Source organism: Phascolarctos cinereus, unplaced genomic scaffold, assembly GCF_003287225.1.
Source record: "Phascolarctos cinereus isolate Bilbo 61053 unplaced genomic scaffold, phaCin_HiC Scaffold_1;HRSCAF=81, whole genome shotgun sequence".
Taxonomy (NCBI): Eukaryota; Metazoa; Chordata; class Mammalia; order Diprotodontia; family Phascolarctidae; genus Phascolarctos; species Phascolarctos cinereus.
Window position 1 is genome coordinate 115,508,327 of NW_027555514.1, and position 144,179 is coordinate 115,652,505.

The 144,179-nt window shown below is 40.0% G+C and overlaps 4 protein-coding genes and 2 long non-coding RNA genes across 9 annotated transcripts; 3 read left to right on the forward strand and 3 right to left on the reverse strand.

Annotated features, from left to right (window-relative positions):
* Positions 1 to 13,516: 13,516 nt before the first annotated feature.
* Positions 13,517 to 19,992, forward strand: OPN1SW (opsin 1, short wave sensitive). The gene is made up of 5 exons (XM_021002402.2): positions 13,517 to 14,352; positions 14,977 to 15,145; positions 15,703 to 15,868; positions 16,897 to 17,136; positions 18,510 to 19,992. The coding sequence occupies exons 1-5, from the start codon at positions 14,007 to 14,009 to the stop codon at positions 18,627 to 18,629; spliced, it is 1,041 nt and encodes a 346-aa protein (XP_020858061.1). The 5' UTR covers positions 13,517 to 14,006; the 3' UTR covers positions 18,630 to 19,992.
* A 68-nt stretch (positions 19,993 to 20,060) lies between these two features.
* Positions 20,061 to 51,404, reverse strand: CALU (calumenin). Of its 2 annotated transcripts, none has more exons than XM_021002302.2 (7): positions 51,273 to 51,404; positions 38,551 to 38,784; positions 33,285 to 33,478; positions 29,492 to 29,658; positions 26,142 to 26,202; positions 23,951 to 24,150; positions 20,061 to 22,534 (listed from the first exon to the last, which is right to left on the reverse strand). In XM_021002302.2, exons 2-7 carry the CDS (start codon positions 38,769 to 38,771, stop codon positions 22,430 to 22,432), a joined length of 948 nt encoding a protein of 315 aa, XP_020857961.1. In that variant the 5' UTR covers positions 38,772 to 38,784; positions 51,273 to 51,404; the 3' UTR covers positions 20,061 to 22,429. The 2 variants fall into 2 exon arrangements, with proteins under 2 accessions (XP_020857961.1, XP_020857960.1); XM_021002301.2 differs by lacking the exon at positions 33,285 to 33,478 and adding an exon at positions 33,547 to 33,740 and having other exon boundaries at positions 51,273 to 51,402.
* A 154-nt stretch (positions 51,405 to 51,558) lies between these two features.
* On the forward strand, positions 51,559 to 52,807 carry LOC110219142 (uncharacterized). The gene is made up of 2 exons (XR_002327529.2): positions 51,559 to 51,720; positions 52,646 to 52,807. It is a non-coding gene; the product is annotated as an uncharacterized LOC110219142 (long non-coding RNA).
* Positions 52,808 to 62,075: 9,268 nt separating this feature from the next.
* LOC110219234 (Golgi-associated RAB2 interactor protein 1B-like) lies at positions 62,076 to 81,276 on the reverse strand. Its single transcript, XM_078153893.1, has 6 exons — positions 80,978 to 81,276; positions 79,866 to 80,071; positions 74,373 to 74,628; positions 73,441 to 73,565; positions 69,477 to 69,532; positions 62,076 to 62,245 (listed from the first exon to the last, which is right to left on the reverse strand). Exons 1-6 carry the CDS (start codon positions 81,227 to 81,229, stop codon positions 62,076 to 62,078), a joined length of 1,065 nt encoding a protein of 354 aa, XP_078010019.1. The 5' UTR covers positions 81,230 to 81,276.
* LOC110219236 (uncharacterized) lies at positions 65,117 to 96,525 on the forward strand. The gene is made up of 3 exons (XR_002327553.2): positions 65,117 to 65,244; positions 81,299 to 81,359; positions 96,310 to 96,525. It is a non-coding gene; the product is annotated as an uncharacterized LOC110219236 (long non-coding RNA).
* Positions 93,890 to 116,909, reverse strand: GARIN1A (golgi associated RAB2 interactor 1A). 3 transcript variants are annotated; one of them, XM_021002409.2, is made up of 7 exons: positions 116,667 to 116,909; positions 111,804 to 111,988; positions 109,227 to 109,476; positions 107,282 to 107,406; positions 104,986 to 105,050; positions 102,405 to 102,479; positions 93,890 to 93,966 (listed from the first exon to the last, which is right to left on the reverse strand). In XM_021002409.2, the coding sequence occupies exons 1-6, from the start codon at positions 116,820 to 116,822 to the stop codon at positions 102,451 to 102,453; spliced, it is 810 nt and encodes a 269-aa protein (XP_020858068.1). In that variant the 5' UTR covers positions 116,823 to 116,909; the 3' UTR covers positions 93,890 to 93,966; positions 102,405 to 102,450. The 3 variants fall into 3 exon arrangements, with proteins under 3 accessions (XP_020858068.1, XP_020858069.1, XP_020858066.1); XM_021002410.2 differs by lacking the exons at positions 93,890 to 93,966; positions 102,405 to 102,479 and adding an exon at positions 98,123 to 98,501; XM_021002407.2 differs by lacking the exons at positions 93,890 to 93,966; positions 102,405 to 102,479 and adding an exon at positions 103,379 to 103,791.
* Positions 116,910 to 144,179: the final 27,270 nt, after the last annotated feature.

Sequence of the window (144,179 nt, forward strand, 5' to 3'; positions counted from 1 at the left end):
AGTGCCTAGGCCCTGGGGGATTTGAGGGTAATGAAGGCTATATTTCTCAAACCATAATGACTGTGGCTGTGGCCCAGTTCATGGACCTCCCCGGAGTATCAGGAAGCATCAGGCTGGGAGCCTGGCCAGAGGTTCACCTCTGCAGACCAAGGCAGTCTCTGAAAGGGTCTTCCACAGAGCAGTATCAGCCATAGCGAAGGCAGACTAGCTCAGACCCTGCTTAATTTGAAGTAGAAATGCAAAGGCCTGGAGGGGAAAATACGTATTTTTTCTTCCCTGAGGACTTCTTTTAGGCTTTTATTCCCTGAAAAGCCTCTTGTTGTTGCTTTCTCCTCTGACACTTTCCAAAACTTTATATTTCAAAATATAGCCAACATTATGTTTTTATGAGCAAATCAAGTTTTGTATGATGTATCGCTATGTCCCTAAACTAATAAAATTACTTTGGAAAGACTTGGAGTAGGGGCCTGGCAATGGACTGTTGTTCAAAACCAGCCTGGTTAAGTGTGAACAGGCTCATCTCATTATCAAATGGTTGGACACAAAGTGATTGATTTTCTGGCCACAGCAACCATGAAATGAATAAACAAATTATATTTGATGGGTGTTTTTTAAAGTTATGTGTCGTCTGGAGTGGAACACTGCCTGTGTAATTATAATGACTGAGTTTGACCTTAAAGGAGAAATGAGGAAATGCATCTACCTCCCTCCCTTCCTTGATGAGTTAGGGAACTATGGGTATAGAACATCGAATACTCCATCAGTCTTGTTGATTGGCTGAACAGCCCTTTTTTTTTTATTCTTTGTTGCAAGGGACAATTCACTGAGCAGGATGGGGGTTGGATAGACATAGAATTGAAAGTGAGTGTGATATAAAAACCAAAAGGTAAGACTACTTTAAAAAATACATTTTGCCATCATTTTCTTCTTCTTCTTTTCTTTTTTGGCTAGGCAATGGGGTTAAGTGACTTGCCCAGGGTCACACAGCTAGTAAGTGTTGTGTGAATGAGGCTGGATTTGAACTCAGGTCCTCCTTAATCCAGGGCCAGTGCTGTATCCACTGTGCCACCTAGCTGCCCCCCATCATTTTCTAGGTGTATGAAAGTGTCATCTGCTTCAGAAACCATCCTATAGATACCCTAGGAAATGCCATGAATGCAGTTATAAACTCAAGAAGCAGCCATTTGCTACTCTTCGGGTCTTACTAAGAACTAGGTGAGTAAACGCTTGTCAGGTGTCTTTGCACGCATCTTATCAAACAACAGAGGGGCAGCCAGGTAGTGCAGTGGATAGAGCACTGGGCTGGAGTCAGGAAACTCCAAACCTGACCTCAGACACTAGCTTTCTGACCCTGGGCAAGTCACTTAACCCTGTTGGCCTCAGTTTCCTCATCTGTAAAATGAGCTGGAGAAGGAAATGGCAAACCACTCCTGGATCTCTCCCAAGAGCACCCCACACGGGGACATGAAGAGTGGGACACGACTGGAAGGATCAACAAACCACAAATTGATCAAGCGGCATTTAGGAAGCGCCTACTGCATGCCAGGTACTCCGTGCTGGGGACACAGAGACACAAGTGAAAGTCCCTTCTTTTCAGATGCTTATGTGATCTCAGGGAGCATATTTATTCCATGTGTGCATCCCCCAAGGAGGTAAGTTCAAGAGTTTGAGTGTGAAATTCTAGAAGGCCATTGCTTTTGTCCTGGAGTCTGCCCCTCCATCCAACCTCTGTTGTGCTACTCTAGCCTCTTCCTTGGGCCTGTCCTAATTTAGCCCTGTAGAGAGCACTGGGTGATATAAGTCACTTTGACCAGCTTCTTAATGGCTTCAGATAGAGGCGTGTGTGAGAAAATAAGCTAGGGGGAAAATAGAACGACATGGGGGGGGGGGACAACGGGGGAGGGGGTGGGAGGAGTGCAGGTTTGAACTTGATGTAAAGAAAACCATCCCAAACAATGAAAACACTCCCAAAATGAAATGGGTGAGGTCCTCTCTCAATAGAAGGTTTCAGTCCAAGGCTGAATGGTTGAGGAACAATTGGAGAAGTTGGCCTGTGGATCTTTGATCAGGCTCAGGGTGGACTGGGTGTCCTCTGACATCCCTTCCCTCTCTGTCTGAGGTCCTGTGGTTCTCTGGGCTGCTGAAACTTTCATCTCCTTCATCAGTCCATCCACTCCATCTTCTCCTTAATCAATCCACCCCTCTCTTGGGGCCAGGGTGGGGTCGGGGAAGGGGAATTCATGCTCTCCTAAGGCCTTCAGTCTTTGCTTGACCTCTGGAATGCTCAGTTTCCCTGAGAATCTCTTAGCTTCAGCATGAACAAAGCCCTTCTTCCTCTTTGTCCATTTAAGACAAAGATGAGGCTTTTCAAAAAGCAACAAAGTAGAAAGTAAATGAAAAGAAATAAGATAACACAAAAACATGTAACTGACAAGAGAGAGGATTCTTTTTGATAGAACATGAGCAGTTTTGTCCTTCCCTTCATGCTTGTGAATATGAGAAAAAGTACATGAGAGTGAATGGACCAAGAATTGTGATGAGGATTTAGAGGGAGGAAATGAAAACATGTGATACTTTATGTGTTGAAATGTAAGTATAAATAGTTACTAAGCAAGTAGTCTTGATGTCTAATGTTGCTTCTAATAAAATATTTAATTTTTTAAAACCTGAGAGAGTGCTGTATGAAGATGAGTGGAATTTCTGCACTCTGGGCAAGAGGAAAATGTGGAACCATTACAAAGGTAGTGGTTCCTTCCTGGGTAAGCATGGAGGAGTGAGCCCCATTGGGACCAATGGTAGTTTCATTGATCTGGGGAGAGGTGGGAACTGAGGGACACAGAATGCAGACTATGTGAGGATATCTGAACTGGGAAGTAAGCTGAGACTCCAGAGGAGAGGAAATGATGGGGAGGTGCCACTGCTCCTCTCCAAGGAAATCATCCCCTTCAGTCACACCGGTGGGACTTCATCATCTGGTGTTGTGAATTTATTTTTAAGGACTGTGGTTGACCCTTTGGAGGTAGGGGAAAAGGAACATCCCTTAAACTGCTCCCGTAAACAGGGCAGCTGGTGGTGCAGTGGATAGAGTCCTGGGCCAGGAGTCAAGAAGACCTGAGTTCAAATGTAGCCTCTGACACTTAACAATTGTGTGACCCTGGACAAGTCACTTAATCCCTTTTGCCTCAGTGTCCTCAACTGTAAAATAACGCTAATAACAGTACCTACCTTGGAGGGTTGCTGTGATGACCGAACGCGATCAGATTTGAAAGCGCCTGTTGGCATGTAGTGGACACTGCATAAATGCTTCTTTCCTTCCCACCCCTTCTTTGTTCATTATGTGCCTTTTGATAAGCCCATACTCTGTTGATGCCTTGCCATCCTTGGCTGCTTTCAGCAGTCTAGGTCCTTAAGAGACACAGATTCTAATGCTCCCAAGGAGACTTCCTGGTGGGGAGAAAAATAAATCCATAGAGACCTACAAGGTTAAACCTGGTCCTCTGAGCCCAGAGCTTCAGTGGTAGGCCATGGGTTATGTTTAGAATTTTATTGACTAGCACCGTGTCTGAAGGAGGCACAACCTTTCCCAGTGTGAAACCCTAGCTCATATTCTCTCTAAGGTCCACCTGTATTGGTTCTCCTGTCTGGATGGTTCTGTTCTCTACTTCAATTTACTTCTATGCCTAGGCCAATAGCTGAAGCAGATTGAATAGCCAAGGCTGGTTCTTCTCTTAGTTGAAATCCAGCATCTTTTCTCTATTAAAATTAGTATTTAAATGGTCCAACCATTTGGGAGAACCATTTGGTACCATACCCAAAGGGCTATGGGGGCCACATTTGCCCTTCAACACAGCAATACCACTACTAGGTCTATATTCCAATATTGTAACAGTGACCAACTGGGAAAGACAACTACTCTGATAAATACAATAATCCAAGACAATTCCAAAGGACTCATGATGAAAAATGCTGTTTGCCTCCAGAGAGAGAAAGAGAACTGATGAACTGATTGCAGATTGAAGCATGTTTTTTCCACTTTGTTTTCCTTGCTTTTTTTGCAATATGGAAATGTTTTGCATAACTTCTCATGTATAATTGATATCATCTGGCTTGCCTTCTCAGTGGGTAGGGGAGAGGCTGGAGGGAGGGAGAGAGAGATATTGGAACTCAAAATTTAAAAAAATGAATGTTAAAACTAGCATTGGACAATTGTTTGGGCTTCCCTTTGTGATCTTTAATAATCCCACTGTGTAGCAGGTTCTAGGCTCTTCGCCCTTTTCCCTCTCTCTGACATTTGAGTGATGGGGACTGCGGAATCTGAGAGCTGGATGGGACCTCAGAAGCCCAACCCAAACCTGAACAAGAATCCATCCGTGGACAAGCATCATTCAGCACCTTCTAGGTGACTGAGTAGTAGTGCCTCCCAGTAAGGTGATTTCATTCTACCTGAGGAGACAACATTGTAAATATGTGACTGCCCTGGCCTGTCCTGCCTGGAGGGCCGGATATGTTATATTTCACCATCCCCCAGGTTTCTCCATTACTCTTAAGGGGATATGGACATGTCTAGGCTCTCTGTAAATGGCTCCAGTCTCCCTTGTACCTGTATTCTGTTTAACCAGTAGCAGCTAGAATAGCTTTTACAAAGGAATATTTACTTCAAAAGCTATAATCATAAATATACTTACTCCCCAACATTTGGGGCTTAGTCTCCCTTTCCCTTGCACCACCTCAGGCTGGGGTAGCTCCGTTCCTATATAGCACAGTCCCAAGTTCCAAGTCCACAATCCCTTTGGTCTCAAGTCCCAGCACCCTGGCTTCTTTGGGCAGGGCTTGCCTTCCAGGCCAGCTGACTGCAACATCCTGCCTGCAGTCCGGACTCAAAGATCAGCATAGCTAGAACTCCCAGGTCCAGGATGAAGCCGAAAACTGAGGACAAGTAACAGAACAGAAACAAACACCCTCAGGCCCATTTCTGGGATCTGGGGTAAAGGTTGGGAGAAGGTAACCCCCCTCCCAGTTCAGTTCATGGCATCCACATTGTAGCTGAGCTGTGGTCTTCACCCTCTGGATGCAGTAAGAAAGAGTGTAGAGACTGTGGCCTGTTTTGGCCACACAACCAATCAAAGAAGGCCACTCCTACCCACGTGGTAGGAAAAGGCAGGATGCTGGGGGGCCTCCTTGTTGGGAGTTCTGGACATGACCCCCCCCTTAAGTTCCCTTACATAAGCATATGTGAAATAGATGCAAATCAAGGTTGAAGGGCAAAGACAATAAATTCACTCTGCTCTGCAGCATCTCACTCTGGGCTAGTTCTATTTGCTAGGAAGGCCTTCCTTACTTCAAGGGTAAATTAACCTCTGTGTTAAATGTGAGCCATTACTTTTAGTTCTCAAGCAAAACAGATCTAATTACTCCTCCATAAAACATCTTTTCAAGTACTTTAAGACAGTATGATGCCCTTCCTCACCTTCTAAGAAATCCCTTCTCTGGGCAAAACATTCCTAGTTCCTTCAATGATTCTCACATGATGAGGACTCCATCTAGTGCAGGGGTGGAGAACATGTGGCCTTGGGGCCACCTGTGGCCTTCTAGATCCTTGGGTGCGGCCTTTTGACTGAGTCCAAGTTTTACAGAACAAATCTTTTTATCAAGGGGATTTGTTCTGTGAAGTTTGGATTCAGTCAAAGGCCCATACTTGAGGACCTAGAGGGCCACAGGTGGCCTCGAGGCTGCAGTTTTCCCACCCCTAGTCTAATCTCTTCACCATCCAGGTTGCTCTCCTCTGGACAATCTGGATTATCAATGTCTTTCTTAAAACCTAGGGCCTGGAGATGAATACAATGGGACCCCTATCTCCTAGCACTGGACACTTCCTCTTTTAATGCAATCTGACAAGAGGTAACATTTATATGGCACTTTAAGGTTTGCAAAGGGCTTTATAAATATGATCTCAGCTGATCTTCATAACTACCCCGGGAGGTAGGTGCTATTATTATCCCCATTTTACAAATGAGGAAACTGAGGCAATAAGTGGCTTGCCCAGGGTCGCACAACTAGTAAGTGTCTGAGGATGGATTTGAACTCAGGTCTTCCTTACTCCAAGACTAGTACTCTATCCACTCTGCCACTTAGCTGCCCCTAAGATTCCATTAGCTTTCCTTGATGCCATAACACATATTGACTGGGGAAGTCATGAATCTTCACTGGAGGTCTTTTATTTTTAAATTTTATTCATTTTTTATTCTGAACATAACACACAACAAATAAAATGAGCATTTCCATATATAATGTGGAAAAGGAAATTATACATTGAAACTGTGAATCTCTAATATATACAGCTTGCTTTTAAGTATGTAATAAATTCAACATGTAACTTTCAAGGCTGTTTTATGTGTCTGGGAACTCTTCTGGCTTGCTTTCTGTTTTTTCCCTAATTTTAAAAGGAGGCAAACTCAGTTTCTACCCACTTCTCCCTCTTACCTCCCTACCCACTCCAGCCCCACAGTGAAAAGAAAGGGGAAAAAAAACTTTATAACAAATATGTATACTCAAGCAAAACAGATTCCCGCATAGCCACAGTCTCATTTTGTTGCCTGAGTCCATCACCTTGCTGTCAGGAGGTGGGTGGCACGCATTATCATTGGTCCTCTGGAATCTTGGTTGGTCATTACAATGATCACAGTCTTTAAGTCTTTCAAAGATGTTTGCTTTACACTGTTGTTGTTACTGTAAAAATTGTTATACTGGTTCTTCTTACTCCACTCTTCATCAGTTCACATAAGCCTCCCCAAGTTTTTCTGGAACCATCCCTTTCATCACTTTTTATGATGCAATAATACTTCATTTTATTTACATACCGTAATTTGTTCAGCCATTCCCCAATAGATGAGCATTCAGTTTCTAGTTCTTTGCCACTACAAAAACAGCTGTTATACATAGTTTTGTATATATAGTCCTCGTTCTGTTTCTATGATCTCTATCTAGTGGTGTAACTGGATCAAATAGTGCGCACAATTTAGTGACTTTAGGGGCGTAATTCCACATAACTTTCCAAAATGGCATCATGAATGCATAGCTCCACTGACAATGCATTAATATACCTGTTTTCCCACAGCTCCTCCAACATTTGTCACTTCCCTTTTTTGGTAATCTCTGCCAATTTGATGGGTGGCTTACTAGAGGTTTTCAACAAAGGATGGGTGACCACTTGTCTGTCCCACTGAACCCAGTGCAGCCAGTTGGTACAATACATAGAGTACAGGAAGGTTCATCCACATAAGTTCAAATCTGGCCTTAGATACTTACTAGCTGTGTGACCCTGGGCAAGTCACTTAACCCTGTTTGCCTCAGTTTCCTCACCCATAAGATGAGCTGGAGAAGGAAATGGCAAACCACTCTAGTATCTCTGCCAAGAAAACAAACAAACAAACAAACAAGCAAACAAAATGAACCGAGTCGGACATGACTGAAAGGACCACTAAATACTGAGATCTTGCTCATATGAACTGTTCACTGCTGCCACCATCTTGCATTTTAAAGTTGATATTCCTCCCATTATATTTCATCTTGGTAGATTCAACCCAATATCATAGACCATCAAGAAGATCCTTTTGAATCCTGACTCCGTAATTCAGTGTCCATTGTATTAGCTATTCCTCCTTGCTTTGTGAAAACTGGAAATTTGTTAAGCATGAATGCCATCTGCACCTTTTCCCAACTTATAGATTGTTTTGTTTTGTCTGAAGATATAATTCCATTAGTGTAGAAAACTCCTGGGAAGAAAATTTTCCCTACTAGTTCAGATAAGCAATCACTTTGGCCTTTACAATGTTAAAGATTGGCCTGGAGACAAAAAGGAAAAATGGTTTGTTCAAAGTCATACAGCCAGGGTGACCTTGAACTCAGGTCTTCCTAATTCCAAGGCCAGCTGGTTTTACAGTATTCTCAAGTCATTAATAAAAATGTTAAATAGCCCGAGACCACATAGTAAGTGGCATTTTCCCCTTAAGTCATGCATAGCAATAGAGGAAACTGGTAACTAGTGGAAGTGTAACCGGGGTCTGGTGACCATGTGCTGCCTGTTAAGCTAATGCAGTCCCCATACGTAGAAGCTTCCGAGGACACGTGATAGAAGCTCCTTGAGGCAGCTAGGTGGGGCAGTGGATAGAGAGCTGGCCTGGAGTCAGGAAGACCGGAGTTTGAGTCCAGCCTCAGGCACTCACTATTGTGTGACCTGGACAAGTCACTTAAACCTGTTTGCCTCAGTTTCCTCAACTGTGAAATGAGGATGATTATAATAGCTTCCAGAGCTGTGGTGTGGCTCAGAGGAGACATTTGTAAAGAGCTTAGCACAGTGTCTGGCATAGAATAGGTACTATATTAATGCTTCTTCCCTCCTCCCATCCCTAATTTGGAGCATGTGCGGATGTTCTGTAATTAGTTCTGGCCCGCTAACCACATGAGAGACAGACTGCTGATTGGATGGCCTAAGGTGTATTCAAAAGCCATGAATGGCAAAGAGGTTCTCATTCCTACCTGGATGTGTTCAAGTGAGGAGGTGATGACTGAGCCCTTATTGGGAAGAGAGTTGTCCTTTACCTCCTTACCAGGGCCTTGTGGCCTGTGAGTACATGGCCCTGTTGTATCTATTCTTTCCTGTCATTAGGTGGAGGATCTTAGAGATGGCTAAGAAGTTGTAAGCTTCAAAAGGTCAGAAGTCTGTGAGCTACAATTCACCCTGAGATTTGCCAGAAGCCAGATGGTGCAGAAGGAAGTCCAAAGTGACCTGCTTGACCCAGCCCAGGAGTAACAAAGACGTGGATTCATCTATCCATCAGCCATGTCTCATTTGGGAAGTGGATTTGGTGGGGTGAATATTATGTAGAAATTGTGTTAAGCCTGAGCCCTTTCTCCCTAGGGACTAACGTGATATAAGGAGTGGTGTGTCCCCCACCCCAGGTGTTGGGGAAAAAATGTTTATAACTTCTATTGTTGTTACATGTTCCCAAAGCTAATTGGTGTTGATTAGTTAAAAGGAACCAGGGCACTAATTGCTGGCAGTTGACAGTGGGGAGGGAACTTGAGCTGGCACCATTACACCATGACCCCTGAAAGGTACCCCTAGAACTGTGGGGGCAGATGGAGCCAGTCCCACTCTGGAAGAATGAGCGCAGAATAATCAAAACACTGAAAAGAAACAAAAAAGGAAAAAGAGTCTGAGAGGGGAACGTTGGGCCTTTGAGAAAGGGAGAGTACTCTGGGGCTTTTGTCTTTATTTTACACAAGGGAGCAAGAGCGTTGAAAATTGGAAAGAGGGCAGAGCTTGCCTTTTCCAAGAAACTGCGGTTTACAGAGCTGATGGGAGCCATGAAGAATGACTGAAGGAGACGGAAGAAAAAAAAATACACCCCTCTGGTCCCCCTCTGTAGCGAGCAGAGAGAAGTTGTGGAAGATGGGATGGAGGGTCCTCCACCATATTGAAGACTGTACATGCCTAGGGATTTACATATATCCTTGGGATTGGTTCCTGCCCTCAAGCCGCGGTCAGCCATCCTGTACTAAACACAGCTGCCTTCCATTCATAAAAATGCAGGAGTGAGTCAGAGACCTCCGGTCTTTGCTTTGATCAGGAGTCAGTCCACAAGAATGATCTGTATGTCACTTTCAGTAAGCTCTTAGGCTATTTAGAGCCTCCCTTTGACCCATCCTATTTCTGCTTCTGCCAGATATTGATTCTGACTCTATCTTGGTTCCTCGCTGCCTGTTCTGTCGGTACAATATAGGGACCTGCCTCCTCTTACCTCTGTCCCTGTTCAGATTATGGGAAACCTAGTGTTGTTATTAATAATATATTTTATATGAGCCTTTAAGATGCCCCAGTGTTTTCCCTACAGTAACCCCATGATGTGGGGAATCTCCTGCAACTTTCACTCTTTGTTACTAATAGCAATAGTAAATTATAATAGCTAACATGTGTATAGCACTTTAAGGTCAGCAAAGCACTTTACATACGTGGACTCATTTGGTCCTCATAACAACCTTGTGAAGTAGGTGCTATGAATGAATGATCGAATGAATGAATGAATGAATAAAAAAAACCTATTTATTAAGAACTTAAAATGTACAAAGTACTGTTCTAAGCCCCAAGAATACAAACAGAAAAGTAGGATAAGGATAGTCTTTGCTCTCAAGGGTTTAAATTCCATATGGAAGATTTTAGCTGCAAGGCAGATGGAAAGGTCCCGTAGTCCTTAGGGTACAGTGTTAAAGCAGATCACAATCTTCTTCATTAACAGAATTTCCACTGATAAAATCATATCAGTTTTCTAATGTCGACCCACTTGATAGTGCAAAGGACTTTGGTGACAAGAACTTTCTTTTCTGGGTCTTTGGCAGCTGTGGTTGTAGCACCTGTAGCTATTACCAGTTTGAATCTCCATCAACTTTCCTTCCTAGGATGATGGCTGATGGCTCTGGGCTGGAAGCATTGCTACTCACAAGGCTCTTGGCTCCATGGTCCTGAGCTATCTCCTTAAGGGTCTGTGGTTTCACTTGCCCGGCACCTTCTCTACAGGAGTTGCCTCCCTAAATGATGGCTGTGGAGGTTGGGCTGAAAGGACTGAGTGAGAGTGGGGATGACAGAGGGGGCAATCTGCTGGAAAACAATGCTGTGATCTCACTGGCCAGGGCCAGGTGGAAGAGGACATTAACAATCTGCCTAGATGACCAGTGTTGATAGACTTTGCTCTTCTCAGCAATGCAAGGATTCAAGACAATTCCAAAAGACTCATGATGGAAAATTCTATCCACATCCAGAGAAAGAACTACGGAGTCTGAACACAGATTGAAGCATGCTATTTTCTCTTTTTTTTCCCTTTGGTTTTTTTCTTTCTCATGGTTTTTCTCTTTTGTTCTGATTCTTCTTTCACAACATGACTAATGTGGAAATATGTTTAATATGATTATACATGTATAGCCTATATCAGATTGCACACTGTCTTGGGAGGAGGAGGGGGAGGAGAGAAAATTTAAAACTCAAAATCTTATAAAAATGAATGTTGAAAACTAAAACTAACTAACTAAATAAATAAATAAAGAAGCCAAACAATCTGCCTAGAAAACAAAGTCCTGTACAATCTGAGAATAATCTGAGGTATGGTGCTGGCCATAGGAGTTTGATGAAACAGAGAGATTGACCTGGGCTTGAGTACTGAGGGAAGGCATCATGGGGGTGGTGGATCTTAAGCAGTTGCCTTGAAGCATTTATTAAAAGCCTACAGCATGCCAGTCAGGCACTGTGTTAAATGCTAGGGACAGGATAGTTAAGGTTAAAGTCTTTGATTTCATGGGTATAGGGAAATCCTGGATGAAAAACATTTATGCCCTTGCCAGGCACTGTGATAGATTTTGGGATAAAAATCCAAATAAGCAAGCCAGTTCTTGCCTAAGGAGCTTGCATTCTAATGAGGGACAACAACACATAAAGGGGCTGGGAAGGGGTGGGGAGGAGAAAGGGGAAGGAAGCACTTGGGGCATGTTTTGGAACTGGCCAGGAAGTGAGGTGAAGCCCTATATTGGGCCAAGATAAGGGGTGAAAAATCACCTCACAGAGTCGAGGGTGATTCCAGGAATGAAGTCCAAGTTTCCAATGTCTTTCCATATTTGCCTAGAACACTGTTGTTTATCCTTCGTTCTCAAGAATACCAATAACATGAGGGTGGTGTGCTGGCTTCCCAGTGAGTTGGATTTAAGTGAGGCAGAGCTGAGCAAAGTCGTCAGCCTCGCTCTCTCTTCCAGAGTCATCGTGTTACTTTAGAAAGGCCAAGGTCACCCACTGCGTCCCGGACCACCCTCAGTTGCCTAGAACACCGAGAGTTCAGTGACTTGGCTGGGGTTACACAGCTAGTATGTGTCAGAGGCAGGATCTGAATACCAAGGATACGGGTGCTGGAGATACAGAGCTAAAAATGAAACGCTCCTTGCTCTCAAGGCATTTACAATCTATGAGTGGTGGTGGCAGAGAGACATAAGTACATACGAAATAAATACATGGTAGGTTAGGGAGGCTTAAAGATAGGTAGGATTTAGATGAGCTTAGAAGAGATGAGTAGGTTAGTACAGGTATGAGAACAGATGAGCTCAGGCACTCCTAGAGATAAAAATTCAGCTGGTGTGTAGCAGGGGGTGTGGGGCCTCCACGGAAGCAAGTCCTCTAAGACTTCATCTTGGCACACAGTTGACCTTGGTTTCTTAAAAGCTAGGCCAGCAAGGCAGAAACACCAGCAGGGCCTTTCCAAGCTTTAAGTACTAGCCTGCCTGCTACTTCTGGAAAGATTTGTCTTAGAGGGCCAGACCAGCTCAAAAGTTCCTTACCATATCGGCAGCAGGGCAATGGATTTCTTTAGCTATAGGAATTCTTAAAGATCACTCACCAGGTAGAAAGGGGTTGCAGTCTCAATCAGTGGAATAAGTGTAAATCAACAGAACCATACATGGGTCTTTAAAGTTATGAAATTAGTGAGGGGGCCTGGCAGGAACAGCATTTATGCCTTAGAATAGTGAAAGAGAAACTGGAAATTAAGATAATACTCATCAACTGGGGAGTGGCTGAAGAAGCTGGGGTATATGAATGTGATGGAATACTACTGTGCTGTAAGAAATGACAGATAGGATGGTTTTAGAAAAACATGGAAAGACTCGAATAAGATAATGCTGAGTGAAATGAGCAGAACTGAGAGAACACTGTATACAGTAACTGCAATATTGTTTAAAGACTGTGAATTTAGACTAAGCTATTCTGGGGGAATAGTATAGGGAAGCTACATGTCGAAGTAAATAGAACACTAGGCCTGAAGTCAGGAAGAATCATTTTCATGAGTTCAAACCTGGCCTCAGACATTTACTAGCTGTGTGACCCTGGGCAAGTCACTCACCCCAGGTTGCCTCAGTTTCCTCATCTATAAAATGAGCTGGAGAAGGAAATGGCAAATCACTCCAATATCTTTGCCAAGAAAACCCCAAATGAGGTCATGAAGAATTAGACACTACTGAAATGACTGAACCACAAAAGCTATTCTTTGTAATAAGAATATTCAAATCAACTCTGAAGGACTTATGAAGAAAAATGCTATCTACCTCTGGAGAAAGAACTGATATTGGAAGCATGTATTTTATGTTTCCACATATATATCCATGTCAATGTTGGCCTTCCCTAATTCGGGGTTGGAGGGGGGAAAGGGAAGGAAACAACTCAAACACAAAATGTAACACAAAAGTAAACTTAATTTTAATTAGTTAACTAATAAGGGGAAAGGTAAGTAGGAGAGGCTTGCAAAAAGTTTGTCTTAGAGCTGGGCTTTAACATGTCACTGTTAACATGTTCTTAGTGGTTGACTCTTGGCATCCCCTCCTGAGCTGGCTCACAGCCTGGCAGCATTGATCCTGTGGCCCTTTACCCTCCAGTTCACCCCAGGTTCTCATTCTGGTGTGGGGGAGGGGGATTTGGGGAACAGTGAGGGCTCAGGGGAGAGGGCAGCAGGAGGGTGGCAGATTTCCCTGCCCCCTCCCAGTGCTGAGGTGGGGAAGGGCAGAGAGCTAGAAGCCTTGCTACTGAGTAGGACCCCAAGTGACATACTGGTGTTGAATACTGGGAAGGCAGCCTCTAGCATTCTTAAAGGGTTGATAAAGGAGGTAGTGAAAACAGCCCAGTTTGTATGAACATTTCCCAGGTCCTGGTGATCTAAGGTCTTTCTACTCATGCCCTAACCCCAGCTTCAAACTCCCTGACAAACAGCTCTGGGGACAGGGAGCAAAAAAACAGGAGGATTAGAGAGCTCAAGGGTCTCTAATCCCAAACTTTGTCTTTAGGATTTAAGAGTCTCGCTGATCTTCCAGGGGACCCATAAGTGGCTTTGAGGGACTTTTCAAGGTGGTTTGTGGTAGGGGTGGGGGAACATAATCTATAAGAGGGAGCGAGTGGGTGTACTGATAGACAATCTAAGAGCAAGATGTCAGGGGATGAGGAGTTCTATCTCTTCAAAAACATCTCATCAGTGGGACCATGGGATGGCCCTCAGTACCACATTGCTCCTGCCTGGGCCTTCCACTTCCAAACGGCTTTCATGGGTTTTGTCTTCTTTGTAGGGACACCCCTCAATGCTGTGGTGCTCATTGCTACACTTCGTTATAAGAAACTGCGCCAGCCACTCAACTACATCTTGGTTAATGTCTCCTTGGCTGGTTTCATCTTCTGCATCATCTCTGTCTTCACTGTCTTCATCTCTAGCTCCCAGGGCTACTTCATCTTTGGCCGCCATGTTTGTGCTATGGAGGCTTTCCTGGGCTCTGTGGCAGGTACTGGCAAGGCAAAGGCAGGCAGAAAGCAGGGCCCAAATGTTGGGCCCTCCAAAGACCCGGCTGTTGGGCTTGGGGTACACTACCAAAGAAGTATATTGGGAAGGAGAATATTGGGGATATTTTGAATCTGAGAGTTAATGAAACATAAGACAGGGGAGGAGGGCAGGAGTCTAGCCTGGTTCTTACCAAAATGGGATGTCTACATCCTATAGCTTACATCTATTCTTTTCTCATTCCATCTGTGCCTTCCCCAGAAGATGCTCCTTCACTTCCTGAACTTGCGTGTCCATAAATTTGGCTTTCCCTAGACCAACAGTTCTTTACCTGAGATCCATGTAGTCCTCAAGTGGGTCCAGGAACTTGTATGGGAAAGAGTTACACCTTTGTTTCAGTATAATTGGTTTCCTTTGTAATCACATGTATTTTATTTTATGCATTTAAAAACATTGTTCTGGGGTGTCCACAGGCTTCACCAGACTGCTACAAGAACCTGCAACATGCAAAAAGAGGTTTAGATCCTCTGTTCCAGACTAAACATCTACCATTTTTTTTCCATCTGCCCTTCCACGCCCTACATACCACATATCTTTGCTTTACTCATGTCTTCACGTTTGGCCTCAGGATTGGTGACGGGCTGGTCATTGGCCTTCCTTGCCTTTGAGCGCTTCATTGTCATCTGTAAACCTTTTGGCAACTTCCGCTTCAACTCCAAGCACTCGATGATGGTGGTTCTGGCTACTTGGGTCATTGGCATTGGTGTCTCCATCCCACCCTTCTTTGGCTGGAGCCGGTGAGAGCAAAGGGGGTGGGGTGTGTATGTGGAATTGAGCCTGGGATCCTAATGCTAGGGGCCAGGGACCTGGGAAAGGAGCTAAAATATGATCTGCTCCCACCAGGACTTTCATCTCCTAAAACATAAAGCTGAATTCAGTGAAAAATTCAAGAGCTAAGGCCCTAGATGGAGGTTGAGGAGGTTTAGAGGAGAGAAATGAGTACTAAGAGAACTGTTCTCCGTGAAACTAGTCTATATCATGACTGACACATGATGACAACTCTTTCCTGCCCTAAGTTTCTGGATAGCCAGGGTCACAGATCTAGCAAGATCCAGAAATCTTGACTTCCCGTAACACCTAGGGTTTAACTTTTTTTAAAATTCCATTTTATTTTCAGTTCCAAATTCGATTCCTCCCTTCTCCCCCTCCCCCACCCATTGAGACAGCAAGAAAAGCAAAATCCGTTACCAATACGTGTAGTAACTGTGTGGCACAAATCCTGGTCTTAGCTGCGATGAGCTTTCCTGGAACTGTCCTCCCCATCCATACGATGGACTGCCCTTGCCCGTTGCAGGTACATTCCCGAAGGCCTACAGTGCTCCTGCGGCCCTGACTGGTACACAGTGGGCACAAAATACCGCAGCGAATACTACACTTGGTTCCTCTTCATTTTCTGTTTCATTGTGCCTCTCTCCCTCATCTGCTTCTCCTACTCCCAACTGCTGGGAGCCCTCAGAGCTGTGAGTACTGGCTTGACCTGAAGATCAGGAAGGGAGAGGGTCTGGGCTGCTGGGAGGAGTGTCGGTCAAGGTGAATGCTTTCTTCTTTTTTAAAAAATTAATTTATTTTTAGTTTTCAATATTCATTTCCACAAGATTTTGAGTTCCAAATTTTCTCCCCATCTTGTCCCTCCCCCCACTCCAAGAGGGCATGCATTCTCAATACCCCTTCCCCTGATCTGCCCTCCCTTCTATCAACCCCCCCTTCTCTTATCCCCTTCCCCTATTTTCCTGTAGGGCAGGATAGATTTCTATACCCTATTGCCTGGATATCTTATTTCCCAGTTGCATGTAAAAACATTTTTTAACATTTGTTTTTAAAACTTTGGTTTCCAAATTGTGTCCTTTCCTCCCTCCCCACCCACCTTCTTTGAGATAGCAAGCATCTCAATACAGGTTATACATGTGGAGTCATGCAAAACACTTCCATAATAGTCATGTTGTGAAAAACTCTATTTCCCTTTATCCTATCCCACCATCCTTGTATTCTATTTTCTCTTTTGACCCTGTCCCTCCTCAGAAGTGTTTGCTTCTGATTACCCCCTCCCCCAATCTGCCCTCCCTTCTATCATTCCCACCCCCCTTATTCCCCTCCCCCCTATTTTCCTGTAGGGTAAGATAGATTTCCATACCCCATTGAGTGTGTATGTTATTCCCTCCTTAAGCCAAATCCAATGAGAATAAGATTAAGGTGAATGCTTTCTAACACAACAGTGTTGTGAATCCTTGTAGCAGAGAGAAGAGTGAGTCCAAAAGTGTTTCACATGAAGTATGTGTATCAAGGCATTAGCTAGGACATTATAAACCAGGTGTGAAAATAATCTGAAGATATCAGAGATCACCAACAGTGACTCCCTCCTGGAATCGATGCCAAAGGTCATGGGCACAGAGAGGTCAATCCATAATCTGGGATGAAAGTCTGAGGCCCCAGATTCCTGAAGGCCAGAGAGAAGAAAGGCCTAGGGCTCACCTCTCCCTTTTTCCCCCAGGTTGCAGCCCAGCAGCAAGAGTCAGCTACAACACAGAAGGCAGAGAGGGAGGTAAGTCGCATGGTGGTGATGATGGTGGGTTCCTTCTGCCTCTGCTACGTACCCTATGCTGCCCTGGCCATGTACATGGTCAACAATCGGAACCACGGGCTGGACCTGCGGCTTGTCACCATCCCTGCCTTCTTCTCTAAGAGTGCTTGCGTCTACAACCCCATCATCTATTGCTTCATGAACAAACAGGTGAGGCTCTGCTTCTACTCCAGGCCCCTTCCTTAGCAATACTGGAGCTTTGATATACCTGTGTGCCTGAAGAACTAAGCCACAGACACTCAGTGGCTTAGCAAACAATTGCTAGCTACAGAGAGGGTAGAGGTCATTATGGCTGAACTTGACAGAGAGGATGTCCAAGGGATAGCAAAAGATTAGTCATGAACAGGTGACTGTGAATAGAATGGACACATTTTCCACGTCCTTAAAAGGAAAGATCAGTTTGTTTTGTTTTGTTTTCCCCTGGGGAAGTCCTCTTTCTTTAAAAGGCTCTAAACAACTCTCCCGCAGACTTTGTGCCCCATACTATCTCTTTTCGAATCTTTATAGTCCTCCCACCTCACCAATCTGGCTCCTCCTCCTAGCCCCTAGCTCCATCCTAGACTATTTAAAAATCTAAGTACTAATGAAAAAAAGCCTTGAGGTTATTTGAAGAGACTGGCAATTCCTGCTCAGCCCTGAATTCCCTCTTGGTTTAGACTTCTCCATGTTCTCTGAAGAGTGGGCTTGAGTCTGTACAGAAGACCTGCACTAGGCTGGTATAAGGAAAACTCCCAAATCTCACAAGGCAAAACACACAAGAATATTCCTGGATACCACTTTGCTCCTTCCTCTAAGGGATAATTCAATTTTAATTCAATACTAAAGGAGGCTGAATGAGGACCTACATTCTAGGAGATGGCAGTTTTATCCAGCCAAAAGCCATCTCTTTGGAGAGCATGCCCTAGGAGGCTGGTGCCATTCTACTACAAGATCCTGAGTTTGGCTGTTCCTTTGGGCAGTCTCCTAACTGATCTGGCTTTCTAGGCTGGGAATCTCACTCTAAAATAAGCCAAAGGTTCTAGAAATTTATTGTTTCAATAACTTTCAATATATCAGTTTCCTTTGTAATCCTATACATTTTATTCTTTTAGAAACATTATTCTGCAGATTGAAACAAGCTTCTTTTCACTTCCTGCATTTTTTTCCCTTAGGGTCTGTCTTCTTTCAAATGACTGATATAGTAATATGTTTTGCATGATTGATCATGTATAACCTCCATCCAATCACTGTCTCAGAGAGGGAGAGAAAATTTGGAACTCAGAAATTTTTAAAAATGAATGTTAAAAATTGCCTTTATATGTAATTGGGGAATAAATAATTTAAAAAAACATTTTTTTGAGAAGGGGTCCATGATATATACAAAAGGTTAAGGACCTCTGGTCTAGATTAGCCCAAAATGCAACAAAGCCAGGAATCTGGATGGGGAGATGAACAGTCTCTCTTTTCCGTATTAGACCACTTATATTAGAATTCTAGGTTGTTTCCTACTCGGTAGACTGATTTCAATTGTCTTGTCCCTGTAGTTCCACGCCTGCATCATGGAGATGGTATGTAGAAAGCCAATGACAGATGACTCTGAAACATCCAGCTCTCAGAAAACTGAAGTCTCCACTGTTTCCTCCAGCCAAGTTGGCCCTAGTTAAGGGATCCCATAGTGGCCCTTAACCGGAGAAACCTGCCTGGGTACAAGTTTTTAATTCCTTTGTCTCCCCTGCTCTAGACTGCTACAAGTTGGGTGGCCACATGGGGGAAGATCGAAATGGGTGTTCATTATCCTTTTTCTTCATATCTTTTCTACTCTCATCTTAATGACAGGTGATGGTTCACAGCCTTTTTTTTTTTTTTAAAGGCAATTGGGGTTAAGTGACTTGCCCAGGGTCACACAGCTAGTGTGAACAGCAAGTGTCAAGTGTTTGGTCTGAGGCCGGATTTGAACTCAGGTCCTTCTGACTTCAGGACCAGTGCTCTATCCACTGCACCACCTAGCTGACCCGACAGCTTTTCTTGATTAGTTGCCTCCCTAGACTAGTGGTTATCTGGCTGAGTTAAACAGTCACGAACTGCACTGGTGTAGCTTCTATTCTGAAACAATTTCCACATGGAACTCTGAAGGAATCACTTATTTTCACGTGGCTTGTGGACTTAATCTCATTCCTTTAATACCGTGTATAGGTTTCTCTGTCAGAGTTTATCCTGGCATCACTACATCCTGAGATAATCTCCTTTCCTCCTCTCCCTTTACAAGGCCCTGAAAAATGAGGTCAGAAATAGCCCATCAGGCACAGGGCAGTGCCCTGCAATCGCTTGCTCTTCATGCTTGCTCCAGGCTGGCCGGGGCTTGGGTAGCATCTGATTACCAGAAAGCCCTGAGCCAGCACGAGCTGCTTCAAGTACCACCTTTGTTCTTTTGCCGAGACCTGGATGTTTTATGTACACACTTTGCATTTTATTCAAGAAACCACAACCCCTTGAATAAAAATGGCAGACTAAGCCTATTTATGAAGTTGTCCTTCTTAGGTATGACAATCTGCCTAAACATCTGACCTACAGGAATGTCTCTATAGCCCTGAAAAATCTATATAAAAATGGCAGACTAAGCCTATTTATGAAGTTGTCCTTCTTAGGTATGACAATCTGCCTAAACATCTGACCTACCGGAATGTCTCTATAGCTGAAAAATCTAGGGATCACTGTGAAATAATCCAACTGGTATAAATGTAGCATGTGCCTCCAGGAGTGGCTTGTATTTTGGCACCAGCAAACAGTAAGCACTCATATTACAACGGCATGCAGCTGGACCTCATTCTAGAAGTGCAGCACTTGGGGAAACAGGGAAAACCAGCAAGATTAGTTACAGCTGCAGTGGGAGAGAAAACCGCTTACAAGAGTTTAGGAAGGATGTTGTCAGGCTGGCAGAGGGCAGCATCTGAGTGGACGTCATCAACTTGAAATGTTTCCCTCTTATCAATCCCACTTCCCTTGGCTCCTTCTTTTGGATGACCTTAATTATAAAGCAAGTATTCATGGTACCAAGAGCTACATCCCCACGGCCTGAAGAGAAAGATACACACAGATACAATGAATGTAAACAGTTTTATTGAGAAACAGATAGGAACCTGTTTGCATTACAGAATATAAAACTTGGTTTACACTCCATAAAAAACAAAACACCCAAATCAAGAAGAGAACCAGCATTCACAGGCCACACGCTGGGGAGGTGTGGCCTGTTTGCTCATCAGCTTCATGCTTTCTTGAAACCAAAAAGAACCCAGGGACTTCATGAGGGATTTCAGTAAAATGCACGCTGCTGAGCACCCAGCATGCAGAAATTGCTGCTGCTGTAATATGCTAAGATTCACTCTTTGGGTGGATGATTTAAAAACTAGAGCTGGGCTCTGTGCACTGTTGTGTGAACCCTCCCCACACAACCCATGACTGAATTGCATTAAGTAAGCTGAGGCTGGGGTATGGACCACTAGGCGTCTTCAGCCATTTGGCACTGAAACCGGGGATCTAGCAGGGCACAGGACCTCAAATCAGGGGCTGCACCTAATGGATTAAGAGTCACCCACACTAACCAGTCTTTCTCAACATGGCCATTAGAAGATCAAAGTCCTGACCTCGTTTAGAGTATTCACCCAGTTCCACCTGATGCTATCAAGTTATATCAAAGGTGTGTTATCTATAAAGCGATACATGAAGTAATAAAGGATATATATACACATATGTCTTAGTGACCCCAAAACTGCTTACTTGGAACACAAAATGTGTTTTCATAAGAGGTCTACGTACAATTAAGGTCCCTCAAAAGATATAGTGTTGTGTGAAGCAGGGAGGAAGGGAGTCTGCAGAGCTGAAAAAGAGCCATTTCTTTGACCATACTTAACTGGAAAATATAAAGCCTTTTCCAAATTCCCCTTCTCCTCTAAGAAGGGTTGGCAGCCTGCTTAGCCATGTAAATTTTATTTTGGGGGGTGGGTGTGGGCAATGGCACTCAAACCATAGGACCCCTGCCAGGAAAGCCATCTATCTGTTGGTGGTATTCCCATCTCCTCTAGACTTGAGCCATGGAGTTCTCCTAGCTGACACCAACCGAGGCCTGGGCAATTTTCATCCAAGAGAAAGTGGGAATAAGTGGTTTGCATTTTGAGGTAAGAGGATCCCTGGTATATTGGGTAGCATGTGGTTTTTTAGGAAACCAGCCCACGAGGATATAAAGAACACTGCAATTGAGATTTTTACTAATACTGTAAGAGGGAAATAAGAATACCCTATCCTACCTAGGGCATTTCCAAGTGCAGCAGCTTTCATATGATGGGGTCTACCAGAGTTTCTCTGCTTCAAACCACATTCCATTTGAGCACATTTTACCTTGAGGTTCCATAAAAGAAATGCCTTCACTGATCATTTCTCTTGGCAGGTAAAGGCACTTCAATGACATGACTGAAAAGAGTAAACTATAACTTTTTGAAGCAGGAGTCACTGCCCAGTGCTACCAGGTTGGCCTGGAGAGCATAAGGCAGGGGGTCGGTCTGTCACCCATCCGCCTGCTGTCTGGCTGGCAACTCAGCAGATAGTAAAGATGATTTCAACAACTGTCATACAAGCCTGCCCTGGGTATTTCAACAAGTAAATCCACACAGACCTGAGAGTGAAGAAACTCGTTTACTTTTCCTTCAGTTCTCCAGTTGTCCCTAGCGATAGCTTTGTGAAAGGACAGATCACACCCACAACATGACTGATTTTCAAGTCACTGGTCCTAACCCTTTTCAATCCAGCTGTGCTGTCAGAATGAGTAAATGCAGCACTTGCAGCAGAAAAACTGCATCAGGGCAAGCCTGGCCCAGATTTACAAGTAAGAATCCTTCCTTGCCAGGGACATGAGGAGGAGGGTCAGGTGCTGGAGAGTCAACTGGTCACAACGAACAGTTGGAAATGTCATATTTTTAGCCAGACAATGCCACGATGCTGTCTCTTTGATATGAAATACTGGGCACTTTTTTCTTTTTCCCTCCCCTGGCTTCTCCTTGTTAATCTTAGGCTTTACAAAATTAGTTAGCTAAGCAAAAAGTACAAAAAAAATATAGAAAGGGTTGGGGATAGTGATAAACTAACATGATCGTGAGGTGAGGATGGGCATCCTTCATTTCATACTCCCAACCAGAAACAAATACAAAAATAAACAACTTGTTATACATAAAACAAAGTATAAATCTAAAAAAACACAAGTGTCATAATTACAGTTTCTCATCAGAAGCACAGAATGTCCCTCCAGTCCCTTTGGGAGGAGGAAAGGGGACGGGATATGTTTTGCTGTTGTGTTTTTTCACTGCTTTAAAGTTTGTAATAACAGTCTCAGTAGCGAAAACGATTTTCATGTGAAACCAGAAGCTGTAAAAAATAAATTACTTTTGAAGAAAAATGGGTTTGGTCTGTCAACAATTCAGAATTCATCATGTCGTACTAAGGCCTCGCCGAAATCTGTGGCTTGGCTGCCCACAAACAAATCGTACTTGTCAACGATCTCCTCCTTAGTAAGTTTGCCGTCCTGAAACCAAAGATTACATGTCAGGAAGGTAGTCTTTTTCCCACCCCAAGTTCAGAAGCACTAACAGAGTACAGAGGCTAAGCAATTTTGTGTGTGTGTGTGTGTGTGTTTTTAGGCAATTGGGGTTAAGTGACTTGCCCAGGGTCACACAGCTAGTAAGTGTCAAGTGTTTGGTCACAGACCACATTTGAACTCAGGTCTTCCTGACTTCAGGGCCGGTGCTCTATCCACTGCGCCACCTAGCTGCCCCGAAGCTAAGCAAAATTTAAGATTACTATTCTCTTCCTCATTATAAGTAAACACATGAATCCTACCACTACCAGAAAGAAGTAATCATTAAGTAATACACCTGCTTTACAGATAAGGAAAATAAACCGTGGTAGAGGGAAGTGGGTAGGTGAGTTAGAAATGATTTCTTTAGCTCAGTGACAAGGATTGCTCCAAGGAGATCTCTCCAAAAGATCAGAGGCAAATGCTTCAAAGTGATTCAAGTACTGTCTGACCACTATCAAATGGAAATTTGCTTATTAAGACCCCAAGAACCTTGATTGCTATATCAGTAGCAATCAAGAGTGCTCAAAGGTTAACAATAGCCAGAGGACAGATTTCGAACACCTGAACCTCTAAGTGGCACTTTCCTTTTCTCAAGTGGCACAGAGTCAAGAACTTAAAGGAGGGCCTTCTCTAAACATTCTTTGACACCTACTGTGTTATAAATATATCATCAGATGTGCCTTGATAGTATATGTAACATTAAAAAGAATTGCTGGCAGAGATAGGGGGAGGGGGGAATACCTAACATAATATTCTTTATAAAAGCATTAGCTGCTTTTGTTACATTTTTAATAATATGCAACCACTTCTCTACCTGAGGAAAACTAGAACAAAATGCAGTCTAAAATATTTTGCACTGAACTGTAATTTCTCTATTAGTTTAGTCTGGAAACTGGTCCGTTTTAATACATGTTTTTTAAATGTTGTATGTAGTGGAAAAGCTGCAGATCACTGGAATACATTTGCTAAATTCTCAAACTGCAGGGACACAGGGTGATATTGGCAGTGACTGTTCTACACTGAGGCTTTGTTTAGTTTATTTATTAAACTATACAGTATTTAAAAATTAAACATAGCTTTAGTTAAAACACTAAGCTGAATTAGTCATGTCCATTCAGACATAACCTGAACTACTGAAAAGATCAATTTCCAGAAGGTTTATTCTGTATAACTACATATGTTAGTCCTCAGTAGAGTATTTTTATTTTTGTTTTGGTTGTTTGATGTGCAATATGTTTTTGTATGTAGGTAGTAAAAAATAAACTTTGATCTTCCATTTGCTGGGAAAAAAAATTATTCAGGAAACAGATCAGAAATGGACTTGGGATATCTTCCAAATTGCACCTGCCTGGCTACTCTTACCTTGTTCTGGTCTGATTCATAAACCAGATGCCTGGCTTCAGCTTCTGCATGATCATAGTCAGATGGCAGGATCCAGTCTTTGGTTTCCTCTTTATCCATCTTCCCATCACGGTTTTTATCTCGGAATTCCACAAACTGCTCACGCTCAGTCTTCACCCACTCTGGCTCATCAGCATTTCCATCATGGCTATACATGTCACCTGTATGTGCCCATAGACCCACATCAGCATTGTACATATGATTTTCAAAAGGCTGTCTCAGTGCCAATCAGACCAGCCAACAAAAACTAGCTATTCTGGTAGAGAAACCTTAGACATTCTTCACAGTTTCAATACTACTTTTCCTACTAAACAAGAATTTGTGTGTGGGATAAGATAATCTTATAGCTTAACAACAAAACAAAACAAAAAAAAAAAGGGAGAACACTCACACTCAAAAAACCCCAAAAGAAGAAGGTGTTTATAAGACTCCCAAAATGCTACTGAATGTCGAAGCACTACTGTACAATACTTCTTTAAAATCCAAGAGATCTGTAAAATCAGTATTTGATAGCTGAAGGCAAAATATCATCATGGTCAGAGTCTCAGCATATACACTCTCTACCACACGTAGGTAGCATGCAATTACAGGTCTTTCATACACCTTTCCTGATAGTGACATTGTCCATCAAAACTATCTGTGTGCAGTATTCTCTTATACCCAATTAACTTGGACAGATCTAAGAACCACGAAACTTCGAACTCTAGTTATGCCAATAAGCACAATACACATCTGTGATCTCATCAATGTGAGTACTCCTTCCACTAGACCAGGCCGCAACTCAGTCAGACCTTCTCCCGGGGCACTTTTACCTCACAGGTAAATAAGTTCTAGCTCCTCCCCAGAAGATCTGATAGGCTAGCATTATCCAGTTAGGTCTGTTGCTTTTGTTGTGGGAACCAGGCAAACCCTTGCTCCATTCCTTTGCTACCTTTCCCCAAATGCCTCCTGAAACTAAGTATACTCTGAATGAGGGGCTCAAAGCCCTGAAATTTTGTGACTTGGGAGACCAAAAAAAGGCAGAAAACCACTGTTATTCAGGTTTAGGGAGAGGCAGTGTAGTAAAGTAGAGAACTGGCCTTGGAATCAGGAAGACCTGGGTTCAAATCCTGCTGAGACACACAATAGCTGTGTGACCAGGAAAAATCATTTAACCCCTCAGTGCTCTGGAGCAATTCTAAATTGTCAATCTGAACTGACAGGAGTTTCTTCATGTAGTAGTCCCCTATACTAAGGAAGGCCAGTCTCCATCAGGTTTTAGCAAGCAGGACCAAACAGTAAAAGCTCATTACTTAAAAGAGCAAAGCATTACTATGCAAAAAGAAAAGCCACAATTTCCAAGGAAATTTCTACCTTCCAAATCTCTTTGTAAATATGGCACTTACTTCTGCTGTGCCCTATGCAACCACCCCAAAAAAGTTGCTCTCTCCTTCCATCCTAAGTGGTTCAAAGTCCTTTATGGAGGCTTGGAAGAAAATGACAAAATGTCAGAATTACTCATCTAATGGGATTGGATCATCCATTCCACTGAAAAGTCTGAAAAGGTTATTTCTGGAAACACTAAAGCTCATGATAAACTTGCCAATGCAATCTGAGAAAACTACTGGTATGCTTAGCCAGGGCTGAAGTCTCCCCTTCAGAAACGAACTTCATTTTTAAAAGGAAGAATTCCAGGTAAAGCATCAGGAACCCTAAAGCGGCCTGTGAAACCGCTTCATTAACGTGAGACTACAAGAGAATAAGGGATTGCTAATTGCTGTTAACAAAGGACAACAAAATTCTACAAAGTATGAAACAAGTAGATGCTGTCTCTTAAACAGCCTATAAGAGGGGTCAGTTATCTGGCCACTCTGTGTAACTGATATCATTGCTACATGATTCCCTTTGCTTTTCCTCTGTTCCTTGTCTCATTCTTGGGTCTCCATAGATGCAAACTATTTTAATTTTTTCTGTACCTTAAGGCAACATGATAACTATCTTTAATGTCAATGCAGATCTGTTGTTGCTAACAACAGCCCCTAGCAACTTCTTCTTTGTAGGATCTTTAAAAAAATTGCTAACAACTATGACTGGCCTAATGGGTAAAACTATTTTTCTAGGTGGACAGAACTCCTAGCTTCTTTAGGGAAAAACTCGCAAAAGAGGAACTCACCAATGTATTCTTCCAGATCAATAAAACCATCAGCATTTTTATCTATGTCCTCCATTGTTTCCTAATCAGGGCAGAAAGGGATAAAGTTAGTCTGTACTAAAGTGAAAACTCCGAGTACAACATAGCCAACCACTCTTCATACATGCGCGCGCACACACATACATACACACACACACACACACACACACGTGCGCATACAGTACTTTCCTTATAACAACCCTTTGAGTTACACAGTGCAAGTATTATTTCCCCATTTTATGGATGAAAAATCTGAGCCATCAGAGTAGTTAAATACCTTGCCCACAGTCACACACCCAGTAAGTGTTTGAGCTGGGATATGAATCCACATCTCCAGATTCTAGACTGCTTTCCACTACAGAGATGCGATTAAGCAAAGATTAAAAAAGAGAGAGAGAGAGAGAGAGAAAGTTCTTATGAGGTATCAGTATCATCTCATGTAGGAATGTAAATAGTTTGACCTTATTAAGGCCCTTATGATTTCCTTTTCCTGTTTGCCTTTTTATGCTTCTTTTGAGTCTTAAATTTGAAAGCCAAATTTCCTATTCAGTGCAGTTCTTTTCATCAAGAATGCTTGAAAGTCCTCTATCTCACTGAATATCAATTTTTCCCTCTGAAGGATTATACTCAATTTTTCTGGGTTGGTGAGTCTTGGTTGTAATCCTAGCTCCTTTGCCCTCCAGAATGTCATATTCCAAGCCCTCTAATCCTTTAATGTAGAAGCTGCTAAATCTTGTGTTAACCTGTGACTCCACTATAATTGAATTCTTTCTTTCTGGCTGCTTGCAACATTTTTTTTCCCTTGACCTGGGAACTCTAAAATTTGGCTATAATATTCCTGAGAGTTTTCATTTTGGGATCTCTTTCAGGAAGAGACTGGTGGATTCTTTCATTTTCTATTTTACCTTCTGGTTCTAGAATATCAGGGCAGTTTTCCTTGATAATTTCTTGAAAGATGATGTCTAGGCTTTTTTATCATGGCTTTCAGGCATTCAATAATTTTAAAATTATCTCTCCTGGATCTATTTTCCAGGCCAGTTGTTTTTCCAGTGAGATATTAAAAACTGTCTTCTATTTTTTTCATTCTATTGGCTTTGTTTTACAATTTCATTATTTCTTGTAAAGTCATTAGCTTCCATTTGCTCCATTCTAATTTTTAGGAATTATTTTCTTCAGTGAGCTTTTGGATCTCCTTATCTATTTGGCCAATTCTACTTTTTAAGGTATTTTTCTCCTCACTGGCTTTTTTGACCTCTTTTATCATTTGGCCTAGTCTGTTTTTAAGGTGTTGTTTTCTTCAGTATTTTTTTGTCTCTTCTTTACCAAATTGTTGATTAGTTTTTCATGATTTTCTTGCATCACTCTCATTTCTCTTCCCAATTTTTCTACATCTCTCATTTGTTTTTCAAAATCCTTTTTGAGCTCTTCCATGGCCTGAAACCAATTCATATTTTTCTCATTATTTGGGCAGTTAGAAGGAGTATATATAGACAGAGGGCACAGATGTGAGCAGAATATGAAGGGATGATATCTAAAAAATAAAATTAAGGGGTGAGAGAGAGGAATGTACTGGGAGAAAGAGAAAGGGAGAGGTAGAATGGGATAAATTATTTCACATAAAAGAGGCAAGAAAAAGCTTTTACAGTGGAGATGAAGAGGGGAGAGGTGAAGGAAAGTGAGTGAACCTTAATCTCATCAGAATTGGCTAACAGAGGGAATAACATACATACTCAATTAGGTATAAAAATCTATCTTTCCCTACAGGAAAGAGGACTGGAAGCGGATAGGAGAAGGGGGTGGTGACACAAGGGGAGGCAGATTTGGGGAGGGGGTAGTCAGAAGCAAACACTTTTGAGGAGGGACAGGGTGAAAGGAGAGAGAGAATAGAATTAATAAGAGAGACAGGATAGAGGGAAATACAGTTAGCAATAGCAACTGTGAAAAATTTTTGAAGGCCTCATTTCTCAAACATATAGAGAACTGAGTCAAATTTATTAAAAAAAAAAAGCCATTTCCCAACGTATGATGAAAAGATATGACCAGTTTTCAGACATCTTTGTTTACTTTCACAACATGACTATTATGGATATGTTTCCCATGACTGCACATGTGTAACCTATATCAAATTGTTTGCCTTCTGAATGGGGTGGGGAGGAAGGGAGAGAATTTAGAACATAAACTTTTAAAACAAATGTTGAAAATTGCTTTTACATGTAACTGGGAAAAAATAAAGTACTGAATAAAACTGAAAAAAAAAGGGAAAACAATTAGCAACTTTAGCAAAGTTGTAGGATATAAAATAAACCCACATAAATCATCAGCAAAAAAAAAAAAGAAAAAAAAGAAAATGAAACTGAGAGGATTCTACAACCCCAAATTCATCTTCATCCCCTTCTCTTTACCTGTGGTTCTCACAGCTAGATAATGTTGAGTGGCTTCTAAGACCATGTAGCTCAAGATGTTCAATCCAGTCATTTTTTAGTCATGTCCAACTCTTCATGACCCAATTTGGGGTTTTCTTGACAAAGACAACTGGAGTGGTTTGCCATTTCCTTCTCCAGCTTATTTGACAGATGAAGAAACTGAGGCAAACAGGGTTAAGTGACTTGCCCAGGGTCACATACTGAGCATCTGAGGCCAGATTTGAACTCAAGAAGATGAGTCCTCCTTTTTTTTTTTTTTGGCTAGGCAATGGGGTTAAATGACTTGCCCAGGGTCACACAGCTATTAAGTGTCAAGTGTCTGAGGTCACATTTGAATTCAGGTCCTCCTGACTCCAAGGCCAGAGCTCTACCCACTGCGCCACCTAGCTGCCCCAAGATAAGTCTTCCTGACTCTATTCACTGTGTACCTATAGCTGCCCCTTATCTCAATATAAGTAAAGTCAACTCCCTCTCTGTTTAAAAAAACAAAAAACACAAACATGTGGTTCATAATTGCTTGGTAATTAGACAGCCTGTCCAATCTTTGGTGAAAATCACTATTATTCTCATGGTTTCTGATAGTCATAGGTTCACAACTAATTAAAGATTATTTGAAAAGTAGACCTTTTCCTTCTTTTGTATAGGTCACCATCAGGACTTGCAATAATCTGGTAAAAAGTGCTATCTAACACATGGTGAAATTGAGGGACACTAAAAAGAAACTGCTCCCTCAAGGTCACAGGGAAATTTCAAAGCTCTGGTTTGAAAGACCAATAGCTACTCTACTCTGTACAGAAGATATTCAGCCAAAAACACCAGAAAAAGGATAGAGAGGAGAAACACATAGCACTAGCAGCATGGAAAAAATATTTAGTTTATAGTCATGGAATCACCTGGCCTGATACCCACCTGAACAACTATATCTTTCATGTAGTCATATTCTTCAGGGTGAAGAAAAGCTGTGAACTCTTCCTTTGTGGCAATGAGATCTCCATCCTTGTCAGCCATTTTGAACCTCCGCTCATCTCTCATCATCATCTGTTTATAGTTAAACCCATCATCAGGGTCTGGATCATCTAGACAATAGCAATAGGTCATATTCATTAGAATCCCAGAGAGAACGAAAAGTGCTGGAATAGGGAATACATCAAGGTAAGCACAAACTTCACCAGCCTAAATACCAAGACATATTTTAGGCTGAAGCAACAGAGGATAAAAAGGATATCAGGCCTTACTTAGCCTTATGTTAGTAGCTACTGGCCAACCTGGAGGCCTAGTTCCTAGACTAACACTGAAGGCTTCATCCAAATACAAATATTATGACCCCTGAAGAACTGGATTTATAGAGGCCATATGTAAATACACATATGTGGTGAAGCAGAATGAGGCAGCAAAAAGAGTTTGCTTACAATTTATTTGCATGACCTTGGGCAAATCATTTAAATGATCTGGGTCTCAAACTTTCTCATCTGTAAAACATGGAGCTCAGAATGGATAAGTTTCGAAGGTTCCAATTCCTTCCAGCTCTGGATTCTTTCCAAGTTAAAAGGCTAGATTCCAAAGCTAATTTGGCCTTAATCCTAACCCTACAATTAAGTCCTAACTCCTCCATTAATTTGTGTGATAGACTCCCATGTACTGAAAAAGTAAAGAGCTATTTAAGCTTGGCTACTCTTCATTTGGAGATGCCATACTTGGTATATTTAGCGTTCTTCCCAAACACAGAAAGTTCAAATACTCATGGAACTACCAGAATCTAACATGGAGATGCATGTTTGCCCTTGAAATAAATTCATGAAGATTTTAACCAGTCTGGATTTGAATCCACCCAGATTTTTAATAAACTGAACTGAAAAAACAACTGAGTTAAGCGACAATTTATTCTCTAGAGATAACAGTGGCTCCCTCTGAACTGAGAAACTATGAAGGAACCATTTTAGAAACAAGAATAAAAGTTTATTCTCTACCTACCTCACAAAATTATTGTGAGGATAAAATAAGATGACAGAGTTCTGGAACCGAGTCAGGAAGACCTGGATTCTAATTCCATTTGACACTTACTAGCTACATGGTTTGTAAAAGGAAGGGGTTGGACAGATGGCCTCTAAGGTCCCTTCTATAATCCTATATATAAGAACACTCTTAAAAGTAAAAGGCATTTCAAAAGTGTAAGAATTATTATTATTATTACAACAAACAAATCAAATTCATTCAGATATGACATCAGCTTTATAAAAAGAATTATAGGGCTTCTTCACTACTAACACTACACAGGTGACTTGCTAAAGTAGTTCTGAGTGCAGCTTTTCTATACATCTGCAGTACAGCTGTAAAAATATTACTGCACTATTTTAAGAGTAGAACTTAAAGCTTCACTCTTTAGTGTCAAAGAATTCCACAAGATCACAGGATCACAGATTTAAAGCTGGAAGGAACCTCAGAGGTTATCTAGTACACGAGCCCCCCCCCCCCATTATTTTACAAATAGACACCGAGGCCCCAAGAGATTAAGTGATGATTTGTTCATGGTCACATAGCTAATATGTGTCAGGTAGTAGCTGAACCCAGTTCTTCCCAAGTACAGCACTTTTAACTCTATACCACTGTCATAAAAATCTACACTTTTAATGAAAGGAAATGACACTTCAAAAAAGACAATTTTAGTAACCACCTTCTTTAAATAGCAAGTCATCTTTTTATTCCTAAACAAAAATATAGTAGCAACTATGAAAGAACTATATGGAAGATAAAAAGATTAATATTGGATTTCTTAGTAAACAATCTTCCATTCCTTCTATGAAGGCTTAAACAAAATCTAAATGACTGCTCAACTCTGATGTGCAAAAAGAGAGAAAGGAAGCAAGCATAAATTCAGATGTCTATTATTACTCTTGACCTTACCTAGGCAGAGATTTATTTGCCCTAGCTGAGGTACACAACACCATGAGCAGTTTCTCAATCTCTTGTTCTGGGTAAGGTAGATTTCAATGTCACTGATTTATTTTGCTTGAATCAGAGACAAAGCCTACTCTCTCTCTCCTGATGAAGTTCGTTTCATTATGACAAATTTCAATTAAAAGACTTTCTTATGTATTTCTGAACCAAAATTGTTAACCAAGAATGAAAAAAAATTTACACAAGGCAAAAAAAAAAAAAGACTCTTAATCCCCTGAGAGCCATACCTTCCACACTCCAGGAAGGGATGCCTTATAAAGACATTGCTATTCCCAGCCAGTGCTTCAGAACTGTGTAGTCTGTCCATAGAAATACAAATACTCTTTATGTTGAATCATCTTCTCTTCGAGGCTACAGGGCTCTCAAAGGGCAGACAGGCACGCGTGTACGTGTACACGTACACACACACACACACACACACACACACACACACACTCTCTGTCAGTGAAAAAGGTGACAGTGCACCTCAGACTGAACCACAATTTATTATCATGCCATTTTGCTTAGATCACCAACAACCTAGTCTCTGCTTAATATTTGTTCTTAATACCAGATAAATCGGGAAGATGTCTGCATGCCAGCTATCTAGCCAGGCAAGCCATACTTGATGTCTCCCCATCTGCCCTGACACTTTTGAATACACATGTTCTTAAATTAGGTGAAGGGATCTGTGCAGTTCTTGGCTATATGCCAAGCATTTGAGAGATTTCCACTTTAGACTTAGGAATGAGAACAAGTTGGTCATAGACATGAAAGCCTCTTTACAAAAAATGCATCCAGTCCTACAATTAACACAAACAGCTGGTTCTCTAGCAGGAAAAGATCATTACATAGGCATCAGCTGTTAACATGTATGTGTTTGTGTGAAACAGACCACTTTAAAAAAAGAAGCTTGCCTAATTTACAGGCTAAAGGTGCAGGAAGGAATGACTACTTGTATCACGTTGGTAGTTAATGTCACCAAGGCAAGGAGGCTTTCTCACCACTCATAACCCTTCCTCAATAAAATTCCTAAAATAGCTACCCAGTGTTTAGCAGTAAGCAATCCAAAAAGGATAAATTGCTAACAGGTGGTTAGCAATGGTAAGGCTACCCACCAAGCTAATAGAAAGCAATCAAAAGTACCATTGCTTTGTAAGCACACTTACAAAGTAGTCAAGTAAATTCATGAGCTCGAGAATGCAAGAGGAAGGATCAACCTTCAGAATAACTCCACAGCAGTTAAATTTTGTCAGGAATTAAAATGGCCCTATCCCACCCATTTGTACTTTATTAATCCTCATTATTTCCTATGGTACCTCGAACAGAACCTTACATAAAAAGGCACTTAAGAAATACTTTTTCTTTTATTCTCACTAATTATCAAGAAGATAATTGATGTGAATTTGGGGTACAATGTTGCTAAATCAAATTGCATAAAGAGCTACAGCTTTTTATTTTGAGCCACAGCTGCTTATATGAGGTCTACTGCAAATAACCCTCTGTAAAGGACATAAAAGAAAAAAGGGTCAGGGAAAAATATACTTGCAGAAGAAATGCTGAACTTGGAGCAACAGCAAAATCACAAGAGCAAAATAAAAACCATACATGCTTAAAATTATTAAGATTTAGGGAAACTAGCTCAGTTTTTGAACTGAAGCTGTTAAAGGCATAGCAAAATTTTTTTACCCTTTCCCTTATTTTGCGACCCTTTTATTTCTTTGATTCAAGACCATGTCCTCTGTTAGGCTGACATCTTGCCCCTTACCCAGGTAAGTGCCATAGGTCACGTTTCTGTACTCATCCCAGGAGATTAAGCCGTCTTGGTTCATGTCAAACTCCTGCCATTGGCGTTCAACATTGTCAGACATGTATTTCTTCTGGGTGTGCTTAAGCCAGGATTTCAGCTCCCCCTCGGTCACAAACCCATCTTTATCCACGTCTATTTTATCTACAATCATTCTACAAGACAAAACAGTTACGTTTCAAGGTGTCGGCTCCACAAAGACTTTCGCCCAGACAAGACCTACCTAATATGTAGCCGTAGGTGGCATTTTTATATTCCTCCCAAGAAACGAGGCCGTCCTCATTGAGGTCATGCCCCTTCCACTGTCGTTCTACATCCTCGTAAATCCAGCGCTTTTGTGCAAATTTAATCCAGTCTTTGAGCTCATCCACAGTGACAAACCCGTCCTTGTCGCCATCTATTTTACTTACAATCTTTCTGTAGAAAATGTAGAAAAATCCAGCAAGAGGTTAAAGGATACAAGGTTCTAGATCTGGCAGTGCTCAATGTTGTGACCACACGTGCTGTTCCATACCACAGCAACAGAAGTAAACTAACTGTATCCAAAGAAGAACAACACGAGCAAAACAGCCCAATGCAGTAGTAGGTTAAATAGCTTACTACTGCTCTTGTGGTGCTTTGCCAAGAAAAGTTATGGCCTACCTCTTCCAGCTAGCACTGGCATCCACATGGACGGCCTAGTGTGACTGGCAGGCCATAGGCCACCAATCAGACTACAAAAGTTTTAAAAACATGGTTTTTTCTATTGACTTTGTGTATATAACACTGCAGTCTCAACACTTATTTTCCACAGGAAAATTCTCAGTGCTTAGTAAAGCACAACCACTGACATAATTATTTTTATAATCCACAATACTTTAAGATTTAAAGCAGATTTCATATTGGGGAGGGGAGAGAAAATGTTGGAGGCACAGATAAAACTCTGAAACTCACCCCTCCCCCCCTGAAAACAAAACAAAAACACTAAGGTGCACAACAAACCAGGAAAAAAAAATCATTACTGCTGCAGCTTAGTCCAGGCACTGAAAAGGGTACTTACTATGAGGTGACTACAGAGTAAGGTGTTAAATTTGAGTTTTATGTGTAGCCACAGAGAAAGACAACTTCCAATAAAAATGTGCCCTATACGTATTTAGTCTACTTAGTAAGGACACACACCCTTCAATGCGAGCATATAAAAGCAAGATGTGGATGCTAAAGTGGCCTGGGAAATGGCTTTCCCCTTTTCATTAGTCTTTCTTTCCTTCCAAGTTAAACTAGTCATATTCAATGCAGAGATTTCAAAGACCTGTGTACATCAATTTATCCCCGTTTTACAGGAAGCATTCTGTACAATCCCCACCACATGAACAGTTATACACAGCTACCAGCAGAGTGTGCCATGTAGCTGACTTGTACCATTACTTGGTGGCTGGCAGGTCTGAAAGACACTCTCCTTGGTGACACTGTCTTTCCTACTTACCTAGGACTCATCCTATAAAAATATCAGGAAAGAATTGTGGTACTTAGAAGTATTGCCTGTCCCCATGCTGCTGTCAGCCTCACTAACGAGGGGACAACAAGCAAAAACCACAGTCTTCATCCAAGTGTACTTACTTGCCCTGGTTCTGGCTAGACTCTGTGGGGAGTCAAAGGGTCTAGGTTTAAGTCTACTACTCGACTAGCTGTGGAACTTTGAGAAAGCCAAAACCTCAAAGGTGATTCCTTTCTGCAAAATGGGGCTATCTACACAACCCACATAGCAGGTTAATCAAATTAATGATTTCATTTCATGCAAATTGGAATGGGATTGAATAAAAGGGGACTGGATTTGTGATTTAAATGGTATAAGGTACTTTTGGGTGAGGAAATTCCCTCCACCAACGCAGGTGAACATTTCCTCTGCAACTTAAAGAGTTCTAAGAAAGCTGCCTAGAGTGCTGAGAGGTTAAGAGATGCTCAGGGTCACACCACCTGACATGTTAAGGGGGCAGGATTGGGAACCTGCTCTTTCTGATTTTGAGGCCAGTTCTACCAACTTTGGCACAATGCCTCTCACTTTCATGTAAATACTGTTACAACAGTAATGTGCTGATGTAATGTGTAATATCGGTTGCTGATACACACCACAGTACAATTAAGCAAAAGTCAGGTTATCATAACCACAGAACTATTACCAGACTAAATAAAAGGGTCATGTGCAACAACAGGAAAAAGATTTCTGAAATAAGGGAATCAGAATTTCAAAGACAGAATTTCTTTCTTGAGACTTGATTCTATTTATATCATTAGTAGGAGTAACCTAACTGGCTTCTTCATAAAACAGGACTAGTTTTCTTTGTTACAAGGGAGGAGTGTGGCATATGCAGAAAAGATTGTGATGTAAAAACAAAAGACAAGATTAAAACTTGTTTTTCAAACAAATTTTTCAAAAATTGGGAGTAAGAGAACATGGGGAGGTACAAAGAAAAACTTTGATCTTAATAATCTTTATTTTTTTATTATCTTTTACTTTTACAAATTCATAAAGTTACCAAGTGTTAGGATACCAGAGGATCTTACGCAGTTATGTTAAGGTACCACACAAATATTTAGACACAACTGAGATTATACTATTCTCTTTAACTGACTGGCAGCTTTGCATTGCGATTGATACAAGCAAACCCAAAGTGTTTCTTTTTGTAAATTCAATAGGGGTAGAGGGCCTTTTTTCTGTTAAAAAACACTGAACCACAAAGAAAAAAAAGTAAACTCCCTCCCTGCCAAAAAAAATTTTAAGCTCACTCAGACAAGAGAAACAAAAAAATATTGCATTCATTGACCTTTAGGACTATATATACTTCAATTCTCTATTATGGACCGTTTAAGGGAGAACAGGCAAATGAGAACAGAAGAGCAGAAAATGAAGAAGGTGAGAAAGCCAAGGGAAAAAAAAAACCAGGCTCACAGGGTTGAAATGCTCGAAGTGGTTTGTAAAAGAAACTCTTAAATGCTATCTGTTATTACAAGAGAGATAACAAAAATAAGCTGACTTTCATAGAGTAACATCTTCATCTAGTGGCTGTTTGAGGTATTACATTTGTACTTGACACTACATATTTGCAATAATAAGCATCAAAAGTGTTCTCTTAAGCTCTAGTCTCATAAACAGCTCAAAGTTGAGGATCACAGTATATGGTTTATTCAAGTTTTGTTTTCCACTAATATCCTATGACTTCCTTGGGATTCAATTTCCACACCAGAAAAGTGCGGGTGCTGAGCTAGATGGCCTCTTCAGTTCCTTCCAGCTCCCGATCTAGAATTCTAGGATACTCTATTCTCAATAGGGTTACTCTTGGCTTGGTGATCTTCAAGTAAACAGTTAAGTTTTGTAACCAAAGGTGCAGGGACAGCAGTTCTCATGAGAAGAGAACCCAAATCTCAAGGCCCTTAATAGTTTTGAGTAACTCTGGAAAGTGAGTTATATTAATGCAAAGTGGGCTGATCAGGGGACAAAAGGAAAACTGAAAATTGTATGGACCGGCAGGTGGGCAGATGCTTGATGTACAATAAAAAAAATACACTTATCTTTCCAAAAAGATTTATAAGATATAAAGCAAGCATGCAACTGAACATGAAACTTTTGTGTGAGTAAACATTCTATTTAACAGCTTTTTTGTGTGTGGCACTTGTTCAAACTAAAGCTTATTTTGTGCCATGGACTCCACTGGCAGACTGGTGAAGCTTGTGGATCCCTTCTCAGAATAAGATTTTATAATAATTGAAGGAAATGCTAAATTGCAGTGAAAATAAAGATGTAGGGTTTTTTCTTATCCAAGTTCACAGACCAACTGAAATAAGTAAAGAACCTTTGCTTTAGAGAGTAAAAACACAGAACTGCTTTTTCTCATCATTCAAAGATATCCCCTTTTTGTGAACAAGTCTGTGAGGAAGGCTTCAATACCTAACAGAAATTAATCTTGACACATTCCTCACAAGAAATCCTGTAATAAATCACTGGAGTCAAGTTATCTTTTGAAGGTTACACAGAAAAACAGGAGTTTAAATCTTAGAAAAAGCAACTTATTCATATGAAGAGTCATTGCTCGGTTTAAAATATGTATCCTTTACATTCAATGCAAAACAATTTTTTCTAACTCACTGACCTACATAGAGGATAAGTAGTTTTTGAGATGAATGACGAGAATAGTTGTTTCTTCCCTCAGGGACAAAAATCCCCTAAAGATCTTAGAATAGGGAAAAAGATTCGTGAAACAAATGTGGTTTAATTATAACGAAACAACTATTACACTTATATAGAAATAGGAATAGCTTTGCAGATTGACACATTTATCCAAAAGAGCCCTCGGACAGAAGTAAATAGGAGGCATGATATTCAAAAGAATAACTTCCTCTCTACTTAAGTGTTACTCTGATACATCTTACCTGGCAGGAAAAACTTAGTGATAAACTCTTTTCATCTGAGGGCCAGTTCAATTAAGATGAAAAGTTTTAATCACTCAAATATAACAGGTAATAAATTTTTCAGCTCCGGAAAATGCATGAAATTTATCAGTAAGGAGTACTCATTTGCTAGTGAAAACATGGCTCATTAAAAAGTTTGAAATTTAATGTATATTGGAGAGGATAAGCTCCCAGAGGCTACGGAATCTGGACTTCCAATTGCTCTTAAACTAAAGGGATAAGGAACTGAAAAAGTTCAGGCCCTAAAAAGGCACAATGACAAATGGAAAGGCTTCCAAAATTACCACAGTCCTACTCTTATTGTGTCAGCTCTTATGTCCTAGCACTAAAAGCTATAATTGGAACAAACCTGTAGCCAGTAACAGCTTTTTAGCAGCAGCTGGAATATCGGGAGGCTGAGACCTAACAGAAGGCAGTCTTAACGGAAGGCAAAGAATCCAAAGCACAGTTTATTACTCACAAAAGACTGTGACCTCAGTCACAGCTTGTAATGGCATGCTGGTATCAAAACTAATACAAAGCACCAACATTGTATTAAAATAGTATAGCACAAGGAGAAGCCTTTACCTGCTCTACATTTTTATGTAAAGATGATTTGGTTTTATCAATATGTACTAGTATGAAATATTTCATAAGGAGATTTAGGGAAGCAGACTCTCAACCTTTAATGGCACTGATTCTTAGCTGGGCTTCAGGTTATAGTTAATACAGATCCAAAGGAGAGGAAAGCTAGAGAAGAAAAAGGAGAATGATTTAGATATCCCTCTCAGGGCTAACCCCTTACCCAAGTCGCTCCTTGCTTTCCTCTGGTGTCAGCTGATCAAAGGTCTTTGCCTCTTCTGCCCCCAAGAATGCATCATGGTCATAGTCAAAATTCTGAGCATCATCATGAGGCTTATCACTGAGCTGAGGCTCATGGTGTACTCTTTCCTTCTTCTCTGTGGGCTTGCTCAAGGCACAGACTGTACATAGGAATAGGCACATCAGAAACTGTCGCAGGTCCATGACTTGATCAGATCTTAAAGAAAGAAGAAGCAGATAATTCATATGGCAGTATGGTTTCCTAGTTATAGTGCTAATTTGTTCTTCCCTTATGAACCTGGGTAAATCACATAAGTCTCCCTGTTTTTCACTCTAATTTTATTTTATTTATTTATTTTTGTGAGGCAATGGGGTGAAGTGACTTGCCCAGGGTCACACAGCTAGTAAGTGTCAAGTGTCTCAGGTCAGATTTGAAGTCTTCCTTGCTTCAGGGCCAGGGCTCTAGTCACTACACCATCTAGCTACCGCTACATCCTAATTTTAAAAAATTAGAATGGGAGCACTTAACAGATACTATATACCACAGTACTAGGGATATGTTGTCACAGCTTCCTTTATTTGTCTGCAATTTGAAAGTAAGTTTATGTTTTATTTTGTTCATTTTCCCTTCAAAGCACACAGCCTTGGGAAAAGGGGGGGTGGGAGAGAATTTGGAACTGATAAAAACAGAAACAAAAGCCGCTAAAGTATATGGGCAAAGTACTTTAGTTGAAGGGATAGATTAACTTTTATTGAAACTCCTAGATCCTACTATCAATTTAACTAAAATTAAGTACCTACTATATCCATACAATATTTGCTAGGTATGAGCCTTAAAAAAAATTAAATAGAACAGTTCCTTCACTCAAAAAGTTTATATTCCATTAATTAACACATTATCTCCTAACCCATAAATACTGTCCGTTATTATCTTAGCAAAATACAGAAAGTATCTATTCCTTGATTCCTTTTATAGAAATTTGAGAATTGATAGTAAAGGGGTCATTAGCAGAGAAGAGCTAATGATATGCCATACTGACTGAGGTAAAAAGGGCCAGGGGAGAAAAAAAAATTGGCTAAAATCATATATAGGTCATTCTCCTTCCATTCAACCTTTTATATTTTTCTGAAGCTATAAAAAGAAAAAAAATTTCAACTAGATTTGTGTTAGTTTTTCCTCTAGTTTTTACATCTCAAAGAATCATAGATTTAGAGCTGAAAGGGACCCTCAAAGTCATCTAATCCAACAAGTAAGGAATCTGAGGCTTAGAGAAGTTGTGATTTCTCTATGGGTCAATCAGTCAAGTGGCAGAATCAGGATCTGACTCCCCATCTAGCAATTTTTCCACTGGATTTTCCTACTAACTCACAAGCAGACTGGCAAACAATTTGAATTATTTCATTAGTATTGAAAATGGGTTTGTATTCATTCATTCATTCATTCATTACCTCTTACTCCATTCCAGTAGTGACTAAACGAATCTACTTGAAAGACAAATGACTGGTAACTGAATGCACAGTATGTGGCACAGAACAAAAGTGAATAAAATGGCCCACATGCAATGTAAATCTACAACCCTGCCTAATAAATACAGTGCTCTTACCAAAGGGCTTTTAATTCATCATATAGTAAGTCACTGGTAGTGAATCTGATCTAGGTCCCTACATGTTTGCATGATCCTAAACAAATATTTAAAAAAAGAGAGCAAAAACTTCTGACACTTTAATCAGAACTGAATCTAGACAAAGAAATGATCTCACTGAAAGCTAAAGCATGATTTAAGGCAGGGCTTCTTAAACTTTTTCCACTCTCAACCCCTTCAGTGTTTCTTAAACTGTGGGTCTCGACCTTATTTTAAGGGACAGTCACAATTAAAGAACCTATTCTGAAATACATTTCAAAAAGGAGCATTGAAAGGAGCATTACCAGGAGTAGGTGGCCCAGTGGATAGAGTACTGGCCCTGGAGTCAGGAGGACCTGAGTTCAAATCTGGCTTCAGACACATAACACTCACTAGCTGTGTGACTCTGGGTAAGTCACTTAACCCCAACTGCCTCACATAAAACAAAAAGACGTGAAAGGAGCATTACTTATCCAAAACTACTCCATTAAGTTTTATGGTTTAGTCAAAATTTGAGAACTAAGTGGAAGGAAAGAGGTGTGGGGAGAGCTGGGGAGTTGGAGGATTGAAAAGGATTAGTACCATAGGAAAAAGAAATCAATGGCAGCAGAAGAAAGGTAGTTTCCTCCATATCTGAATTTCTGTAATCAATCAACCAACAAGCATTTATTAAGGACCTACTATGCACCAGGCACTGTGGACGTAAACACAAATAATGAAAATCTCTACACTCAAGGGACTTAACAATCTAACATGGGAGGCAACAAGGAAATACACATACACATGTATAAATAGAACAAATACAAAGTAGTAAAATACAAGGCAGCTTGAGAGGGAAGGTTCTATCTAGCAATTGAGGAGATCAGGAAAGGTAGTGCTTGAACTATGTCTTAAAGGAAGACAGGAATTCTATGAGGCAGAGATGAGGGGAGAGTCCATTTTCAGGCTGGAGGGCAAGCCATTGCAAAGGCACAGAGATGGGAAATGGGGTATCATGCATGAGAAACAGAGTGTAACTAGATCACAGAGTGTGGGTGGGGGGAATACATCTAGAATGCTGCCAGTTCTCTAAAATGAATATATAAAGTTCTACTGCATTACCTTGTATCAATGTATTTTTCAAGCCAGAAAAAAATAGCTTTTCCCCTAAAGTAGTTCAAAAGCTAAATAACCATGTTATTTAAAGCCACAGGAAAGGAGAAGATGGAAGTAAAAGATAACTTACATTTTAAGACAACTTAGAAAGTTGACTGCACTAAGGTATATAACCCTGACTCTTCATTAAAGATTTTTAGATTATCAAAGAACAGAAACACAATGTGAAAGAACAGAAACAATGTGAAAAAACCTTGGGGAATGGATGCTCAGGAGAAAGATGGTAGAGATTCATCCTGAATTAGCTGAAAGGGCACCCTTAAGCCAATAAAAGCTTTTCATGCAGAGAGAGGTTTCTAGAACAAACACAAGACATCTAACAAGGTAGAACAAAATTCTTTACCCAGGTGGTAAAGCAAAACTCTTTCTACTATCTCTTCCAAACTGAGATAGTAGTTTATATTCTGCATTAATGTTCTGAAAACTATTTCTGTAAAGTATAACATACTACTTCTGTTAAATGACACTTTTTAAGTGACACAAAACTAGTTACATAAGAAATCAAATGAAGATACAAATAAAGAGAAAAAAGAAAGTTCCTTGAGAGTCAGTAGAACTCTGGGTTTTTTGGTTTTGTTTTTTTTTTCAACCATCTGACCAAATTAAATATTTAGAACGGGCTTCGAGAATGAAAGATGATGTTACATTAACCATTAAAGAAAATTCCCAGAGCAAGTGTCACGATCATCTTGTATTAGAGACTGCATGATTCTGTTAAACAAAAATCCACGGAGAGCCAAAGAGCAAGGTGGATGATACTCAGGAGATACAAAGTCAGAAGTAAAAAGAAGTTCAGGTTTAATAGAGACCTTGACACAAGGTTCATTCTACTCATTACATAAACAAAGGATTTCAATTTCAACCAAACTTCTTAATGCTAAACTACATACATGAGAAATTGAATATTGTACACTGGTAACTCTTACAAACAACAAGCATTACAGCATAAATGTTTACAGCCCACTTCATGATCGGACATGGCCAAGCAGAAAGCTTGTAAGACTCAACATTTAGTGAAAGTTAACACTTCCCATATTGTAATATCTTTAGAGGAGAAAACAAAATGCATAGTCAACATTTGGGGTCTGTTATTTTGACTCAGAGGCAGCATAATGTAACAGAATAAGCAATGGATTTAAGGGTCAGATAACTTAGGCTTCAGGGCTCTAACTCTGCCATTGACTATGATTTTGTATGATGGATGGTCATAAATTTTTGCTTCAGTTTTTCCTTTATAAAAGAGAAATTACTACTTTATCTTCTAGAATAGCAGCCTGGTGTGGTAAAAGCACTGCACTAGGAGTCAAAAGACTTGAGTTCAAGTCCTAGTTCTGACAATTGCTAGCAATATAACCACAGGGAGACTAATTAACCCTTTCTGTACTGGTTCTATAAATTGAAAATACTAATAATTTATACTATATACTTAAGAGTAGAGTTATGAGTAAAAGACTTTGTCAACCTTACAAACCATTCTCAGGAAACTGAGACAAATAGGGGTTAAATGATTTGCCTACTGCCACCAAGCTTTTATTATTAGTATCTGAGACTGCATCTGAACTCATTTTTTCCTGATTCCAGGCCCAGCTCTCCATCCACCGCGCCACCTAGCTAGCTGCCACAGTGGATAGAGCACCGGCCCTGGGTTCAGGAGGACCTGAGTTCAAATCAGGCCTCAGACACATAACACTTAACCAACTGTGTGACCCTGGGCAAGTCACTTAACCCCACTGCCTAGCAAAAAAAAAAAAAAAAAGAGAGATACAATGAAAAATGTAGGTGATGTATAAACCAAAGATAGCAACAAAAACCTGAGTTGTTAAACCAATTTGTTTCTAATATAGAAACTAATCCAAAAATTTAGGAGCCAAATGTTCAGCTTTTGAAGAAAAAGAGTTCCTGCGGGCAAACATGCTGTGTTGAAGTGTTAAATAAGTAGTGGTAAAGGGGTGACCCTTAACAAAGATCTAAAGAGTTCTTTAAGGCTTAGAGAAGGAGCTAAACTTATTAGGCCAGGGTAGCTCTTGGCCAAAATTCAGTATAGAGAAAGAAGCCCTAGTAGCCAGATCTCTTCTTTACCACCACCACCAATAGATGCAGAAAACATGCTAAAGCACACATACAGACTAAGGAGATCTGGTGTTAGAGATTTCCTCTTTAAGTTGTTATAATACTGAAATGTAAAGACATATGAACAGGAAGAAGGAAATGCTCTTTTGTAGTTTTAGTTAAGATTACCATCCAGAGACCAGGCAACAATTTAAAATTGTTAGGTGCTGTGGTGTGGTGGCCCAAAAAACATTCATGTTTTTGGGTCTATCAGAGGTACCTGTGACAGGATACCCCGGTTCTAAGAACACCTCTTCCTCAGGTCCTGCTCTCTTCCATAATTTTCTTTGTTGGAATGGAAACCTCCATGCTCTAGGCCTGGGAGAGTGGAAGCACTGCCTCCCTGGCCAATACCCAAGCTTCCTGCTTATGACATCATAATTTAAACAAAAACAAAAAACAAAAAATAAAAACAGAACAAAAAAACCCCAAAAACAATCAAATGTGCCTGAGTGAGACCCTGCCCTTCACTACACAAAACTCATGTTCCTCTCAGGTGGTAATATTGCTCCTCTTGACTACCCAGAGCTTCCTTCATGAGAGCAAGCCTAATGAGAAGGGCATTATTTTGTATCCCTTCCTGGGTTTTAAAAGTATTGGAGGCTGCAGGTACTTAATAAATGCTTCTAGACTCATCAACTACTGTGGCTGGTTCTGGGAGTTTATGTTGGGGGCTGTACTCATTTTGAAAGTGTCAGTTGCTGCCGGGCTATAAAACTTTTCTTTACTCCCATCCCTGGGTTTCTCCATAATTTGAAAATATCCCAACTGTTTATTACCTGTGTGACCATGAGCAAAATATTTAACTTCTCTGGGCCTAGGTTTACTCATCTGTAAAATGAGAGGGCTGGACTTAGATCAAGGGTTTTTAACCTTGTTTTATATCATGGACCCTCCTTTTGGCAGTCTGAAGTCTATGGATCCCTTCTTGGAATAATGTTTCTAAGTAAATGAAATACTAAATTTCAGTTAGAGGTTAGTGAAAATAAAGATGAATTCTTCCCCCATCCAAGTTTAGGACACCCCCCCAACCCAATCTACACACAGAGCCTTTGGGAAGCTGGTCCCTAGACCCTAGGTTAAGAACTGAAGGGCTGGATAACATGTTGTAGAAGTGGTCTCAATTTTATGCAGCCTGAGTTGTTTTCCTTTTAAGGGAATGGGGAAGGCCATTCTTGGTATTACCATTGGTTTGACTTCCTTGATGACAAGAGACATAAAAGGTCCAGCCTATGAGGAGCTGATGTTCGAGGTTTTAGCAGAATATCCATTGCCCCATAAGAACAATACCCTTCTGACCTTAGAAACTGTAGCTTTTTAATACTTTTTGGTAAAGTCATTTCATTGCAATTTATAGTCTATTCTAATCTTTGAGTCCTGGACTGGCCTGAGTTAGGCCTACCCCAGAATACTCTGAAGTCTTTTATGACTCTAAATGTGTGCTATAACCCTACCCAAAACTCCTGCAAAGAACTAGAACCATGATGTCAAACTTAGATAAGAAAGTTCTTCCCCCTAGCTGTACAAAAGGATCTTGGTGGGCTGCATAATGACTTAGAAACCACATATTAATATTATTTGTGTTCTGCTGTATTTTTATTTTTTGTTAAATATTTTTCAATTGCATTTTAATCTGGTTCAGGTCACTCTGAGTGCCTGACATCTCTGGACTTTAGAACGTGGACGTCTGGCACTTAAAACTTATTGAATGCTGCCTTAAAATACAGTACAGTGATAAAAGCACTGGATTTGGGGGTCAGAGAATATGGGTTTAAATTCCAGTTCTGATACTACTTCCCCATGTGAGCTCAGGCAAGTTATCTAACATTTATGGGCTTTAATTTCCTCATCTGTAAAATAATAGTGGTAGTGGTTGTGGTCTAGATGACCTAAGATCTCCCCTTCAGCTCTGTAGAGATGACTGCCATGACTTTTAAAAGACTCTCCCTATCTATCTCCTTTATGTATCTATAGCATATTACCACATTCTCCCACAAATTTACTGATATTAGTTTTTTACTCCCACCATTCATAGACCACTTCACTAGGGCAAAAAGAGAACCTTACCCTAACCTACCATGTCCCCTCCCGTTTTAAATCCCTCAATGGAAGTAAAGGGACAAGTAAGACTTCTTTTTTTAAATATACTAAGGTGCATTTGATTTCATTTACTTCACACTAAAAAGTACGGCAAATTGTTACATGTGAAAAATTTATACCAGCAACTGGAAAAACTTCATGAATTAGTAGTTCTTGGACTATGTTTAAAGTACCCATTCTCTCAGAAAAACATAGAATATAGAAGAGGACATAGGAAATGTGGGAAAATTAAAGTAGTAATAGTTCACATTTACATAACAAGCTATGATATTTACCTAGTACTGCCCTCACAACACATACAAGGTAAATAGTGAATTATCTTCATTTTATGCACAAGATCAAAAAGATCAAGTGACTTGCTTGTCCCAGCTGATAAGTTCTGAAGCTACAATTTGAACACAGGACTTCTGCTTCCAAATGTACAGTCATTTACACTATACCACACTCTCTAAAAGTCATACTTTTATATTATATTCAGTCATTGTTTAGTACTGTCCAACTCTTTGTGATCCCATATGGGGTTTCCTTGGCAGAGATAACTGGAGTGGTTTGTCATTTCCTTCTCCAGATCATTTGACAGATGAAGAAACTTGAGACCAACAGACTTAAATGACTTGCCCAGAGTCATACAGCTAGTAAGTGTCTGAGGCCACACTTCAACTCGGGAAGATCAGTCTTCTTGACTCCAGACCAGGCACTCTTGCCCACTGTACTACCTAGCTGCCCCCTCTAATATATTAGCAATAGCCTAATTTTTACAAATGATTTTCATGAACTGCTTCAATAACTGGTAAGTGGAGAAGATTAATGACTTGTGTAGCATGAAATTTTGTTTATAACAAAATCCTAGGAATTCACTTTCCTTATAAAATCTAAATTATCTTATGCTCCTCCTCACTCCCAATTAATCTAGTCATTTTGGATGAAAGGTTATTTGTTGACAGAATGAGAGCAACTGTGAAGAAGTGTAATCACTCAGAATGACTTGACTAAACTCATTAACTGGAGAGGGAAATGGCAAACCACTCCAGTATTTTTGCCAAGAAAACTCCATGAACATCACTAAAATGATAAATGAGGTGACACTGGAAGATGAACCCTCAGGTCAGGTGTCCAATAAACTACTGGGGAAGAGTAGAGGACAACTACAAGTAACTCCAATTCTAATGAAGCATCTGGGCCAAAGGCTAAAGGAAGTTGAGCTGCAGCGGATGCATCTGCCAACAAAAGGAAAGTCAATGCTGCAAATATATAGATAGTGTCATAGTTTGTTGTTTCACAAACATGAACTTAGACTTCAAGAGACAGTGGAGGACAGAAGGGCCTGGTGTACTATGGTTTATGGGGTAACAGAGTCAGACACAACTGAACAACCAAAAAACCCTCAATAATACCTTCTAATTACTACCAAAACTTTATTTTTAAGTTCAATTTTCCTTTCAGCACTCAATTTCTCTCCCTCTTCCCCAATGAGGGGAAAAAAAACCACAACCTGTTACAAATATTATGGAGCAAAACCAATCTCCCCATTTGGACATGCCTCCTTACCTCCCCCCCCCCAAAAATCCTCATTCTGCAGTCTGAGACCATTACCTCTCTACCTGGAAGTAGGTAATGTTTCATCATGAGTCCCCTGGAATTGTGACTAGTCATTGTGTTGATCAGAGTTCCTAAGCCTTCCAAAGGTATCTCTTACAACATTATTGTTACTGTATTAAGTGTTCCGCTCAATTCACTTTACAACAATTCATAAAAGTTTTCCTTGGTTTCTCAAGAAACCACCCCCGTCATCATTTCTTCCAGCACAATGGTATTCTATCACATCATATACTACAACTTCTTTGGCTGTTCCCAACTGATGGGCACCCCCTCAATTTCCAATTCTTTGCCACCTACAAGTATTTTTGTACATACGATCCTTTTCTTCTTTCTTTAATCTCTTTGAAGGTACAGACCTAGTAGTAATATTGCTAGGTGAAAGGGTGTGTGTAGCTTAATAGCTTTTTGGTACAACTAAATTTTCCTAAGGAACTCTAATAAGCAAACAATTATTTTGACTGACCAAATACCTAATGTTTGGTGCTAAATCACGGAAGAAGTAAATGTAGTAACAAAATACCTCCTTTCTCAGCTAGATTTGGAAGGGAAAGGATTTCCATAATTGGTCAAAGAAGGGCCTTATTGTATAAAAGTGGTCATTTCAACCCAAAGAAATAAATTAATGGATTCCAATAACCTTCCAAATCTAAGATGAGCCCAAGAAAGATAAATGTTATAAAAGTCAAATTCATCCATTATCTAAAATACAGGATCTTCACTTAAAAAGCACTCTTACAAGCACCCCCCTCCCCACCAGGCTGGCTCTTTCAGTCATCATCCAGGGGAGCAACACCTGTGGAGAAGAGGCTTTTCATTTTTGTCATTATCAACACCAACTATCAACCATCTTCTACTGTCAGAGCAGGTAAACCAGCCTAGCCAAAGCAACAATTGACAAGCAAGTCAAGCCACTTCTAACCACCTCAACCACTCTAACTACCACTTCTCATATTTAGGCAGCATGGTTACAACATGTAAGGTCCAGCAGTTCCCTGACAAATTCTTTCTTCTCACCTACAACATATGGAGGTTTTACCTAAAAGATAAAGCTGACTTCAGGACCTGACTGGCCTATGTGATTCATCCCTTCTGTTGACCACAGCTTCCTTTTCCCTTCCTTTCAAAGGCAGCTACCAGGATAGAGCATTGGGACTGGAATCAAGAAGTCCTAGGTTCAAATCCAGTCTCAGACACTTACTAGCTATGTGACTGGGCAAGTCACTTAACCTCAGTTTCCTCAACTGTAAAATGGGGATAAATAGCACCTACTTTGCATGGTGTTAGGGATCAAATGAGGTAATATTTGTAAAGTGCTTAACACAGAGACTGGAACAAGGTAGGCACTTAATAAATGCTTAATATCTTCCTTCCTCCTCTTCCTAACCTCCCTCCAGTCAACATGGAGTGGGGGGAGTCCACAAGAAGCTAAGTGCCACTGTATTCTTGCTGAATATTCTTATTGTGTGGGGGCAAAGCAAACGGCTTATTTCCTATAATAGATCATATATGAAGAGCAAGAACTAGGTCTTATATACCCCGTATATCCCTATGACACCCTCCTTTGGCTTGGCTAGGATCCAACAACAAACAGGTCAATATGCTGTTTCAGCTGTTCTGAGTGAAGGACATATGCTTCCTACCATCACTACTGTTTATTTTGAAGTGTTCACATTAACATACAGCAAATAATCCAGGAATTTATGAGCCTGGAAAACATTTTCATTGACTACTACTACCCTCCCTTTTTCCTTGGCTCTCTACCAATTCTTCCCATATATTTATGATTATGATATGCGGTGGTACAATGGAAAAAGGACTGTTGCAGGGCTAGATTGTTTCTGTGATCCCAGGCAACTTTCTCAGGCTAAAAAACTGAAGGTGTATACCTCCATTTGTGGAGAGTTTCCACACAAGGAGTTTCCCACCAAATAGGAATAATATTTGTACTAGCCACCTCAGTGACCTATTGTAAGGAAAATCTATTATAAACTGTACTGCAATGAGTTATATACACCATTCCGTATATTAGGCCCTCAATAAATATTTGATTACTAATGGGTGAATAAAGAACCACCAGCATTATTTAGTAGTAACAAAATGTTAACTTCAAAATGCCTAAGAAATATGTTTTAGCAGCCTATGTAAGCATACTCAAATAACATGTAAAAATACTGCTTTGAGAAACTTTATGCAAATGTGCTTTTAGTTTCCCTAATTATATCATTACTACTGGATAAGAGCCTTAGAAAAACCCTAACAGAGACCACTGATACTCAAGCAAAAATCTTGTATTGGTTGGAATGCTGTTACTTGAAATTCAAATTAATTCCATTTATGTACAAATACATTTCTAAACATTATACCTGGGGATGTTCTCATATAGAGTCAAAAAGACCTGAGCCTTAAGGTAGACAGAAATCTCTTTACCATCAGTACTGACAGTTACGATAAGGATAAGTCATTCATCTCAATGCCTATGCAGTAGAATATTGTGTTCCATTCTTTCTTTAAATTCAAGGAGGAATTCACTGGAGCATGTATGAGTATGTATGGTGGGAGGAGTGGTGAAAGTGAGCAGCAAAGAGTTGTGCCCTGGGACCAGACCATTTTATATGGGCAAGACAACCTTACTGCAATGACAAATCTGGGTCCAGAAGAATGGATGATTAACACTTTCTTCTGTTCTCAGCAAAGATATTTCAGGCAGAATGTTGATCTCATTGCTTAACTTTTTTTGGGGGGGGTAAGGGGCTGGGTCTGGAGGAATATTGGTAAAATGAGTAAGGTGTAAAAAAAATTATGAAACTTTTAAAAATGGGTTCAAGTCCAGCTTTAGACACTGATTTCCTGACTCAGAGCAAGTCACTTTATCTCAGGCAACTCTCTAGGGATATAAACTGAAAAGTGCAATACATAAAGGGAGTGAGATTCCTGGGGCAATGGGAAGGTTCCCTAAGTTAATGAAATTGGGGGGGGGGGAAGATCCTTTTACCTACATCATCTTATTTGAGCCAACCTTGTAGAGTAGGTTCTACAAGTATTACTATTTACATACCCCTATTTTATCTATACTTTATATACTTATGTAAACATTCCAATTTATTGTGACGTATATATACACACACCAATTTACTGAGACATATTTACATACCCTAATTTGTTTGGATATATACTTATATATATATACACACACACCAACTCATACATCCCAGTTTTACAGAAGAGGACACTGCACCTCGGATTACTTTGTGACCTTGGACAAGGCGCCTTGCCTTTTGGGAACTCGGTTGCCTTTTTTGTAAAATGATGGGGTGCGGACTAGATGGCCCCTCTGGTTCCTCCCAGCTCTAAAGCTATACGATCTTAGGACCTGTGCTCATAGTTCCACAGGTAATAAACGTCAGAGGCTAGTTTCAAGGTCAGGTCTTTCCTGACTCCCAAGTCCAGTGGGTTTCCAAAATACCACGCATGCCTTAAACTTTAAATCTTAAAGTTTTTCAATGCTTTTCCAGCTGTACTATTTAACTTTTCGTTTACTTTTTTAAAGGCGTTGGACGGCCTGCTCTCCCAGATTCCTCCCACCTGTGGACTGACGGCTCGTTCTAGGATTGGCTTGAGATGCCATTGAAACAAAAAGCAGCACCAGGCCAGCATTTAGCGGCCGCTTTCAGACTTGCCGGGTCCGGTGAGTCACGGTGCACAGCCGCGCGCTCCCCAGTCCGGCCAGACCAAGAGTGGAGGGGCATCCCAGGCAGCCCAGGAGAGGCTACGTTCCCAGGCCTTGGCTTCACAGTTACCAACTTTGGCTCCACGTCCTCACACGGACTGTGACGGGGATTCTGTCGCCGGCTAACCCGGGGAGCGGGCGGCTCTGCCACCCGGGAAAGTGCCTTGGTCCCTTCTCTCCCTCCAAGCCCCATAAATAAGGCGGGCCGGTGCTTCAGACAGGCCGTCCCCCGCCCTCTCAGAGCCGGCCTCAGGGGGAGACGGCCCTGGAGAAGAGGGGCCCTCCGGGATGAGGAGGTCCCGGGAAGCCGAGGCGGCCTTGGAGCCTCAGGGCCCAGGCCCCCGAGCCTCGGCGACCGCTACAGGATAGGCAGGGGGATCGGGGCACGCTTACCACGCCGGCAGGGGCGAGCGAGGCCGTGGGAGGAAAGGAATCACGTCCGTTACCGGGGCCGCCGCCGCCACCTCGCTCGGACCGGTTCACCTCACGCGCGCACGCACCACCCAACCGGAAGTGGACGCACGCACCGCCCCCGTCCGCGCTGCCGGCTCCATCCGGACCAATCCTCGGAGGTCCCGCCTCCGACGCCCGGCCTCCTCGGGCGGCCATTGGTCCGACGGGCACGTAGCCCCTATTGGCTGGAAAGCGCCACGTCCCCACGAGCGCGCGGAGTGGCGTGGACCTGATTCCCGCCCAAGCCTCTTCCCTGGAGCCGGGTCTTCCTCGCTGGCTCGCTGTCGCTCCTCAGTTCACTCCCTGCACGAGCCGGGGACTGGGGTCTTTGCGTGGACGTCCTCATGGGGGATGCGCTCTAATCGATTATGAACCTGATCAGCAACAAGTAGCTATTGATACTTCTTTGCGGTCCTTGGCCTCCAGGTCCTCTGGTGCCCTCCCCCCTCATTTTATTATTGTTCAGTTGGACAGTTTTCTGTCAAACGTGCCCGACTCTTCGTGATCCCTTTTTGGGGTTTTCTTGGCTAAGACCCTGGAATACTTCGTCATTTCATTCTCTAGCCCATTTTACAGATAAGGACACTGAGGCAAAACAAGGATTAAATGACTTGCCCAGGGTCACACAGCTACCAAGTGTCTGAGTCTGGATTTGAACACAGGTCAGCGCTCTGTATCCACTGTGCCACCTAATTACCTCATGCCCTCTTATTTTACAGATGATAAAAGTGAGGCTTAGGGTGGTATAGTAATCAAACTCCGGTCACACAGTAAGGGGCAGTGACTGAATTTGAACCCAGGTCCTCCCACCCCAGATTTAGTGTCCTTGTTATGCTTGGAACTCACCTCATTGCATATCCAAGGCCTGAGAGATGGATGAAGCATATTCATTTTAATTTATTCCAGTAAGTTCAGGAAGTGTTTATTGAATTTTGAAAGTATTCAATTCAGTCCAACAAGTATTTATTGAATACTTGGCCCAGCACAAAATGACATTGCAAATCCATGACATGAGATGTGCATGAAAATAGATTCATTTTAATTTGGTTCCATTAAGTTAAAAAAGTGTTTTTTGAATACTTTTTTAAAGTATTCAAATAATTCAATTCAACAAGTATTTATTGAATAGTTGGCCAGCACAATATTATCATGTTGCATATCTGTGACCTAAGAATCACATGAAGCATATTAATTTTAATTTGGTTCCACTAAGTTCAGGGAGTGTTTATGGAATACTTGGCCCAGCAAAAAAAGGAGAGAAGGGGGGAAAGCTAACAATTAGTAAATGCATTCACCTCTTTCTATTGCTTCAGGTTTTTGTATGCAGGCTGGATAAGCCTCACCCCCTCTCTACCCCAGCCCCAGGAATGTTGTGAAGGACATTCTTCTTCAGGTACAGGTTGGAATAGATGACTTCTAAGCCCCTTAAAATTTTGAGATTATAAGATTCTAGAAAATAAATGCATATTGACTGACCGGTGTATGTTCAGGTTCTTACCCCACAGGAGTTTACAATTAGTTGTGAGAAGGTATGTGAAGTCCTCTGCTGACACGTCATTTGAGGCTGTGGGAATGAAGCTGACTGGATTCTAAAGGCTATGTCAGCAGAGTGCAAGTTTTGGAAGTTTTCCTCAGCCCTGGAAACAGTAGACCAGGCTAGCTAAGTTAAGAGCTCATCAATGCAAGGTTATCCCTCAGATTATGATTTTTTTCTTTTTTTGGCCATATGAACTCATGTCAGTCAAGGGGGAAGCTTATGAGAATTCTATACTGACAGTCTTGATTGAGTAGAAGTGGGACAGAAGCAAAAGAAATAGCTGGATCTAAGTTTAGCTCCTGTTGCCCTTTACTGAATACAAGGAGCATGTACTCAGTTTGATTTTTAAAACTTTGTAACTTTCCTTTGTTGTTTGTTAAACCCCTGGGTTAATAGCAATAAAAAAAAAAACCACCCAACAGAGGTATAATGCACATATTTACACTTTTTTTCCCTAGACTCCAAGGTGGGAGCAAAGTAGGAAACTTGGCATTGTACTTTTTCCCTTTTATATTGTGCCCCATGTCTCTTCCTGTACTAGCAATAAATACTCATAGAAAACCTAAGAAAGGTTTGGTCAGTTATTATCAGGAGAGGCTTGGAAGCATGGTTTCCCTTCCAAATGAGACCTGATTGAGAAGAGCTCCAGATGGAGAAAGGAGGAACAAATAAAAACTGAGAGAAAACAGACAGACCACACCCCAGGGCTTGAATATGTATTTTTTTTTAAGTTGGGAGTCCACAACATATTTTAAAAGTGCTTCCAGATGTTCAGTCCTGACAAGACTGTCCTCTATTCCTCTCCAGGCCCCCAGCTCCCGTGATTAAATGCAAAGATGAGTGATTCAGACAGCAAATCCAGGAATTCAGAAAAAGAAAACTATAGTAACCTTGAATCATCAAAGATTTCATAAGAATGGAGGACTTGAATGGAACCTTGAAGAAATTTAATAAACAATTCATTTACATAGATATTTATCAAATTTCCACTGTAATAAGAACACTGTGCTGGCTCTAGGAAAGATACATTTTGGTTAAGGATGGGGGTTGCTTCCCTAAAGGAGCTTACAATCTGTTAAGTATGTATGTGTCTAACAAATACACAAATTAAACAATATTTGTATAGGAGAGATGTGTAAGCAAATTAGTATGTGAAGTCCATGGTAGGAATTTTCAACTGGGAGAACCAGGGTAGTCTCCCTGAAGAAGTTGGCATTGAGTTGATCTTTAAAGGATTGTAGGAGTTTAGGGGTAGGGAACCATTTTAAGAATAGGGAATAGCACGATGAAGAGCATGGAGTTTCAAGTTAGAATGCTTTATTTTTTTTCCTTTAAAAACATTATATGATAAAAAATATTAACTGTTATGTGGAATGGCTCTCTAGGAAAGGGAAGGGAGAGAGATACTGGGAGAAATTTTAGGGATGTAAAAACAAAAGATAGCAACAGAAATCTATTTTTAAAAAAAAAGGATAGGGTGTTTATAGGGGATTGGGCAAATAGTCCAGGTATATTGGAGCATGGAATATGTGGAGGGGAATAGCATGAAATAAAAGTTGGAAAGGGAGGACAGTACCAAAATGTCGAGGACCTTATATTTAGGAGGCAAAAAAGTCAGAATATGACTCAGTATGCAGTATTTCCTACATCCACCTTGGACCAGTAGAACCTGTTTGTAGCAACTCCAGATTTTTTTCTTGGCCCAAGTGTGCAAAATCGTTAGGGCATGCTTTCATAGCTGTGAATTGGGGGCCTTCTATAGCACCAACTACTTTCTCAGTCCTTATGTAGATTCAGTGATAGCCCAACGTTCCAACTTGTATCATTGCCTCAAAAACTGAGTACCCTCTGGGGAGCTGAGCTTGCACTCCCAAATACATGCCCCTTTTCTTGTCCTATATCACTTCTTGAAGACAGTCATCTCACAGCTGTGCTCATCACCACTCATCCAGGGCACCTGGGCTGAGGGTTGACTGGAAGAGTTCAGTGCTACTATTTGTTTGCATTGATGGAATGTAGTGCCCCAGAATGAGTGTTGGGTTAAAAGTCAGAAGCTAGTTTAAACCTTAGCTCTGTCACTTATCTTTCCAATGCCTCATTTTTTTAAAAGTGTGGAGGTTCTTTTATGGCCCTTTCAGCTCTAAGTCTGTGATAGATCCTATGACTATAGGCTTTCTAGCAGAGTGTCTTCAATCAATCAACAAGCATTTTTTAAAGCACCTTTGTGTGCTGGACATTATGCTAGGTGTTAGGGATACAAATAAAACAAAACAATTTCAACTCACAAGGAGTCTACATTCTGATGGAGAAAACAAGGAAATATAGAAGTATAAATAATTAGAAAGTAGGTGGAGGAGGAGGGTTCTAGTAGTATAGGGGAACAAAACAGATTTCTCTAACAAAGTGGTGCTTGTGCTGCTTTTGAATGAAAGAAAGGGATTCTTTAAGGTGGAGGTGAGGAGGCATGCATCCTAAGTTTGAGGAACAGCCAGTACAAAGACACAGGGGCCGAAGTAGGACTGTACTATGTGGGGAGCAGAGGAGGCCAGTTTGGCCATATTGCAGAGTGAGGGAGGGGGAGCAATATGCAATAAGGGTTGGGCCACTTGCAAAGCTAAAGAGAAGAGTTTATATTTGATTCTAGAAGTGATAGGAAGCCGCTGGAGTTGACTGGGTGGGGCGGTGGCATGATTGTATCTGTGCTTAAGAAAACTCACGTTGGCAGCCTTGTAGAGGGAGGACTGAAGTGGGGAGAGACTTGAGGCAGAGAGAGAAAGAGGAGGCCATTCAAATAATCTAAGTGAGAGGCAATGAAAGCCTGAACTGAGGTGGAGAGGAAGGGATTGGATTGGAGGAGGGATGTTGTGATGTTGTGGAGGTAGAAACAAGATTTGGAAACTGTGATTGGCTATATGGAGGGAGAGTAAGGAGATCAGGAAAATGCCAAGGTTACAAACCTGGAAGGCTAAAAACATGGTGGTTCCTTCCACAGAAGAATTTTGGCAATTTCCCTTTCTCTTTTATTTCTCTATTCCCCCTTCCCTCTTTACCTCTTCTCCAGGTTTTTCTCTTAGTCTCTCCTATTCTCTGGCTATGTTTCTCTGTTTATCCCCCACCTGCTTTTGTTTTAAATCCCCATTTGTTTCTAGGCTTTTTCTTTCTTTTTTCCAATGGGGAAGGAGGTACCTGGGAAGATGGAGTAAAGTACAGAATAACAAAAAAAGAAAAGAAAGAGGGTCATCGAGGCATCTTTTAAAAAAATGTAGAGAAGAAAACAGAGGGAAGGTCAGAAGGAACCATAGACAAGCAGGACAGCTTTGAAAGCTACAGTTTAAATTTATCATATACTTAAAAAGAAAAGCAAGTTGTACATGATGATAGAGGTCTTGATAGGTATTTAAAGAGAATTACTCAGTAATTGTTATGGCAATTGAAATTAAATAATTTAAATGTAATTACAAAATAAGTTTTGTTGGCTTCCCCTCCCTTCCCCATTTTCCTAGCCTTTCTTTTATCTCCTCTTCTTTCCCCCAGTCTTTAGACCTCTATCTTCCTGTCAACTCTAACTAGGGAAACAATGAAAACAAGTGAGAATTCCTGGGGGCCCCAAAGACAAACTTCATTTACAGGATAACCACCTAATTCTGACCTCCATCTCTTAGCCTTATAGCCAAGACTCTGGAAGTTGACTGTAACTGGTGTAAAGCCCCGATGTCCTGGATTTCTGTGGGTGCGTTTTCCCCTAAAGTCATACCTGTTTCAATCAGTGCGGCTAGAAAGAGTGTGGAAATTATGCTTAATATAAATCAGGGGAGAGCACTGGATGGTCAGGACGTGTCACCTGCTCAGTGCTCAGAGGTGTGGTCCCAAGCAAGTTGAGGTAAGGGCAGGGAACGACTATGCAGGTGGAACAGTTTCTGCATCCTGGAGGGGTGCTGCCAAGTAGCTTCTCTAAGAGGAAAGGTTATGCTCACCATGAAGCCATGCTAGCTTTTCTTTATTTGCCACTTTTTCTCCATTATCCATATATAATCCCAGCAGAGAACAAAATACTAAAATTATATATTTGGAGTGGTCGGGTGAGGGGAAAAGGTTGAAGGAATTCTCCCCATTTGTGTCTAGAAGGGAGTTCAGATAGTTCCCTCTTACAAGTGAATGGTCCAGGATTTTCCCAGTTTACTGTCTTATTCATGTCAAACTTGTTTTATGTCTGATAGTGTTTCCATACAGATACCTTAACTGATCATTTCAAATTTTGAGCTGTTGCAGCTGAGTTGAACAACTTGATTCTCTTTTGGCTTTGGAACAATTCCCTGTCTCCTCCCCCATTTCCTGTGCTTTTCCTGAAACAATTGCTGTTAGTCCTGTAAGTTTATTAGCTCATTAAAGAGGCAAGGATCGGTAATAGAAAGATTATTGGACCTGGAGTCAGGCAGCCCTAACTCAGATCACTTGAGCTTTTTTAGTCCGTTTGCTCATCTGTCAAAAAAAGGGATAAAAATACCAGCAGTACCTGCTTCATGCGGCTATTGCAATGCTCACATAACACAATGCATAAAATAACATAAACCAAATATTTACACATCTGCCTTTTTTAGTTCCCTTGGTTTTCCCAAGATAGATAATCTGTGTTGATAGGAATATGATGCTGTCAGGAGGAGAGATTCTCATATTGGATGGGAGGTCAGAGCAGATGACCTTGAAGACCTCTCAGAGCTCTAGGATTTTATGAATTTCTTTCCACATGTTTAATTTTTCTGGGCTCAATTCAATTCAACAAACATTTATTAAGTGCCTACTATATGCAAGGTACTATGTTAGGCACTGGTAGGGATACATCAAAGACAAAAACAAAAAAGCCCCTGCCCTCAACGAGCTTACATTCTGCCAGGGTATGCAACATGTACATAGATATATAAATAATATATGCATAGTAATTTCAAGACAGGGAGGGAGGGAAGGAGGAAAGCAGAGAAGGGGAGAGGGGGAGAGCACGAGAGCATGTGAGCACTACTGGGGGGAATTGGGGACAGGCTTCTGTAGCACCTGAGTTGTATTTGAAGGAAGCTAAGGATTCTAGAAAGGTGGAGGTGACAGGGAGTGCATTCCAGATATGGCAAGCTCTATCAGCTTTGGCTTTCTTATCACCACACCTGTATTAAGAAGGCCTTTATGACTTCTTAATTGCCCAGATCACTTTTCCTTAGTTTTCTCACTAAAGACAGATTGTCAGAGTGGTTGTGTAGTTTGGCCACTTTAGTATCACTTGTCCAATTTCCATCATAATTTTTAAAGGGTCTACCTTGACATTCGTAGTTTTGTACTGCCTTGGGGCAGCTTTGAAATTCAACTTTTCTGCTGCTGTTGAGTTCATTTTCCCTGTTGTCATTTCCTTTTGAGCCTTGGTTGATTCCAGAGATGCATGTTTGGTCACTGCCTCTGCTGTCACCTGTCTTCTCTGCCCCTCTGGTTACCAGTTGCTGTTGTTGCTGACTGACAGCTGCAGGTTTCTGTTGCTACTAGCTGCTGCTGTTCCTAGACACCTTCAAATGAATCCCTTCAAGGCCATCAGCCACCTTTTCAGACAGCTCCAGACTGCCTTCTGTCGTTGACTACCTTATTGTTCTGCCAATCATCCCTTTTTTTTGCTGCTGTTGAATACATTCTGCTGCAAAATCCACTGTATGATCACGACTGCACCCCCTAATTTAGGACCAAAAAAGATAGTATAAAAAGTGTGCATATTATGGGAGTAAATAAAGCAATTTGAACAACTGGATTCTGTTCTGGAAACTGGAGTATGTAAATAAGAAAGGAAATAATCCTTTGAAGGGATATAAAACAGGGCTACTTATGATGATCTATTTTTGTCACAACTAAAAAACTCTACATCTAGTCTTTCTTACCATGGACACTTTATTATAATAGAGTGATGTAATGAAAAGACTTGAGTTTGAGTCTTGGCTCTGACTTTACTGGCTGGGTGAGTTGGACAAAGCACTTTAACCTCCCATTCAGACTCAACTTTCTTGTGTGTAAAACAAAAATGGATAATGCTTGCATTATCTACACTTCATAGGGTTGTTGTGAAGAAAGTGCTTTATAAACCTCAGTGTTCTAGATGAATATGAATTGTAGCAGGAGAATAAGCACCATCCCAGGACTGCACTATTGACCAGGGTTTAGAACAACCCAAGATTGATGCATCAGCAAGAAATATGATTCAGAAGTCTGAAAAGTGAGTATACATACCCTGTCTCTTTTATCCAATATTGAGGTGCTTGAAAAAAAAGCTATCCAGTTTTCAGATGAAAAAATTAAAGCTATCTGTAGTCATATGAAGAATGCTCTAAATCATTATTAATGAGAAATGCAAACTAAAACAACTCTGAAGTACCACATCACACCTGTCAGATTGGCTAATGTGACAAAATAGGAAAATGATGAATGTTGGAGAAGATGTGGGAAAATTGGAATAAGGCCTTCGTGGTGGAGATGTGAACTGATCCAACCATCCTGGAGAGCAATTTGGAACAATGACCAAAGGGCTATAAAACTGTGCATACCCTTTGATCCAGCAATACCACTACTAGGTCTATATCTCAAAGAGATCATAAAAATGGGAAAAGGACCCAAATGTACAAAAATATTTATAACAGCTCTTTTTTGTAGTGGCAAAGAATTGGAAATTGAGGGGATGCCCATCAATTGGGGAATGGCTGAACAAGTTGTGGTATATGAATGTAATGGAATACTGTTGTTCCATAAGAAATGATGAGCAGGTGGATTTCAGAAAAACATGGAAAGACTTGCATGAACTGATGCTGAGTAAAGTGAGCAGAAGCAGGAGAACACTGTACACAGTAACAGCCACATTGTGTGATGACTACCTTTGATAGACTTATCTCTTCTTAGCAATGCAAGGATCCAAGACAATTCCAAAAGACTCATGATGGAAAATGCTGTCTACGTCCAGAAAAAGAACTATGGAGTCTGAATGGAGATCGAAGGATACTATTTTCTCTCTTTTTTCCCCTTTCTCATGGTTTTTGCCTTTGTGTTCTGATTCTTCTTTCACCACATGACTAAAGTGGAAATATGTTTGATATGATTGTACATGTATAGTCTATATCAGATAGCATGTTGTCTTGGGGAGGGGAGTGAAATTTAGAACTCAAAATCTTATAAAAGTGGATATTGAAAACTAAAAAATAAATAAATAATTTTTAAAAGGATATGAAAATTAAAAAAAAAAACACCATCCATCTATGCTGGGTATCTGGCTCTGCCACTGGTGCCACATTCTCATAGGATCATAGATATAGAGCCAGAAGAGGCTGCTTAGAGATTATCTAGTTCAACCCCCTCACATTTGACAAATGATGAAAATTAGGCTCATAGGGGTTAAGTGACTTGTCCAAGGTAACCCAAGTATAGTAGCAGAGTCAGAATTCAAATTCAGGTCAGAGGATCATAGATATAGATCTGGAAGGGGCCTCAGAGGCTATGTTGGATCCAACCTCCCATTTTATAGGTGGGAAAACTGAGACACCCAGAAAGGTTAAGTGACTTTCCAACAGTCAGCAGAGGGATTTGAACCCAGATCCTCTGGCTCCAGAACCAGCATTCTTTCTTTTGAACTATAGAGTTTGCTCATTCTGCTGGTAATCATTTTGAAGCATTGAGAGCCATGATCTTAAATTGAAATGACCAGATTTCAGAAAGGACCATTGAGACCTAGTCTGGAAGAAGATCATATGTTTTCCGTAGGAGTCCTCTGCACCTCTCAAACTCGGACAAACAACAGATAATTCAACAAACATTCATTACATAACTATTCAGCAAACCCTTGTCAGATAAATGAGAAAGTAAATAAGATCTACTTAGCCACAAGTGTACAGGCATCCTCCCTCTCCTTCCCCATAACTGTCTCAGATAGGCTATCTTCTCTCCTACTCCTGTCTGTCCTCCTAATCCCAAGCCTTAACATGACTATACGTCACCATCGTTATTTTTTTTTCGTCCAGCTCTATGATTCCATTGATGTGGGGAAACTCCCTTCACCTACGCTGATGAGCAACTCATCTGTGACTGTCAAGCCTGAACATGATTCTCATGGGGAAGACAAGAGTACTCATTGAAGGAGATGAGACAGTAGATTTGGACTCCATTTCTCCTAACCTTCTTCCTCCTTTTGTGGATATAAAGCAGCCCTAGCTCAGAGGAGTATCCCAGGTGTTTCCCAGAAAGTGCTTCTGTGAAATCTCAAGGTGTCTCTTTAGGACTACCAGAGGGCTCCAGGTCTTAGAAAAGAGGCCGGGTGGAAGTATTTAGCAAGGAGAAGAGTTAGGAGTACTTGTTATGGGTTCTGACACCTCAGTAGATATTTCCAGTGACCAGATATTCTGGGAAAAATCCAGGGCAATCCATCAGCCTTAAAAATCTCACTATAATGCCCAAAGGGCTATAAAACCCTTTGACTCAGAAATACCACTACTAGGTTTGTATCCTAAAGAGGTTAAAAAAAAATAATCTACATATACAAAAATATTTATAGCAGCTCTTTTTGTGGTGGCAAACAATGGAAATTGAAGAGATATTCATCAATTGGGGAATGGCTAAACAAGTTGTAGTATATGACTGTGATGGAATACTATTGTGCTATTAGAAATGAAGAGCAGGATGTTTTCAGGAAAACCTGGGAAGACTTACATGAACTGATACAAAATGAAATTAGCAGAATCAGAGAACATTGTATATAGTAACAGCAATATTGTATGATGATCAACTGTGAAAGACTTAGCCATTCTCAACAATACAAGGATCTAAGACAGTTCCCAAGGACCTATGATGAAGTATGCTATCCACCTCCAGAGAAAGAACTGATAGAGTCGGAATGAATATTGAAGTATACTCTTTTTTACTTTCTTGTGTGCATTTTTTTTTTGCAGTCTGTGTTTTCTTTCATACCATAACTAATCTGGAAATATGTTCTATATGATTTCACATGCTTAACTTATATTGCTTGCCTTCTCAATGAGGGAGAAGTAGAGGGAGGGAAGAGAATTTGGAAATCAAAATTTTAAAAAAATATTAACAATTATTTTTTCATGTAATGGAAAAAGAATAAAATATTTAAACTAAAAAACAAACAAACCAAAAACCGGACCTCACTATAGCAGAACATTTTAGTCTAGATACTTTACCTAAGGCAGTGGGCCAGAGCAAAAAGTGGAGGCTGCTAGGGTGCTAAGGAGAGACAGTGGCTGTAGCCCGCAGGGATCTTCTCTTTCCCATATGCTGTGACAGAAAGAGTCTCTCAAGTGTAGGTCTCCTTCGTTTCTTTGAATGCTTTCTTGGGAGGAAGTTTCTTTTTCTAGATTGAAAAACAAAAGTCAAGGAGTTTTATTTCCAGGTTAGATCATTCAACCAAACAGATAAACCATGTGCCTATCTCTCAGTGGCTTGCAGGATGCTCTCCTCTTTTTTCCTTTTTAAAAAATGATTTAGTCTATAAAAATCAACTTAATATAATTAATTAAATTTACTTTGAAATATTTGCTATTTTCTGTAGAGATTCTTGCCTGTAGTTATAAAGAGCCCTCAGGTTTGTGACTCTTTTGTAGTGTGGTCTTCCAAGGGTAAGGAGAGTTTATATGACCCAAGGGAATATTAGGATCATAGGACCTTGAGCTGAAAGAGGCTTGAAAAATCTAATCCAACCCCCTTATTCCTATTACAGATGGAGCTGTATGTGTGGGGCACTGAATAAGAAGGAAAAATAAAGAGAGCAATTAGAAAGAAGGAGGGCCAATGACATCTCAAGATGGTTTGATTGACATCAGCCAATCATGACTGAGAGTTATGATCCCAGTGATCCCAGCCTGTCTGATGACCCTCTAAAAGTCACATGAACTTCTCAAAATGCCATGATCAAGTTTAAGACATTCTTGTTATACTATACCCTGATGTTAAATGCAGCAATCACCATGATTTTTTTTTATCCAAACCTGTGAGTGATTCCATTCCTATGAAGAAATCTCAGTGTGGAAACTCCTTCCACCAATGCAGATTGGCAGTTCATGTGACTTAGAGAGTTGCCTGAGGCACTGAGAATTTAAATGACTTGCTCGTGGTCATACAGCTAGTATATCAGAGGCAGGACCTGAACCCAGGTCTTCCTGATTCCTGGGTTATCACTGCCCATGATGTGCTGCCTCTATGTGTGAAGGCCTCTGTGAAGACAGAAGAAACATTTAGGCAGTCTCAGCTCTACAAAGCTTGTAACTGGATGTTAGAGAAACACTTCCAGACCTCTTCCCTGTATTTATCTCTAAATATTTAAATTTGCCGTAATATGACATTCTCAATATATCCAGAGCAGAATTTAGAAAAGGGCTTTCATGCTTGCTGATGTAGAGAGGATGTTTGTATATAGTTCAACCAACATATATTAAAAACTATTCTATGAGCTAGAGGAATGCAAAGATGAATAAGGCTAAGGCCTTTATAATCTAGCAATAGGAGAGAGAACATATCTATACAAATAGCCATAATACAAAGTGCTACTAGAGAGGCAAAGGATGAGAGATTACTTCTGGCTGATACAATCTTTTAGGAAGACTTTATGGGAAAGTTGACCCCTATATTTGGTCTTTAAGGACAAGGATGATTTCAATAGGAGGAGATCCTGTGATTTCATTCCAGGCATAGGAATAAAAGTAGGAATGAGCAGAAATAGCAGCGTCTAGAGGAAGTATGGTGAGATAAGGCTGAAAAAGTAGGACGGAATCAGATTGTGGAGTGCTTTAAATATTCTCTAAGAATGTTGATCAAGGCAATCATAATCAGAGGTGTACATTAAGTATATTTCCCTGGCAGTGATGTGTAGGGTAGCTCTCTGTAAGAAACTTATTGCAGTATTCTTAGTAGGGTACAATAAGGACTTGAACTCTGGTAATAGCACTGGCAGTGGGGATGGAAATCGAGACCTTAGTTTCTTCATCTATGAAATGAGGGGATTGTATTAGATGGCCTCTGAGGTTTCTTCTAGCTCTATCTGTGATTCTGTGATCACTGTGAGTGAACCCACAAAGGTAGAGTGGACAGGGCTTGACAACTGATTGGAGATGAAGGGCAAGAAAGAAGGAAGACACAATGTTGACTCCATGGTTTCTAGCCAGTGAAATAGAAACTAAGGAAGTTAGGGAGACAAACAAGTTTCAGGACAAAGATGTTGGAATCTGTTTTAGACATGGACTTGAGATGTTGGTGGGAGATTTAGGAATATATTCCAGCAGACTTTTAGATTTCAGGCCTGAAGCTCAGAGATGATGTCTGCACTGCACATAGAGAATTGGGAGTCAGAGCTGAGTTGAAGGAATGAGGACGAGCTCATTGAGGGAAAGAATGTATGTTAAGAAGTTGAGTGTCTCACTCAGAGACTTGGGGATGCCTACATTGAAGAGGTGAGAGGAAGGGGAGCCAAAGAGGGAGAAGTCAAAAAGGTGGGAAGGGAGGTTGAAAGCAGTGTCACAAGTCTAGGAAGGAACTGGTCAAATGGTGTCACATGTTGTGGAGAAGTTAGAGAAGAAGAATGGAAACCAGGCAAAGGCCGTTGGATTTGGTGACTAAGAAGCCACTCAACCTTAGAAAGTCATGTGAGAGCAATGGAGGGTGGAAGCCAGACTACAAAAGGCTGAGGATTAAACAGAAGCAGTTAAATATATATACAGAGGTCTGTATACTTTTGGAGCAGAGGTAACCTTAGCCTCTGGAAGGTTATGCCAGTAGAACACAAAGCCCTGGCAGGTCTTATCAAGTTGAAAAGCTTTGACTAGGGGCCAGAAAACAGGTCGTGTATATTTGTCTTATGAGAACCTACCTAAGTTTTTTTTTTTAATTCTGAACTTAAACAGCAAAAAAAGTAAAAAGAAGGGAAAAAAAATTCCATACACACAGTAGAACACAAAAAGAGGATTGTCTATGAAACTTTGACATTTCATACAACTTTTTAAAAAAGGATTCTGCAGTTTGCTTTCAAAACTGTACTGTTGGCTTGTCCTCGCTTCCTTCCTAACATCCTTCTGTTCTCTTCTGGCATTCAGGCTAGCTAAATTTGGAGATACTAGGTTGCCCTTGGAGAGATGGATTTGGGGTGGGGGTGGGAGGAGTCACACCATGTCTCCAAGACAATATACCAGTTCATAATGGGATTGTGATCTTACACTACAACTATAACTAGTATAGGGTAGTCCAGCATTATACAGATAAGTGTCTCCTGCCCCCTCCCCAGGCTTCTACCTCCTCTCTCCTTGACAAGCTTCTAACACCCCCCAGGACCACACAAAGGCCAGGCCCCGCTGAAGTACTGAGGTAAGCCATCAGATTTGCCTTATAGGGAGCCAAGCATTTGAGTTGCAGCTTTGGGTCAGTTTTGAGACTGTAAAAGTTGATTGCGGTAAGCTGTGATTTCTCTTCTTCTCTCCCTCCATCCCTATCTCGCCACCCTGTTTTGGAGACTAGGTGCATTTGGTTGCACCCAGCTACAAAAGGCCTTTGGGTGTATCTGTCTTGGTATAAGGAGCCAGACAGACAAGGAAAAAGATTGAAGACTGACTTTACCAGAAATGGTCATGGCTTTTGCTCAGCAACTTTAGATGTCAATGAGGTTATAGTTTACTTTTGATTTCACTTGAATAAATTTCTTAATCTAGATGAGTAAATTCTTTGAGATGGAAAGAAATCATAAATGTGGTCTCCAACTGGGTAGGTACTAGAGTCATTGTGATGTTATCATTTTAAAAGGAAAAGGATCTCCACATATAAAATATATTATAGTAGCTCTTTTTGAAGTAGCAAAGAACTAGAAACCAAGTGGTACCTGTCTATTGAGAAATGGCTAAACAAGTGATGGCATATGAATGTAATGTAATATAATCACGCTGTAAGAAATGATGACATGGACAACTTCAGAGAAACCTCAGAAGATCTGTATGAACTGATGCAGAGTAACGCGAGCAGAACCAGGATAATGATTGATATAATAACATTATGAAGAAAAACAACTTTGAAAGATTTGAGAACTGTGATCAATGCAATGTCCAACCACATTATTCCAGAGCACTGATTATGAAGCATGCTACCCAGAGATGTGCTAGATTCAAAATGCAAAATAAAACACTCAGAGGGAGAAAGACATACATTTGTGAATATAGTTAATGTGGGGATTTGTTTTGCTGAAGTATGCATATTTGGCATGATAAGCTTGGTTTTTCTTTTCTTCTCACCTCCCCCACATGAGAGGATAGGGCTGGGGAAGAAGAAGGAGGAGGAGAAGGAAGAAGAAGAAGAGGAGGAGGAGGAAAAGGAAGTTATTGAGGCATTTTTTTTACATGAAGAGAAGAAAATGGAAGGAAGACAAAAAAAAGAACAGATAAGCAGGACATCTTTGAAAGCTACAGGTTGAATTAAAAAAATAGTAAGCTGTACATAATAGAGATCTGCAGGTTCATGTATAATTATCTTATGTTCTATATGTATATGAAATATTCATTTTATTTAGTGTTTAAGTTCAGAATAAAAATTAAATGTATACTATACCCCAAAGAGATTTTTTTAAAAGAGAAAAAGGATTAATATATTTTTAAAGTACTTACAGCAGTTCTTTTTGTAATAGCAAAGAATTGTAAACTAAGGATATGCTCATTAATTGGGGAGTGTTGAACAACTTATGGTATATGAATATGATGGAATATTCTTGTGCTCTAAGAAATGATGAAGGGAATGGTTTCAGTAAATCTTGGGAAGACTTATATGAACTGACACAAAGTGAAGTAAGCAGAACCAAGAGAACAATTTATACAATAACAATAATATTGTAAAAATAATCATATTTGAAAGACTTTGGAACTCAGTGATTGATCATAATTCTAAAGAACTCATGATGAAACATGCTACCTACCTCCAGGGAGAAACGTGATGAACTTAGAGTCTTTTCTGTCTTTTCTTTCTTTTTATAGATATGACTAATACAGGAATTTGTTTTGCATAGCAATACATATTTGTAATGAGCTTTGTTTTTCTTGCCTCCTCAATGGGTAGGAGAGGAGTTATTTTAAAAAGTAACTTTTTAAAAAGATCACTTATGAGGGCGCTAATTCACTCCCCTAGATTTTAAATGGTAACTAGTAAAGATATCTAAGAAGCATGAAAAAGGTGCATCTGAGTCCTCTAAGTGTGGTGTAGTTTATTATTCCATCAACACTCCCAGTGGCACCTGGAGGTAAGAAGCTGCTCCTCTAGTGCCACACCCCAGTGGAGAAATGCTGTTCCCTGTTTGATGTTCCTTTGTTTTTCCTCCAAGGTTCAGACGCCCGCACACTTATTTTTTTAAACTATACTATATCACTAGGTGATCACGTCCTCTCCGGTAGGTTAAAGTATCATCTCTATACAGAATTGATTCCCAGGTCCATAAATCTAGACATAGTCTCTATCCTAAACTATAGTCCTGAATTAACAACTCCTTTTTGGACATCTTGTACTGGATGTCCAGTAGAAATCTCAAACTCAACATGTCAAAACAGAACTCATTACTTTTCCTCCCAGTCTCTGCCCCCTCCCCCCTTCTCAACTTATTTTTTTCTTGTTGAAAGCACCAAGGGGCAGCTAGGTGGTGCAGTGGATGGAGCACTGGCCCTGGATTCAGGAGGACCTGAGTTCAAATCTGGCCTCAGACACATAACACTTACTAGCTGTGTGACTCTGGGCAAGTCACTTAACCCCATTGCCTAACCACCACCCCCCAAAATAAGAAAGCACCAGCGTCTTCACAATCATGCAGGTTCATCACTCCATATAGTCAATCTACTGCCAAACCTTGTCTTCTCTCCCTTTGCAACATCTCTCACATGTCCCCTTCTCTGCACTCACAAGCTACCAGCCTTGCATAGACCCTCACCATCTCTTGCTTAGACTATTATAATAGCTTTCTATTTGTTCTCCCTACCTCAAATCTCTTCCCACTATAATGCATCCCCTATTCAGCTGCCAAAGTGATTTTTCCAAAGCATAGGTCTGACTGTGTAACCTCCCAACTCAAATTCCACTGGCTCCTTGTTCAAATCTAAGTTCCTCTGGTTGCCATTTAAAGCTCTTCCCAAGTAGGTCCCTTTCTTCCTTTTCAGTCTTATGACCCTTAACTTCTTTCCATCTATTTGACCATCAGCTACATCAGCCTCCTTTGCTGTTACTGAGTTGAGATGCTCTAATTCCCATCTCTGGGCTTTTGCACTCGTTGGCTGCCTGGAATGCTCTCCCTCCTCACCTCCAACTCTTAATTTCCCTGGCTCCCTTCAAGACTCAGCTTAGATCCTACCTTCCTCAGGAGACCCTTTCTTGTATTCCTGCCTCCTCTCTGAGATTACCTTTCACTTACTTTATACATGTCTTGTATGTACATAGATGTCTGTATGCTGTCTCCCCATTAGAATATGAGTTCCTTGAAGGCAGAAACTATGATTTTTCTTTCTTTCTTTTTTTCTTTCTTTATCTCTCTCTTTCTCTTTCTTTCTATTCCCAATGTTTAACACAGTGTATGGCATATTATAAATACTTAATGTTGTTGACTGTGTCTATGTATGTCATCTGCATACAAGTGTTTCAGCTACACGTAGCAAATATCATTTTGGTGATAAAATCTGTGTGACATGACAGAGCAGAAAGTCTTGTATATAGAGTCAGAAAACTGGAGTTCAAATCCTGGACCTGTCACTTATTTGACGTATGATCTTCGATAATTCACTTAATGTTTCTAGGCCTCAATTTTCTCATCTATAAGATAAGCAAGGGCTGGTCTAGATGACCTTTCTAAAGTTCCTTCAGCTCTGTATTTGTACCCCTGCCCTTTTAGCTTTTGGCCTTTTAGCTCATTGGGGACAGAGAAGGGTGGGTGGATATCACATGCTTATAAAATATTCTATTTATTCTTAGCTTGTCTCCAGTGATTAGATCTAGGTGGAGACAAGAGGTGCTCCAATTGGACCTGAGAGTCTGGAGGCATTCCTGACACAACAGAAGGGCTAGGACTAAGTTGGTGGCAAGTATTAAGTGGACCTCAACCTGAAATACCGTATTTGGGGCTTTCTTAACTAAGGATGGTGCCATAAGTCAAGGAGATCAAAGAATTAAGTCATCTCTTTGGTTTCTAGCTGCTGATTCCAGGGTTTGATTCTTTACTTTTGGTGACTTGTTCAATACAGGGAACACAAAGATTGAGGGGTCAAAGAGGACTCCAAGTCTTTAAGCCTGGAAGACTAAAAGGAGAGTCATTGAGCCCTTGACAAAAAACCTTAAAGTCAGAAAGGGAAGCTAGTCTAAGCACCAAGTTCCTCTTTTGGTAGATTCTTAAAACAGTGTGTGTGTGTGTGTATGTGTGTGTGTATGTGAGAGAGAGAGAGAGAGAGAGAGAGAGAGAGAGAGAGAGAGAGAGAGAGAGAGAGAGAGAGAGAGAAAGAGAGAGAGAGTGAAGGACGGAGGGAGAGGGAGAGAGAGAGAGAGTGAGAGAGAGAGAAAGAGAGATGGTTGTGCCTCGTATTCTGCCTTACCTGAGTTGCTTGTCTGACCATCTCTGATAATCTCCATGATATTGAAGCTACTGGTCCTGATGATCCAGAAAATATCGGCCGGGTCAAGAAAAAAGACAAAAGGAAAAGGAAAGAGCATTGAAATCTTATTTCAAACCTAGCTTCCAATAGTGTTCTTCCAAGTGCAAATGCCTTAAGCACAGATATAAATGGAAATAGCTATATTGTGAGTATGACCTACTTAAAAAGTGACTAGAGAAGTGAGAAAGCCCAGGGAGAGGGACAGAGAAAAGCTAAGTTCTCCTTTTGCTGAGGAGTGGGTACCTCTCCATCTGCTCACATTCCATGGGAGTGGAAAAATTTATTCATCTTATCTGTTGTAAATTGCATATATCCCAAATGTAAAAACAGTCTTGATTGCCATCAAGTTAGTTCCTGCCTCCCCATGGAAAGAAAATAATAACACAGGGCTTCAATGAAATTAATTTTTCAAATACAAATTTTTATTCATGTTTTGTTGATGCTTCTTACATCACAATCATTTCTAGACATACTCTCTTTCCCTCTTACTCATTTCATAAGTCTGTCCTTAGGACAAAGAGAAATTGTGAAGCAAAACTAATCAACACAGCAAATACATTGTATGCAAGGTTCTGCACCCCAACTTCTCACCTTCCCAGGAAAAAGAAGGAAATTCATTTCTTTGTTTTTTCTCTGGAACCAAAATTGTTCACTATATTAATTTTTAAGACTAAATAAATTCAGAAAACTATAAGCTCTTTGCTTTTTTAAAAACTAATTAAAACAGCAAAGATGGGAGACCATGGACAAGGAATAGTACATGTGCCTTCAGACATAGTTGGTTCTATTGGTTGTTTTTGTTAGAATGCTTTCCCCTCCCCTTTCTTTTTAAATTTCTTTTCACAAGTGATGACTAGATTAGAGAGGAGAAGGGGAAAAGTTAGGATTCTAAAATCATTGTGACATAACTACAAAAGATATCAATTTAAAAATTTAAATAATTTTAAAAGATAATAAAAAAGCTCTATTTGTGCAAAAAATATTTATGCCACGCTCTTTTTGTGGTGTCAAAAGAGCTGGAAATTGAGGGGATGCTCATCAATTGGGGAATGGCTGAACAAGTTGTGATATATGATTGTGATGGAATACTATTGTTCTATAAGAAATGACAAGTGGGATGATTTCAGAAAAACCTGGAAAGACTTACACAAACTGATGCAAAGTGAAATCAGCAGAACCAGGGGAACATTGTACATAGTAACAGCAATATTATATAATGATCAACTGTGAATAACAGCTATTCTCAGCAATACAATGATACAAGACATATTTGCATATGTATAACCTATAGATGCTTACCCTCTCAATGAGGGGAGAAGAGGAGGGAGGGAGAGAATTTGGAACTAGAAATTTTAAAAAATGAATGTTAAAAATTGTTTTTACATGTAATTGGGGAAAAATAAATTATTTTTTTAAAAAAGCCTTTATTCTGTGTGACCCTGGGCAAGTCACTTAACCCCAATTGCCTAAAATAAATAAATAAATAAAAAAGCCTTTATTGAGGAAACAGTGATTTGAAAAACAAATTTTAAAAGACTCTTGTATGAAGTTAAACAGCGAGAATAAAAATTTCTAGGGATTTTACTTTTTAACTTAATGAAAGTAATTTGCTTTAAAAGTTAGGTTTTTTTTTTTAAATTTCCTACGATTTTCTCAGACAAACCACACCTGTAAATCTTCCAATAGGCAGACTCAGTTCACTCTTGGATTGATTTTCCCAGTTAGACAGTGGCAAAACAATATCAGGCTACCTTCTTTTGCTGTCTGTCACATTCCTATTGTCTTGACCCAAGGCATAGAGATTTTTGTCCTACTTGAAGGCAAGGATTATTTTTAATTTCTCTGTATCCCCAGCCCTTAGTATATGATAGATACATGATAAATGCTTGTTGTATTCTGGGAGCTGTGCCTTAGGGCCCTTGCCTGACTCCCTTTTAGCTCTCTCATATCCTCTCCTCAGCACTGTTATGAGCAGGACCAAAGGATTTATCACAGTATAAATTCTATACAGGTATAGCAAAAAATAGTCAATAAACATTCATTAAGTGCTTATTCTATGTGCCAGATATTGTGTGCTAAGCTAAACTGCTGATATAGAATTCATCTAAATCTAGCTTGCCCCTCAAAATGGTTCATAAAGACCCCTTAGTTCTAGATACCTTTAATCAGTCACCTGGGCTGATCATTTCAGTCCTGGACTGCCAGGACTGAAATGAGTAGTCTATAGTCTTCTTATTTCCCCTGTTTCTTTCTATTCCTAACTCAAGTTTAGGCTCTCTCTCTGAGAAAGGGGTTTTAAACCATTTTTGTATCATGGACTCCTTTTGCAGTTCTCAGAATCACGTTTTTAAATGCATAAAATAAAATCTATAGGATTACAAAGGAAATTTAATTATATTGAAATACAGTTAGCAAAATATTGAAAAAGAAAAAAAAAGGTTACAATTTAGGTGAACCTGCTCATCTTAAGAAGCCCTGCCTGAGACCTCCGCCGCATACTCTCCCATCTGATTTCCTGAGTGTCTGAGTTGTTGATTCTGTTGACTCTCCAACAGAAGTCTCCACCCCTTCTGATTTTGCATTTCTGTCATCTAGTTACTTGTCTTAATGATCTCATTCCTGTTCTGTTTTCTTTTCTTTTTATTCTATACAATGTTCTCCTGGACACCAGGGATTTCCACACCCTTTTCATTTTGGCAGACCTTGTTATTTTTAAGCGAATACTTTTAATCCATGCTTCCTCCACAACTATCTAGTCTTAACACTGAGTCTTGGGCAATTAGCAAATGCAGCCTGGGGAATTTAAACAGATCATTTAGAAGCTACCATCTTGCTTATGGCTTATCTAAGGAGAACAAGCTGGAGCTTCCCTTACATATGTAAAAATCTACCAGCAGTGCAGGTAAACTGTTCCTTTTATGTTCCTATAGTATAAAGCATTTACTTCTGGGTTTGAAAGAACTCAAAGAGAAAAAAAGAGATACTGACCTGAAGACAAGACCTAGAGAGAGGCCTGTGCATCAATATGGTTCCTATAGGGAGTTCCATGTACCAAGGAGCAAGGAGGCACAGAGCCTCCTTAAGGGAGGAGTGAATCTATGCACCTAAAACACATGCAATCCAACTTTTTGCCTGTACTGTGGCACAGTGATGTAGTCTATGTAAGTCCAGGTGGTGGGGCAGAGAAGTGACCTCTTTAGAGTCCCTGAGATTTTGTTCTCATGAGGAAAGTGGGAGTATCTTCTTGACTATGGGCTCAGGTACAAGCTTTTTCTGTATTTCTGCATTTCTAATATTTGACGTCTATCTAGTTAGCTTGAGTGCTGGGAGATGAGGGCCCTTTTGAGGAAAGCAAAATAAGCCAGATACTGACATCCCCAGGGCATCTGTGAGCAGGAGCACAAGCTGGTGATTTTTTGGGTGACCTTCCAAAATTATACCCATGTCCATTGGGTTAAGGACTGAAGCCCAGTTTACACTAAAAAATGTTCCAGGGGAAAGAATAGATGAGAAGATTTACATACCATTCAAAGCAGAGGCTGCAAATCTGTCTTCCCCTCCCCTCCCAGCCTCTCTTGTCAGAAAGGTGAGGCCCTAGGTCAGTAATTAGGTCTCCAGACTTTTTTTTTTTCAAAAATTTGCCTCTGGAGACCTTCCCTTCCTTGGGGAAAGGACACTATTCCACTACATTGATTTTAGACTCTTGAGTTTTAAGCTGAGTTGTCCCTAAGAAGGTGATAGTGGAGAGCAAGGACGTGTGAATTGCCCAAGTTTATAGAGTGAGGACAGAGACTAGTTAGGATTTCTCATCAGTTGACTCTTCAGTCCTATGCCACATTCCCTTATCTCCCTACTTGTCTGCCTTAATGGAGGAAAAGAATGGGAGGAGGTTTGATGCACTTACCTAGCTGCTTTCTTTTGCTGCCTCAAGACTGCTGAACACTTTGAAGAAGCTTCAGAAAATCCCTTGGCCATAAGAAGAGACAGGCTCTCACTCGGTCCAGCAGGTGGTGGGCTGCTAATTTCTAGCTAGAAAGATCATATGGTAAAGTGAGGTTGCTAGGCTCACACTCTCTTCAGTCTGAAAGGGACCCCTTGTGACCTCTCTACCATGTTATGGGGCCCCCAGCCATGAGGAAACATCATTTCCCTAGCTTATTATTTTTTTAAGGCAATTGGGGTTAAGTGACTTACCCAGGGTCAAACATCTAGTAAATATCTGAGTTCAAATTTGAACTCAGGTCCTCCTGACTCCAGGGCTTGTGCTACACCACCTAGTGGCCTCATTCCCTAGCTTATCATTAATGGAGCCCAAAATGTGCTAGTGGTTCATGTGGAATCCAGAGATACTATCTATTTCTCACACCCCAAGCCTGGATTTCTACCTGTTAAATGTATTATTCCCATCCAGTACTTTTTATTGTACTAGAATAATTTCATGTTATTTCTGAGTAATGAAGCTTTAAATTTTCTGTTCACAGGAGTGGAATAATTTCTATTTCTCTGAGGGGAAAAACCAGTCTCATATTTAGTTGCTTCTCCGTTGTACAAATAGGTTTCTTCAATTGGCTATTGACTCTTAATAGACCTCCTATAGATTCTCACATTTGTAGCCATCAAAACCAAATGAAAGGAAACCAAACAAAACTGGAAAAGGCTGTCTTCAGGCCACAAACTTCGTACCTGAGTAATTCGAAATGTTCTCCCCTACAATGACCTAGAGTATTGCCAGAGTGTTAGACTGAGTGACCTCTGAGGTCCCTTCAGGCTCTATTTCCATGACCCTATGACCCCATTCTTGCTAGTGAAGATTAGGGCCTTAGGGAGTCCATTTACCATTTCTGGGGCATTCCTAGAGGGTTTGCCCCTCTTGGGCACCAGGCAATGAGTCACATGAATTCTCGGGTCTTTAGTGGTAATGGACAGTCCACTCTCCAGAATATATAGCAGCCGGACCCAGAACTGGAAGACAACCTCAGGATGATCCAAGTGGAGTTTTAGGTAGTAAATTTTTTCAGTAACTGTCCGAACCCTCAGGATACGCCGGGACCAGTCAGAAATTTGGAGTTCCACAAACTTTAGTGGGAGAATCCTGGGGACATAAGAAAAGAGGCAAAATGGAAACCCCTCCACAGTAGAACTCATCCTTTTTGATAGAGCCATATCCCTAGCCAGCAGAATCAGTGGTACAATGGGGAATTTCTCCATGAAATCCCATAAAGTGATCCCCCAAAAGAAAACTGTAGGTACCAAAAGGGGGGAAATGGGTAAGGGAAGGGAAGAGAAAGGGCAGAAAGAGAAAAAGAGGAGAAGAAAGGAAAGCAAGAAAGAAAAGGGAAGTGAAAGAGAGGGGAGAAAATATGAGAAGGGAAGAAAAAGGGGTAAAAGCAAAGAGAGAAACTAAAAGATCTGAGGGAGAGATAGATAGACAGACACAGATAGATAGGTAATGGAGAAAGAGAGGAATCAGGAAACAAGAGGATTCTGGGGCATGGGCAGTCAAGCCAGTCAAGGTTGGCTAGGAAGGTTTAGGACCAGGAATTTAGCTAAGCAGGAAAGTCTGCAGGTAACACAGCTCTAGTCAGGCAAAGGGACCAAGTCTAGTTAGAACACACTAGAAGAGAGGAAGAAGCAACAGGCAATTATGTAGATTTAGGTAGACCCACAGGGTCCAGAGTCTAGGAATTAAGGGTCACCAAGGATAACACTGGCCCACAGGGTTGGTGAACTTTGACCCTAGGTCAGAGGCTCTCTACTCTCTACCCTATTTCATGTAGTCTGCTGGGAGCTCCAAGTCCAGAAACTTAATTGTGGCCAGAATGTTACAGGTCTCCTGGAAGAATCCAGCCTTCCAGAAAAGCAAGAACAGTGATGCTAGGCTTACCTCACAAGAACGGAACCAAAGGAGAAAAATAGAAGACAGAGTAACATTAGCCTTTTTCACTCACTGCTATTTCCTCCACTTACCCCTCACCCCTCACCCCAGTATTTTATTTTTTCCAATTATATATAAAGATAGTTTTCAATATTTACTTTTATAAAATTTTGAGTTCCAAATTTTTTTTCCTCCCTCTCTCTCCTCCCCCCTCCCCAAGATGGCATTCAATGTGATACAGGATATATACTCCACATCCCTCTTTTTTTTTCTTTTTTCAAAAATTTATTTATTTTTAGTTTTCAACATTTACTTCTACAAGATTTTGAGTTTCAAATTTTCACCCCATATCACCCCTCCCCCCACCCCAAGATGGCATGCATTCCAAACATCCCTTCCCCTAGTCTGCCCTCCCTTCTATCTCTCTCCTGCTTCTCTTATCCCTTTCCCCGTCTACTTTCCTGTGGGGCAGGATAGATTTCTGTACCCCATTTCCTGTATTTCTTATTTCCCAGTTGCATGTGAAAATGTTTTTTTTTAAGCATGAGTTTTTAAAACTCTGGGTTCCAGATTTTCTCCCTCCCTCCCCACCCACCCTCATTGAAAAGGCAAGCAACTCAGTATAGGTTAGATATGTGCAGTTATGCAAAATACTTCCATAGCAATCATGTTGTGAAAAACTAACTCTATTTCCCTTAATCCTACCCCCCCATTTATTCTGTTCTTTCTTTTGACCCTGTCCCTCCTCAGAAATGTTTCCTTCTGATTACCCCCTTTCCCAATCTGCCCTCCTCTCTATCATCCCCTGTCTCTTGTCCCCTTCTCCCCTATTTTCCTGTAGGGTAAGACAGATTTCCATACCCAATTGAATGTGTATGTTATTCTCTCCTTAAGCCAAATCCTATGAGAATAAGATTCACTCATTCCCTCTCACCTTCCCCTGTTTCCCCTCTACTGTAAGAGCCTTTTCTTTTCTGTTTTTTTGTGAGGTAATTTACCCCGTTCTACCTCTCCCTTTCTCTTCTCCAGTATAATCCTCTCTCACCCTTAATTTTATTCTCCAGATATGACCCCTTCATCTTCAATTCACCCTGTGCCCTCTATCTATCTATCTATCTATCCATATCTATATCTATCTATACATATAATTTTTTTCCTTTCAACTACCCTAATACTGACAAAGGTCTCATGAGTTATAAATGTCATCTTTCCATGCAGGAATGCAAACAGTTCAATGTTAATAACTCTCTTATGATTTCTCTTTCCTGTTTACCTCTTCATGTTCCACTTGAGTCTTGTATTTGAAAGTCAAATTTTCTATTCAGCTCTGGTCTTTTCATCAGAATGCTTGAAAGTCCTCTATTTCACTGAATGACCATTTTTTCCCTGAAGGATTATACTCAGTTTTGCTGGGTAGGTGATTCTTGGTTGTAATCCTATCTCCTTTGCCCTCTGGAATATTATATTCCATGCCCTCTAGTCGCTTAATGCACAAGCTGCTAAATCTTGTGTTATCCTGATTGTGTTTCCACAGTACTTGAATTGTTTCTTTCTGGCTGCTTGTAATATTTTCTCCTTGACCTGGGAACTCTGGAATTTGGCTATAATATTCCTAGGAGTTTTCCTTTGGGGTTCTCTTTCAGGAAGAGATCAGTGGATTCTTTCAATTTCTATTTTGCCTTCTGGTTCTAAAATATCAGGGCAGTTTTCCTGGATAATTTCTTGAAAGATGATGTCTAGGCTCTTTTTTTGATCATGGCTTTCAGATAGTCCAATAATTTTTAAATTCTCTCTCCTGGATCTATTTTCCAGGTCAGTTGTTTTTCCAATGAGATATTTCACATTGTTTTCTAATTTTTCATTCTTTTGGATTTGTTTTACATGTCTTGATTTCTCATAAAGTCACTAGCTTCCAGTTGCTCTATTCTAATTTTTAAGGAAGTATTTTCTTCAGTAAACTTTTGGACTTCCTTTTCCATTTGGCCAATTTTGCTTTTTAGGGCATTCTTCTCTTCATTGGCTTTTTGCACCTCTTTTGCCATTTGGGTTAGGCTATTTTTTTAAGGTGTTATTTTCTTCAGTATTTTTTTGGGGGTCTCCTTTAGCAAGCTGTTGACTTGTTTTTCATGCTTTTCTTGCTCGCTCTCATTTCTCTTCCCAGTTTTTCATCTACTTCTCTTACTTGCTTCTCAAAATCCTTTTTGAGCTCTTCCAAGGTCTGGGTCTGATTCATATTTTTCTTGGAGGCTTGGGATGTAGCAGCTTTGACTTTGTTGTCTTCTTCTGGTTGTATGTTTTGATCTTCTTTGTCCAAAAAATATTCTATGGTCTGACACTTCTTTGCAGGTTTGCTCATGATCCCAGCCAATTACTTGAGTTTAAACTCTTTATTAAGGTAGAGGTCTGCTTCCAATGTGGAGAATGTACTGTCCCAAGCTTTGGGGGTTTGTACAACTGTTTTCAGAGATACTTCTAGGGACCTGTAAATTTTCAGTTCTTTCAAGGTGGCATGATAAGGGGCAAGGTGTTTATTCCTTTCCTGGCCTGGGCTCTGGTCTATGACTGACCACAAGCACTGTTTTCTGTCTTGGAACTGTGAGGAGGATTTCCTTTGCACTGACACTACAAGTTCTACCACGCCAGCTCTCCTTCTTGCCCCAGGACCACCCTTCAGAACTGTGACCCAGATCCAAGCATGGGCAAAGCAAGAGATCCTGCCTCAGCACTGACAAAGAGATACCTACAATTCCCTTCTGGTCAGCCACTCAATTCCCCCTCAGTCTGTGGGCCAGAAACTCAGGAGGCAGCCGTGCTCGGGAACTGAGGCTGAGACTTAGCTTCTCTCTCACCACAGAAACAGACTTTTGCCACTGACCTTCTAAGTTGTCTTTGGTGTTCATGGGTTGAGAGGTCTGGAAACCTCCACAGCTGCCTGTGATTCAGTCCTGTGAGGCCTGCTCCTGGTTCACTGTGGCCTGCGCCCTCATGCCAAACTGTGCTCCTCTACATGCCTGGTGCAATACACCTTTCTGATCAACCATCCAGGTTGTGTTGGGCTGGAAATATGTTTCACTCTGTCTTTTTGTGGGTTCTGCTGCTTTAGAGTCCTTTTTTATAGGTATTTGGAGGGGTTTTGGGGAGAGCTCAAGCAAGTCACTGCTTTCACTCTGCCATCTTGGCTCTGCCCCCTCCACATCCCTCTTACCAAAGAAAGTAGTTGGACTCCAGCATAGGTTACTTCTCCCTCTTTTCAACCCCAAAATGGCCCTCTCCACCGGTGAGGGGAAACCTGTCAGAGATGCAGAGGAATGGGCTAAAGAGTAGAATTGCCTTTATGGGTAAAGAGCCTAATAATGAGGTCCATTCAATCCATACTTATCACTCATTGAGGATTCTGCTAGCTGATATTGCCAAATCCCAAGACACTCTCCTTCCTTCCTCAATAAGGTCAGTGCCTGGCTTATAGTGTTCCCGACTCCTGCCCTCATGTTAGGAGGCTTCAACATACATATTGATACTCCCTCAAGCACCCTAATTTCCTACTTCTTCCTGTTTTCCTAGTTTCCTTCAAGTCTCTACTAAAGTCCTACTTTCTGTCAAAAGCCTTTCCTGGTCTCACTTAATGATTATACCTCCTTTCTGAAATTACTCCAATTTAACCCGTATATAACCTGTTTGTTCATAGCTTTTTGCGTATCATCTTCTCCATTAGACTGTGATTTTCTTGAGAGCTGGTACTGTCTTTGGCCTTTTAGAGTCCTGACACCTAACATGATGCACCATTTTATTTTTTTCAAGGTATCCAAATTTTAGGACTGGAAAGGGATACTAGAATTTGTATAGGCTAGTGCCCTCATCTTACCAATGAGTATGCAAACCCAGAGGCACTTACTCAAGGTCACATAACTTTCCATTACATCTCATAACAAGGAAGGAAAAATTTCCTATAATTGGAGTCAGTCTCTAGTTCATATATTATCTTCTCTCTCCCTTCTGATGGTCTGTCTTCAAACCCCTAGCCCTCTTCCTCATTCACCAGGTCTTTTGTTTCTCCTTACCTGTAAAATGAGGGAGTTAGATTATATGATTTCTAAATTGTCTTGAAGTTTTAACATCATAAGTCTAAGTTACTGGACCAGAAACCGATACAGCTTCTAGAGACCTCTATGTTTTTTCTTTATCTCTGATTCGGGCATAGTGGAAAAAGCACTGGGCCTGGAACTAAAAGATCTAGATTCAAATTCTAGCTTGGCCATTTCCTGGCCATGCAACCTTGGGGAAATCACATAAACTCCCAGAGCCTCAGTTTCTCCAAGCACAAAATGAAAGATGATCTTTAACACCCTTCCCAGATCTGACATTCTGTGACTGGGTAATTCAATGTTAAAGCGTGCTTCCTTTCAGGCATACAGTGGTATCCCCTTTTGTTCTTTAGCCCTCATTAATTTCTTTACCTTTTGAGGGTGATAGTTGGTGCTTCTACTGGTCTGATCCACTTTGGAGATTGCCCTTTGGGCCATTTGACTTTGGCCATCAGGAAAATGTTGGGAAGAGGAAGGCATGCCACTGATGAGGTCACACCAAGAGCCACAGTTGTAGATGCATCACAGATGTTTCTCCATTTCTTTGTGACCTGAAAAGCAGCCCCAAGGGCATGGATCTAAGCATGTAACAAGAACGGGTAGAAAGTACTTTCAACCATGTTGGTTGAATCACTTAATTGAAAGTCAATTTTCAGCTATCTGCCTTGTAGATAGTCTGTATTGTGGTTAACTCCCCATGAAAATTTCAGCCCTAAAATGTTTCCTCAACAATCTAACATACTTCTGAGTCTCTTAAAATAATTGTTTAATTTGTCCATTTAGACAAAGAATTCTTAACCTTTTTGTGTGTCATGGATCATTTAATAGTCTGGTAAAGCCTAAGGATCCCTTCTCTGAATTATATTTTTAAGTACTTAAAATGAAATACAGAGGATTACACAAAGGAAACCAAACACCAGTGAAAATAAAGATGTAATTTTTTTCCCTATCCAAACCAACAAAAACTATTTACGGATCACATGGGGTACTGTAGACCCCAGGCTGAGACTCTTGGACCCCTGGTTTACACTATTCAAATCTAGGTACTTGGTCCTTTTATCTGAATGACTCATCATTTTAATGAAATTTCATATTCAATTTGGAATATTATAAAATTAAATGCTGTGATTTTGGTAATGACTTTAGTTTGGTTTTATTATCATACTAGTCATACTTTTGCACTAATGGCCTTGGGTTGGACATTGAGATCCAGTTTAATCAGTCCCTAGTGTACAATGACCACTGACCTCTACCTGAAAGTTCTTACTTGGTGCCTTATATAGCAGAAGTCTTACAAGTGAGACCATTACCCTACATACACAAACAAGGGGACTTTAGGACCTAACCCCTTGAGTTTTTTCTGGGTCCTCAGTCCCCTTTTTTCCCCAGGGATTTCAAGGCTCATATAAGTGTTTTATGCAAGTCCTGGGTATAAAATTTGGGAGAGGGGAAAAGAATTTGCTTAAATGGCTGGCTAGGGGTACCTGGATGAAGTTGCTTTCAAAGACAGCTGAGTTGGGAAACAAGTTAAACTCTGGAGAATGAAGCAATTGGCAAAGTAGCCCCTCTTCTACCCCAAGTCCCACTCCAGGGTCTGGTTCTTCAACTGCAGGTGGAAGGCCCCTGATGCCCATTGTTGCACTGGGGGAATGGTAGGCTTGATTGTGTCTTGGGACAACCAGTGTCTTCTTTGACTTCCACTGGGGTCTTCCACTTAGAGGAGTTGATGGTAACATGTCTCTCTCTATACAGTCAAGGGTCCAGTTGTAAGTTCCTGATCTGACCTCCCTCTTCTACTTGCCCAGGGTTTGCTCATCAAGGCCCAAGAAAGTCTGTCAGCTCACAATGGATGACATCACTGAGATAGTAAGTGTAGTGTATGGGGAAAGAGTATTGATGGATTTGGAGTCAAAAGACCTGGGTTCAAGTCCAGATCTGTGGATCTGTCTGGGCTGTGTGACCGTGGGCAATTCACTTAACTTCTCTGAACCTCAGTTTCTTCACCTGTAAAATGAGACTTAGAATATTCACATTAACAACCTCAAAGAGTAACAAATATAATATTTTGTAAACATTAAAATCCCATGTAAACATGAGCTAATATGATAACTAAAAACCTTGATGCTTTAATAGGAGAGATAAATAAAGAAGGAGGTTCTTTCTTTCTTCCCTATATAATATTTTCTAATCTATCTGAATTCTAAATATCCTAGACTTTCTATGGATGTGGGCAGAATTATCCTCCCTCCAGAGGATTCTGTGGACAGTATAGTGAGTCACTGTGAAGCACTGCAAGACAAAACCCACCATGTCACTGAGGCAGGGACAGATCACTAGACTTGAGTAGTGAGTGCAGAATTTATTGGTCACCCCTACCCTGACTACAGCTGGGAAAAGTGGCCCTCAATATGCCCTCCAGCCCACAAAAGCAATATCATCTTAGCTAGGATCCTCCAAAATAAAAACAGAAACAAAGATTATAATTCATCTCCAGCCTTTCCCTTCCTTATGATATATATGCACACTGGCATAATTTCATCCCTCAGATCTCCGTGCCTGAAAACTCCATACATGTTGATGTTTGGACAAAAACCTCAGCTGTCCATTGACCTATACGTTGGCATATCAGAAGGAAGGTAAGATTTTGAGATCCATGAGCAGCACGTCACCTAAACTAGGAACCCAACAGAGAGAGAGGGCTACCACTGGGCCACGGTCTCAGCCCAGAAGAGCACAGAATGGGACTGGTCGCAGCATGATGTGTGGTTCACTATCAGGAACTCCAGCCAGGGAATGAAGTCCAACTAGGAAAGCCTGGTGTCACTAGAAAACACAGGGTAGCAAACAAGCAGAGAGGTCATGCCATGCCAAGGTGCTGATAGACTATATCGGAGAAAAGCTGCAGTTTGCCTTTCTGTAAGCAAGACCATATAAAAACCATGCATTGCCACAACGCATTGCCTGTAGGAGAGCTAGTAGGGCCCCTGTGGCAAGCAGTAGGGTATGTCCGCATGTCCCACAAAGGTCCCATTCTTCTGCTTCGGAGGAGAACTCATATAGAGATAATCCAGGTCAGGATTCTGATGAACCAAGACAAGAACCACAGAAAGGTTTGGGTGTTTTTCTTAAGTTACATTAGGAGAAAAGCATCACAAAAGAAGAGATAGGATCTTTCCTTAGGGCGAATAGGATGGTGATACCAGCAAATAGAAAGCACAGCTGCTCACTTCTCATTTTGTTTCTGTTTTCTCTGCAAAGAAGAATGATCTTTACACTGGAAATAACAGAAAAAATGACTGACTGAGGTACCTAACTAGATAGTAAAAGTGCACCTAATTGCCTTTGATGAATTTAAGTCACTTGGGCCAGAGGAACTACATCCTTGGGTCCTGAAAGAACTGGCAAGTGTGATTATTGTCAATGTCATCAGTGGAATTGGAAAGATCACAGAAAACAGGAAAGGGTCCACAAAATTGGAGAAGGGTTAATTTTGCAAAAAGGAAAGAGAATCCAGAAACTCTAAGGCAGTGAATTTAATTGAGATTCTTAGGAAAATTCAAGAAAAGATCATCTGCTGCTCTGCTCTGTTTGAATTCTAAGGGAGACGATACCCTCCCGAAATAAGCTGATCACCTGAAATCTCATCATCAAGATGTTAAATGCAGCTTTGGATACTCAATGCCTTCCCAAAGCCTTCAGCCTCCTCTCCTCTCCCCTTTATAGAGGGCTTGGCCTGGACTCTCCAGCTAACTACATTTCCGTCTACAAATTTGCTCGGTTTGAACTCCAAGGAACATGGTGCCCCCATCCCAAGTACCCCCTGGTGGTCCACCTTTCCCTCCTTTCTCCAGTTTCCTTTTATGTGTTATCTTCCTCCATTAGATTATGAACTCCTGAGGGCAAGCACTGCCTTTCTTTTCCTTATTTGTATCCCTAGGCCTTAACACAGTCTCTGGCACATAGTGGGCTCTTAAATGTTTATTGAATTGAATTGATTGATAAACAGCTAGAAAGGGAAACAGGGATTGCAAAGAGCCAGTGTGGCAAGCTGGTCATGATAGACCAAACTCATTTCCATTTTTTTGGACAAGATTATTAAAGTAGTAGATGAGGGGAATACTGTGGCTATAGTTTACCTAGATTTTAGCAAAGCATCTCATACTACTCTTGTGGAGAAGATGGAGAGGTATGGATTAGATAATAATATGATCCAATAGATTCAGAAGTGATTGAATGGCTGGACTCAAAGATTGATTGCTGGCACTTCGATGTCAACATGGCAGGAGGTCCCTTCGGGAGTACATTGGGGACTCTGTGTTTGGCCTTTTATTATTCAGTAGTGTTATCAATGGTTTGGTAAAGACATAAATGGTATGGATGCTCATCACATTTGAAAATGATGCAAATCTGAGAGAGATAGTGTCAGGGTGTGTGTATCAGAGTCCGGTTCCAAAAAGATTTTGAAAGGCTAGAGTGCTAGGCTGAATCTAATAAGAGAAAATGAAGCAGGGATAAATGTAAAATCTTGTGCTTAGGTACAAAAAATCAGCTTTGTAAATAGTTATCTCTTCCATGTAGTGGGGGTTAAGGATGCAGTGCCCTTGTGAGCTGGAAAATTCATGTAAAGTTTTTTGGTCCTCCCTTCGTACCAGAAAAGAAGTCTGAATTACTGTACTATTAAAAGTTAAAACATGTCGATGTTATACAATGTTATACATTTCTGAGTTTCTAAACTTTTTCTGTGTTGTCTGCTGGCCTTCACCAAAACTCCCCCCAAAATTCCCATTAAGTTCTTATGCCGACCCCATGATACATTGAAACTGTGACGGGGAAAGTTGTGATGTGGAAGGGCTAAGAAGAGGAAAGCATGGAGAAAATAGCAGTTGTTCTGAAAATAATGTGGGGGATTTTAGTGTGAGTTAGCACATGAATCAGCAATGTGATATGGCAGCCAGGAAAGCTAATGTAATTCTTGGGTTACTGTATGAGTGGTCATATCTTCCAGGAGTAGAGAGGTTGTAATCCTACCCTCACCAAACCTCATCTGGAATATTGTGTTCAGTCCTGGGCACCAGAGCTTAAGAAGGACACTGATAAACTGGAGATTGCTCAGAGGAGAGCAGTGAAGATAGTGATAGTTCTTGAGAGTCCATAGTAAATTATCCATTGGAAGAACTGGGGAATTTTTAGCCTAGAGAAGACTCAGGGAGCACATGATAATTGTCTTCAAGTTTCTGAAGGGCTGTCATATTGAAGATAGATCATATTTGTCCTATTTGGTCCTGGAAAGCAGAACCAACAGTCATGAGTGAAAATTGCAAAGAAGCAAATTTAGAGTTGATGTCAGGAAAAATTTCCTAACAATTAGAGATGTCCCAAAGTGGAACAGGTTGTTTCAGGGTGGAGGGTTCCCCTTTCCTTGGAGTCTTTAAGCAGAGGCTGAACAATTGCTTCTTGGGCGTGGTATAACGGAGATTTCTTTCACGTACAGTTTGGACAAGATGCCCACTGAGGTCCTTCCTGGCTCTTCAGTTCTGTGAAGAAGAAACTGGGCTTAAGTATTTTTACCATTTGAAAATGTGGCAGGCTATCAGAGTGGTCTCAATCTGTAGGAGACCCCAGCCTGAGCAAGAGAGATATTAAATTCATCCTCTTCACTAACAGAGACCTCAAGAGGACAAACTTCCCTTTGGCACTTAATCCCTTTGAGATGGTGAGCAGCTCCAATCATCTTCAGTCATCCAGACAAAGAATTTTGGTTTCAGATTTATCTGTACCAATCCTGGCATCATCTCTTCTTCTAGAGTGAATGTCCAGGTACTTGCTTCTCAGAACAACAAGGTAGATAACTACCCTATTCCAGTGAGGAAGGAGGAAAAAACCACATTTATTGTTTTGTTGAGGCTCGGGGTCACCCAGGTAGGAAGTGTCTGAAGTCAAATTTGAACTCGGGCCTTCCTGACTTGAGGGTCAGTGCTTGATCCACTATGCCACCTTGCATCAGCCAGAGGCATGTTTCCCAATATAGTCACAATGGTTTTCAAGCCTAAGGTTTGCCTTCCCCCTTGTCCCAGGGAGCTCTTAAAAACAGACAAGCTAAACAGGGTTTCTAAAACTTCTCACACACTTCTGCTTGTCCTATGCACTATTCTAGAGAGTCGTTTCTGGGAAAACTCAAGTAGATTTCAATAAAAAATCCAGCCCAAGGTGAAGCTCCAGCGAATCCCACTTCTTGACCACGTCTCTCACAAATGTGTCCTCCCATGACTTTGCTTTAAAGTCTGTATTCCTCAGCAAAGACTCCACCAGCTCCATATTGGCCACCCAGCTCTAGGGGCTGGCTGATTGGCAAGCCCCTGGTGACTCTATTAACAATTTATTAAGTATTTATAAGTGTTATTATTAATAGTAATATATAGCTAGCACTTAGACAGCACTTTAAGGTTTGCAAAGTGCTTTACATATCTTATCTCATCTGAGCCTCAAAACAGCTAGAGGAGGTAGGTACTATGTTATTATTCTCATTTTATAGACGAGGAAACGGAGGCATACAAAGGTTAAGTGACTTGCCCAGGGTCACACAGCTTGTGTGTGTCTGAGGCAGGATTCAAACTCAGATCTTCTTGACCCCAAGTACTCTATACACGGTACCACCTAACTACTCCATATTATCTGTAAGACATTGTGTGAGCTACCGAGAGGTCAGGAACTCATAACCTTTTGGGTTGTGGGCCCCTTTGGCATTCTGGTGAAACCTACGGACCCTTTTTCAGAATCATATTTTAAACACATAAAATAAAATTAATAAGATTACAAAGAAAACCAATTATATTGAAATAGTTATCAAAATATTTCTTTTAAAAAGTTCACAGAAAGAACTGATGGCGTCTGAATACAGATTGAAGCATACTATTCTCGCCTTTTTGGGTTTTATTCATGTTTTTCTTTCCTTTTGTTCTGTTTCTTTCACAATATGACTAATGTGGAAATAAGTTTTACATGATTGCACATGTATAACCTATATCAATGTTTACTTCTCAGTGAAGAGGGACGGGAGGCAGTGAGGAAGAAAAATTTGGGACTCAAAATCTTTCAAAAAATAAATGTTGAAAATTTTATTTACATGTAATTGGAAAAATAAAATACTATTAAATAAAAAAATAAAAAATTTGTAGACCCTTGGTTAAGAATCCATGCTATTATTATATATTTAAAAAGAAAAGCAAGTTGTACATAACAGAAACAAGTGATGTCATATACAATCCCTTTTTCCTGTTCTACTATGAATATGCAAATGCTCATCCTACTGGCTAAGATCAGAGTAAAAATAAAAAAATAATGCAATAAAAGGAAACTAGGTGCACAGCAAAAAAAAAAATGTTTTCAAGATGACATGTCTAAAGGCAATTTCCCTGTCATACCTCTCTTGGCTATAATCCTTCCACAGCCTTTTAGAGGCAATCTACTTCACCATCACTGTCCAAGGTTCTCCAGGCAGACTGAGCACATCTATTTATCAGACTCCTCAAAGAGATGGGAAACTGGGACCCAAAGAGGTTAAGTGATAAGTGCATAATATATCAATGATATAAGGTATGAAGGACAAAAGGTCATTTATGACTAGGTTGAATCAGGGAGGGCTTCATGGAGGAAATGGTATTTGAGTTGCATGTTAAAGAATGAGGAAGAAGAAATGAGAGGTCTGTGCAGAAGTGAAGGGAGGGAGAGGAGGAAAGGCATTCCAGACAAAGAAAAAAGCATGAGTAAGAGCAGAGGCGGAAAACCACAGGGTGTTTACAGACAACATAGAATAATTCTGCTTGGCTCAAGAACACACGTAATGGCAACAAAGGAACTTGTTTCCCATAATGCCATGGGCTAAGCCTCATGACAAAAGAGAGTAAATGAGTTTGACCAGAGCTAGGAATAATCAAAGTTCTGATATTCCTAGAGGAGACTCTGAGTGGGGGCATGAGCTTAAAAGTATAAATTATTGAGAAGCTTCCAAGATATAGATTTGGATCCTCATGAGTCCAGAACTTTGGTGATGGACATGGGAGAGCCTCAACCTTTTGATGGCCCTGTAGGTCAGAATGACCATATAAATGCCTATAGAAGGTAGTGTTCACAAGAGGGTGGAGCTGGGTGGGTAGGTGTGTTCTTTGCTGAGTTCCTGCTCTCTGTTGTCATCTGGTAGTCTCCTAGTTCCTAAACTCTATAGAGTAGGAACCTATTCAACTTTGAGCTCATTGTCCCAAGGCTCTTTTGTGATTTAGAACCCTGCCTGACACACCCAGACTGGCTTGGAGGAATTCTTGAGCTTTTTTTTTAAATTACTTTTAATTTTTTTAATCAACAAAAATTATCTTCTCTCTCTCCTATCTCATCCTTCCATCACTGCCCAATTAAAAAAACCAACAAACTGTGTTATAAACATGTATAGTCAAGCAAAACAATTTTCTGTGTTGGTCACGTCCAAAAAAATATATCTCATTCAGCACTCTGAGTCTTTCATCTTTCTATAATGAGGTGGGTATGATGCACATACACACACAATTGGGAGGGAAATACATTTCACTAGTCATCTAGAATCATGGTTGGTCATTATGCTGATCAAAGTCTTTTGAAATTGTCTTTACTTCTTAATAGTTTGAGTTATCTCACAGTGGAATGGGTTGCCTCAGTACGGGGATTCCTCTCACTGGAAGTCTTTGAGAAAAGAGTCACTGATTTTTTTCTTGGGTCTCCCAATGAAGATTTAGGCTAGTTTGTTCCTTAGATCTATTTGGAAGGATTTGAGGAGGAGGTGGGAGCCCACTGTAATTCTTCCTGCTGTTCTGCCATCTTGGCTCCCTGGCTGGCTTTAGAACTTCAAAATCTGTCTTTTAAACTATTTTCCCCGATTGTCATTTTCAGGCCATTTTTGGTCCAAATTGAGTTATGGATAAGAATTTCCTTTTGACTTCCATTATGCCCCTGGTCCACCTTGCTTAGAAGCAAGATTGAAAAGGGCCAAATGGAGTTGGCAACATTTGTCCTATTTCTTTTCAGCAACCAAATGACTGTAGTCTCAACATATTTAATAACATTAATTAGTCTGTTCTATGCTTTGTAAGTTTATTCATAGACTCAAAGAATTGGAAGGGATCTCAGAGGGCATTTAGTCTAACTTAATAATGCCCTTAGCAATACATTCCACAAATTGTCTTTACAATACTGTTGTTATTGTATAAATTGTTCATTTCACATTGTATCACACAAGTCTTCAGAGGTTTCTCTGAAACCATTCCCTTCACTATTTCTTATAGCATAATAGTATTCAATCATATTATATAATTGTAACTTGTTCAGCCAATCCCCAGTTGATGAGCACCCTTCTCACTTTCAATTCATTGTCACTGCAAAAAGAATTATGAATATTTTGTATATCTTTAGAACTATTAAGAAGTTTTTCCTTATATCAAGTTACTTCTAGTATTTCCCTTGTTGTCAGATAGAACACATCTAAAATCTCTTCGTCATGACAACCCTTTGATCATCCCTAAAGCTTCTCTTCTCCAGACTATATACCTCCAATCCCTTTAACTGATCCTGATAGAGGGATCTTAAGTTCTTTCATCATCCTGGTAGCTCTCTTCTGTATGCTCTCCAACCTATTAATATCTTTCATTAGCTGATGACATAGTGGATAGAGTGCTGGGTCTGGAATCAGAAAGACCTGAGTTCACATCTGGCCTTAGACAGATTCTCTCCAATCTTGTACTTGTGAAATTAGCTCTGAAAAGCAAAATATCCACACCTAAGAATTTGCCTTTGTCCCTATATAATTTAATTTTATTAGATTTGGCTCCATGTTCTAATCTTCGAAGATCCTTTTGGATCTGAATCCCGTCATCCAAAGCACTCGATAAATTTGGTAAATTTGATAAGTACACCATCTGTGCCTTCATTAAAGTAATTTGTAAAATTGACAAACAGCACAGATACTAATTGTGTGACTCTGGAACTTAACATCTGTTTGCCTCAGTTTCCTCAATTGTAAAGTGGGGATGATAATAATAGCACCTACCTCCCAGAGTTGTTGAGAGGATCAAATGAGATCTTTGTAAAAGTGCTTAGTATAGTGTCTGACACATAGTTCAGTTGTTTTTCAGTCATGTCCAACTCTTCATGACCCCACTTAGGATTTTCTTGGCAAAGATACTGAAGCGGTTTTCCTTCTCCAGCCCATTTTACAGATGAGGAATTGAGGCTAACAGGGTTAAGTGACTTGCCTAAGGTCATACAGTTAGTAAGTGTCTGAAGCCAGATTTGAACTCAAGGAGGTGAGTCTTCCTGACTCCAAGTCCAGTGCTCTATCCACTTTGCCACCTAGCTATCCCTGACACATAGTAGGTGCTCACTGAAGGCTTATTTTCTTCCTTTCCCCCTTTTTAAAAATGGGGCTCAGAATACAATACTCCAGATATGTCCTCACCAGCACAAGGAATCAAAGGGATTGTCATTTGCCTTGTCCTGGATACTCTGCAGTTCTTAATGCAACCTAAGATCATTAGCTTTGTTAGCTAGCATGTTATTTGGTTCCCTCAGATTGACTCATACCCACGAAAATTTTCAGATCTTTTTTTAGACCAGCTGTTGTCTAGCCATTCTCCCCGACCTTGTACTTGTGAAGTGGACTCTTAAAAGAAAAAATGCCAAGTGTAAGATTTTGCATTCGTCCCTATGTAATTTGGTCTTTTTAGATTTGGCTCAATGTTTTAATCTGTGAAGATCGTTATGGATCTGGGCTCAATCATCCAATGTATTTGATAAATTTGGAAAATTTGATAAGCATGTATCTGTGCCTTTATACAAGTCATTTGTAAAATTGACAAATTAGCCCATACCATTGGGAATGGCTATACAGATTATGGTATGTGAATGCAATGGAATATTATTATTCCACAAAACTATAGACAACTATGTGAAAGAATGCTCTGAATCATTAGTAGTAAGAGAAATGCAAATCAAAACAAACCTGAGGTTCCACTTCATCCTATGCAAATTAGCAAAGTTGACAAAAGATGGAAATATTTTATATTGGGAAGGATTTGTTGGAAGATATGCACACTTGTGCATTGTTGATGGAGGTGTAAATAGCATATCCATTTTGGAAAGCAATTTGGAACTATGCAAATAAGGTGACTAAAGTGTCTCTGCCCTTTGACCCAAAGATTTTATTACTAGACTTATACCCCAAGAAGGTCACTAGTAAAAAGAAAGTTGCTACATACACCAGAATTTTTATTGCAGTTTTTTTGTGTTAGTAAAGAATGGGAAACAACATACATGCCCATTGATTGGGGGAATGGCTAAGCAAATTGTGATACATAAATATGAAGTGATATTACTGGGCTGTAAAGAAGGATGAATATGACAAATACAAAGCATGGAAAGTTCTGTATTAGCTGATGCAGAATGAAGTCAACAGAGCCAAGAAAACAAAACATGCAATGACTACAACAGTGTAAATAGAAAGGCCAACCACAAAAAAAAAAAAATCAAAAGTCAGTGCTGCGAAATGATAATAAACAAGCATAGCTCAAAAGAAGAGACAGGAGAAAATACTGCCATCCCCCATCTTTGCATAGGTGAGAGGTCTGCAAATATACATATGTGCACATATTTCCAGACAATGTATTGATCAGTTATATTGATCATTTTCTTCTTCTTTTTCTTCTTGTGGTCTTAGAAAATACTATTTGTTATATGGGATGGTTGTCTGGATGGGAGAGGGATGCTGGGGGGGGTGGGATATAAAACTTACTTTTAGTTTTATTATTATTTTAAAGCTTTATTATTTCTTTTTTCATTTTTAATGTTTTCTCATCATACATAAAAATAGTATTTAGCATTTTAAAAAAAGTTTTGGGTTCCAAATTCTATCTCTTCCTCCCTCCCCTCCTCCCTCCCTGAGATGGTAAACAATCTGATATAGATTATACATAATGTAAAACATTTCCATATTAGTCATTTTGTGGAAGAAAACAAGAGAGAGAGAGAGAGAGAGAGAGAGAGAGAGAGAGAGAGAGAGAGAGAGAGAGAGAGAGAGAGAGAGAGAAAGGAAGGAAGGAATAAAGAAAGAAGGAAAGAAAGAGAAAAATAGTATGCTTTAGTCTGCATTCAGACTCCATCAGTTCTTTCTCTGGAAGTGCATAGCATTTTTTCATCATGATTCCTTTGGAATTGTCTTGGATCATTGTATTGCTGAGAACAGCTAAGTTATTCATATTTCTTCATTGTACAATATTGCTTTTACTGTGTACAATGTTCTCCTGGTTCTGCTCACTTCATTCTGTATCAGTTCATGTAAGTTTTTCTAGGTTTTTCTGAAATCATCCTGCTCATCATTTCTTATAGCACAATAGTATTCCATTACATTCATATACCACAACTTGTTCAACCATTCTCCAATTGATGGGTATCCCCTCAATTTCCAGTTCTCAGCTACTACAAAAAGAGCTGCTATAAATATTTTTTGTACAAATAGGTCCTTTTCTCTTTAAAAAAAAATCCCCTTAGGTTATAGACCTAGTAGTAGTATTGCTGGATCAAAGGTATGTACAGTTTTACAGCCAGCTCTTTGTGCATAGTTCCAAATTGTTCTCCAGAATAGTTGGATCATCAGTTCACAACTCCACTAACAGTGCACTAGTGTCCCAGTTTTCCCACATCCCCTCTAACATTTGTCATTTTCCTTTTCTGTCATATTAGCCAATCTGACAGGTGTGAGGTGGTGCCTCAGAGTTGTTTTTAATGTGCATTTCTCGAATCGGTAGTGATTTAGAGCATTTGTATGACTGTTATTATTTCAGTAAAAACTTATTTTTTTTAAACACCCTACTATGTGCAATGCTTTAGGTTCTGAGGATACACAAGACAAAAATGAAAACGGCTCTGGTAAATTCCTGTTACACTTGACAATTGTCTCGAATGTCCCTCAGCTGATTAGCTGGGGCGAACAGATACCTCACCAGAGAGACAGTAACAGATCAATGGAGCACAGGTTCCACAAAAGTTCCTGTCCCTCATTGTGCTGCGACAGCAACCTGGGGTTCTTGAAGGCTATGCTAGTAGAGTCTGAGTTCTGGCATGCTCTTCCAAACTGGAAAAATCTAAGAATGGAGTGATCTGGCTGGCCAGTAGGTAAGTTTTGTTGCCTGTTAGAAGGGAAGTTCAAAAGAACCATTCTCCTTGACATGGAAAGGGAGCTGGGATCCAGGGGTGGGGAAACATGTGGCCCTCTAGGTCCTCGAGTGCGGCCCTTTGACCAAATCCAACTTCAGACTCCCCGCCCCTGGATTAGACCTTTTCCCACAGAGCTGGGCATGTGTTCTTTGTCTCCTTGAGGACAGACGCATGTGCTCTGGGAGCTCACTGAAGAGTTTGTTTGACTGGAGGCTACTGGTTGATCCCTCAACCCGTACAGTCATGAGGACCAAAGGAAAAATAAAGATTTCCCATCCCACTTTTTTTTCCCTAGGCTTTATTCGTGGCAAGAGCAATGATTCTGATAGTGATTCCATCCTGCTATATCTCCCCGAGGTCATTTTAATAACCTAATTTTTTACTTAAAATTTGTGTAAGGGACTTATGCCTGAGGACTCAACTACCCTTTGCCCCTAAAGCCTTCTGGGAGATGTAGTCCTTGGGAGAAAGTCCCTAAGTCCCTAGATAGTTGTAAGCCATTCCCCTGTTCTCAACTGTTGAACTTCTCTTTGAAGAACTTGGCTCCTAGGTATTTTTCCTTCCCAGGCCCTGTACCTCCCAGCTTCCCTAACACAATTATTTGTTCTAGGAGTTCATTAGCTATGACCTGTGAGCACTCCCAGTATACTCATCAGTACAATTAATCTTTAATCTATTGCTTTACCTATTTGCTTATTGTATTTTTACATTTTTTTATACAATTCACAGTTTTGTATATAACTCTCATTTTTCATTCCCTATATGTTGAAATATACACGTTTGTTGATGTTTATTAAATTCACGTTTTTTTTCTAAAAGTCAGAAAAAAAGAAAGACCCAGTACAACAACAGTGTGGCTTGTTGATTTTTAATTCCATTTCCATCTCAGTTTTTATAGATGTACCACAGATATTAACACAGCATTCATTCTTACTTTTCTTGCCACTCCTTTTGGGATGCTTTAAAATTAATTTCACGTAGTTCTTGGAGGTATTTTTGCTAGCAATCTGCCCTTTGTGACATTGATACCAGATATCTGTGTTTTGGTTCTTCTCCACTTTAGTATGGCCTTTATGGACAATTAATTCTTTCAGCAATCCTGTGTATAGCAGGTTCTTCTTCAGGAGGGCATGGCTATCCCAGGGATGGATTGATGGGGGCCTTGGTTTAGGGTATTGAAGCTTAGAAGGCATTGGTAGACTGGGTGCTGCTTCTACCAGACACTGGTTAGTGAACTTAGCACCTGGTTAGGAAGAATAATCAGTTAAAATGGGGAAGCCATCAGATGGCTTTCTCCTTCGATGAGGAACACCACCCAAAGTTAGCTCCTTACTCTTCTGGTTTTCTGGGACCTGCCCATCCTTTGCCCATGGCCTTCCTACCAGTGACCTTGCAGTACAACAGGGTTTCTGCCCACCGGGGCTGGATGTGCCCAAGTTTCTGATCTCTGCACACAGATCAGTATCATTTTCCCCTTTCCACCTCTCAAATGCATTTGTCTTTAAAAGTTAATTTATATTATTGTCTTCTGAGGAAATCATCATGGGACTCCCCACTTCTTATAGAGATGGGGACCTCAGGAATGAAATGCTGTCAGACTTCATTACTATCTCTTGGGTTTTCTCAGCTGCTTTTGTTATCAGAGGGATTGAAAAATGGCCCTTTGTGTTACAAACAGAAGATATTAAAAAGACTCTTTTTAAAAGGAGAGAAAAAAAAAGTTGTTTTGAGAGCACCTTTCATGCTGCTTACCTGGTGCCAAAATTGTTGGTTATGGTTTTTCAGGTGAGTTTAACAAAGAATCAATTTAACTAACAAGTGTATCCGACTAATGCCATGTGCAGTACTGCTCCAAGGAACTAGTCTTTCCCTGCTGATTAAAGGTCTTTTATTTGAGAGAGAGACATGGATAGAGGGCTGGCCTGCAGTCAGGAAGACTATTCTAGACTTGCCTCTGACACATGCTATCTGTGTGACTGAGGACGTCACTCAGCATCTCAGTGCTTCCAAGTAACTCTGCAAGAACAGGTTATCTATGGGAACATTCACGTCTATTGCTGTCTGTAAAGTTCATAATGAAAGAACGGAATTCAAAACAGAACAAAAAGACCATAAGCTACACACGGATCAATCTGCATGGCTCTGAGAGCGTGTCCACACCAGGACAACTCTAGGTTCCCACCCTCACCAGGCATCACCACGTAAAGGTGAACTGTGCTTCATCCAATGTGAGCTCAGCAATAGAAAGTTGGGGGACTACCATTGTGGCATATTGTGTATATTGTCAGACATAGTCATTGCCGGTTAGCTTTCCTTTACTAGTTTTGTCAAAAGGGAGGATTCTATCAGATTGAAGTATATCAGGAAATGCTATCAGCAAAACTTTAAAAATACATAAATAAACATATAAAATATTTTTAAATATTTTTAAGGTAAGCTGGGGAAGTAGGTAGAATCAATATCCTGAGGGAAAGAGGATGTATTCATTGGGTTCAGTGTGCTACCATCATGTCAACTCTGCCAATGAGCTGAGAATTAGAAATGAACCTCTTTCTCCCACTTGCACCTTTTCTTCAGATCAGGGGCCAAAACATAGTAGAAGGTTCAATAGAGGGCAGATTTGGGAACAAAAAGTCAAGTTAGTCTGGGGCTTCAGGAGGCAAGAGTCCTACTTGAGCCAGATTATAAAGGATAATGAAGGGTAGTGGTCAAAAATGGCCACATAGTAAGAACAAGCCTGGATGTTTGCTGGGACAAGAGGCACACAAACAAATAAACAGATGAAACAAACAAACTGAGACATGGGTAGAACCAGCTTTAGGGTTAGGGCAGTTCTAGTGGGAAAAAATGCACAGACATTCTGCTTTTCAGCATGCCCAGCTTCACTTTCTTAAGCTTAGTCATTCAACAAATAATAAATCAAGTCTTGCTCTGTAGTATTTGCTGATTTTTGAAGTGTAAATGCTCAGTGAAAACTTAACAATTAACTCTCTGGCTCCAGCACACTTTTGGATTAGGCTTACAGAAGGTATTTTAGAAAAAGATTCCTGTACATTTTTAATTTGTCAGTTCTCTGGCTTTTGTGTCTTGTTTTTGTTTTTCTCTTACCTAGGAAAACTCCTTTTGAGAAAACAAATAATTTGTGTCTCGCCAGAGAATGATTTGTTTATCTCTCTCTCTCTCTTTTTTTTTTTGGTGAGGCAATTGAAGTTAAGTGACTTGCCCAGGGTCACAAAGCTAGTAAGTGTCAAATGTCTGAGGCCATATTTGAATTTAGGTCCTCCTGACTCCAATGCCGGAGCTCTATCCACTGCTCCTAACTGCCCCAATTTGTTTATGTCTCTTCAAAGGTTAGGGGATCATGGTGCCCACTCCAAGAAGCAGCCAAAGATTTTGGAGTAAGTATAGGGGGCTTATTAGAGAAAAATGAAAATCTCCCATAAATCAGCCAGCTTTGATTCAGCCAAGGCTAACTTTCCTCCAGCTCTTCCCATGCTCTCAAAATTACTGCCTATTTTCTCTCCAGGACTTTGCTTCATCAATTATACTCTCTTTTCTCATAAATCTTTGATCTTTTCTCTCCTAGGTGCCTTCCCAACTGCTACCAACTCAGAAACACGGAACCACCAAAACCTAGCATCCTTCTTCAATGTCACCTAATCCACACTTCTCTCATTTTACAGGCTCAGTTCTTAGCAATCCTTAAAAAAAAAAAAGCCTTCCATTTTTGCCTGCATTTGTTTCCTCCTTTACACTGAAAAACTCCTTGAAAAAGTTTCATTTCTTTGCCACCTAACACACTCAGTTCCTTAGAATTTGGCTTCCATTTCTATGATGATGCAGAAATTACCCTAAGTCCTATGATTTTTTCTTCAATTCATTGCTCTTCAATCAACCAATCAATCAATAAACATTGTTTAAGCAGCTACTACGTGCTGGGTACTGTACAAAGCACTGGGGATACAAAAAAGAGGCAAAAGATAGCCCCTGCCCTCAAGGAGCTTACAATCTAATGGAGGAGACAATATGCAAACAAATATATACAAAGCAAGCTACATTCAGGATAAATTGGAAATAATGAACAGAGGGAAGGCACTGGAATTATGAGGCGTTAGGGAAAGCTTCCTACAGAAGGTGGGATTTTAGTTGGGATATTTAAGAAGCCAAAGAGAGGCCAGGAGTTGGAACAGAGGAAGGTAAGCATTAAAGTCATGGGGTTAGCCAGAGAAAATGTCCAGAGCTGAGAGATGGAGCGCCTTGTTTGTGGAAAAGCCAGGAAGCTAGTGTCACTGGATCGAAGAGTATGTGTTGGGAAATAAGGTGTGAGAAGACTAGAAAGACAGGCGGGGAGGAGATTATGAAGGGTTTTGAATGCAAGTATCACTTTCTTGAAACTGTTTTCTGTGACATCATATTCTCTGGTTCTTCTCCTGCTTCTCTGATTTCTTCTCATCTCCTTCATTGGCTAATTTTCCAGCTCTTAATCTATGATCCCATAATAGATAATGTCTGCAATTTTCTCAGTGAACTAAGAAGTGAGGTCCTCCCTTGAGAAGGAGAGAAGGAGAGATGAAAATCTCTGTCACAGGATTTTGAGAAGAAGGATGACTTAGTGGAAAGAACACTAGATGTTGAGTCAGGAAGTTGTTAAGTTGTTCCCGACTCTTTGTGGCCCCATTTGGGATTTTCTTGGCAAAGATACTGGAGTGGTTTGCCATTTCCTTCTCCAGTGCATTTTACAGATGCGGAAACTGAGGCAAACAGGGTTAAGTGATTTGCCCAGGGTCACACAGCTAGGAAGTGTCTGAGGCTTGATTTGAACTCAGGTCGTCTTGACTCTAGGCCCAGTGCTCTGTGCACTGTGCTATGTAGCTGCCCCAGCTCAGGGAGATGTGAGTCCAAATCCTGTCTCTGACACTCTGTGACCTTGGGCAAATCATTTAATCTCTCTGAACCTCAGATTTTTCTTCTGTAAATCAAGGAGTTTGGTACTAAATGGACTCTGAGATCTCTTCCAGATCCTATGTTCATCCCAACTCCAAGTCTAGTGCTCTATTCACTGAAAATTCACACAATCCTAAAGGAAGATCTTTCCTATTTCCCCCCAAAAGAGTTAATGTTTCCTTCCCTTGAAACTGCTTCCTAGTTGCCTAGAAGGTAGAAGCACCTGAGTCCTGCATCATTTTGCTGATATTGGGCACTGGGTAGTATGACATATGGCCAATGCCCACTAGGATGGGAAGTGGAGAATCAGCTCAGCTGGTATAACTCAGGCAGTATGAGGCAAGAACTGACCACAAGTACTCATCATTTCTCATTTCTCCAGTTCTGGATGGATGAATGAATAAAACATTTACCGAGCACTTATAATGAACAAAGCACTGTGCTAAGGGGGAGGGGGGTGCATTACAAAAAGAAAAGGAAGACAGTCCCTGTTCTCAAGGAACTCACTTTCTAATGGGAGAGATAACAGACATAGAAAGTCCTTAGAGTGTAGCAACAAAGTGGATGTTAAAGCCTCTTCTTTACTGTCATTTCCACAGAGGGAATTACACTCATATTGGTTTCTGAGACTGAACCGTTTAACAGTACCAAGGACTTGGATGTCAAGAGCATTCTTTTCTTGGTTTTCAGTAGCAATGGCTGTAGCACCCACAGAAGCAATTTTCAGAATACATCTCCATAAATATTGCTTCCCAAGACTGTGGCTGAGAGTATGGGGCTGGAAGCGTTCTTAAGGCTTTTGTGTTCAGGATCTCGGGCTGTCTCCATCAGGGTCTGAGAAGAAATAATGGTCAAAGTCGTGATGGTTTACTTTGCCTGATGCATCCTGTTTCCCCTCTCTCCTTCAGGTTGAATTGCTGCTTCAGCTGGACTGGTTTGCCTGTCCTTTGTGTGACAGTTGGCAGGGAGAACTGGCCCCTCTGAGACAGGAGCCACCTCCCCAGGTGATGCCTGGAAGGATTGGGCTGGGAGCAAGGATGGTGGTCTTGGATGGGGGTGCCAGTAGTGCTACTGATCCCTGAGCTCTTGTGCCTATCTAGTGGTAGTTGATCAGCCCTTGTTGCTGTGAAGGCTGGACTAGAAGTAGGTCTAATGGTTTAAGGAGTGCTGCCATTCCCAAGGCTCATTCTCCTGGGCTGAAACCATTGGGATCTGAGGGCAGATGTTAGTCAAAGTGATGGTGGTGGTTTGACTTGCCTGGCACGTGTTGCCTCCTGTCTCTTCCTCAGGGTGCCATATTGCTTCAGCTAGGTTGGCTTGCCTGCTCTGTCATGATTGTGTTGTCTGTGCATTGGGTGTTGGGGTGAGACTGAGGGGAGGAAATAGATCGTGAATAGTATGAGCCACAATCATAGGCCAACTAGACGTCTCTGAATGGCTCCTCTCACGAATCACTGTGATGATGGCCCAAGAAGATAATCATAGGGGCATAGATCTAGAGTTTGAAGGCAACTTAAACATTGAGTTCAACACCCTTATTTTAAAGATGAGGAAACTGAGGCCCAGAGTGGTTAAGTTACCTGCCTAAAGTAACATATCTGTAGGTGCAGGGACCAGGGATTCAAACCCACATCTTGTAACTCCAGATTCAATAAGCTAAGAGATCCAGGACTAAACATGGCAGGTGCTATAGCTGTACCATTCTTCTAAACCTCAATAAATCTATCTTCAACACATACCATCCATCCTGCCCACGACATTTGTTCTTACCACCATGTCCACTGTCTATTATTAAATGCTCTTTGTTCAATTCCCCCAGTAGATAAGTGGTAAAAAGATATGAATAAATCATCCTCAAAGAAGAATTGCCAAGTATTCACAATAATAGGAAAGAATACTCTAAGTCATTGAGAACAAGAGGAACGCACACTTGAAAGTCCCGGAGGTGTCACTCATTCCCAATAACTTGGCAAGGGGATTTTTTTAAAAATGTGAATCGTCAGTGTCGGGGAGGTTTTGGAAACATGGCGCACACTGGTCTTTCCTCCCTAGCTAAAATAGAAGGAAGGCATGCTACGTGTAATCCTCTTAGTGGGAAGAGACCTTGGGAATTAATTTCCCAGTGAAGGCCCACACATGGCCCCTAAATATGGGTCTGTGTCCTTTGCCTTTTTGTATTTCTTCTTTCTTGTTCTTAGGGGAAGGAATATTGAAGTGAACTGTGACCTTGTGAACTTGAAAGGTCAGGAGAAGCAAGCCACCAGAGTCTCAGATGCTGGAGCCCATGGCAGATTTTGTGAACAACCTGGCCAGGTGGAGTATGAAGTCTCAAGCAACCTGCTAAACCCAGCATAGAAATGGATTGCAAGCCTCTAAGAGGGAATTACATGTGGAAGTTAACTTGGTGGGGGGCAAATGCTTTGTACCAACTGATTTAAGGTTGAATCCACTTTCACCAGAGATTAAAGTGGTATAGGAGAAAGTTTGTCCCTGGGCATATTAGGAGGAATGATCTGAACTTCTTGCTTTATTTTCTCAGTAAATATCCCTTTATAAAAGGTTAAAAAAAAAGAGATAGGCATACTAATGCAATGTTGAGTTCCTCTAAGAACTTCCATTTTGAGGAAGCATCCTATGCCAGCCATCCTTCATTCCTCCCTGGCTCTGCTTCTGACCCTACACACTTCATCACCATACTACCCACCCTTCCCAGCCATGCCCAGCCCTTTTCAGCTCCCTTTTATATGTAGTCTTTCCCTCATTTAAATGTAATTTACTTGAGGACAGGCACTGTCTTTCTTTTTGCTTGTATTTGTATACTTGGCATAGTGTCTGGCATATAGTAAACACTTAATAAATGCTTGTCTGACTGATTGGAGCCCTGAAGTGTTACAAACATTCTGGAAAGCAATTTGGAATTATGCAAACAAAATGGCTAAAATATTCATATCCTTTGACCCAGAGATTTCACTGTTGGCATTTACCCAAAGGAGATCAATGACAAAACCCCCCCAAGATTCATTTATAGCAGTTCTTTTTTGTAGCAGCAAAGACCCCAGAAGCAAAGTATATGATCATTGATTGGAGAATGGCTAAACAGATTGTGGTGCCAGAATGTAATAGGATGTTGCTACTCTGTAAGAAACAATGAACATGATGAAGCAGAAAAATACATAGGAACATTTATATGGACTGATAAAGGGGAGTATGAAGAACCAGGTAAAATATATACACGATGTCTGCAACAATGTAAATGAAAAGAACAATAAAACAAAACAATCAAAACTTCATGCTGACAAATTATAAGGACCAAATTTGGTCCAAAAGGAAGAATATGACAAGACACTTTCCCCTGCTTCTTTGCAGAACTGACTTACCGTTGATGTCAAATACCATGCCATCAGACTATTTTTGATATTTTAGTTAGTTTTGTAGTACTTTTTTCCACTTTCCTTCCTTTTTAAAAAATTCTTTATTATACAGTTGTCTCTCTGGGACAGGATGGGAAGGGATGGGAAATGCAACACAAACAAGAAATGTGAGCAAAACATTTTTTTAAAAGCATAACCTGGTCCAACCAAGAGATACGCCAGTAATCTTTCCCACTGTCTGACTTCCTTAAGTGCCCTAACTACAATGCTAATGCTGTTGGAGTCAGCCATTGTTAGATGTCATTGTTTCTGGCAAATGGGGAGCATCTCAAGGGCTTCCCTGATGCCAAGCTCAAGGCACTACACCCAAATCTCTTCCATCTTTACTGGCAATTCCTTACATTTTCCCCACCATACTGACAGCTGGGAATAGTCAAATCACCCGAGTCTCTCAGAGAAGAGGTAGGAATCAACACACCCCTTGTCCCAGACGATAGGATATTCTAAGCATCTCCTTAGGATGCATGCTGTCCTCCTGGCTTCAATTCCCCTAAGTAAGCATGGAAGGAGAGATTTAGAATCCTTACTTCTTCTAGGTAAACATGCATCTAACTTGCGCCATACGTACCAGTTAAAGTCACCATCATTCAGAAAATCTCTTTCTTTGTCAACCTACTACTACTCACTGTTTCCTAGACACTGAACCTCTTGTTACCCAAGGCTGGAGTTTTCTTTGAGTCCTCTGGCACCTATCTGATCACAGTTTAGCTTCAAATGGCCACTCAACAATACTTTTTAAAAAATTTATTTCCCCCAAGAGCCATTAGTTGTTTTTTTTTCTTGTTTGTTTGTTTTAGGTAATTGGGGTTAAATGACTTGCACAGGGTCACACAGCTAGTAAGTGTCAAGTGTTTGGTCTGAGGTCACATTTGAACTCAGGTCCGAGCCAGTGCTCTATCCACTGCACCACCTAGCTGCCCCTAAGAGTCACTAGTTGGAAGTGATACTTCAGAATTCCTCTAGTCCAAACCACACCTAAACAAAAATTTCGTCTGCAACATACCCAACAAATGTTTCTCCTATCTTTGCTTGAAGATCTTCAGTGATGGAGAACCCATTGATTACTTCCTGAAGCAGCCTTTTTCACTTTTTTTTTTTGCTAGGCAATGGGGTTAAGTGATTTGCCCAGGGTCACACAGCTAGTAAGTGTCAAGTGTCTGAGGCCAGATTTGAACTCAGGTCCTCCTGACTCCAAGGCCAGGCAGAGCTCTATCTACTGTGCCACCTAGCTGCCCCTCTGTTTCACTTTTTAAAAAATCTGTATGTATATGTATACAAATATGATGATATATACAATGTTCCATACCTGTGGACTTCACACCCCTGGCAAAAAAGTTAAGGGAGGTATTTTCTCACATCTCTTTTTTTGGGGGGGCCAGTGCTGAAATTAAGAAGATAAAAAGCCAAGCTAAGGCACGACTGATTCAAGACGCGATGTTTTCCAGGCCAGAAATAAAGTTTTCAGAAATTCTTATTGGCTCTCCCAAGTGGCCCTTCTCAGGCATCTTCTCCTAGTTATCAAGGCTCTTGGATTAGACTTAGCCCCTGGAGAAGAGCAGGGCTCAACTTGAAAGGCTAGCAAAGGCATTGAGATGTCAACCACTTGCTTTGGGAGTGTTCTGGGTCTGCAATCCTCTACTCCCACAGGGTGCTTAGAAAACACAAAGTAAAGCTCAATGTGACTGGAGCCATCCCCTCCATAGAGTTTTCTTCCCCTCTGCTTGTTCATTTCTTCCTTGGCAGCAATAGCTTCCTTTCTCAGCAAAGCATTTGAGTCTTTAAATATATATTTAAGAGGTATTGATAGCAAAAAGGGCCAGAGGGACACAACTTGGTACAGCTTGGGCTTCTGACATTTTCTCATGGAAAGTTTTCTCTTTGCTTCCTCGGTTTCACCTTTTTTTTTTTTTTAGGCAATTGTGGTTAAGTGATTTGCCCAGGGTCACACAGCTAGTAAGTGTCAAATGTTTGGTCTGAGACCCGATTTGAACTCAGGTCCTCTTGACTTCAGGGCTGGTGGGCCCTGAAGTCCACTGCACCATGTAGCTCCCCCTTGTTTCACTTTTGTAAAGCTCTAATTATTAGGGAGTTTTTCCTTACATCAAACAAATCTATCTTTTTGTAACTTTCCCATCTCATACTCCTAATTCTGCCCTCTGAGGCTGAGAAGAATCTCTCCTACTTCACAGCCCTTTAAATATTTGCTGCTCACAATAAGGGCTTACCCAGATGTTCAAATACACTGAAGCCTCACTATAATATAACCTATGAGAACATGGACTTTTTTACAATTCCCAGCCTTGCTTCCTAGTCAAGGGAGGTTTATTTAGTCGAAGTACAGGAAAAGCCTTATTCTAACCCTGTTTCACCTCTAGAATGATTTCATGCTGTGACCTAGATGACGGTATAATAGTGAGGTTCTAGTGCAGTGAAGAAGAGGGATGGTTGCTCTATAACTTCTAGGGGTCAGAGTCTTCAGTTGAAAGGACCCTCTTCCTAAGGCAGTGGCCACATTTGATGGGTGGAGGCTGCTAGGGTGCTCAGCCGAGAAAGTGGCTGCACCCCAGAAGGGTTCTCTTGTTGCCAGAGGCCATGGTTCAAAGAACCTGTCCACTTTAGTTTGATTTTGTCATTCGAGTTGTGCTCAGAACTTTGCTGAATATCCCACTTGTCTTGTTTTTCTCTGGCATATCCTGTGGATCATAAGACCAAGTAAGAAATACAGATTGCTGAAGTGCTCAGTCATACAGATAAGCAGCACCTGTGGATCATTCTCATATGCCAGAGGATTTAAAAATTTTTTGGTAATCATTTTTTATTTAAAAAATTTTAGATAATCATTTTTTATTTTTTATGAACTTGGCAAATACTAACCAACATGGATATTCCCATACACAAAGAAGAAAAAGAGGACTAGGTAGGAAACTATGACTCTCTTTCATGTACTTTTTAAAAAAATATTAAATTTTATATTAAACCAAACACCATGGTACCTGCACTTCCCTGGCTGTCTCTGTCTACCTTCTGAACTTCCTTCTGCTCATTTGAAAAAATACTTCCCATGACAAGAAATTTTAACAGGTTTATGGTGCTTCAAAGTTTGGAAAGCACTTTGCATGCATGATGTTTGAGCCCCACAACAGCCCTGTGAGCTAGGTAATTACAGGTTTTGTTATTTCCATTTTGCAGCTGGGGAAACTGGGTAGAGGTTAAGGGACTTGACCTGTGACTACATAAACCCAATGTCAGAGGCAGAATTTGAACCCAGGTCTTTTCGACTCTAGCTTCAGCATTTTAGCCACTGTGACAAGCTATTTTTCAAAAGTCCCTAAAATGGGGCAGCTAGGTGGCTCAGTGGATAGAGCACTGGCCCTGGATTCAGGAGGACCTGAGTTCAAATCTAACCTCAGACACATAATACTTACTAGTTGTGTGACCCTGAGCAAGTCACTTAACCCCATTGCCTAGCCAAAAAAAAAAGTCCTTAAAATTGAGGCTTTCTCTTTTCAAAAACAGTTCAGTTACACCTATTTTTTATTAATTTCCTGTGTTCAAATAAGGCAGCTAAATGGTGCAGTGGATAGAGTACCAGGCCTAGGGTCAGGAAGACCTGGGTTCAAATCCAGTCTCAGACACTTACTAGCTGTGTGACCCTAGGCAAGTCACTTAACCCTGGTTGCCTCAGTTACCTCATCTATAAAATGAGCTGGAGAAGGAAATGGTCAGCCATCTCAGTATCTTTGCCAAGGAAACACCAAATGGGGTCACAAAGAGTTGAATACAACTGAACAACAAAAACTGACAATCAAGGAATTGACAATAAAGGAAATAAATAAACAAAGGAAAAGACCCATCACAGATGGATGTGGAATTATGTTCTACTTTACCTGAGATGGATTTGGCTTCTCCTTTGATTTCAGCTTCATTAGTTTTATTGCTGTTAGAACTTCTCCTGGAATCCCAAAAGTTAAGAAAAGAAACAAAGAAAAAAATGAAAATCATTAAAACTGTGTTTTTGGGAGGGAATGGTAGCACATGCCTGCAATCCCTGCTTTTAGGGGAGGCTGAGGCTTGTACATCACTTGAATTCTGGAGTTCTGAGCTGCAGTAGGGCTAACACCAATCATGGGAGTCTGATCTCTAAATTCAGTACCAATATGGTAAGTCCTCAGGAGCCAGAGGTTGCCAGACTGCTTAAGGAGGGGGCAGTCTCCCCAAAATGGAGCAGGTCAAATGTTCCTTGCTTACCAACAGTGGAATCAGCCTGGAGTGGCCACTGTACTTCCATAGCCTGGGCAAGATAGGGATACCCAGTCACCAAAAAAGAAACCATATTTTCAAAATTAGTCTTGGTGTTTTACCAAAGTAGAAATGTTTTAGGCATAGATATAAATATAGGAATGGTAAATCATGATTATATTGAGTGGGTATGATGCTTCTAAAAATTGCCTAGAGAAAAGATGGGAATGCCAAGGGGGAGTGAGGAAAGGAGGAGAGCCAACCTTTGCCTCTGCTGGGGAACAAGTGGGTACCACTCCATCTGTTCTGGCCTCTGCCTAAGGCACTTACTTATTGTGTGTGTTGTCAGCTGCGTATGTCTTGGCCCAAATGCAAAATCTGATGTTTTTGCTCTCTGGTGGCCCACCTGGTCAATTAGCAGGTGGGCTCAACCAAATATAGAGAAGGGCTTAATTCAAATCTCTAAAACAATGTTGGGGGGGGGAGCCCCACAGTCATGCAATGTATTAAAGGATTTGCTTTTTTAATTAAACTTTTGCAAAACTAGTATTTATTTAGCAGATATTAAAATAGTTAAAAATAACCATCTCAAAATTTTGAAGATAGCAGACAGTTAATAGCAATGGGACATACAAAGTAGAGGAAGGAAGGAAGGAAAGAGGAAGGAGAGAGGGAAGAGAGGAGAGAGGGAGAAGGAAGGAAGGAGGGAAGGATGAAAAATATGAAGAGTAAGGAATAATGTATAGCAACCTCAAAGGAAAGGAAGATAAAATGAGAGAGGTCAAGGGAGGAGGAGGAGAGGAATCAGGAAAAAAAAAGATGTCAGGGAAAAAAGGGAGACAGAGAAGAATTTAAAGGAAGGCACAAATTGGAGAGACAGAAGGTAAGAAAAACATAGATGAAGAAAGGGACAGGAACACTGAATTACAGTGTGATGGAATATGAATCAAATGATTGCAAATAAGACCCTACAAGTGTGTAGAGAAAGGAAGTGGAAAGGGTAGAGGAGTGTGCCAAAATGGTGGTTGTCCCCAAGACAGATTTGGTTACTTCACTATTCAAGTCAAGCCTATTTATTTCTCCTCCTCAAACCCCGCCCCACCGTTTAATTATATGCTATTCTATTATAAAGAAAGTGGGGGGGGGGAGAAGGGTAGTGTGGCTGGATCAGAATAAAACATGTAGAACAGAGAAATGATTTCTTGAGGGTCAATTCAGTTCAATCCAACCCTATAAACATTTTTTAGACACCTACCATGTACTAGCCATGGAATGCAAAGATTACATAGGCCTTGCTTCCTGTCTTCATGGACTTTGCAATCTAGTAAGCAGAATATTCTAAATATAAGGGGGTGGAGGAAGCTATTAGGTAGGAAATCTCTACAAGCCACATCCCTGACAGCTTCAGATTATGGACATTAATTAAGGCTTTTCCTCTCCTCTCTTTTACATGCTAGCAAAGTGTAGTTTATAAATTTGTGTAAATGTAGTAATTTTATATTTAACCAGTGAATTTCCTGATTTCCTTTCATGAAGTCCAAGATCTCTGTGGAGTGGGAATTGAGATTCACTGTGCTGTCTTTTACCAGGGCTGTGGTTGCAAATATTACTATGCTTTTTTTTTTCTGATTAAATTGGTTTGCTTCAACTTAAAAAAAATTTTTTTAAAGAGTGTTTCAAACACAAATGAGTAGAATGCAAAATAGAATATAATGCATAAGAGACGAAAATAAAATGCTGGGTGAACTAAGGAAACATTATTTCTAACAGAGAAACACTGTCAATTAAGGATTCACCAACTGCTTAGTGATAACTGTAGCATCTTACTCCTCATTCCTCATCCCTGTGCTCATTAACCCAGCCACCCCTCCCACCTTTTGCTAGAGGTTAACATTGGCTGCAGGAGAAATTGTTGAGGACTAACTGTGGGTACAAATCACTTACTTTAATCGGTCTTTCTTGGTGGTAAGATCTATACAGAGATTAGAGAAGTTTTCATGTACCCCAGTGGCACTGAGCAGCATCAGGCTGTCACTTGACTGAGAGATTGATGGTTCATATTTTGTTGACTATATGGAAAAAGAATTACATGGTGAACCAGGTTCCTAGAACTGAAGGTAGGGAACAGCAAAAGGGACTGTTCCTCACCTCTGAGGTGTAGCGTTATGAAGGAGTCCAAAGGTCGTATCTATTTTTCTTTTTTCAAATTCTGACTTAAATTAACTTTACTCTTGGTTTGAGGGCAATAATTTAAAGAGTTAGAATTCCCTCCCTCAGATCAAGATTAAGGAACCAGGCCAGAACAGGCCTTCCTTAAAGAATTTTGTGAACATGGTGATAATTCAAAATAGAAGCCTCACAGCCCTACTGAAAAACATATTTATCTGGCTTCTCCCCTGGAATTTAACAAGAACCTCTTCCTAAGTACCACAATTTTTTATTGTCTCTTTCCTTCTCTGTCTATAACTCTCAATTTCATTCTATCCTATTCATATACAGTTATCCCTTCCATATCATGGGGGTTAGGGGCAAGTGCCCCCATGATCCAGAAAATCTGTGTAAAAATTTTTGGCCCTCCTTTTGTCCTAGAGAAGTTTGAAATTTTTCCTTTTCTTTTCTTTCTTTCTTTCTTTCTTTTTTTTTTTTGGTGAGGCAGTTGGGGTTAAGTGACTTGCCCAGAGTCACACAGCTAGTGAGTGTTATGTTGTTCTATTTCTTTTATGCAATGTTTCTAATACCTTATTTTAAAATTTGGGTTAAGTATTTGACCACAGGCTATATATGTAGATCAATGTTAAGTAAAAAATACTAGCCTTTGTGTATTGTCTGCTGGCTTTCACATTGTTTTTGTAAACTTTAACTTTTTACTCATTTTAACTTTAAAAAAGAAATTGTATATATTTATGGTATTAAAAGATAAAATATGTTGACATCATACAAACACTATACATTTATTTTATACATTTCTGAGTTTCTAAACTTTTTCTTTGTCATCTGTGGCTTCCACAAAACTCCCCCAAAATTTCCATTTAATGTCTTATGTCAATCTGCAATGGGGAAAGTTGTGATGTAAAAGGGATAACTGTATATTTTGTATTGGTTTATCTATGTACATGTTGTTTTCCCACATAGAATACAAGCTCCTTGAGGGCAGGGACTTTTTCATTTTTAGTTTTATATCCTCAGCACCTAGTTCAATGCCTAATACATAGTAGATACTTCATAAATGTTTGTTGCATTGAATTTATATTTATAATCCTAGGATCCTGTTTTTTCTTCTTCCTTCCTTCCTTCCTTCTTTCCTCCCTCCCTTTTTCCCACCTTTCCTTTTTTCATCCTATCTCTTGTCTTTTTTTTTCTTTCTTTTGACTGACCATAATTTGGAAGTGGCAGTTTTTAAAAAAGCTAACATGCCATTAAATTTACTAAATGTTTATATTTCCTGTTCTACTTTTAAAATCAATTAAGTTGAACATGTGCCTTCTAAAGAAAATAATTTTTATTTGTGCGTGGACATACATTATTTTCACCTCATGTGAATCAATTACTCTAACAAAGTCGCTACATTCAATAAGCTATTATTTATTAATTGACTGCTATGTGCAGTGCACTATGCTAAGTTCTGGGAGAGATACAAAATTTGACTAGGACACAAGTCCCTATCCTCATGAATTTTACATTCTAGTGATAAAATATTAATTAATGTTTTATCAATAAAAAATTGCTAAAAAAAATTGATAATTGCCCACTCAAGACTTGCTATGTCTCTCATTATTCAAAGCACTCAGAGAAGACTGCTGATGGACAGTTACACACCTGAGGACTGGATACTCTAAACCATCCCCTAATGACTGATGCCCACTTTAAGATTAGGAAAAAGCACCCTTACTTCTTCCAGAAAGATTGTGCTAGGGGTTTTGGGCACCAAGCAATGATTCACATGGATTCTGGGATCTTTGGTGGTGATGGACAGTCCCTTCCGTAGAATGTTCACCAGTCGGATCCAGAAATGGAAGACAGTTTCAGGATGTTTGGGATGGAGCTTCATGTAATAGATCTTTTCAGTCACGGTTCTGACCCTCAAGACGCATTGGGACTTGTCATAGATCGTGATCTCCACAAATTTCAGTGGGACAATCCTAATGGCACAAGTGAAGACACCACTAATCACTTTGGGTAAAATGAGTCTGTCCTTAACCAGGAAGTCTCATTTTTCCTATTTGCCATTCATTAAACACTGCGTAAGGCCTGGATTCCCTTTCTCCAATCCAGTCAGGTTCCACAAATGCCTACTATGTGCCAGGTAGTATCCTAAATGCTGAGGGAGTGGCTGGATATCTAAATATAGTTCTTTCTGCTTAGGGGAATTCTCTTTAGAAAAGAGTGCATAACTGATCCTGAAGTCAGGAGGACCCAAGTTCAAATCTGGCTTCAGACACTTGACACTAGCTATGTGACTCTGGGCAAGTCACTTAACCCTGATTGCCTCACCAAAACAAAACAAAACGAAAAAAGAAAAAGAAAAGAGTCCATACATACCCCTGATCTGGCAATACCATTACTTGGTCTGTAACCCAAAAGAGATAAAAAACAAAAAGGAAAAGAACCTATATGTACAAAAATATTTCTAACAGCTCTTTTCTGGGGATAAAGAATTAGAAGTTATGGGGATTCCCATCAATTGGGGAATGGCTGAACAAGTTGTAGTATGTGATTATGATGGAATACTATTGTACTATAAGAAATGCTGAGCAAGATGTTCTCAGAAAAACCTGGAATGACTTGCATGGGCTGATGCAAAGTAAAATGTAGTTTGTACAAAGTAACAGCAATATTGTAAGATGATCAGCTGCAAAAGACTTAGCTATTCTCACAATACAATGATCTAAGACAACTCTGAAGAACTTGTAAAGAAAAATGCTATCCATCCGCAGAGAAAGAATTAATGATGTTTTAATACAGATTGAAGCATACTTTTTAAAAAATTCTTTATTTTTCTTGAGTTTTTTTGTCTATGTTTTGTTTCACAACATGACTATTATGGATATGTCTTACATGACTACACATATAATCTATATTGAATTGCTTGCCTTCTCAATGCGGGGGTGAGGGAAGAAGGGAGAGAATTTGGAACTCAAAAGTTTTAAAAACGAATGTTAAAAAATTGTTTTTACATGTAACTAGGGAAAAATAAAATACTAAACTAAAGGAAAAAAAAAAAGAAAGAAAAGAGTCCATAGCATAAGTGGAAAGGTCCAACTGCTCAACAAGCCTAGGACGTCTCTGGCTTTAATAATTCAAGAAAAAGACATCAGTCTATTTCCCTTCATGATAGCAGAGAATAGAGTTCCCAGACAAGGACAAGGGTGAGTGGAGTAGTTAGGGGAGTAGAAAAAAAATAAATTGTTCACATACTACTATTCCCAACGCACTTCCTCCTTCTTTAAATTAGCTTCTTAACCTTCTACCCCTTCTTCTGTTATCTAAATAATAAAATATTAATAGTAATAACAACAACAATAATGTTGTTGTTGTTGATGATGATGATGTATTTATTATCTTCCTCAGCTCTGCCTGGTTTACTTCAAGACTTGTTCCACCTTCTACCTGAAGCCTTTCCTAATCCTCCAGCTGCTGGTGTCCTCCCCTCCCGAAACTATCTTGTATTTATTTTGGAATATATATTCCATATATACTTTTATATGTACATGCTGACATGTACTTCACGAGAATTAAGCTCTGTGAAGGCAGGGACGGTTTTGCTTTTAAGTCATCATATCTCTAAATCTACTATAGTTTGTGGCACATAGTAGTTTAATAAATAGGAAGAGAAGAAGAAGAGGAGGAAAAGGAAAAGGAGGAGAAGGAGGAGGAGGAGGAGAAGAGGAGAAGAAGAGAAGAAGAAGAAGAAGAAGAAGAAGAAGAAGAAGAAGAAGAAGAAGAAGAAGAAGAAGAAGGAGGAGGAGGAGGAGGAGGAGGAGGAGGAGGAGGAGGAGAAGGAGAAGGAGAAGGAGAAGGAGAAGGAGAGGAAGAGGAGAGGAGAGGAAGAGGAAGCGGAAGAGGAAGAGGAAGAGGAAGAAGAAGAGGAAGAGAAGAAGAGGAAGAGGAAGAGGAAGAAGAAGAAGAGGAAGAGGAAGAGGAAGAAGAAGAAGAAGAGGAAAAAGAGGAAGAAGAAGAAGAAGAAGAGGAAAAAGAGGAAGAAGAGAAGAAGAAGAAGAAGAAGAAGAAGAAGAAGAAGAAGAGAAGAAGAAGAAGAAGAAGAAGAAGAAGAAGAAGAAGAAGAAGAAGAAGAAGAAACAAAATAACTAGATTACTCAAATTTAAATCCTTGGTGACCAAAGCTTTGTGTTTTTTCTTTTTCTGTACCTAACTATTGAGTAGCCCCTATGCCAGCCATTCAGTCATAAAAATGTACTTCCAATGCCCTCTCCTTCAACTGTTTATTAATTTTACTTATTTTGTTTACCTGCTAAGAGTGATAGTTGGTGCATTGATGGTTTTAGTCCATGTTGATAAATGTCTGTGGGGCCAGGTGACGTTAGCCATCAGGAAGATATTTGGTAGTGGCAGGCTTGGCACTGAGGAGGTCACTCCAAGGATCACAGTTGTGGACCTATCCTCATCATCTACCCAGTCCTCAGTCTTTGTGACCTGAAATCAATTCCAGTGGCAAAGATCAGAGAAGAGCTGAAGCTTGAGGGCTGAAGGAGGAAGGAGTTAGGAAAGGATGAGGGAGATAAGGGGAATATTCACTGGCAGCAATAAATAAGTCTTGGAGCTTGGCCTGTGGCTACCAATGTGGCAATGTAGGTCTCAATAGACACTGAGTTGGATGGACAGATCCCACCCAGGCTGGTACAGATGAATGATTTAGTCCTTTCCATTTATATTTGTATGAGTCCCGTCCATATAGTCTATACTCCTGCCAAACTAGATGACTCTCTGTCCTCCACATATCTCTTATTCCTTGCCCCTCACCTCTGTACCTTTCCTCACATCGTTTTCTCTATCTGGAATGCCCCCCTTATCTTTTCCCAGCCACAATACTCAGCTGTTGAGATCTTATTTATCCCTCTGAAGCCCAGCTTAAGTACGACCTTCCCCAATACCCCCAAGTAGTTAGTCATCATTCCCCTCAAATCTCACAGAACTTCATGCCTTTCACAAACTTATCACATAATTTTGTGAATTATAGCTATCTGTACACTTGTCTTATACCCCTAATTAGACTGCCCATGAGGTCAGGGACACAGGCTGAACTTTGTCTCCCCCAGAATACTCTATACATGCTGAATTTTTTTTTAGGCAATTGGAGTTAAGTGACTTGCCCAGGGTCACACAGCTAGTAAGTGTCAAGTGTTTGGTCTGAGGTCACATTTGAACTCAGGTCCCCTTGACTTCAGGGCCGGTACTGTATCCACTGCGCCACCTAGCTGCCCTTTATACATGCTTAATAAATAGATGCTTAATAAATGTTTATTAAGTTGTATTGTTATTTATCCTTTTATGTATATATTTTATCTCTCTGACCAGTTTGTGAAGTCCCAAGGCAGAAATTGTTTGGTGAGTGTTTAATAATGATGTTACTGCTGTAAGAAGGAATGAGGGGCATCATGTTGGTTGAACAGGGAATTCAATTGAAGTAATGAATATTCTTATGTACTTGGGAATTAGTATTAGGCAATTACTAGGCAATATCTATAAGTTAATTATCTACAGCAAATTTGTAATCCCACACTGGCTCCTCTTCTACCAAGTGACACATTTTTGAGCCTGATCTCATGGTTGTCTGTGCTACCTGAGACCTCTGCCCCATGATAGCTAACCATTAGATAAATTATGGCTACTATGATCTATCTGCCTGCTTGTCGAAATTCAGTGAAAAATGTGGTGAAATTTCTAGGTATATGTTACCCAATCAATAATAAATCCTAAGCTCTTTCTGCAAAACTTCCCAAGAATAAATAATAGGGGATCTGCTTTATCAAATATAAATGAAAGCGTGTTGCCCCTAGTCAATTGATACTTCTTAACCCAACAGTTCCCACTGCAAACAATACACTAACATTCAGGGACTCTTTCTGAGTGGGAGCTCTCCAAGGACTGGTGAGTCCTGCCCTGACCCCAACCCTGAAAGTTAACATGCTCATTTTGATAAGTATACTTAAATAAAGTTTGCAATAGTAGCCACTTTCCAAGAATCTTTAAGATCTATCTCACTTTCTAGCTTCTCTCTTCTGAACTCATAATGCTTATTGCCAGGTCCACTTATTTAGCATTTCTCTTAGAATCATAAAATCCTGTTACTGGAAGGAACCTTACTGATCCCACTTATCTAACCTCCTCATATATAATATTTTATATTTCTAGCGTAATAAATTTTCATCTATGTGTTTTCTTGCCCTAACTAAACTATAAGCATTGAGAGAGCTCTCTTTATATTCCTAGCACCTGGTGCAAAACCCGATTACACTGTTAGTATATGTTTGTTGATTGATTGATTAAAACTGTAGGATACATTTAAAATAACTATAGACAGTATAAAATACCTGGGAGTACACCTGCCAAAAAACAAAACAAAACCAGGAACCACATAAACATAATTATAAAACACTTTTTATACAAATAAAATCAGATTTAAATAATTGGAGAAATGTTAATTATTCATGAGTTGGCAGGGCCAATATAATAAAAATGATGATTTTACATAAACTAATTTATATATATATATAAAATTCAATGCCATCCCAATTAAATTATGAAAAAAAATTTCACTGAATTAAAAAAATAATAAAATTTATTTAGAAGAACAAAAAGTCAAGAATATCAAAGGAAATAATGGAAAAAATGCAAAGGAAGGTGATTTAGCAGTACCAGATCTTAAACTGTATTATAAGGCAGTAAACTCTCTGGTACTGGCTAAGAATTAGAAAGGTAAACCAACAGAATAGATTAGACATAGAATTTACAGCAGAAAATAAATATAATAACCTTGCATTTGACAAGTGTAAAGACTTACGATTTGGGGATAAGAATTCATTACTTGGTAAAAATGGTTGGGAAAACTGGAAAGTGATAAGGCTTGAAACTGGGCATAAACTAATACCTTATACCATTTACCAAGATAAGGTCAAAATGGATATATGACCTAGATATAATGAGAGACATTACAAGAAAATCAGAAGAACACGGAACATATTACTTATCAGACTTATGGATAGGTGAACAATTTATAAATAAATAAGAGATAGAAAGGAAAGTTAGGTGTAAAATGGATAATTTCAATTATGTTAAATTTAAAAATTTCTGTATAAATAAAAGAAATATAGCCAAGATCATAAGGAAAGCAGAAAATGGGGGGGGGGCGCGGAAATTTTATAGACAGTTTATCAGATAAAGGTCTCATATCTTAAATATATGGAGAATTTTGTCAAATCTATAAGGATATAAGTCATTCTCCAATTGATAAATGGTCAAAGGATATGAATAGGCAGTTTTCCAATGAAGAAATCAAAACAATTTATAGTCATATGAAAAAATGTTCTAAATCATTATTGATTATTGATTGCAAATTAAAACAATCTCGAGATATTTTACACCTACCAGATTGGCTAAAATGATTGAACAGAAAATCAACAAATGCTGGAGGGGATATGGAAAAACTGGGACACTAATTCATTGTTGGTGGAACTGTGAACTGAACCAACCGTTTTGGAGAGCAATCTGGAATTAGACCCAAAGAGATACTAAACTACCTATACTTTTTGACCCAGCAATACCACTACTAGGTCTGTTTCCAAAGATAATTAGGGATCACAATAGGGATTAGGAAAAGAACCTATATGTTCTAAAATGTTTTTAGCAGCTCTCTTTGTGATGGCAAAGAACTGGAAATTTCAGGGATGTCCGTCAGCTGGGGAATGGCTGAATATTGTGATATATAATTGTGATGGAATACTGCTGTGCTGTAAGAAATGATGAGCTCAATGATCTTAGCAAAACATAGAAAGATTTGCATGAACTAATGAAGAGTGAAATGAGCAAAATCAAGAGAACACTGTATACAGTAACAGCAGTACTATTTTAAGAATGACTTTAAGTTAATAAGTTATTTTGACTATTATAAATACCCAAATTAACCATAAAGGACATATGAAGAAAAATGTTATTTGCATTCAGAGAAAGAACTGATAAATAGATGTATAGGATAATTATACTTATATGTATATATATGTATGTGTGTGCATATATGTATATGTGTATGTATATGTGTGTGTATATATATATGCATACATACGTATACATACTTATTTGTGTCTAATGATAGTGGGGGCAGATAGGAAAGAAAAAAAGGAAAAAAATTTACGTGATAATTTTGTGTAAATTTGAAAGAAATAGCAAGTTGTGCATAGTAGATTTAAAGTTTCATGTGCAATCATTATTGTACCATGTTATGGAAATGTTTGTTTTATTCCATAAATTTATTTGGTTTTTATTTTTATTTTTTGTTTTTGCTAGGCAATGGGGTTAAGTGACTTGCCCAGGGTCACACAGCTAGTAAGTGTTATGTGTCTGAGGCCAGATTTGAACTCAGGTCCTCCTGAATCCAGGGCTGGTGCTCTATCCACTGTGCCACCTAGGTGCCCCTTATTCCATAAATTTAAAAAATTTGACTGTACTGTATAGACTCACCGGCCCAGGACTCAAGCAAGCAGCATGTAAGACTTTTAAGACAAATCTAAACCAGTATTCCAAACCCATAGTGTTATAGTATTTCTTTAAGCCACTAAGGCTGTTTTGTGGGTTATACCATGATGAGAATTTCTCCCTGATGTTGAGCAAAAAAAGTTCTATGGACCTGTAGAATCAGTGCATATCTGATAGTATCCATCTCTGACCTTCCAGGAAGACTTTCCAAAACATTCCCAATACTAGAAGGTAGAATTTGAAGGCATAGCTCTAGCATTGACTTTTAACTGAGTCTTAATCTCATGACCCTCTAGCTATCTCATTTGGGCACGTGGTTCAGAAAGGTAGGGTGGAGCTGTAGGCAGGGCAAAGAGAGAAGGTAGGAGCAAATGTAGAGATTCAAAACTAAAGAACTTTTTCCCCGTGGTTCAGACCTGATGTCCGTATGCAGCCAAAACTCTGTAAGCGGTTCAATTACTTTGAGGAGAATTCAGAACCCAACCCCACCCTTCCCTCATCCCTCTCCCCTCTAGGAATTCCAAAACTAATATGAGTCTTTCAGTCCTCTCCTGGGTATAGGGGTTTGAGAGAGCTCTCCTCGCTCAAAGGACAGTTGACCTGGAGAACAGGGCAAGAGTACCTGGATGAAGTTACTTTCAAATACAGCTGACTTGGGGAATAGGTTGAACTCTGGAGAATGAAGCAGCTGGCAGAGTAGACCTTCTTCCACTCCAAGGGCCACTCCAGGGTATGGTTCACCCACCATGGTGGGTGGGAGACCCCTAATGTCTGTCATCAGATCCTGGGAGGTGCAGGCTTGGTAGCATTATAGGTACCTCATATTGGCTTGGCCCAATGGTATGGTTCTGGGATGGTCACTGAGTTCCCGTGCCACCATCACTCCCTTGTCATAGGCTGTGTCCATTAGGGCCTGGGCAGGGCTGTCAGCTCACAATGGTATATAGGTGACATCAAGGGACTTGACAGCAGCAGGAAGGGGAAAGAGGGATGAGGGAGGAAATGCCAATATGCGTCAATGATAAGGACATTCCCGGGGGGAGAAAAGCGGGGCTCCCTCCTTGGAAAAGGGATTTGATTCCACTTCACTTCAACAAGCATTTATTAAATTCTTAAAATATTCAAGGGACAGTGCTAGGTGAGGAGATACAAAGAGAAAAATAGAACAATTCATGCTGAGATGGTTTAACATATGGAAAACTATGAACATAATTGATCATATCAATAACAAAGAAATGAAAATCATATGATTACATCAATAGATGCAGAAAAAACTTTTTGACAAAATACAAGGTTCATTCCTATTACAAACACTCAAAAGCATAGTTATATATGGATTTTTTCCTTAAAATGATAAGAAGTATCTCCCTAAAACCACTAGCAAGCATTATTTGTAACAGGGAGAAGAGAAGATAGAAAACTTCCCAATAAGATCAGGAATGAAATAAGGATACCTATTATCATCAGAATCAAAATGGTCAATGAAGTAGTAAAATGATCTCTCTTTGCAGATAATATGATGATATACTTGGAAAATCCTAGAGATTCAACTGAAAAGTTAGTTGAAACAATAATTTTAGCAAAGTAGCAGAATATAAAATAAACCCACATAAATTATCAGCATTTCTATATGTCAGCAACAAAACCCTGCAAGAAGAGATAGTAAGAGATATCCCGTTTAAAATAACTGTAGATTATATAAAATACCTGGAATATGCCTGCCGAGACAAACCCAAGAACTACATGAACATAATTATAAAACACTTTTTATACAAATAAAGTGAGATTTAAATATTGGAAGAAATATTAGTCATGGGTGGGCAAAGCCAATATAATAAAAATAATTCTATCTAAATTAATCTATTTATTCGATTATTTTTTGAGCTAAAAAAATAATAAAATTCATTTGGCAGAACAAAAGGTCAAGCATATAAAAGGATTTTAATGGAAAAATATAAAGGAAGGAGGTTTAGCAGTACCAGATCTTAAACTATATTAAAGGCAGTAATTATCAAAACTATCTGGTATTGGTTAAGAAATAGAAAGGTGGATCAGTAAAACAGAGTAGATACACAATACACAGTAGTAAATGATTATAGTAACCTTGTGTTTGACAAAGGTAAAGACAAGCTTTTGGGATAAAAATTCACTGTTTGGTGAAAATTGTTGGGAAAACTGGAAAGCAGTCTGGCAGAAATTGGGTATAGATCTTATACCATTTACCAAGATAAAATCAAAATGGATAAGTAACCTAGAAACAAAGAAAGACATTACAAGAAAATTAGAAGAACATGGAACACATTACCTATCAGACTTATGGAAAGGAGAAGAATTTATGAATAAACAACAGATAGAAAGAATTGTGAAATATGAAATGGATAATTTTGATTATATTAAATTAAAAGGGTTTGGTACAAATAAAACCAGTGTTGCCAAGATTAGAAGTAAAGTGGAAAATTAAGGGAAAAAATTATGGACAGTTTCTTGAATAAAAGTTTCATATCTCAAATATATAGAGAACTTTGTAAAATTTATAAAAATGTGAGTCATTCTCCTAATTGATAAATGGTCAAAGGATATGAATAGGCAGTTTTTCTATGAAGAAATCAAAATTATGTATAATCATATAAAAATGCTCTGAATCATTACTGATTAGAGAAATGCAAATTAAAACAACTTTGAGATATCTCACACCCATCAGATTGGCTAAAATGATAGAAGGGGAAAATGACAAATGTTGGAAGGCATGTGGTGAAATTGTGAACTGATCCAACCATTATGGAGAACAATCTGGAATTATACCCAAAGAGTTATAAAATTGTATATACCCTTTGACCCAGCAATACCATTATTAGGTCTGTTTCCTAAGGTGATTAGGAAAAAAGAAGAGGACCTATATGTTCTAAAATATTTATAACAGCTCTCTTTGTGGTAGCAAAGAACTGGAAATTGAAGGGATGCCTATCAGTTGGACAATGGCTAAACAAGTTGTGACATATGATTGTGATGGAATACTACTATGCTGGTTGATTTTACAAAAACATAGAGGCTTGGATGAAACAATGAAGAATGTAGTGAACAGAGCCAAGAGAACATTGTATACAGTAACAGCAATATTGTTCAAAGAACAATTGTGAACAAACAAGTTATTCTGAGTACTAGAAATACTCAAATCAACTACAAAGGACCTGTGAAGGAAGATGATATCCATCTCTAGAGAAAGAACTGATAAAAAGAAGTGCCCATAGTATGACTATTATAAATCGGCATCAAATGGTGGCCTTCTCTAGTGTGGGGTGGGAAGAGAGGGAAGGAGACAGTTCCGAATTTAAAATGTAACAAAAAAAAATTAGACAATAATAAAAAAGCAAAAAAAAACCCAAACCAGAACAGTTCCTTTTCTCAAGGAGCTTACTTCCTACTTGGTGGAAACAATGAGTAGGCAGATAAGTAGATAAAAAATGTCCCCAAAGTACTTTTGGCAGGGGTGAAGTGTTTGCAGTGATCCAGAGAAGAAGGATGAGAATAGGAATGGCCCCATGTAGGGTATGTGACTTGAGCTAAGCCTCAAAGGGAAGTTATAGGTTCTAAGAGGCAGAAGGCAGCATAGAGAGTATTCTGAACATGTGCAAAGGCAGTGAGACAAGAAATGGATAGGATGTTGTGTGCTTAGAATAGTAAGCAGGTCAATTTGGTTAGAACACAGGGTGTGTGAGGTAGGCTAGTGTGAAATTAGTTAGAAAAGATAAAATGGAGATAGACTATTGTATAGGGATTCAAATAACATGCAAGAGAATTTGTATCCTAGAGGCAAAATACTGAAACTTTTTTTTTAAGCAGGATCATAGTTTAGCTTCATGCAACAGGAAAAAAGCTGCCCAACTCTGCCTCCAGATGCCACAGTACATTGAAATATGAATGTCACATGAATTAAAATATCTTCTATTTAAAGATGTATAGGAGAGATAACATAGCAAAGTATCACCAAAGAGTAATTAAGGAAACAATACACCAAATGATTCAGTCATTTGGAATTTGGATTTCTGGGTCATAGCTAAAAATACAGGAATGATAAATTCCTGGCTAGGAAATGAAGTATATTGAACAAAGGCTGGTAAAGATGTATTTGTCTGGGCTTCAAAGTGAAAAGGAATGGGAGAGAAAAGTGCTGATATTATTCTCCAAGTCAGATCCCATACAAAGTACTTACATGAAGGAAGAATAATAGTGAGATACCCAAAGGCTCAGAGGAGGAGACAAAATCCAAGAAAAGAATCTATAGAAAAAACTTATGACCTGAAACACCTTATATTCAAGAGCCCCAAGTTTAAGCAATAAGGGGAATTTTTGAACTGGAAATCCCAATGCAAGGAAGCAAATTTGACCATCCCTGATGTTTGATGAGATGAAATCCACAACCACAATGTGGCTCTGGATGGCTACTTATTTGAAAGAAGCAGGGAAGATAAAAAGGGTAGGGTGAGATAAGATAGCATTGTACATTAAAAAGGTGTTCTCATGTGAGCAAATCCAGGACCCAGATCGGGGAAGCATAGTTAAGAGCATTTGAGTGAAGATCTTTAGAAGGAAAAATAGAATATATGTGTGTGTGTGTGTTGTGTGTGTGTGTGTGTGTGTGTGTGTGTACACTATACTCATCTTGCCACAATTTTGAAGCCAAATATGATTCAGTCATTGGGACTTGTCTTTTAACTATTGGGTTCTGAAGGATCAATATCAGAAGTCCAAGTTTTGAAAGCCTGGAAAGGCAAATGCATTTCTGATTTGTAAATAATGCACCCTTCAAGTTAAACAGGTGAGGAGTTTGGGAAACATCACAAGACTAGCACAGAAGAAAGGCATAATGTGAAGGAAGATTTTAATCTTCTACACATCTACAGACATCTACAGAATCTTCCTCTCTCCCTCCCTTCCTCCCCTCCCCCAACAAGGGGAAATGGTATTTTGGATCTGATTCTCATTATCAGGAAGGAATTGGTTGCTGTGGTAGAAATAAGGTGAATCTTGAGGAAAAGACAAAGTACTTCAGAATTTAGAGGAAAAAACAGATTTCAAAGAGTTCACAGGAAGGCTAGGTTTTATCTCATTGTCCAAAATTCTTCAAGAGAAGTGCGCTCAGGAGGAATGGGAAAGTCTCAAGACTGTAGCTCTGAAAGCACCAAAGGAAATAATCCTGATAAGGAGCAAGTTGTCTGAAGAGACTGCTGTGGCTGTGTGAGGAACTCCCTGACAAACCTGGGTTTTAAACAGCTACGGACAAAAGATGGAAGCGAGAGGCAGAAACAAAAATGTGGCACAGCTCTGCAGAGTGCGAAATCTTGCAATGAATGAGCTAAGGATGGGGAAGAAACCGAGAGACAACCAAAGATGAGGCGGTTTGTTTTAGCTGTCTTAGGGAAAAGATGGTGATCGAAGAAGACATAGTAACGCTTCTCGGGGTGAATGAGACAACCATAACTGATAACCCAGAGAAAGTAGAGTGTTCAATCATTGCTTTACTTCTGTCTTCTCTGTCCAGAAGAATGTCCTTTGGCTAGAAATTACAAAACAAAAAATAGCTAAGGAGAAATTGATGCCCAAGATAAATGAAAAGATAAGAGAATACCAGCTGACCTTGATGATTTAGGGTAATAGATTCAAAGGCCCCTTAGTCCAATATGGTCAGTTTACTCATAAAGTAACTTAATCTCAGAGAAGTGAATTGCCCAGGATCTCACAGCTAATAAGTGCCTTAGATGTGAACTCAGGTCATGTTGCCACCTAACTCCTTGGTTTATCCACTATAGCACCTAGCTGACCCCAAAAGAATCCTATTGAAGGGGAGTTCTTAACATTTTTTGGGGGGTGGGAAGACAATTAGGGTTAAGTGACTTGCCCAGGGTCACACAGATAGTAAGTGTCAAGTGTCTGGTCTGAGACTGGATTTAAACTCAGGTCCTCCTGACTCGAGGGCTGGTTCTCTATCCACTGCACTACCTAGTTGCCCCTTGCTTTTAACATTTTTTATGTGTGTCATGAACCCCTTTGAGAGTATAGTGAATCCTATGGACACTTTTTCAGAATAATGTTTTTAAATTTATAAAATAAAATACGTAGGATCACAAAAGAATCCAATTATATTGAAATAGTTATCAAAATTTTTTTTTATAAAAAGGTCTTAGATTCCATGCAGGTTACAAATTCTAACTTTAGATATAACTGGATGTCAGCAAGGAAAAATAAAACTAAATGTTGTCTAATTATAAAGATCAAACTTGATGCCCAGGGGAAAAGATGAAAAAAGTACCTACTTTTCTTCATTGGTAGAGGTAGGTGACTATGGATTTGGAAGGTTGCATATGCTGTCAAATGTAGTTAATGTACAGATCTTTTTCGAACTGTTTTTGTTTGTTTTTATTATTTATCTTTGTTGCAAAGGAAGCTGTCTTGGGTGGTGGTGAAAATCCATTTGGCTTCAGAACTCCATATTCAACATATTGCCATTGAACAACTGCTTAAGAATTATTCCAAGTCATTATGTCTTCAAGTGGGAAGACATGGAATGAAGTGCAACCTTCCCATAAGTAACTGAACAAGACTTACACTTAATTAATTCCATCAATTCAATGGTCAGCCATACATACAAACTTCTAATAAGTATGTTGGAAAGTTGTGGCATGCTTTTTGAAACATTTGCAATCCTTTCAACAGCATTCATTCTATTTTAAATAAGTCAGATCTTGATGTTTTGAAGTCAGCAGGAGATGATTTTGGTTCATTTTTAAAGCTTAAAAATTTTTTCTATGATTGTAAATTCTCTATCTACTCCCCAACCCCCAACTCTCTGATGCTTTACTTACTGTGTGTACTATTACAATGTGAGTATATTATGAACATTATTGTTTGTGTGAATATCTGTCGTATCAGTAGAAAAATGTCAATTAAAGCCTTGGGTCAGACTAAGCTACTAAACTGAATCTTAAGAGGGAAAAAGTTCATGAAATGCACCTCTTAATTATTATGAGCAATATTTTAATATGGATTATATATAAAATGCTGTTTTAAGTACTTTTCCAATTATCTTTATAAAAATGCATTTGATTAGCTTTGTAGAAATGTTTGCACTTGTGTATAATTATAGTCTTGTAATTTCATTGGTTTAGGGAGCTCTTGATGAGGAATTTCTTTGGCCAATCAAGACTGCTGTTTGGCAGCTCATAGTCTTAGAAATCACTGGTCCAATCCCAATCCATATCCCATTTAGAGCTTCAATCAACCACATGTACGTCTAACTCTATAAAACATGGAAGGAAATAGAAGTGTGCCCAAATCTTTTTCTAAAAAAAATCCAACTTGTGGAATACTACTGTGCTATAAGAAATGATGAAATTGATTTTAGAAAAACATGGACAGTCTTACATGAAATGATGAAGACTGGAATGAGCAGAACCAAGAGAACATTGTACACCGAGCAGCAACATTGTTCTAAGAACTACTTTGAATGACTAAGTCACTTTTTTTTGGGGGGGGGGGCTAGGCAAGGAGGTTAAGTGACTTGCCCAGGGTCACACAGCTAGTAAGTGTTATGTGTCTGGCCCATATTTGAACTCAGGTCCTCCTGATGCTGGGGCTCTATCCAGCTCTATCCATTGTACCACCTAGCTGCCCCCATGACTAAGTCATTTTGAGCATTGTAAATACTCAAATCAACTACAAAGGACCTATGAAGGAAGATGCTATCCACATCCCAGAGAAAGAAGTGATAAATAGAAGTATGTATAGTATGGTTTTACGTGTATCTATGTATTTATGTCTAGTGGTATCCTTCTCTAGGGTGGGGTAGGGAGGGAGGGAGAAAAAAAGTACACAGAAGAGACCAAAAGAAAATTTGGAAGGAGGCACAGAAAAGCAGGGTAGCTTTGAAAACAATGTGTAGTATTTATTACATAGTTTTTCAAAGAAGTGAACACTGTGAAATGGAAATTCTTGGCTTCATATTAAATCCCCTTTTTATGTTGTGCTATGTATATGGAATTTTTTGAATTTAAGTTCAAAATGAATTTAAAAATTGTTTTTTAATTCCAATTTGCTCCATTTAGGTTGATCTCTTGAAGAAAAGTGCCATGCAAATATGTAGCAGTAGATGACACTTCCAGTTTGAGTTTTTTAAATTTTGCACAAAAAACTTGTCCAAATATGTAATAGGGTTAGAGTAGCACAATATAACATAATAGATAGGATGCTGAACTTGAAGTCCAGAAGACCCAAATTCGAATTCTACCTGGACCCTTACTATGTGTATAATGGTAGGCAAGTCATTCATAGAAGGGCCAGAATTTAAGAACACCTGAAGGGTCAAACTGCATCAATTAACATAGTGCATTTTTTTTTATCCCTAAGGGAAAGAAACCACAGACAATAGAATGAAAATTTTTATTTCAAAGTAGAAATATAATATCTGCTTTTAATTATTTGTATTTAAAGTGAATTTGCAGTGGTGACAAAAAATTGGAAATTGAGGGGATGCCCATCAATTGGGGAATGGCTGAACAAATTGTGGTATATGAATGTTAACAGAATACCATTGGGTTATAAGAAATAATGAGCAGGCAGACTTCAGAAAAACCTGGAAAGTCTTATATGAACTGATGTTGAGTGAAATGAGCAGAACCAGGAGAACATTATACACAGTAACAGTCACATTGTGCCATGACTGACTTTGATAGACTTGGCTCTTCTCAGCAATGCAAGATCTAAGGCAACCCCAAAAGACTCATGATGGAAAATGCTGTCCACATCCAGAGAAAGAACAATGGAGTCTGAATGCATACAGAAGCATACTATTTGCTCTTCTTTTATTTTGTTGTTTTGTTTCATTGCTTCATTCTCATGGTTCCTCCCATCAGTTCTAATTCTTTACATCATGACTAATGGGAAAATATGCTTAATATGAATGTGTAAGTAGAGCCTATATCAGATTGTACACCATCTTGAGGAGGGGAGAGGAGAGAGAGGAGGAGAAATTTTAAAACTGAAAATCTTATGGGAGTGACTGTTGAAACTACAAATTAATTAATTAATTAATTTTAAAAAAATTCTATGTGACAGACACAGTGCTAAGTGCTTGGGATACAAAATGACAAAAGGCAATCCCCTGCCTACAAGAAGCTCACAGTCAAATGGAGAGACAACATGCAAACAACTCTCTATAAATAAGCTTTATAAAGGATAAATTGGATATAAAAATGAGGGAAAATTATGATAAATTATAGTAAAATTATTTAAAAATTTACATCACTTGCTCTACCTTGTTCTTGTAGTGCTAATCTCTCTGAATCTCCAACTCTAAATTATACACACTATTAAGATTTGATGGAGGGAGCTTCCACACCCAGGAAATCATAGGTCACTGCTTGCAGTTTGCTAAATACATCTATTTTTGTGTTCACTTGGACACATATGCAACTCTTGTATATGAAAATAAATGGATATATTTGAATTTAGATATAATTTGAGGGAACCATTGATTGGCTATCACAGTATCACATTAATAATTTTTTTGGTGAAATTCAAAAGAAAAATTCTAACTTCCATTCTTAAACATCTTACTCTTATTCTCCTTTACATACAGCCACATGTTCCAATTATACTAGGCTAGTATATGTAGTCCGTATATGTATATATATGTGTGTATAGTATATATATGTGTGTGTGCATATATATATATATATATTACATATATATATATATTACATATATATATATATTACATATATATATATATATATATATTACATATATATATAATCCCCCAGTTCTGTGCATTCACACTGGCTGTCATCTCCCATTCCTGCAATGTACTGCCTACTCATCTCCTATTCCTTATTTTTCTTCAAGGCTAAACCAAAGTGCTTTATTCTGTACCCTGACGTGCCCCTAGCTTAGAGGTTCCTCTTTTTCTGTCTTCAGATAGTCCTGGAGCACTTTGTATGATACCAATTATCTCTGACTTGTACTTGTCTGTATATTCCTCTCAAAAGAATAATTTTTGAGGCACTGTTCATGTTTTGCCTTTGCACCCCCAGTGCCAGGCACATTGTCTTAATAAAGGTTGAACTGAATTAAGAGGCTAAATTGAGCTTAGAAAAAAATGTAGTTATGGAAAATATTGGTTTATTATGTTGTGGTCTAAATAAAAAAACCTTTTAGGTTTAAAATGAGAAGCACTATGGCATAGTAGATGAGCAGGACTCAAAGCCAGGAAGACCTCATTTCAAGTCTTGCCTCCTAGAGCAGCGAGGTAGTAGAGTGGGGAGAATGCCACGCCTGCAGTCAGGAAGACGCGTCTTCCCGAGTTCAAATCTGGCTTCAGATACTTCCTAGCTATGTGACCCAGGACAGGTCACTTAAGCCTGTTTGCCTCAGTTTCCTCATCTGTCAAATAAGCTAGAGAAGGAAATGGCAAACCATTGCAGTATCTTTGCCAAGAAAACCCCAAATGGGATCACAAAGAGTCAGACACAACTGAAAAGATTCAGCAACAATAATAACAACGAAAAAGGGATGATGAGCAAATACCTAAAAAACAGAAGTGGTAAAAAAAAATGTTGGGGTTGCGTTACTTAGCCTCTAAGACATCTTCCAACTCTAAAGCCATATTCCTTAGTTTCTTTATTTGAGTGTTATTAAACTGATAGATTGGGGGATGTTGTAGTTTTATCATTTATCTCACTTGTAGCAAAACTTCTATTAAAGGATTACATGCTATTTTTTAAAAATTGGAAAGGTGTGAACCAGATACACAGTTAGATGGCTTGAGAGCTGTTTGAATTTCTAGACTCAAATTAGTTTGAAGGGTTCAATGTCAACATGGCAAGAGGTCTCCTGCAGTGGGTCCAAAGAATCTGTGATAGGCTCAGGTGCCTTTTAACATTTTAATCAACAACTTGGATAAAGGCGGAGATGTCACACTCATCAGATTTGCAGGCGACACAAAATTAGGAGAGAGAATTAACACATTGGATGACCAAAAAGATCTTGACAGGCTAGAGCACTGAGTTGAATCTAATAAGTTGAAATTCAATAGGGATAAATGAAAGTTCGCTTGGGTTCACACAATCAGCTTCCTAAGCATAAGTGGTTTTGACATGGTTAGACAGTGGTTTGTCTGTAAAAGACCTATGGAGGTTTAGTACAATTATGTCAGACCACATAATAATAATAGCTAACACTTATATAGTGCTTACTATGTGCCAGGCACTGTGTTAAGCACCTTACAATTATTATCCCATTTGATCTTCACAACAACCCTGGGAGGTAGGTGCTATTATTATCCCCATTTTACAGATGTGGAAGCTGAGGTAAACAGAGGGTAAGTGACCTGCCCAGGGTCACACAACTAGCAATTGTCTGAGGTCCCATTTGAACTTGTGTCTTCCTGACTTCAGGCCCTGGGCTCTATTCCACTGTGCCGCCTAGCCATCCGTGGTAGACAAGGCAAGCTCCTTTTGGACCTTAAAACAGAACTTGGCATGGAATACACTTGCCTTGCTGAATCATTTTTTTGGGGGAGAGATGGATCACCTCCAATTGCAATGAATTAGACAAGGTGGATTTGGCTACCATCCTGTCTGTACTCATTTATTATTCCCACCTCTGGCTCCTCAAATATTTCCAATCATTTTCACCAGAGACCTATTACACAGTGGTAGAGAGAAAAGAAAAGGTACTGTAGTTTAGGGGAGGGGGGGGAGGTCCTGTCCAGCTCTAGCACCAAGCTTCCATCCAGGCAGAAGTCTAGTCCATGCACTAATCAGTCTGCTGCCTCTGGGTACCATTGGTCTTATAATCAGCAAGATTCATCTTCCTGAGTTCCAATCTGTCCTCAGACACTTATAGCTGTGTGCCCCTGGGCAAGTCACTTAACCCTGCTTCCCTCATCTGTAAAATGAGCTGGAAAAGGAAATGGCAGACCACTGCAGTATCTTTGCTAAGAAAATCCTTCATGGGGTCACAAAGAGTTGGACACGACTGAAACAACTAAACAACTATTCCACCATAATCCTTAGTCCCTGCTGGGACTATCAAATGGGTTAGTTAACAGTCTTGAATCCTAATGGGAGGGTATGGTTGGGAAGGATATCATGAGCTCCTGAGGGAATCAGTCTACTATCCAGTAAGGGACACCTTATAGCCTACCCAGTGTGAACAATTACTTGGCAGCCAAATCCAGTCCCTGTAGCTACAAGGTCTCTGGGGCCTCCTGTGCCAGGAGAATTGCAGGAAAACAAACAATGAGCCTTGGGTTTAGGAAATAAGAGTAATAGCAGCAGCTGCAGCTAGCTAGAGCAGTAGGTATGATCCTGGGCAAGTCACTTAACCTCTGTCTGCCTCAGTTTCCTCATCTGTAAAATGAGGATGATAATAGCACCTACATCTCAGAGTTGTTTTGAGGACCAAATGAGGAAATAGCTGTAAAGTGCTTAGCATAATGCCTGACGCAGAGTAGGTGCTCTATAAATGGTGGCAGCGGTGGTGGTGGTGGTAGTAGTAGTAGTAACAGCAATAATAGCATTTTATTGTGCTTTACAGTTTGCAGATATATGCTATCTCATTTGATTATCACAACAATGCTACAAAATAAGGTGCTATTATTATCCTCATTTTATAGGTGAGAAAACTGAGTCTGAAGGAGGTTAAGTGATTTTCCAACAGTCGCACAGCTAGCTAGTGGGCATCTGAAGCAGGGTCTTTCTGACGCTAAGTCCAGGTTTATCCACTGTGCCACCTACCTGCCTCAGATCATTGAAATAGTATCAGATGATAAGATATAGTTCTCTCCCTTGAAGTGGTGAAGCCCACATGTGCCCACAATTAGGGCAAAAGTAGGGTTTAAGGAAATAATCCCTCAGATAGAACAATGTATACAAGGACTCCAATAATTTAAAGGAAAACGGCTTTGAAAGACTTGAAAACTCTGACTAATTATGACTCTAGAAGACTGGTGATGAAGTAAGTTTTCCCCCGGTGGCAGAAAGGAGATATGGACAAGAAGTACAGAATGGGACATCCATTTTCAGATGTGGCTGGTTTGTAAATCTGCTTTGTCTGACTATGCTTATTTGTCAAATTATTTGTCAAAAGGAAGGCTGTTATTAAGGTGGGGGGGAAAGAGTTGAGGGAGGAGGGAGTAGAGAAGGAGTGACAGCGAAATAAGAAAGAAAGGAACTCGCTGAAACATTTGAAATACACAGAAGGATGTTCAAAAAGGAACACATATAAGCAGGATAGTTTTGGTGGTGGTGTTCAGTCGTTTTTCAGTCATGTCTCACTCTTCATGCTTCTTTTTGGGGTTTTCTTGGTAAAAATATTGGAAGTTTGTTATTTCCTTCTCCAGTCATTTTACAGATGAGGAAACTGAGGCAAAAAGAGGTAAGTGACTTGTCCAAGATCACACAACTAGTAAGTGTCTGAGGCCAGATTTGGATTCAGGAAGATGAGTCTTCTTGACTCTAGGCAGGTCATTCCATCAGCTGTACCACCTAGCTGCCCCCCATGGTTTTGGTACTATCATGTTAAATATGTATTTATATATATCATTATATATTGGTACATTATGATATATTATATATTTAATAATATTTATATAGTCAATTAACTTTCCTGACTTCATTTAGCTTTCATTTAGTAACTTTATTTTCATTTTTGCATTGACAACCATCGCAGTTATGTATGGTAGAGAAAAATAATGAGAGGCACAATGTGCACAAGTTTGTGGAGCCCCTGATATCCTACTAGGCTCTTCACTGGTCTTGTTCATCCTGCTGTTGTAAAGAGCTCCCGGTACATTTGTTGCATATTTTTATCGTTTGCCTTTAGAACTCAAGTTCTGTGGTGTATTTATGACCCCAAAGCATAGCACAAATCTTTTGGGTTTTAAGACCAACTGTGCAAAGGCAGTGATGCAGCTTAGTGAGGTAAAAAAAAACCAAAAAGGGTGTTAGATAACCTTCTTTCCAGAATGTCAGCAGCAGCTGTTGGCCAAGTTTGGTGTTAACAAATTGATGATGTTGATGATGTTACCAATTTTATTTTGTGTACTGCATTTTATGGGTTATTTCATGGTTACTGTGTTAGAAAAAGTGCATATTATCAGAATTCATGTTTTGTTATAAAGAATTGTATGCAGAACAGTGCATTTTCAGCAATCTCTTATGAAAGATTTGTTTTTGGCGGTTGTAGAAACTTTATCCCCTATTTCTCATAGATTCAATGTATCAACATTCACATTTTTTTAACTTTTATTCTATTTTCTCAGAACATTACTCTGTGAAAGTTGAGACTTGACTATATTATATGTTTAAATAACAGTTATTAAACTATAATAGTTCATTGTTTCACACACAGTCCTCTTTTTCTATTCTTTGTACGATAAAATGTCCAGACTTGTTTAACTTCATAATTAAAACAAAAACTTACTCCTGGGGAAAAAGCAATAAAGTACAAATCAGAATAAAAGTGAGAGTATAAATCATAGGGAGCAGGTAGGTGTCAAAACAACTAGAGCACTGCATTTGGAGTCAGGAAGACCTGAGTTCAAATGCTGCCTTACACACGCACTGGCTCTGTGACCTTAGGCAAGTCACTTAACCTTGTTGGCCTCAGTTTCCTCAACTGTAAAATGATCTAGAGAAAGAAATGGCAAACCACTCAACCGTCTTTGCTGAGAAAACCCCAAATGGGGTCACAAAGAGTTGGGCACAATAGAAGAACAAGAACAATAACTCATAGGTCAGGTCACATCAAGGACTGGTTTGCCACCAGGTTCACAACCTTGGAGTTGTCCTCAACTCTTCATTTTCATTCATCCTCATATCTAATCCATTGCCAAATTTTGTCAATTCATTTCTTACATCTGGCCTCTACCCTCCAAATCTGACAGTCACCACTCTGTTTCTTTTCTTTCCTTTTTTTTGTCTAGGCAATGAGGTTAAGTGACTTGCCCAGGGTCACACAGCTAGTGAGTATTTTGTGTCGAGGCCGAATTTGAATTCAGGTCCCCCGGAATCCAGAGCCGGTGCTCTATCCACTGTGCCACCTACCTGCCCCACAGTCACCACTCTGATTCAGAATTTCATCTCCTGGACTAGAGTCGACTCATTGGTCTCCCCTATTCTCTCCCCTCTCCTATTTATCCTCCATTCAGCTACCAAAAATAACCTGAAGGACAACATAGTCTAGACAATCAGCAAAATAAACAAACACAAAAGCAAGCACTGACTTGTAGTTTCTGGATTCCTGACAGGTAAATACTCACACTAAAAATGGAGCAATGAGCTTCTGTTAGCTGGTTCCAGCTGGCTCCATGACACCCCTGGCCAAATTGGACTACTAGCCGTTACCAGAATTCAAGACCACATCTCCCACCTCCGGACATTCACACAAACTGGTCCCTGTGTCTGGATCGCAGCAGCCCACCTTATTTGCACCTCTCACAATCCTTTTCTGCCTTCAAGGCTCAGTGCAGATGCAGCTCCTCATTTGCTTCAGATTTCATTGTTTGTCCAGTGTCTAGTACAGTACCTTGAGGCTTAATTTTTTTCTTAATTAAGTCAAATTGAAGCTGCAGGGAGGCAGATTTCAAATCAACAGAAGAAAAAACTGTCAAACGGTAAAAATGGGCTGCCCCTAGAGGTAGTAAGTTTCCCATCACTCAAAGTTTTCAGGCAGAAGCCTGGGTTGTTGTAGAGGGAATGACACGCTGGATTCCAGAGCTTCTTTCCAGCTCTGGAGTCTAACTGTATAAAGCCTGAAATGTCCTCCTTCAAGCTCACAACTATTGCAAAGTAAAGTGAGCAGAATTAAAAGAACACTATACACAATAACAGCATTAAATGATGATCAACTGTGAAAGACTTAGCTACTCTGATCAATACAATGATCCAAGACAATTCCAAAGGACTCAGGATAAAAAACATTAGCCATCTTCAGATCTAATGAACTCTGAATGTAGAATAAATAAAACATTTTTCACTTTATTTTTCTTGCTTTTTTTTTCACAACATAGCTAATATAGAAATGTTTTACATGAGTTTATGTGTATAATGGGTACCATATTTTCTCAGTGGGTAGGGGAGGTGAGAGAGGGAGAGAATTTGGAACTCAAACTTTTTAAAAATTGAATGTTAAAAATTTTTAAATATTTAAAAAAAAATTTACATCTATGTTACCAAGTCTTTTGTTGATCTACCCTAGGCCCTTATCACTTCATCTGTGGATACTGTCAATAATATGCTCCTATCTTTCTCTCCTGTGTGTATGTATGTACACATATGTGTATATGATATGTATATATGCAACATAAATATATGCACATATATGTGCTTATATATACATACACACATATGTGTGTAAAATCTATCCTATCCACTCTTAGAGCTTAGCTTCCTAAAACACTGGACTTGCCTGCCAGTCAGTAAACATTTATTGTTCAATCGTTTTTCAGTTGTGACTCTTTCTGACTCTTTGTGACCCTGTTTTGAGGTTTTCTTGGCAAAAATACTGAAGTGGTTTGCCATTTCCTTCTCCAGCTCTTTTTACAGATGAGGAAACTGACAGCAACAAGGTTAAATGACTTGCCCAGGGTCACACAGCTAGTAAGTGTCTGGTGCCAGATTTTAACTCTGGAAGTTGAGTCTTCCTGACTCAGGCCTAGTACTCTACCCACTAAGCCACTTAGCTGCCATATTTATTAAGTGTCTACTTTGTGCCAGTCACTGTACTGAGACTGGGGATACAAAAAAAAAAAGGCAAATGATAGTCCCTGCCTTTAAGCAGTTCACAATCAAATTGTGTAAATAAAACATAAAAAGCTAAAAAGAGAGAGAAAGGAAAAGGCAGACATGGTTAAGTCCAGAGGAGTACAGCTGGGTGGGAAATGAAGAAGTGTCTGCCCTGAGTGCTCTCCTTAAACAGAGGGTTTAGGTGTCCAGCTCTCCAACCAGAAGTGAGGAAGGGGGCAGGGGGTATTGAGGGAGTATTAAGGTTGATATGATCTTGCAGGATGATGAGATTGCAGTGAAGTTCAAGAGTCCAGCTAGGGTGAATTGTTGCCAAAATAACAGACATCTCATAAGGCCAAGCTTAAAGTCCAGAACCCTTCCTCTCCTTAAGCTGTATCGTCTGGCATTCATCAACTCTGCCTTGTAAATTATCTTTTCACGTGCATACACTATCTCTCCATCTATACTGTAACCTATAGGGCCAGGAATTTGTTTTCTATACTTAGGATTATGGGCTAGAGTTGAAAAAAATCACTGGAATAATTTAAACCAACCCCCTCTTTTACAGATGAAGAAGCAGAGGCTTAGAAAGGTTAAATTTCTTGCTCGACCACACGAGTTGTAAATAGCAGAGCTGCCATTTGAACCCAGGCACTGATTCCCAGCTATCTTCTTCCGTAATGAATCACATGAAGCCCATAGGCATTTGTTCAGCTCATTATATCCCTATTGTAAACCATTCATCTTTAAAATGAAATAGCCACCTGCCCTACCTGTTCAATCTCTTTTAGTAGACATCGGGTTCCACGAGAACAGGTGCTTGTCCATATACATTTATTTTTACCGACATCATGCACTGCACACTTAGTAGCCAGGTGACTCTGGGCAAGTCACTTACCCCTAGTGGCCTCAGTTTCCTCATCTGTAAAATGAGCTGGAGAAGGAAATGGCAAACCACTCCAGTATCTGCCAAAACCCCAAATGGGGTCACAAAGAATGGGATACAACTGAAAAACGACTGAACAATAAATATTTACTGACTGACTGGCAAGTCCAGTATTTTAAGAAGGTGCACTGGTGGATAGGATAGATTGTATATATGTGCACATATACACATATATGTAATACACATATACTTACATATGTGCATATATACATATACACACATACATATATACATACATACACATGAAAGGGGAATAGTAGGTTTCTGCTTGGTAAATGTTGGCCTTTAAAGCACATACATAACCAATGATCTAACCATATTATAGACAGATCTTTACACACATGCATATGCATCTTATAGCTATACATATAAATGTATACATATAGATTATACATGTATCTGTGTGGAGGGACAGCCAGAAAGGGAGAGAGGAAAAAGGGAGAGGGGGAGAGGAGGAAGAGAGAGAAAAGGAGAAAAAGAGGGAGAGATACAGAGATAGAGAAAGAAAGAGAAGAAAGAGCTAGAGGAAAAGAGGGAGAGACAAAGAAAGAAGATGGAGAGAAAGATTTGCAAGAAAGGGACATTATTTTCTCCACTTTTTTTTGGCCAGTAGATGGCAATGGAGTTCAGGCTTTAAACTCATTGCTTGGGTTTTGGGGTTTTTTGTTTTTAAATAATCACTGGCATGTATATTTTGTTGTTATGTCATTTTTCAGTCATGTCCGATTCTCCATAATCCCATTTGGGGTTTTCTTGGCAGAGATACTGGAGTGGTTTGCCATTTGCTTCTTCCGCTCATTTTATAGATGAGGAACTTCACAAATATCATCTCATTTTTTCCCTTCAGAACAACCCTGGGAGGTAGGTGCCATTATCCCATTTTAAAGATAAGGGAACTAAAGCAAACATCAGCTAAGTGAGTTTCGGAGGGTAACAGCTATCATTTGAGGTCACATTTGTATCCAAGTCCAGGATCCATTGTATAGCCTAAGTACATAGATTTAAAGTTTATAGATTTAAAACTCTTGGGGCAACTCAGAAAGCCTCTCCTTCAGCCTTCTCATTCATTACCCAGATGAAGAACCAAGCCCTTGAAAGGTTAAGGGACTTGTCACATAGTAATTAGCAGAATCTGAATTTGAGTCATACCCAATTCGAGCACTTTCCATTGTCATCAGACTGCCTCCTAGAGAAAACTATGCTGCTTCCTCCTTACAGAGACAGACAGATGTAAAGAAAGAGAGGTGGATGGAGCCAGAGGTGGGACAGAGGGAGGGGAAGCAAGAATGAGGGAGAATGGGAAGGAAGAGAAGAGGGAAAGGGAAAGGAAAAGGAAGAAGAGTGAGTAAGAGAGAAGGGGAGAGAGGGGAAGGGAGATGGAAGACTGGTAAGAGTTTTGTTGAATTGTTTTTCAGGCCTATCTGATTCTTTGTGACCCCATCTGGGGTTTTCTTGACAGAGATACTGTTTTGCCATTTCCTTCTCCAGCTCATTTTACATATGAGAAAACTGAGGCGATAACGTTAAGTGACTTGCTCAGAGTCACACGGCTAGAAAGCATCTAAGGCCAGATAAGAGTAGATGGTGGTAGTTTTGTTTTGTTTCTTTTTTTAAGGGAAGATGGAAAAAAAGGACACCTAAGAGGAGCAAAGGTACAGAATGTCATCCAATCACAAAAGTAGTGAACCAGGTAGCTTTTGAGGAATAATCAGGATTAGGAAGTAGGGAGAAAAATCTGAGATTAACAGGGGCTGACAGACAGATATAGCACCAAAGAGTACCAAAGAGACAAGCTCTTTACTTAAGAAAAGTTACCAGACTGTTCATACCTTCTGACTCAGGTAGTATTCCACTGCTGGTCATATACTAACCTCCAGGAGCTTCCATGTCTACCTAAATATTCATAGCAGCACTTTTGGAGGTAGCAAAAAGTTGAAAACTGTGTGCCCATTAACTGGGGAATAGCTGGTAGTTGTCCTTCATTCTCCAAGAGGACCAAAATGATATGTCAGAGTTAAGTTTCAGTGTGTCTGACTACGGCTGATCAGACCGGTATGAGCTTGGAATACTCTACCACAGATTGGGCACAAATAGTCCATGTGAACATTTCGGGTGGATTCTCTAAATCTGTGCATCTCATACTTCTTTTGAGCTATTTCAATTCTGCTTTGCCCACAGAGCACAGCACCTTCTCTGATGAGGCCATGCCATGCTGGGCTGCCCATACCAGTGTCTCCCATGACACACAATCAATTCCAAAGTTCTTACTCGCTTTTTCTGACCACCATGTGATCACTTGCCTTGCTTTTTAGACAAGCACGGGGCCTTTGGCATTTCAGCAACATAGCCAGCCTACTGGTGTTTCATTCTTTGCAGCAGAGTTTGAATGCTCAGCAGTTTAGTTGGAGAAAGGACTTCAAGTGTCTGGTACCTTATCCTGCCAGGTGATCTTCAGAATCTTCTTAAGACAAGAAATGCTTCAGTTTCCTGGCATGGCACTGGTTGGCTGTCCAGGTTATGGGGCACAGTACAACACACTGTGGCACATTAACTAGAATATCATTGTGTTGGAAGTGGACTAACAGTGAATTAGACTGTGCCACAGTGGATAGTGCTGGACTTGGAGTAAGGAAGATCTGAGTTCTAGTCCTGCCTCGGACACTTACCAACTGTGTGACCCCGGGAAAATCACTAAACCTCTCCCAGCCTCAGTTTCCTCATCTGTAAAATGAGAATGAGTACCTTTCCTCGAAGGGTTGCTGTGAGGACCAAGTGAGATAGCATATGTAAAGCCCCTCACAAACCTTAAAGAGATACATAAATGCCAGCTATTATTATCTGATTCTTTTCTATCTTCCTGCTTCTCTACACAAATCACTATATATTTTGTATGCGTCCTGTATTTATTTCTCTATGAAGACTTATATTCTCCCTCTCCCGCTTGAAAATACATGATCTTTGGTTGACAAAGCAATTTTCTCTCTTTTAATTATCATATCCCCATTGCCCAACATGAGGCTTAATAAAATGTTTGTTGCTAGATCCTGAAAGAGCCCCTCACTGGGAGTTTTGCTTTCTCTTTGTTTCTTTGTGGCTTGGGGAAGGGGGTGGAGAAGGTGGGGAGAGAGGGTGATGTGACTCGGGGATCCAGAAATGATTGGGTTATAAAAACAAAGGTCATCAATAAAACTTAAATAAACCAGCACCGAAGCCACTGCAAAGATAGATCATCTTTATTGCATTAATTTAAAAAAAAAAGTTGCAGCCACATGGTGGCTATCGGTACAACCATCTGGTATCTTCCTGCAGGGTGGGGGCAGGAAAAAAAGCAAGCAGGATAGAAAACATCATCTATACTAGGAATAGGAAATCAAACAGCTGCCCCTCCTCCAGTTGCTGCCCAGACCTGGGGAGAGAAATCCTTCCAAAGGCTAATCAGAACAGTGAGCTCCAGGAGCAACTCCATTTCAGCCAACTTCCATTTTAGAGAGCAAAGATGTCCCTATTATTCTCCATTCCTAGGAGGGACAATGCCCAGAGAACTCTTCCTGACTCTCCTAAGATGGGCAAGGTTCTCTCTGTACTGGCCTCACTCCCAAGTGAGGTCCCTGGCTTCCTTCCCAAGTGGAGGCCCAGCTACCCCTGCTCACAATATCACAGTCTGCAACTGCTCTTCTCAGAAAGCATTCTTGTTCACTCCACCCCCATAATGATATCCTCCAATCATATCACAAATATGAACTAAGAATGGGGTGCGGGCTGGAGGGAGTGGAGGCCATGAGTTTCAAGGGACATGTTTATGTAACTTTTTCCTCCAAACCAGTCCCATAATTTGAAGAAGGCAGTGCAGGAGTCCCTAACCTCTTTTGCGACATGGACCCATTTTTCTAGTGAAACCTATGGGCTCCTTCTCAGGATAATATTTTTAAATAATTAAAGGAAATGCTAACTGCCAGTTAGAAGTTAGTAAAAATGAAATGAAATAAAGATGAATTTTTTTCTCCCCATCCAAGTTCACCAACTTGGATGAAATCTGTCCATGGACCCTGGGTTAAGAAACCCTGCCATAAAGGACTGATCACTTCTCCATCTGCCCACAGCAAGAATGAACAGCCCAAAGTCAATGAGTTCAAGGTCAGGAAGGCTTTTTAATTCCCTGATGCTGGACTGCTCCTTTGCGTTGCATGGGCTGGATGCCAGGCTACAACTAGATTCCTGGAACACAATCTGATGATGCTAGAGATGGGTTTAAATCAGGTTCTTGGAACAATGTCACCTTTAGATGAAACTCATCATAAGTACGGTCTCACAGCTTTGGCTGGAAGCAGGCGTTCTTCAGGCAGTCCCTTAGGTGGATTAATGCTGGCTGGTTGGCCCCTGCTGGGCCAGTGGCTACGGAAGGGATAACCTTCTAGTAACCCCCCCAAGGACTCCATCAGCCTAACAAAAATGGAGAGGAATGTCAACAGCACGCCCAGCATGTAGAGGTTCAGCACATGCTTCATGGTAGGAAGGAAGGCTCTTCAGGTGGACAGCAAAGAGCTCGATTCTGTCTTGGGCCACCTGCTCCTTCAGACCTTGGAAAACAAAAAGCAGTGACAATCATGATCAACTCTGCAGGAATTGAGAATCCTGCCTCTTAGACAAGAGCTTCCTAATTTCATTCTTGTCCCTTTGGTCATATGATAAAGACTTCTCAGGATCATATTTCTGATTAAAATAAAATAAAATGCAGAAGGAAACCAATTATATTGAAATAAAGATGGAATTGTTTTTCCCATCTAAATTCATGGACACCCCTCCCCAAATCTATTAGTGCCCATTTTGGATCCCAGATTAATAACCCCCTGATGTAGAGGTTACAGAGAAAGCACTAAGAAAAAGGTTAATCAATGTGGGAAGCCAACCTCTGCCCCAGGGACACAAAGACCATCCACATTTCTATTCTCTTGATCCAGTGAGCCTAAATTCAAGGGTTATTTAGATCATGAAGGGAAAAGAGGGCTTGGGAGTTTAACATACTAATAATCTCTTAATCCTCCGTTAAAGTCTTATTTCACAGGGGCTCATCTGGACATGGAGGTGATCCTGGGTTCTAAAAAGGTACTGTGAACTACTTGGGAGTGAACACTTGCCATTCTTTGTACCCTCAGCACTTGGCTCTGTGCCTAGCACATAGTAGGTGCTTAATACATGCTTGTTGGCTGACTGGCCAAACTGGAAAGGCCCTGTTTATAGACTATTTAGTTGACTGGACTAGTTAATAGTTAACATTTATAGAGTGCTTTATGTTTGCGAGAATGCTTTATATATGTTATCTCATTTGTTTCTTACAATAACACTGTGAGGTAGGTAATGCTTTGTTATCCCCCAAATTTTTCTAAAGGGAAGCCAAGATTTATATAGTATTCCTACTACTACCACTACCAGCACAGTATGGCACAGTAAATGGTAAGAGTGCCTGCCTTGAAACCACGAAGATGTGGGTTCAAGTCTTGCCTGGGACACATACTAGCTGTGTGTGACCCTGGACAAGTTACTTTACTTGTGCTCTAGGAAGTTCTCCAAGACTACAAGTTGAAAAGAATATCCTAACCTGCATTGACAGAGGGTGTTTCCTTACCTAAGAGTTCCTACCAATACTAGGGAAAACACTGACTGTGTCCCTACCCCCATACTCTCTCTTCCTATTTCTATAGCAATGAAAGTTTAGAAAGCATTTTCCTCACAGCAACCCTGAGGTTGGTTGGGTCTGTATCTGTATTCCCATTTGATAGATAAGGAAACTGTAGCTCAGAGATATTATGTTCAGGGTCACATAGCTAATAAGTGTAAGAGTCAGAAGATAGAGCATAACATCTGACTCTAAATCCAACTATCTAAAATAAAGATGAAATTTGAACTTGAGACTCACGGGCCCTAATCACCCATTTTGAGGGGGGAGAGAGAGGTTAACAAGTTGCTGAGCACTGCTGTTAGGGCAAGAAGGTAGTAGGAAGATGGGCTTAATGGTAGGTAAGCTTCTGAAAGCTCCCCACCGCCCATTCCACTAATTAAAGCTTTATTTTGGCTCCTGTCCTAGAAGGGCTCTCCTTACCACCTGCACAGGATACCTCTGATGGCCTCAGGCTGGTAGGAATGTGCCACTTGGGCCAAGGAGTGGGTGAGGGACTCAGAGAAAGGAGGGAGAATGGATTTTCCAAAGTGGAGCCAAGGCAGGCTGCCCCAGCAAAAGCCTATATATCAATACCAGGCCAAATAATGAGCAAGAAATCCAATGAGATGTAGCAAGGCTCTCAGGAAGGAAAATGTTAATGATGTAAAAAACAAAAGACATCAATAAAAGTTTATTAAATTAAAAAAAAGAAATTCATTGAGAAACTACAGTAAATTATTTCTTCCATCCCAGAACTATACAAAAAGTCATGGAATAGGAAAATGCCAGCACCAGCACAAGCTAACAAGCCTGAAGCTGCCCAGCTGGACCAGAAATGGGTATAGACCAAACTGAAATTAATGACTTCCCAAGAGAGCAAGAAATAGGACAAAATCAAAAGACTGGAAAAAAAGAAAAGTAAATGTGAGATTGCTGATAGGTGTATCACTCCCCCCTGAAAAAAAGGGAGGACAGTGGAAACAACTTTTTTTAATGCACAGATAAAAACTGAAGGAAGATCACAAGGAAGCACAGATAAACAGGGCAGCTTTAAAAGTAACATGTGAGACTTGTCATATGCTTTTTCAAAAATGCAGTGGATATACAGATTATAGTAGGCACCTGCAAGCCACCTCACAATTTTTGGATAAGGCCCTGAGGAGCTATGCAACATACCCCTATCCTTGAAAGTTGGATGTTATGTATCGATATGGGTGCAGCTAGGTGCACGGGAATCAGAGTCAGGAAGACTCATCCTCCCGAGTTCACATTTGGCCTCAGACACTTAAGTAGCTGTGTGACCCTGGGCAAGTCACTTAACCCTGTTGGCCTCAGCTTCCTCATCTGTAAAATGAGCTAGTAAAAGGAAATGGCAAATCACTTCAGTATTTTTGCCAAGCAAACCCCAAATGGCATCACAAAGAGTAGGGCAAACCTGAACAGAAATTATTTATGTAGCACTTTTGAAATTTTATCTCATCTGACTCTCACAAAAACCCTAGGAGAAACACAATTACAAAACACTTTTCACACAAATAAGAGTCATATCTAAATAACTGGAAAAACATCAGTTGCTCATGGGTAGGCCGAGCTAATATAACAAAAACGACAATTCTACCTAAGATAATTAATTTACTTATTCAGTGCCATACTACTCAAACTACCAAAAATTATTTTATAGGGCTAGGAAAAATAATAACAAGATTCTTTTGGAAGAACAAACGGTCCAGAATATCAAGGGAACTAATGAAAAGGAATTCAGGGGAAGGTGGCCTGGTCATTCCAGATCTTGAATTGTATTATAAAGCAGCAATCATCAAAACTGCTTGGTACTAGCTAAGAAATAGAGTGGTGGATCAGTGGAATAGGTTAGGTACACAAGACACAGTAGTCAATGACTATAGTAATCTACTGTTTGATAAACCCAAAGAACCCACTGTCTGGGATAAGAACTCACTATTTGACAAAAACTGCTGGGAAAACTGAAAAAGAGTATGGCAGAAACTAGGGGATAGACCAAAATCTCATACCATATACTAAAATAAACTCAAAACAGGTTCATGATTTAGATATAAAGGCTGACACTGTTAGCAAACTGGGAGAGCAAGGAATAGTTTACCTATCAGCTTTATGGAGAATGGAAGAATTTATGACCAAACAAGAGATATAGAACATTACAAAATGCAAAATGGATAACAACTTTGATTACATTAAATTGAAAAGTTTTTGCACAAACAAAACCAATGAGTAGAAAATTGGGAAAGAATTTTTACAACCAGTAAGGGCCTCATTTCTAAAATATATAGAGAATTAAGTCAAATTTATAATACAAAACATTCCCCAATTGATAAATGTCAAAGATATGAACAGGCAGTTCTTAGATGAAGAAACTAAAGCCGTCTATCGTTATGTGAAAAAAAAATGCTCTAAATCATTATTGATTACAGAAATGCAAATCAAAACAATTCTGAGGTACCATATCAGATTGGCCAAGATGGACAAAAGAGGAAAATGATAAATGTTGGAGAAGATGTGGGAAAATTGGAAAACTAATGTATTGTTGGTGGAGTTGTGAAATGATCCAACCATTCTGGAGAACAATTTGGAACTATGTCCAAAGGGCTATAAAAATGTGCATACCATACTCTTTGACCCAGCAATACCACTTCTAGGGCTGTATCCCAAAGAAATCATACAAATCATAGCCACATGTACAAAAATATTTCTAGCAGCTTTTTTCGTGGTGGCAAAGAATTGGAAATTGAGAGGATGCCCATCAACTGGGGAATGGCTGAACAAGTTATTGTATATGAATGTAATGGAATACTATTGTGCTATAAGAAATGATGAGCAGGTAGACTTCAGAAAAACCTGGAAAGACTTGCATGGTCTGATGCTGGCTGAAGTGAACAGAACCAGGAAAATGTTGTACACAGTAACAGCCACATTGTACGATGACTAATATTGATAGACTTAGCCCTTCTCAGCAATGCAAGGATCTGAGACATCTCTAAAGGCCTCATGATGAAAAATGCTATCCACATCCAAAGAAAGAACCATGGAGTTTGAATGCAGATAGAAGCATACTATTTGCTATTTTTTTTCATCTGTTGTGTTTTGTTTCCTCTTTCTGGTGGTCCTTCCTATTGGTTCTAATTCTTCCTTACAATATGACTAATGTGAAAATATGTTTAATAGGAATGTATATGTATAGCCTATATCAGATTTTGAGCATCTTGGGGAGGGAGGTGAGGAAGGAGGGGGAGAAAAATTTAAAACTCAAAAGCTTATGGAAATGATTGTCAATAAATCAAAATGAATTAATTTAAAATTTAAAAAAAAACCCTAGGAGGTAAGTACTATATGCCATTTTATGGTTGAAGAAACTGAGGTAGAGGTTAAGTGATTTGACCAGGGTCACATACCTAGTTGAATGTCTGAGGCTGTATTAGAACTCAGTTCTGATTCTAAGTCTAGGGCTCTATCTACTTCACAATGAGATCAGAGGATCTGTAGTTGGGACTAGACTTTAGAGGGCCATTCAGTCAGTCAACTAATCAAGTACTTACTGAGTTCTTTCTATCAGGAACCCACATCCATCCAGAACCACCTACACCCACCCACAGCCTACCTCCCCCCACTTGACTAATCCCTGCCCTCTAAGAGCTTAAATTCTAATGGCAGGAGATAACATAAGACACCATATAGAGAGTAAATACAAAGTAACTTTAGAGGAAAAGGTTGTAACAACTAAGGGGGTGGGGTAGGGGAGACTACCAGGAAAGGCCAGTCCCTTATTTTCTCAGAAAAAGCTGAGGCCCAAAGAGGGAAAATAACTTGTTTAAGTTCACAAAGTTTTTGAGAGGTGGAATTTGAATCCAAGCCTTTGGACTCCACATCCAGTGCTCTATGAAAGAAAGGGGGGCAGGGGGAGAGGAGGGAGGGAGAGGGAGAGAGAGAGAGAGAATGAGGGAGGGAGGAAGGAAGGAAAAAGAAAGAAAAAAAGGAACGAAGGAAGGAAAACTATAAAGATAATACTGATTATAGGCTTCAATAAAACTAACTTCAGTGGTAGGCTTTCAAGTCAACATAACAGTAGTTGAAACCACCTTTTAATCCTTCTATCCTTCAGGAAGACGTAGCAGATAGCTGGTTTTTCTATACAGAACCATAGCCTCAGAGTCAGGAGGCAGCCTCTAGTTCTCTCTGAGAGACAAATCATTTTAGGTTCCCCAGCAAAAATGGGAGTATTGTGTCTTCTACCTGGCTTACAGGGTTGCCATTAAGAATGAAGTATGAAAAGTACTATACATAAACAACATATAAATATGATACATTGTAACTACAAAGTCAGAAGTCACCTATAAAAATAAATATCTATCCCTATTACTTAATCCTTATAAAACATTTTACATATGTTATCTCATTTGATCCTAATGTCTTAGCCAGTTGGGGACCTCTCAAGTAATATCCCCATTCTAAAGCTGAAGAAACTGAGGCTCAGAAACTTTCAGTGACTTGCCCAATGTGGCAGAGATGGTTCTCCAAGTGCAAAACTCTTTTCACTGTAGCAATGAAAAATGACTGTTAAAAAAAGAGAATCAAATTTATGAACAGAGACCTGATTCTAAGAAATACCAGACTTCACACTACTAAGCCTTAATTTTTATTAGGTGCAAAATAGAGATAACCACACAATGGGTTGTTGTTAAGAAAAAGTTTCACCAAGTGCCATAAAAATGTGAATTAATT

Bases quoted from the DNA above. Each gene is read 5' to 3' on its own strand.
- LOC110219234 (XM_078153893.1), bottom strand. From the start codon at position 81,229: ATGTTACCATCAACTCCTCTAAGTGGAAGACCCCAGTGGAAGTCAAAG. The intron at 74,629-79,865 runs GTAAAGAAATTA...TTATGTCCCCAG, and splicing joins CCAACTATCACCCTCAAAAG to GATTCTCCCACTAAAGTTTG. The intron at 69,533-73,440 runs GTAAGTGCATCA...CTGGATCATCAG, and splicing joins CAGCAAAAGAAAGCAGCTAG to GACCAGTAGCTTCAATATCA.
- CALU (XM_021002302.2), bottom strand. From the start codon at position 38,771: ATGGACCTGCGACAGTTTCTGATGTGCCTATTCCTATGTACAGTCTGT. The intron at 33,479-38,550 runs GTAAGGGGTTAG...TTTGTCTTGTAG, and splicing joins GAAAGCAAGGAGCGACTTGG to AATGATTGTAGATAAAATAG. The intron at 22,535-23,950 runs GTAAGAGTAGCC...CTTTGGTTTCAG, and splicing joins ATGAATCAGACCAGAACAAG to GACGGCAAACTTACTAAGGA.
- OPN1SW (XM_021002402.2), top strand. From the start codon at position 14,007: ATGTCAGGGGATGAGGAGTTCTATCTCTTCAAAAACATCTCATCAGTG. The intron at 14,353-14,976 runs GTACTGGCAAGG...GTTTGGCCTCAG, and splicing joins TTTCCTGGGCTCTGTGGCAG to GATTGGTGACGGGCTGGTCA. The intron at 15,869-16,896 runs GTGAGTACTGGC...TTTTTCCCCCAG, and splicing joins TGCTGGGAGCCCTCAGAGCT to GTTGCAGCCCAGCAGCAAGA.
- GARIN1A (XM_021002407.2), bottom strand. From the start codon at position 116,822: ATGACAGACATTAGGGGTCTCCCACCCACCATGGTGGGTGAACCATAC. The intron at 109,477-111,803 runs GTAAACAAAATA...TTGTGCCATTAG, and splicing joins CCAACTATCACTCTTAGCAG to GATTGTCCCACTGAAATTTG. The intron at 105,051-107,281 runs GTAAGTGATTTG...TTGGGATTCCAG, and splicing joins ACCAAGAAAGACCGATTAAA to GAGAAGTTCTAACAGCAATA.